Raw genomic sequence first — 144,179 nt, forward strand, 5'->3', positions numbered from 1 at the left:
AACAATTTGATCTACCCTGTGCCTCAGTTCCCTATCTGTAAGTAGGAATAATAGGAAGTAAAATCAGTGGAATGGGGGGGGGAGTGCTCCATATGGACTGTGATGGAGATGTACAGGTAGGGACAGAGACCAAGAAATTGGGGGGAATGCTGAAAAAAAATCCTGCTTGAGGATTTCTACTAATGGACACCGTGATGCTTAAATGCTTATAGAATCATAGAACTGGAAGGGACCTTGAGCAGTCACCTAGTCCAATCCCCTGCACTCAAGGCAGGACTAAGTATTATCTAGACCATTCCTGACAGGTGTTTGTCCTACTTGCTCTTAAAAATCCCCAATGATGGAGATTCCACAACCTCCCTAGGCAACTATTCCAGTGCTTAACTACCCTGACAGTTAGGAAGTTTTTCCTAATGTCCAACCTAAACCGCCCTTGCTGCAATTTAAGCCCATTGCTTTTTGTCCTATCCTCGGGGGTTAAGAACAATTTTTCTCCCTTCTCCTTGCAACAACCTTTTATGTACTTGAAAACTGTCGTCTTGTCCCCTATCAGTCTTCTCTTCTCCAGACTAAACAAACCCAATTTTTTCAATCTTGCCTCTTAGGTCATGTTTTCTAGACCTTTAATCATTTTTGTTGCTCTTCTCTGGATTGTCTCCAATTTGTCCACATCTTTCCTGAAATGTGGCATCCAGAACTGGACACAATATTCCAGCTGTGGCCTAAACAGTGCGGAGTAGAGTGGAAGAATTACTTCTCATGTCTTGCTTACAATACTCCTGCTAATACATTCCAGAATGATATTGGCTTTTTTTTGCAACAGTGTTACCCTGTTGAGTCATATTTAACTTGTGATCCAATATAACCCCCGTACTCCTTCCTAGGCAGTCATTTCCCATGTTGTATGTGTGCAACTGACTGTTCTTTCCTAAATGGAGTACTTTGCATTTGTCCTTATTGAATTTTATCCTATTTACTTCAGACCATTTCTCCAGTTTGTCCAGATCATTTTGCATTTTAATCCTATCTTCCAAAGCACTTGCAACCCCTCCCAGCTTGGTATCATCCGCAAACTTTATAAGTGTACTCTCTATGCCATTATCTAAATCATTGATGAAGATATTGAACAGAACCAGACCCAGAACCGATCCCTGTGGGACCCTACTCATTATGCCATTCCATCATGACCATGAGCCACTGATAACTACTCTCTGGGAAAGATTTTCCAACCAGTTATGCACCCACCTTATAGTAGCTCCATCTAGGTTGTATTTCCCTAGTTTGTTTATGAGAAGGTCATGTGAGACAGTATCAAAAGCCTTATGTCCAGCAGCTCAGGCCTGCATGATGATATGGGGCAAGTCACACAATCTAGTTATGCCTCAGTTTCCCCCGCTGCAAAATGGGGATAAAACCACGTTGTTCTGTGCTCTGAAAAGGTCAGTTATCAATTGAGATTCTATTAACAAGAATAATCACATTACTGAGTTTCTCACCCCACCACTTTCATTATTTCTCTTTGAGCCAGGAGGGCGTCCCTGGTGGAGAGCAAACGGCTCAGGTGTGACCGAGCAATCTCATTTTGAGCTCACTGCCCCTGCAGTGCTTGTCTTCCCAAAATAGAACTGCAGTATTTTGTTTCTCTGAAAACCTCATTTCTTCAACCACAGTTTCCTGGAAGAGCACCTCAAATTTCCCAGGCTGAGTGTATGAAAATGTAGTACATTTGACATGACTGCATTCTTCCTGTGCCATTGTTACATGTATTTTATCAGGCAATGAGTGAGTTCAGGGAATTTTATGCTGCTTGACAAAGTTGAGTTGGTTTTACAGCCACGATTCAAACTTTTCACAGATTTTTAAAGCCAGAAATTGTCATTAGATCATCTAGTCTGATCTCCTGGCTAGCACAGGCTAGAGAGTTTTACCCAGTTACCTCTTCATCGAGCCCCATCACTTCTGTTTGACTAACAGAGACCTTCACGAAAGGCATGCAGTCTTGAGCTGAAGACATCAAGAGATGGAGAAGCCACCACTTCCCTTGGACGTTTGTGGTAATGGTTAATCATTTTCATTGTTAAAAATGTTACTCCGGCTGGAATTCTGCACCACTGCACAATGCCAAATTTGTGCAGAATTAATGTTCCCCAGCACCAGAACTAAGGGAGCTAGGGGGCCATGGCCCACCCACTTTTTAACAAGAGAAACATATGCACTGTGGGAAAAATGATCAGAGAGGCAATGTGTGGGCGGGGCCACGCAGAGTCATGTGCCCCTCCCCCTGAGATTTCTGCCAGGGTTCACACCAGCAGCAGCTTTTCTGTGCTGTGCTGGGTGGGAAGGGATGGGAGCTGCTTCTAGCTGCAGGGGGGAGGAGGGTGTGTCTTTGCAGAGCTCATCCTTTCCTCCCCCTCCCACAGCTGGAAGCAGCTCCCATCCCTTCTTGCCCACACATCGCTGAAAGGCAGCTAATGCCTCCAAGCAGGCTACCATCATAACCCAGCCACCTCCTGTCCCCTGGCTGCAGCGCAGGAAGGAAGGGGTTAAACCTTAAGGTGGCATTGTGCACCAGGCCAGGAACCTGACTGCTGGGACATCTACAACCTTGGAGCCTGGACAGAGGTGGCTCGGCAGGGGAGGGTGCCCCCTGCAGGAGGAGCAGCCCCACATGTGGCTGCTGTCTTGTGCACAAAGCCTAGGGGATGGAGCAGCCCTGCGACCCCCGGGGCCAGGACCCAGGCCAAGCAAGGAGGCTGGGGGGCATGCGAAGAGAGCGCTAAACCCCTGCCTGGGGGCTGCTGCAGAGCTTGTGAGTTCACGCAGGAACAGGCTGGAAATCACACCCTCCTCCACCTCACCCCAGCGATGTTTAGAAATAAAGATGTCTCATTGTTTTGTTTGTTCGTACTATAGTTATACCTTAAATAGTATAATGTGGCTACATTTCGTATTCGGGTTATTTAGGTTACAGTTGTACTCTGCAGGAAATGTAAGTGGTATTTTCATTCCTCTGCCACTTTGGCCTTGCCCCCCTTCCCACTCCCATGCCGCCCACAGTTCTACGAAAGCTCCAGTGCCCTTGTTCCCCGCAGAATTTTATTTTTTCCACACAAAATTTTCAATTTCCACCAAAGTTCTTCCTTTTCCTGGTTTTGCACGTTTCAAATGTACACCTCTACCTCGGTATAACACAACCCGATATAACATGAATTCAGATATAACGTGGTAAAGCAGTGCTCCGGGGGGGTGGGGCTGCGCACTCCAGTGGATCAAAGCAAGTTCGATATAACACAGTTTCACCTATAACACGGTAAGATTTTTTGGCTCCTGAGGACAGCGTTATATCGAGGTAGAGGTGTATTAGTTATGTATCCACGTAACACCTTTGCGTGCACATGAACGCTTCTGCTGCACGGTGCAACGTAAAAACCTCACTCGCGCTGTATAGTAACACTTCACTGTGAACTCCACTCTGTGCATGTCTGACCCTAGTGGTGCGGCCCTCCCTCCTCTATTCCCTGCCAGCCTGAACCCACCCCCTCCACTCCCACCTATCACTGACACTCCCCAGCACTCCCGCCCATGCCTGGCATGGGGGTGTGCATACCATCACCGGAGACAAGGGGGTGTTGGCTGGCAAACCAGGTACATGACCCAACCCACACAGACACAGACACACTCTACCCTGGGCATCCCTTCCCCATGCTGACCACCCACTATCCTACAAACTATTGCTGACGCATCAACCCGCCTCCTCCCACTACAGTGGTGTGACCCAAAAACCTTACAATACACATAGAAGCTTGGCTTTGGACAAGGCATGACAGACACACAAAACAGGCCTTAAGGATGCTAGCACCCTCTCAGGCCAGGTCGTTACAATACTTTTGTATAATGACTGTTTAAATAAAATATTTATTTCAGATGATAACTGTCAAAGATACATCAAGTTCTGTATTAATATGCCTAGTAAGGAATCTATTTGTCAAAAAACATTTCCTGACCCTTTTTTGGTGTCTGTATTTTGATGTCATGTATTTTGAAATCAATTACCAAAATAATTGAAACTTGCTGGGGGGGGGGGTGGAAACCTGGAGTCCTTAAAAGGTAACCTAGGAACTGCCATGCTGGCTCAGACCTAAGGGCCAGTTAGTCCTGTGTCCTGGCACCACTAGCGGTCAGTGCCAGATGCTTCAAAAGTTGTGAGGAACCCTGATGCAGGCAGCTACTGTGAAAAATTGTTGGGTCAAAACCCCTTATGTCAGGGGGAAAAAAAAGTTGTGATTTGTTATTTCTAACCCTATATTTATGGGATCAGTCACCCATCTGCCCACAGGTGTAACATGGACCTTTCTCCATCCTCTAGGTGGCCTGTAGTTGGCTCCTGTGGCCTGGCTGGTTAGCTGACTGACTTGCTCCACTAGCTACCGTAGTTGCTGGATTACTCCTTTCTTTGCAAGTCCCAGCTGTCCACCTGGTAACAGGGGATCTGTGTTCTCTACAGTCGTTTTGCCCACAGTGACTTTCCTTTGCAAAGCTACAGAATGGAAGCCTGGCATGAACTGCTAGCCTAGCATCATATCTCAGCTCGTTCCATCAGTGCCAAAGAGACACTCTACGGCATAAGCATGAAGTGTCCTGCTATGGCTTCCCTCTCTTTTGTCTGGTTGGAGATGCTCAGGGAAGCCAGCTCCACTGGGACACTGGCTACTGAGGAGACTGCCTTTGGCCTGGTCTACACTAGGATTTTTCAGACCTGTCCTCTCCGACCGATAGAAGCTGTAACACAGACAAGACTCAAACAGGGTGTTCTTTACCACTCTGCTGCCCCAACCTGCAAGGACTGTCTTGATATTTGCATCTTGTACTGCACTGAGCATGCTATTGGCTAACAAACAGGCAATACTATAGTAACAAGATTTTAGATAGAGTGATTCCAGGAGATGACTGGACAACATCTTAATCACTTTACTGAAATCTCCATTTACAATAAAAGTGAGATAAATGCATAGGCTGGAAGGAACCCATATGGTCATCTAGTCTGACCTAATGCATAACATAACATGTCCTAATGAAATATTTTGCTGCCCACAGTTCATTTCACTATTCTACTGTTATCAGGATGTGGTTAGAATGATCAAACTGCCCCTAAGATCTCATGCCGTCATTGGTGACCTTTAATCAATAGCTTCTGCACTGCATATAGTGAATTGTATACAGGTATCACTGCACTGTCTGTGCCCTTTATCCCTTTGCTGTGAGTTGTTTAGACACAAATATTGAGAAGGTTGTAGTATACAGATTCAGATCTTACGGGCCACATTCCCAGCTAGTGTATATCAAGGTAATTGTAATGCCTGAAGTGGAGCTGCCAGGGACCTGTCAGCAACAAAGACTTTTATTACAAGTAATTGTGGCACACCGAGAATGTTTTTGGCATCTACAGGCTCAGTTTGTAGTGCAGATTTTAGTCAGAGTTAGGACGTATGAGCTGAAATGCCTCCAGAGCCCAATCTTCATTTACAACCCCCAGAAATTCGCGTTTGTTCCAAGATTGTCACTTCACCATTTACAAAAAGGGGCAGGATGTGAAGTTCAAAGCCAGATTCCAGACACTCCACTCCACAAAGTGTGAAGGAATTTAGATCCCCAGAGAGAGACTCCAACTGGGTTTGGATTCTGAGAGTATTACTCTAAAAGCTTGGAGCTGGGGAGTGGTTGAGTCCAGGGTTCTGGTTTCATAAGGCTGTGAACAAGCAGCAAAACTGAGATCCAGATCTGGATCCAGATTCAGAAGAACCAGAGAAGCCAACCATGAAGATTTGATCCAGGTTTGGATCCAAAACACACGTTAAAGTTGGGAGCAGTGGGGGATCTGATCCAAGGGTTGGGTCCAGGCCTATCTCTAACATAAAAGGCAACAAAAGAATAGCTCAATTCTCCCAGTATATCCTCTTTCCACCCCACAATTCTGAACCACTTAAAGGAGGGGAAAGTGATCAGGAACAATCAGCATGGATTCACCAAGGGCAAGTCATGCCTGACTAACCTAATTGCCTTCTATGATGAGATAACCGGCTCTGTGGATGAGGGGAAAGCAGTGGGTGTGCTATTTCTGGACTTTAGCAAAGCTTTTGATACAGTCTCCCACAGTATTCTTGCCAGCAGGTTAAAGAAGTATGGGCTGGATGAATGGACGGTAAGGTGGATAGAAAACTGGCTAGATGGTCGGGCTCAACGGGTAGTGATCAATGGTTCCATGTCTAGTTGGAAGCCGGTATCAAGTGGAGTGCCCCAAGGATCGGTGCTGGGGCCGGTTTTGTTCAATATCTTCATTAACGATCTGGAGGATGGTGTGGACTGCACCCTTAGCAAGTTTGCAGATGACACTAAACTGGGAGGAGTGGTTGATACACTGGAGGGTAGGGCTAGGATACAGAGGGACCTAGACAAATTAGAGGATTGGGCCAAAAGAAATATGATGAGGTTCAACAAGGACAAGTGCAGAGTCCTGCACTTAGGACGGAAGAATCCCATGCACTGCTACAGACTAGGGACCGAATGGCTGGGCAGCAGTTCTGCAGAAAAGGACCTAGGGGTTACGGTGGACGAAAAGCTGAATATGAGTCAACAGTGTGCCCTTGTTGCCAAGAAGGCTAATGGCATTTTGGGTTGTATAAGTAGGGGCATTTCCAGCAGATCGAGGGATGTGATCATTCCCCTCTATTCAGCACTGGTGAGGCCTCATTTGGAGTACTGTGTCCAGTTTTGGGCCCCACACTACAAGAAGGATGTGGATAAATTGGAGAGAGTCCAGCGGAGGGCAACAAAAATTATTAGGGGGCTGGAGCACATGACTTATGAGGAGAGGCTGAGGGACCTGGGATTGTTTAGTCTGCAGAAGAGAAGAATGAGGGGGGATTTGATAGCTGCTTTCAACTACCTGAAAGGGGGTTCCAAAGAGGATGGATCTAGACTGTTCTCAGTGGTAGAAGATGACAGAACAAGGAGTAATGGTCTCAAGTTGCAGAGGGGGAGGTTTAGGTTGGACATTAGGAAAAACTTTTTCACTAGTAGGGTGGTGAAGAACTGGAATGGGTTACCTAGGGAGGTGGTGGAATCTCCTTCCTTAGAGGTTTTTAAGGTCAGGCTTGACAAAGCCCTGGCTGGGATGATTTAGTTGGGTTTGGTCCTGCTTTGAGCAGGGGGTTGGACTAGATGACCTCCTGAGGTCCCTTCCAACCCTGAGATTCTATGATTCTATGAACTCTGTGCCCCTCCCAACCTCAGTTTAGCCAAGGGTCGACAATCCCAAGGATCCTTCTGTGCCCACATTTACCAGGTGGCAGAACAGAGAGCTACCCATTGGGCCATCTTTCAGACACAGGTGTTGCCAGCTTTAGCACTAAAGCATCTGTCCTAGCACATTCTACTCTGCTAGGCCATGCCTGCATTACCCATGAATTCCGACCACAGCTACCACCAGTTCAAACTGCACCAAAGTGAGCAGTCGTATTCACAAGCTTCTGGTGGCTTGTGCCATTTTTATCCCCAGGTCAACGGTCTGGACCCCACTCTGCCTCTTCCCATTCTCAAGTAACTTCCCTCCCTGCTGTGCATCAGCTCGCTGCAGTGTAGAATTTCCACTGCTAGCTCACAGGCCATTAGTCATTTCAGTGCAGGCAGCTGGAGGGAATATGCAAGGTAGTGGAAAACAGAACTGGGGACTGGTGCTGCTGAGGGGTTTGTTGTGTTTTTGGGCTTTTTTTTTTTTTCCTACCGTGGGCGTCCTGAAGATTAAAACACTGAAAAGGTCAAGAAAGTTGTCACTGTCCAAGCTGGGAAGTGTTAATAGAGGCTTCTTTACTCCTACCTACAGACACCCAGATTTCTCTGGGCTAGAGAGAGCAGCTGCACCATGAGGCCTTGAGGTTTTCTGAAGCAGGGCTGTTTTTTTCATAGCCTGACAGGAGGATTTTGCATCTGTTCACTGCACTATACTCTAAGTGGCACATTATATTACTGGTGATGCCGATAGTTAAGATTACCTGATTATTTCCATTAGAAGACCCTGGTACTGGTTGCTTATAACTTTGCTAAACTTTAACCGCTCTGGCTAAAATGTTCCATGATCGGATTTCTGCCTCAAGGCTGAGTTTTATTTATTTATTTTATTTTATTTTAATTTTTTGGTGGAGGGGGCAGTTTCAGCTGAAATGGGTCAGCTTAAAAAAAATTCTTAGAACAGTTTTATTGAGAAGTTCTAACTGCTCTCATTGGCAGCAGCGAGGAGAGAGGACAGTTTCCTTGGCTTTCCTTCTGAAAACCTAGACACCACTGGCACCCGCCCACAGGGGCACCTCTAGGAATTTGGCTGCCCCAAGCACGCCGGTCCTGCAGCTCCGGGGGACCTCTTGCAGACGTGCCTGCGGAGGGTCCTCTGGTCCCGCGGCTCCGGTGGAGCATCCGCAGTCATGCCTGCAGGAGGTCCACTGGAGCCGCGGGACCAGCAGACCCTCCGCAGTCATTCCTGTGGGAGGTCCGTTGGTCCCGCGGCTCCGGTGGACCTCCCGCAGGCATGACTGCGGAAGGTCCACCGGAGTCGCCTGCTGCCCTTCCGGCAAAATGCCACCCCAAGCGCACGCTTGGTGCGCTGGGGTCTGGAGCCGGCCCTGCCCACCCAGAAACCTGGGAAACTATATATAGCACCCTGGATAGGCAATGCATCCCCACTCACAGCACAGGTTTAAAACAAATAAAACTTTATAGGGGGTGGAATAGACTTGAGCAATAATGGCAGCAGATAACGATGTTAGGTAAGGCTCCTATCTCCCAGGTCATCTTGGCAATCTTCCTTTTGGAGCCAACATTTTCTCACCACTTCCCTCCCCTGCACTCAGCTTGTTGTCCCAGTTCAAGGAGCCCAAGAATTCTGGCAGGCCAGCCTTCAGCCCTTAAGGGAAGTGCTGCCTCAGCTGCTCCGGGGACTCTGTTACCTGACACAGCTGCAGTGATTTCAGCTGGGATTGCTGGGCCAGAAGGCCTGCACTAGAGTCCCTCAGGTAGGCTGCAGCTTCAGACCCAGCCACCTCATCACCACCTCAAATCTGCCTCAGCTCAGCTGCATCAGCCACCCCCTCACAGCCATCCACTGCCTTGAAGCTGCCTCTGAGCTAAGGCTTCAGAGAGGAATCAACAGCATACAGGACTCTTAGCAAAGCCTGTGTCATCACAGAATGAAAATGGGAGCCAGTCTCTTTCCTTGCTCATGCTTTGTCCAGATCCTTTATCCAAGGGTGCCAGACCTTGCTGGAGTGAGGGGTGCCAGTGAGGCAACCCCTCACTCCAGGGGGCATTTGGTGCTGTTCTCTCGCCTTTTCATTTCCCAGCAGGGACATTTCATTGCCCCTAAACTCAAACTGTATTTTAACCAAAATGCCTCAGAGTGTCAAATGACAGAATGGGCCAGGCCTTGGTTCAGTTCAAAAATTTTAAGTAACACTTAACTTTCAAATGCCTGAACAGCAAATGTAACTTTTCTCATCTGCATAGTAAATACTGGCATTTTTATCTGTTTGAATAATCAAAGTGGTGCTTTCTGTGCCTTCTTGGTTGCAAAGATTTGAACAGCTTCCTGCTGAAGGTCCACAGTCTGGGCCAGCTCATGCTCTGTTGAGATGGTTGCAAGGCCGACCAGCCTCTCCTGTGTCATTGTGGAGCGTAGATGTGTTTTTATTAACTTCAGCTTGGAGAAGCTGTGTTCTCCACTGGCAACTGTTACAGAAAGTGTTAGAAGTATGCGCAGAGCTACAAAAGCATTTTGAAAGAGGGTGGTCATCTTAGGGTATGTCTACACTACAAGACTATTTCGAATCTACTTAAGTCGAATTTGTGGATTCGACCTTATGAAGTCGAATTTGTGTATCCACAGTAAATACACTAATTTGAATTTCTGAGTCCACAGTAACGGGGCTGGCGTCGACTTTGGAAGCGGTGCACTGTGGGAAGCTATCCCACAGTTCCCGCAGTCCCCGCTGCCCATTGGAATGCTGGGTAGAGCCCCCAATGCCTGCTGGGGGAAAAAATGTGTCAAGGGTGGTTTTGGGTAACTGTCATCATTGAACCGTCAATCACGCCCTCCCTCCCTCCCTCCCTGAAAGCGCCTGCGGGCAATGTGTTCGTGCACTTTTCTGGTCAGTGACAGCGCGGACGCCACAGCACTGCGAGCATGGAGCCCGCTGTAGTTATGGCCGTTTTCACCTCCTCGCACCTTATCGTCCACCTCTTCCACAGTCAGCTGCTGAGAAATCGGGCTACTTTTCAATGGTGCTGCAAGCACTGGTGGACCATAGGGGACATTTTACCAACATCAACGTCAGGTGGCCAGGCAAGGTTCATGACGCACGTGTTTTCAGGAACTCTGGTCTGTTTAGACACCTGCAGGAAGGTAGTTTCTTCCCGGACCACAAAATAACTGTTGGGGATGTGCAGATGCCTATAGTGATCCTCGGGGACCCAGCCTACCCGCTAATGCCCTGGCTCATGAAGCCCTATACAGGCGCCTTGGACAGTGACAAGGAACTCTTCAAGTACCTGCGAGCAGCGAGCAGCGTGACCTGTGACTGTTCAGTTTCTTTACAGAGAAGCTGAACCTGCCCCTGTTTCTTTACCCAGTTACTGTTGACTATCCTCTGCAGTTACATACCCCGTTCACCCCGTTTCCCCCACTTCCAACACACGTGTAAAAATAAAATACATGTTCCATTGTTACTTAACAAAGGTTTCTTTATTAATGACTTTGCGTTAAAGGGTTGAAACTGGGACGCAGACTGTGCTGCGTAGGGTGTGCAGTGATGTAAAGACCGCCTCTAAAGTCGAGGAATGACAGGCTCCTGCTCCTAAAGCGGTCCGCGGTGCCGGACTGGTTGTTTCAACGGAGCCTGCCATCCCTCCTTTTTGGGATTCTGTGTGTGGGGGCTATGTGACCTTGGCGGAGGAGGACGGATACAGATTCCTCTGCTGCGTAACTCCGCGGTCCAGGACAAGGACCGCTGCATAAGATCTGTAACCGCCCTCCCCCGCTACAAAGTCACGTACCCCCCACCCACACAGAACCTGGAAACCACCTCCCATACCGACCAGGGTGCCTACTGACTGCACTGTGTGTGTGACCTGCTGCTGATCCTGCCCCCGTGTCTGTACCCTGGTAAAGGTGACCGTCCTATGCAATTACCAACCCCCTTCCCCACCCCCACCTTCAAACACAGTCTTCTGTAAAAAAACATGATGGAAACAGTAATTAACAGCAAAGTAATTTTAATAATTAACTAGACAGGGGATGAAACTGGGATTGGGGCTTGGGTGAGTCAGGAAGGGAAGGACTTCTCAAAATTTAGGGTATGAGAGCTTTTGGGTACTTGAGCACTCTGCTGGGGTGCAGTAACAGTTTTCACGGCCCCTGGCGCCCCTCCTTCTGGTTATTTTGGGTGAGGGGGGTATGGGACTTTGTGGCATGGGAGGGCGGTTGCAGATACACTGCAGGGGGGCTCTGTCCTCCTGCCTGCGGTCCTGCAGAACATCCACAAGGCACCGGAGCGTGTCCGTTTGCTCCCTCATTAGTCCAAGCAGCGTTTGAGTCGCCTGCTTGTCTTCCTCATGCCACCTCTCCTCCCGTTCGCTGTGTGAGCGCTGGTACAGAGAGAGGGTCTCCCTCCACTGGCTCTGCTGGTCCGCCTCGGCTCGGGAGCAGCCCATAAGTTCAGCGAACATCTTGTCCCGTGTCTTTTTCTTTCGCTGCCTAATCTTTGCCAGCCTCTGTGAGGGGGATGCTGTGGCAGGTCTGGAGACAGTCGAAGCTGTGTGATGGGGAAAAGGGAGTGCAAAGATACATTTTTGCGAACAATGAACACAGTCTAGTCTGTGTCTGTGAACAAGAGCATGCACAGCACCTATCTCGTGCGCACTCCTGCTGCAGGCAATCCGGAAAGCATAAACTCTGCCCCTGTCCCACCCCATCGCAGTGTCCCCCGACCCTTGGAATTCTGGGTTGAGATCCCAGTGCCTGTGGGATAGCTTGCGTCCTCAGTCCCCCCTCCCTCCATGAGCGTCCATTTGATTCTTTGGCTTTCCATTACGCTTGTCACGCAGCAGCGTGCTGAGTCTCTGCTACGCCGTCTGTCTGGAGATTTTTTAAAAATACTTTGGACCAGGCGTAACATTACAGTAATTCCCCTAATTAGATGCAGGAGTCTCCGAGCGAGATCACCCTGAGGACGGTCACTGAAGGAGATAGAGAGTGCATGCTGCGTGAAAGCCAGCACAAACCAGGGGCCTATGCAGCCATGCTCGGGGAGGCAATGCTCCCTGAGTACCTCATGAAAGCCTGGCGCGGAAAAGTGTGCTACCACGGAGCACCCAATAAGGCAGCTCTCCCCAGGAACCTCCTGCGGAGGCTTTTCGATTACCTCCAGGAGAGCTTCGTGGAGATCTCCCAGGAGGATTTCTGTTCTATCCCCATATATATAGACCTCCTTTTCACATAGTTCAGATTCCTGTTCCATTAATAATAAAAGTTTACATGTTTAAAGCACTTACCAACTGATCCTTTCCCTGATTCAGGGTCCGGGTTAACGGCCGGGGAGGATTGGTAGGGGATCTCCGTGAGGGTGATGAAGAGATCCTGGCTGTCGGGGAAACCAGCGTTGTAAGCGCTGTCACCTGCCTCGTCCTCCACAAACCCTTCCTCATCTTCCCCGTCCGCGAACATCGCCGAGGAACTGGCCGTCGACACTATCCCATCGTCAGAGTCCACGGTCACTGGTGGGGCAGTGGTGGCAGGCTCCGGAGCGTCCGTTTGCCGCTTTGGTCTTCTGGTAACCTTGTCTCAGGTCCTAGATTTTCACGCGGCACTGCGTTGCATCCTGGCTGTATCCTCTGTCTCTCATGGCTTTGGAGACCTTCTCGTAGGTCTTTGCATTCCGTTTTTTGGAGCGCAGCTCCGAAAGCACAGACTTCTCGCCCCACACACCGATCAGATCCAAGACTTCCCGGTCAGTCTATGCTGGGGCCCTCTTTCTATTCAGAGATTGCATGAACTCCTCTGCTGGAGAGCTCTGCATCGTTGCCGGTGCTGCTGAGCTCACCCCGATGTCCAACCAGGAAATGAGATTCAAACTGGCCAGACAGGAAAAGGAATTCAAATTTTCCCGGGGCTTTTCCTGTGTGCCTGATCAGAACATCCAAGCTCGGACTGCTGTCCAGAGCGTCAACAGAGTGGTGCAGTGTGGGATAGCTCCCGGAGCTACTAAGGTCGATTTCCATCCACACCTAGCCTAATTCGACATGGCCATGTCGAATTTAGCGCTACTCCCCTCATCGGGGAGGAGTACAGAAGTCGAACTAAAGAGCCCTCTATGTCGAATTAAATAGCTTCGTGGTGTGGACGGGTGCACGGTTAATTCGAATTAACGCTGATAAATTCGAATTAAAGTCCTAGTGTGGACCAGGCCTTAGTTGTGCACATATATTCCAGAACAGCCTTTGGAGTTGATCCTGCTGAAATGTATCTTGAAAGGGCTTTCAGTTCACCACCTAAACCACTTGCACCAATATTACGCATGTCATCATGTGTCAACACTGTCTCTAGTGCCCTGCATTGCTGGGGTAGGTCTTCTTCAGGTATAGTGAGGAGTTTTGGAATATCATACAACCTTGAGCTGCATGAAACATTCTTAAGCTGACGGTATTGCACAATCTAGCACCTGGTTAAAGAATTCAACTTTGAATTGTTGGTTGGGGTCTCTTATGGGATTATCCCATGCCTCATAATCAAAATGTCTTCTTCTTCAGTGACTCTTGTATTCTTGAATGGGTGGGAAAATAGCTTCAGTGTGAAGTTCCTCTCCCAACTTCCGTGCACTCTTCAGAACGTTTTGAAATCCCTCATCTGACCAGTAAGACTGTAGATATGACTTTGCTTTGTCCAGTTGTTCCATTGCTCTAGATATACAAGGTCAACACCTTGGACTCTCTTGCTTACAACATTTATTTCAAACAGTATGTCATGCCACAACACTAAGCCACACAGAAATTTCAAATTATGTATGTTTCTGGTGATTCCATTTTCCTCTGCTGCTGTTCTCCCATGAAAAGTTCCTGTCATAGCATTATCCTCCATAAGGGCAACTCTGGCATCATCTATCTTCCCAGTTTGGTGTTTGATAGGCTTTATCACCTCCACTCGACTTTCCCATCATGTGGCACTCAGCGGTTTCAGTGTCAGAGAGAATGTTCCCAATGTTGCTTCAAATTTTGCCATCGATGAGTTGATGCAGAGAAAAATACATAGATGCTTTGAATTACATTAAAAAATTCAGCAGCCTCACTAGAAGCTGATGCTGCATCACTGACCACCAAGTTCAATGAATGAGAACTGCATGGGACAAAAAAAGCTTGAGAGTTTAACTCTCGGATCCGTGTCTGCACTCCTCTGTTCTTTCCTCTCATGTTAGCACCATTATCGTAGCCCTGACCTCTCATGTCAGCTATCGCAATTCCCATATCTTCCAGCTTTTTAAGAAGCACATTTGTCATACCAGCTCCTGTAGTATCATCAATGCCAATAAATTCTAGAAAATGCTCTCTGACAGTCACCACTGAGGGACATTTTCACGAGGTTCTGTTGGTGTTACAAAATGCATCATTAAGGTCATCTGTTTCATATGGCTGATGTAAGGTGTGCAGTCCAGAATAACAGAGTAATATCTTGCTGACTTCAGATCTGCCACAATCTTCTGTTTGACTTTTGTTGCCAGTAACTATATGATCTTATTTTTAATTGTTTCTCCAATGTAGTGGTGTGTGTACATTTCTTGGGTGGGGACTCTTAGATGCTCCTGGAGTACAGCATTAAACTTAGCCATCAGCTCCACAATTTTAAGGAAGTTTCCATTATTTGGCACATACAGCTGATCTGAAGTGCCACGCAGTGCTAGGTTTTGGGTAGCAAGCATTCTCACAATGGCAATGAGCCTTTTCAAAACATTTTTCCAGTAAAGAGACTCGATGCAATCTTCTCTTGATGCTGATCATCTATGGTGGCCTTTAACCTTAGTCTCATCTCAAGCTCTTTCCACCTATGGAATGCTCTCTGGTGATTTGCTGCCTTCTTATGGCATGACAGATTTCTAGCCAGCTTTTTCCAGTCCTTTGTTCCTGTAGAACCCAAGGTGGCTGGAACATTAGACTGGAAGAATTTGCAACAAAAATAGTATGCAGCAGTCTGGGTTTTTGAGAACATAAGCCATGGCCTCTCCACTTTGTCACCATTGGGAATTTCATGTCAGTAATGTGTTGGATGGAAACTTCTAATTTTATTGTCTTTGGGGAACATGACGTTTTTCACTTGCTGTGGCCCATGCAGTACAAGGAAGTCCCTCAGGCTACTGCTCAAGTGGGTCCACAGTGCTGGATCATCTAGACTTAAGGAACTAAACTCAGCAGCAGTTCTTTCTTGCTCCTCCACCACACTCTTCTCTGATCTACACTTTTCTTCAGGAATGTGCTTGGTTATATCCATTTGAGCTGGAGATATGGATGCTGCAGTAGCTGCCAGGTCACCTGCACTCTGACTAACTGGAAGATCAGGCATCTCCTCACCACTCACATCCTCACTGGGGCCGGAAGGCTCACCGTGAACATTTGTGTCTATGTATCTCAGGAGAGCTTCTTCCTGCTTAGATAGGACAGCTTCCTTTGCTTTCTTTCTTTTTCTGAATGCTGCCCCAGAGGGGCGTTTTCTTCTTTCACTCATGACTGCTGTTCTGTGCCAGCTATAGTGGCTTTCAACACTCAGTTGAAGGGGAAAAATAAGCAGGCTGGTAGCAGGGCCTGAGTGAGGGAAGATATCAGTGTCTTAAGGGCCTAACTGGCTCCTACTACTTCAGTTGACTGCCTGTTCTCCTCAAGTGGGTTCAGGGAAGCAGCAAGAAACAAGAAGCTCCCTGAGAAGCTGGTGTTAATCAGTCCAGGCTCCTGGGGGTGCTAGAGAGGTACATAAGAGGCTCCTACTCCTCTCTGTCCCTACAGCTCCTGCTGCTTTCTGTTATTCCCTCTCACCTTTTCTCCTGCCTGCCTGTTATGCCTCTTGTGCCCTCCTTCCTCCAGCACAGCACTCCACCATCTCTGTGCATCTAGAGCAGAGAGAGTACATATGCACCAGCAGCAGACACAATTTTCTACAGTCTGAGTCCTAGTGGTGCCCCCCCTCACAGTCTGGCACCTGAGGCAGCCGCTTCAGTTCACCTCATGGTAAGGCCAGCCCTGGTTCAGTTATTTCCCCTTGTTTGCCAACAGATGGCAGCAGGAAGTGCCCTCCCCAAACCCAATGCCCCTCTGGAGTTCTCAAGCAGCTCTGGTCTGTTCTTCTCCCTGTTCCCCAGCAGGTGTCAATAGCAAGCTCCCAACCCTGTAGGGCATCAGGCCACAAGGCTTACATAGCCCTGCCATGCTTTGGAGTAGGAAATTTAGCAAGGATATCAGGGATCTGCTTTTGCTGCTCCTGTGAAAATACATTCAAATCTGACTAAGTTATAAACCTCTGGAAAAATCCCAGTTCACACATGTTCAGTAGAGACTTGTTAGAGTTTGACAACTAATTTCTCCATGGATTCCATCTTTTCTGAGCATGCTCCAACCATTCTTACCTACAACAAATTGAGTGTCCTTGTGTATGTACATTATAATATAGTCTTTAATTACACAGTCATTTTTTCCACAGGATCCCTGCCTCATTCAGTGCTTCATGCACAAGCCACATCAATTCTGGCATTTCCTAACTTCTCAGAGCTTAACATGCAATCTTAACATTCTTTTAACATGAATATTTTTTGATGTAATTATTTATATTCCAGGCCTCAGCAAAGTGCCAGACACTGTACATATACACAGTGAGAGAGATCCTGTCCCAAAGAGCATGCAATCTATATAGACAAGACAAAGTACTGGGGAACAAGAATAGCACTATCCCCATCTTACAGATGGGAAACTGAGGCCTAGAGAACTGTGACTTGCCACAGATATGTTGTATGAACATGGACAGAGCCAAAACTTCACCTCAAATCTCCCAAGCCCTAATCTGTGTCTTGGCCACAGGACCATCCAATTTATGCCAAGTGGGTTTTGGCAACCTTCCATTGATTCAAAAGCGGGAACCAATAGGATCCAGACAAGCTATGTAGACTTCCAGACTTGGGCTGGAACCCAAGCTCTGGGACCCTCCTAACTTGCAGTCATGGCAGGATTCACATACCACTGGTCAATTAAGGTTATAGATCATAACCAGGGTGCTGTTAAAAGCTTAAACTTGCTATTGAAAGTTTTAAAGACTAAATAATAGACATGAGTGCTGTACAGTCATACGATGGTCTTGAGACAAAAGACCTTGAACATTTGGAGAGGGGGACTAGCCTTTAATAGGAAAAGCCCAGGTCAGGAGCTGAGAGCTTTGCCTGTAAGTTTTGACCAGGTGCCCAAGGCCCCTCCTGCCCCAGGCATGGCAGAGGTGACCACCGCAGTGGAAGTGGCCCGATTGCAGTCCCTGAGAGCCCTGAAATAATGCAAGCACCAGAGACTGACAGCCGAATTGCAGATCATGGAGACTGAGGCAGCCCACACCACAGACGAGACCAGAGAGGAGGCGGAGGAGAGCACACACTAAAGACGCAAGGAACAACTAGCTGCAGTCAGAGCCAAGGGGGAAGTGGAGAAGAGGGTGCATCGGAGGCTGATGGAAGCTCAGACATTGCAGCTCAGACTACTGGCACAGCCAAAGGGGCTTCCCCATGCAGTGAGTACACTCACCCACCACACAAGGGAATGGGAGACAGTCTGCCTAGTTTATAAGAGAAACTGACTGTGACAAAAGAGTTCCTGTCCACCTTTGAGAGACCATGTGGGATTAGGGTGACCAGATAGCAAGTGTGAAAAATTGGAATACTTTTTTTTTTTGCGGGGGAGGGGGGGCGGAAATACCTGTGTATATAAAACAAAGCCCCTAATCTCAAGATGTCTGGTCCCGCAATGTGGGATGCACAATATCTCAGCAGATAAGTAGATGTCTGCCCTCTTGATCAGATTAACTGGGGAAGCCACACAAGTTTGTAATGATGTGAAGGAGGGTGATGCTAAGAAAAAGTGTATTGAAAAGATTTAAGATTACCCCGAGCCCTGTCAATTGAAATATAGAAACCTCTGAATGTTTGACATCATCACTCATGGTGACTTTGTGCATAAAATGTGTAACTTTATGAGAAAATGGATAATGGGGGTGGGGGACTGAAGGTGATTATGGAAAACGGATCTGATGGTCCAGGAGCAATTGTTATGGGTAGTAACAGAAGTAAAGGCCATCTGGGACCAAAACAAAACAAACACACAAAAACCATCCACAGTGTTAGAAGCTGCAGAAATTGCTGATTAATATTTTGAATCAAGGGCCCATGGGTGGGGCACAAATCCCTGCGGAAGGGAAATCACCACGTCACCCAGGTTAAGAAGGGATTAGAAGTAAAACTAACCTCACCTTTGGTGATAAAAACACACCCAAGGGAGCCCAGGGTTTAAAGCCCCCTCCAAAAAGGAAGACAGGTAGTCTGCCATTGCTGTAGGGCTCCCAGCACATAAAAGCAAAACTGGCCAAAATTAAGGTAACCCCACAATCCACACCCCACTGCCACAGTGAATGCCATAACCATTGCCCCAGAGGCAACAGGAGGGCAGGTGGAAATCCTAGCAAGACTGAGCTTTGGGAGGTTGTGAAAAATTTATGGAGAAAGCCTAAGGTAAATGGCCTAGTGTGCAAGACTTGGCAGCATCCAAGTCACTTTGGTTAAGGAAAGTTTGGTGGGGAAGGAAAACAGACATCCTGGTAAGAGAAACATAAGAGCAGCCATATTGGGTGAGACCAAAGGTCCATCTAGCCCAGTATCCTGTCTTCCAACAGTAGCCAATGCCAGGTGCTTCGGAGGGAATGAACAGAACAGGAAATCATCAAGTGATCCATCCACTGTCACCCATTCCCAGCTTCTGGCAAACAGAGGCTAGGGACACCATTCCTACCCATCCTGGTTAATAGCCATTTATGGACTTAACCACCATGAATTTATCCAGTTCTCTTTTAAATACTGTTATAGTCCTAGCCTTCACAACCTCCTCAGGTAAGGAGTTCCACAAGTTGACTGTGCGCTATGTGAAAAAGAACTTCCTTTTATTTGTTTTAAACCTGCTGCCTATTAATTTCATTTGGTGACCCCTAGTTCTTGTGTAATGAGGAGGAGTAAATAACACTTCCTTATTTATTTTCTCCACACCAGTCATGATTTTATAGACCTTGATCATATCCTCTCTTAGTTGTCTCTTTTCCAAGATGAAAAGTCCCAGTTTTATTAATCTCTCCTCATACGGCAGCCATTCCATACTCCTAATCATTTTTGTTGCCCTTTTCTGAACCTTTCCCAATTCCAGTACATCTTTTTTGAGACAGGCGACCATATCTGCACACAATATTCAAGATGTGGGCATTCCATGGATTTATATAAAGGCAATATGATATTTTCTGTCTCATTATCTATCCCTTTCTTAATGATTCCCAATATTCTGTTTGCTTTTTTGACTGCCGCTGCACATTGAGTGGATGTTTTCAGAGAACTATCCACAATGACTCCAAGATCTCTTTCTTGGGTAACAGCTAATTTAGACCCCATTATTTTGTATGTATAGTTGGGATTATGTTTTCCAATGTGTATTACTTTGCATTTATCAACATTGAGTTGATAGATATATTGAGTTTATATATATTGGCTTTGGTCAAATTCCCTCTAACTGTACCTTTGGCCAAGATTTACCTCAAGTTTGAGGATTTTAAAGGAGATACTATTGTGGGCATTAGGAATCTGCTTCCTGCTGATGTTTTAATAGGCAATTATATTTTAGCCATGTCTAAGCTGATTAATATCATAACTCAGAGCCAGGAAGAGCATGGCTCTATCTCATCTGGTTTGTCTGTGGATGTCAGGGAGGGCTTTGTCAGCTGAGAGTAACAGAGTAACAGTGTGTCCCCAGAGGAGGGGTTTGGAGAGTCCATGGCTTTGCCAGAGTCTGCTCTTAAGTGCAACTCAAAAGGAGTTTGTTGAGGCTCAACAAGCCAATATTTCCCTGGACAAGGATAGGAATGCAGCTCAGAATAACACCCTGGCTGGGGAAGGAAAGGGTAGATTTTTTTCCTAGAAGGAGGTTTGTTCTACAGGGAGCCTCCTGTAGGGAAAAAGAGGTGCGCTGGTGAGGTATGCATGCAGCTGCTCATGCCTGATAAGTACAGGACAGAGCTGCTGCCAGTAGCTCATGGTTGCCTGTTTGCTGGACACTTGGGAGTGGAGAGAACCTGCGGACAGGCTCAGACAGAATTTCTATTGGCCTCACATGTTTGAGACAAGTGTAAAATTACTGTAAGAGTTGTGTCTTATTTCACAAGTGTAAGAAGTTAAAGGGACCCGGCAAGGCACTTTTGCAGACATTGCCCATCATTAAGGAGGTGTTTGCCAGTTTGTCTGTAGATATTGCAGGGCCTCTACTCAGACTTCCCTGAAATGGAAAGAAATACATACTGGTTGTGGTGGATTCTGCCACCAGATACCCTGAAACAATGGCTACTGACCTAATCACTATTTTTAGCAGATTAGGTTATCTCAGGGAAATCATGTCAGACCGGGATGCAAATTTCATGTCGGTAGTTTTCAAAAAGTTATGGAAGCTGGGTGGAGGGAGGCATATGTGACGCACTATACCTCAAAATAGCACCCAGTAACAGCCATATTCAGCACTGTTATATGATTAGGATATTTTGTACAAAGTATGCTTTGTAAGGTATTGTTTGAAAAGTTGTGATTTGCTTAAACTCATTATCCTGTTTCAATGTGGGTATCTTCGTTGTATATGAAGTTATGACATTTTGCTATACATTTGTTACTGAAACATTTTGTGAGTCCGGGAATGTGCACAGACTAGCTCCTCAGATAACAAAAGAGTGACCAACACCCAGCCAAGTGTTAAATGACCATCACCAGCTATTCTCCAGTAGGGGAGTTGTAAACAGAGGCAGTTGCTTGAGCACCTACACTATGGGGGCGGGCTAACCCCATGACACAGCAAAGATTTTTCCAGCACCTGGAGAAAATAGAAATAAGGCCAGTGACATCACTTGGCATCTCTCTCCTCCCCCATCTTGACACCTGGAAGCAAAATTGTTTGGAAGACTAGGAGAAGTCTCCTTGAACTGTGGGTGAAGGGATGCACCTAACTAGAAAGCTTTCTACTTAGTACAAACTGTGAACTGAAAACTGCCTGCAACCTCCAGTAGGGTGAGAAACACTGTGATTCAAATCTTGCTTAGCCTGATAAAGTTTAAGATTTAGAATGAGTGTTTAATTTTTATTTCTTATGTAACCAACTCTGACCTTTATGCCAACCACTTAAAATCAATATTCTCTAGTTAATACACTTATTTTGATGTTTAATATAAACCAGTGAGTTTGTCTAAAGTGCTTGGGGGATCTACTTAGGTTAGAGATGCTGGGGCATGTCCACTACCCTTTGAAGGAGTGGTGAGCTAATTAATGAGCTTGCATTGATCAAGAAGGTCTTGAGCAGTGTAAGATGCATATTTATGGGGTGAAAGGCTGGGGCTGGGAGAATTTGCTGGTCTCCCCCTCTATACAGTTCATGAGTGGCTTGGGAGAGCCTTCATGCAATTTAGCTGGGGTGTGCTCTGCACACTAACAGCTGAGTGAACAAAGCCTGTGGGGGGTTGCTGTCCACAAGCTTAGCAGTGTAGGAGACAGCCTGGATAGGAAACTTAAAGGAGGCACAGGGGTTCCACAGTCCAGGTTGTACCTCAGGGCATGTCACAGAATATAAAGGCCGCTCCCTATCATCCAGAGACTAACTTCTCTAGTGGAAAGATTCAATGGGGCATTGAAGTCTATGCTGTGGATATATGTGACCAGATGAGAGAATAACTGGGACGGGTTGCTTCCTTGTTTCTTGTATACTAGAGTGTAACCCAAAAGTCTATGGGGTTGGCCTCCTTTGATCTCCTTTACAGGAGACAGGTGGGAAGGGCCTAGATTTAATTAGCTGCTCTTGGGAGGATAGTACAGAGGAGACAGGACAGCCCACAGGAGAATATATCCGTTGTTTTAAAGAGTATTTAAAGGCTATGATGGACTTAGTGCATCAGAACCTTGAAAGGAGTTGGGGGTCTCGGAAAGCTTGGTGTGACAGACATGCTGGAGAAGGATCTTTTGACGTAGGACTTGTCGTTAGAGTTGATTCAAGTGAGGAAGGACACAATGTAAGATTGTTGGGAGGGACCTTTCGAGATGGAGAGAGTGAATGAAGTCACTTACGATGTATGGAAGCTCCATGACAGGGAAGCTGTGCGAACACTACATGTCAACAGATTGAAAGCTTAAGAGGAAAGAAAAAGGGTGGTGAATGTGATTGGTGCTGCTAATGAGGGAACATTTATTGCCCCTTTAGCTGATTTGGTGAGGGAGGGTAAGGAAGAGACTCCCCTGGATTACACGGAGATTTGGGAGAGTTTGAACTGAACCCAAAAGCAGGAGATGTTGACCCCCTTGAAATACCACAGGAAGATATTTTCCAGCTCACTGGGCTTAACTAACAAAACAGAGCACTGCACTGAAACTACGGAGCTACGTCCTGCCTACGGAGCTACGTCCTACCGTGCCAAAGGAGAAATGCAAAGACAGATTCAGGGGGAGGTGGAAAGCATGATAGATATGGGGGTGCTTGTGAAACGCCCCATGGCATCTCCTGTTGTGATGATACCTAAAATGGATAAAACCACGAGATAGATTTTAGAAGGGTAAAAACCATCACCCAACCGGACCTCACACCCTGGATAGAGAACCTACTGGATCTGTCAGGGGATGAAAAATTCATAAGTACTCGATATTTGACTTGCAGGATTGGCAAATTCCCTTAGATGTGGATGCCCAGGAAAAGTCAGCTTGCCTAGCTGAATCTGGCCTATATGAGTTTAATGTTATGCCTTTTGGATTAGTTAATGCAGGGGCTACCTGTCAGAGGCTTGTCAGTGAAATGCTGCAGGGTTTGCAGACCTACGCAGGCCCTGGCATAGACAACTCTACTATCTCTAGCAACTTCTGGCAAGACCACTTGAACCATATGGCAATCTAATTGCAGAGGCTTAGAGAAGCCAACCTCACTGCCAAAGTGACCAAATGCAAGGGGTGGGGGGGAGGGGGAGAGCTGAGGAAGTTTATTTGGGCCCAGCATGGGCAGTGGGTTGGTTCGCCTGGAGCCTTTAAAAGTAGAAGCCATTTGAAATTGGCCTGCCCCACAAACCAACAAGCAGGTCCAACAACCCTTTATTGGTCTGGCCAGTTCTTATCCAACGTTTATAAAGGGATTTAGTGACATTGTGGCCCCCATAAGAGACCTTACAAAAACAAGGAGGAAGCCAGACAGAGTGGTATGGACCCCAGCCTGTGAGAATGGCTTCAAGGACATGTCTTCTTGAGTAAAAGACTGGCCCCCGGTGAACAGAGCACTGTTGTCATTGGGCAGGAATGTTATGCCATAGTATTGGCTGTTAAGCAATTTAAACCTTATCTGTACAATCAACTTAACATTCTGACAACCACTCCCCACTGATATGGCTGCACCGAGGTAAAGGCACCAATTCCAAATTATTATCCTGGAGGCTAGCTCTGTAAGAGTATGACATGGAAATAATCCATATCAAGGGGGAAGAAAAGGTAATGTCAAGAAGAGGGACACCCTGAGGGATATTCAGGAATGTCGGTGACACCCCTTCATACACCATTTTTGCACTGGGGATGTGATGCTGGCAAACCAGGTGCCAGCTCATGCCAAGGCTCCCTATGTCTTAACTGAACACTGACAAATACATGGCTGGAATGAGTCCGGCTCACCTGTGTGTTAGCATTGCTAAAATACCTATTAGAGTTATGAAAATGTGCTTAATGTTATAGACTTCATTGAATGCTTGCAAATTGCTGCCTGCATTAATCTCACTTAGAACATGGGTAGCCTGTGTGATAAGGTACTATTTAAGTGTTTGCATTGTAAGCCTCCATAGCAGTGGAAGTCACTAGAGAGGAGAGAGACATTAGTGTCAAGTATCAGAGGGGTAGCCGTGTTAGTCTGGATCTGTAAAAGCAGCAAAGAGTCCTGTGGCACCTTATAGACTAACAGACGTATTGGAGCATGAGCTTTTGTGGGTGAATACCCACTTCGTCGGATGCATGTAGTGGAAATTTCCAGGGGCAGGTATATATATGCAAGCAAGTAGCAGGCTAGAGAGAACGAGGTTAGTTCAATCAGGGAGGATGAGGCCCTCTTCTAGCAGTTGAGGTGTGAACACCAAGGGAGGAGAAACCGCTTTTGTAGTTGGCTAGCCATTCAGAGTCTTTGTTTAATCCTGAGCTGATGGTGTCAAATTTGCAGATGAACTGAAGCTCAGCAGTTTCTCTTTGAAGTCTGGTCCTGAAGTTTTTTTGCTGCAGGATGGCTACCTTTAGATCTGCTATTGTGTGTCCAGGGAGACTGAAGTGTTCTCCTACAGGTTTTTGTATATTGCCATTCCTAATATCTGATTTGTGTCCATTTATCCTTTTCCGTAGGGACTGTCCAGTTTGGCCGATGTACATCGCAGAGGGGCATTGCTGGCGTATGATGGCGTATATTACATTGGTGGACATGCAGGTGAATGAACCGGTGATGGTGTGACTGATCTGGTTAGGTCCTGTGATGGGGTCGCTGGGGTAGATATGTGGGCAGATTTGGCATCGAGGTTTGTTGCATGGGGCTTGGCTACAGTTACAAATTTGCAGCGCTGCAGCAGGGTGTGAAAACACACCCTCTCCAGTGCTGCAAATTGCGGCGCTGCAAAGCGCCAGTGTGGTCAAAGCCCCAGCGCTGGGAGCGCGGCTCCCAGCGCTGTCCATTATTCCCCACAGGGAGGTGGAATACGGACAGCGCTGGGAGAGCTCTCTCCCAGCGCTGGTGCTTTGACTACACTTAGCGCTTCAAAGCGCTGCCGCGGCAGCGCTACCGCGGCAGCGCTTTGAAGTGCTAAGTGTAGCCACAGCCATGGATTGGTTCCTGAGTTAGAGTTACTATGGTGCGGTGTGCAGTTACTGGTGAGAATATATGTGAAATGCTGGCCTACAACAAAAGGTATTAAATCCTGCCCCCACAGACAAGGCCCATCAACACCTGACCAGCTATTGTGAAACATCAAAGAGGACAGAAGACTTGGTTGATTGCTTTCTTTCCCCTCCCCTCCACTGAAGAGGAGATTTTTAAGTGAATTCTTCCCATCAGATGAACTGGCAGCTCACACAAGGGGGAAAGGGAATAAAAATCTCTGACAATGAGGGCTTGTCTACACTACAAGCCGGATCCGCAGGCTGCAATCGATCCAGCGGGGGTCAATGACATGAGAAATCAACTGCTGAGCGCTCTCCCCCGTTGACTCCGTACTTCACCAGAACGAGGAGCGCAACCGGAGTCGATGGGAGAGCATCAGGTTGACTTACTGCAGTGAAGACACCGCAGTAAGTAGCTCTAAGTATGTCGCCTTCAGCTATCCTATTCACGTAGCTGAAGTTGCGTATCTTAGATTGACCTCGCGCAGTAGTGTAGACAAGCCCTGAGAAACTGCATCTTCATGCTGCTTGAACTCCGAGGGGTGAGGATTACTCATCTTAAGCAAAAGATCCCCAGTGCTTAGCCAGGGTTAGCCCTAAAGGACACATTGAGCTGGCTGATTATAGAAGCTTCTATTACTTTTTTAAACTTAAGATTGGAACTATTTGTGTCTATGTTTACCTGCTTTAACCTTGTAAACAACTATTTCCTTTTCCTCGTTAATAAACCTTTAGATAGTTTATTACAGGATTGGCTACAAGCGTTGGCTTTGGTGGGAGACCTAAGGTGCAATTGACCTGGGGTAAGTGGCTAGTCCTATGACTATTGTTGTGATTCTTGGTGTACGGGACCATCTATCACAAATGCAGGCCTGCCTAGGTGACAGGATAGATCACAGTGACTCAAAGGGCTGCCTGTGACTCCATGTTAAGGATGTTATAGTGCCTGAGGAGTTTACACATGGGGTGGTTAAATCTAAGTATAGAGCTCACAGCCTATTAGGGTGTGTGCCCAGTTTCCTGACAGTCTGCCCTGAGGTTGGTGTCCACACTCTGGAGTCACTGCAGGACAGCTTGACAAGGATGGCTCAGTACTCCAAGGCTTCCCCTCCCCGGACCCACCAGATCAAACCCTGGCTGGGCCTAACTAATTTTGCTGTGACATGATTGTAGTCACATCCATGGTATTTAAATAAATATATGGAGATATACCAATCTCCTAGAACTGGAAGGGACCTTGAAAGGTCATTGAGTCCAGCCCCCTGCCTTCACTAGCAGGACCAAGTACTGATTTTGCCCCAGATAGCTCCCTCAAGGATTGAACTCACAACCTTGGGTTTAGCAGGCCAATGCTCAAACCACTGAGCTATCCCTCCCCCCATGGAGGAAGGACAACCCAGCTCAAGGTACTACTGAGGCTGTTTCCAGCACCGGTGCTAGCAGGCAGGTCAGCCTGTGGCATGTTGTTAGCGGGGTGGGGAGCAGTTCCCCTCTGGCTCATGGACTAACTGGGCAGTTAGCTGAGAAGTCGATCCCCCCTAGGTTTGGTGGTGGTCTCCCCATAACGGATGTGGGGAAAGGGACAGCCAGGGCTTCCTAGTTCTGTGGGAGTTCAGGAAATGGAGCCTCAGGCTCTCCCCCACTAAAGCTCTTAGGAGTCTAGTCTGAGCATGTAGGCATTCGTCAGAAGAGATACCAGGAAAGTGCGTGGGAACAACATGACTCCCTCCCAGAGAGACAGACGCATGAGGTGAATTCCCTCTGAGGCAGCTGCCATGGAAACTGCAGGCCCACCCACAGCAGGGCAGCTCCCTGAGTGAGCTGCAGAAAGCTCAGCCCCGGCTTCAACCACGTCCCCATTTCCAGAAAGGTGTGGGGGGGGGGTTACAGCGACGTAGCTGAAGCAATAGTTCTCTTGCTGTAAAACCCTAGTGGAGGCAACGCACCTGCAGTTTTTACAGCAAAGTAGCTAGGGGAGATCAGCACTGTTAATTGCCCACCTCTGGTTGGCCTCAGAATAAAACTACACTGCCTTGTTCCCACTGGGCTTTTACAGCAAGATGGCTGTCAGAGACCCCTTGGCTAAGGGTCCCTTGTTCTTTGCAAACAACTCATCTCAGACCTGACAAACGCACTATACCAACCCCATGTTATAATGTTGCATCCCATAATGCTTTATAGAAATATGCTTATGAGTGTAAATATGACATAACTGGAATATGTTTTATGCTAGATACGCCATGTAACGTATCTTTGCAAGTTATGATCTACTGAATATATTCATCCTATTTGTAGGCATGTATCATTTTTATATCTGAAGTTATGAGCATTGGCTCTATGCTTGTATTTAAAGTGTTTGCTGTAGGAAGCACATCAGATAGATTTTGTCAACATAGTGTGAAGGGTTTATTCAAGTAATTGGCAGTACTTAACTAACAATGGACAAAGCACATCTGAGCTTTCCTAGGAACGTTCAAACTAACATGTAAACAATGGCGTTGGACTGCAAAAAGCTGAATCATTCATAGACATATGACTTGCCCAGGTAACTAGGACCCTATCTTGTGGCTGTGATCTGGCACAAGAAAGAGAATATAAGAGGCCCTGGAACCCCCTCCATTTTGTCTTCAGCTGGATCAGAAAGTAGCCTCTCTACCCCAAAGAGATTCCTGAAAGAAACTGGATCAAAGGACAATAACTATGGGGGTGTGAGTGATTGCTGGACCCAGACTAGGAAGGAGTCTAGTCTGTCAAAGAAGCTTATTGGAACATCTCTGAGGGTGAGATTTACCTGCATTTAGTTTCCTACTGTATTAGGCTTAGACTTGTGTGTTTTTGTTTTATTTTGCTTGGTAATTCACTTTGTTCTGTCTGTTATTACTTGGAACCACATAAATCCTACTTTTTATATTTAATAAAATCAATTTTGCTTATTAATTGATCCAGAGTACGTAATTAATACCTGGGGGAGCAAACAGCTGTGACTATCTCTCTATCAGTGTTATAGAGGGCAAACAATTTATGAGTTTACCCTGTATAAGCTTTATACAGAGTAAAACGGATTTATTTGGGGTTTGGATCCCATTGGGATCTGGGTGCTAGAGACAGAAGCACTTTCTAAGCCATTTTCAATTAAGTCTGCTGCTTTTGGGGGACATGGTTCAGACCTGGGTCCATGTTTGTAGCAGGTTGGCGTGTCTGGCTCAACAAGGCAGGGTACTGAAGTCCCAAGCTGCCAGGGAAAACGGGCTCAGAGGTAGCCTCAGCACATCAGGTGGCAGTCCCAAGGCGGTTTCTGTGACCCAACCTGTCACACATGTTTTATGGGCTTTTCATCCATTAAGAATGTGCAAAATATCTACAGAAAGCTTGTGACTTGTCAAGGTTCATAAATGGGAGAGATGTATGGATGGGTATAATTTAAGGAATAATGTATTTATAGTGACAGTATGCTTTATGGATTTGGAATAAAACTTAGTCACCAGATGATAATGTGTCTTGGTGATGGCCCAAGCAGGCAGGAGGGAGCTCTCACCCCACTGTGTTTAGCCGGTGATGGAGTGCAAGACTCAGTGATCTAGCATTGCCCCATCCCAAGACTTTTAGTGGAAAACCATCAGACAGTTGCAATGAAAACCACTTGGAGATTAAAAGAACATTACAACAGGTAGAATCACCCTGTCTCTGAATAAATACAGATGTTCAGTGTTACGGAGGGTAGGGAAAGCACACTGTATCCTTTCACCGAAGAGACACTGGTGGGGAGCGGGGGGTGCGAGGATATTCTCATGAAAGTTTGGATCCTGGTAAGCCAGGCAGCTCTGCAAAAGACTGGATTTTGAGGGGGCAGCTGGGGAGAAACAATTTCTTAGATCGGAAAGGGAACTATTAATAAGTGTACATCCTATTTTGCATTTTGTGATTCTGGTTTGCATTGTGATATTTCCCTCTCACCTCTGGGAGGCAGAGGTGGAACTCAGCTGGGTGCTGCTTTCAGCCCTAGAGGTCAGTTTGCTTCAGGCAAAGGGCGAGAGACTCAACTAAAAACAAGAAGTTAAGTAGAGATTTGCTTTCACGTTACCCTAAAGGTCAGTTGTGTCCACAAGAGGTTTTCCCCTGCACAAAGGGCAGGTGAAATGGGGAACACTTTCTGCAATTTCATCTCAGCAGTTTCCACCCCGAAAACATAACATTTTGGCTTCACAGTCATGATTTTTCTCCTGTTTTCACAGTGAACTAACTTGGCTTGAAAACCAGCTCACCAAACACGGCCCTATTTTACCCTAAAATATTCAGAAAAACAAAGCCAGCTTTGACTTGACAACAAAAAGCAGAAGTGGTCACATTTTGAGTTCTGTGACACACATTTCATAGTTGAAGGCCAGAAGTGCTCGTTACGATCAGTTAGTCTTGACCTTAACGCAGGAGGACATAGGATTTAACCCAGGGATTCCTGCAACAAGCCCCACAGCTTCTGGCTGAGCTACAGCACATTTTTTAGGAAGATGTCCAGTCCTGATGTAAAGGCGCCAAATGATGGAACACCTGCTGCATCGCTAGTAAATTGTTCCAGTCAATATTTCAGTACTCCTCAATGACCTGACCAGAGAAAGAACCAGTCTATGCTTCTGCTGCCTTACCATTAACAAGCAGGCCCTGTATTCTAGCTCATTCTCAACATTTTCCAATCCAGGTTTTGAAACCAAAACACGACACCTTCACACCCCAGCCCACCGGAATACAAGAGAAGGGAAGTCCCAGAGCTAATTCCTAGAAGTTATTACAATTTACAATGTGTGCTCTGGCGCCAGCTGTTGGCCATTTATAGCCACTACATGGAGAGCACAGCATGGGAGACCTGGCAGAAAGAGCCATTTGGGCTTCTTTGGCAAGTTTGACACTGTAAAGGGTGAGGGTGGGACACACAGGGAGCATCTCACTGTCCTGTCCTGAAAGTTGTATCATGCTCACACTGACTGTCAGATCTGAAGCAATTTCTGCCAGCTCAGATTGGCAGGAACCTTGGCAATTTTTTGCCTTGCTCTGCAGCATGGGTCACCTGCTGGGTTCCCTAGCCATATCTCACCTAATCAATGCCCTGCCCTTGCAGGGGCCTTGGAGCACCCAGTCTCTCCTGTTTTCTGCCTGCAGCCACAATAGTTGAGTCTCCTGAGGACTAAAGTCTTTGGGCTCAATGTAGGGGTACCTGGGGGAAGTGTAATGAATGGCCTGTGATAGACAGAAGATTAGACCAGATGATCTAATGGTCCTGTAAGTGGTGTACTCACCACCCATAGAGCCCTCTTGGGTCAGGGTGCGATGCTCCTCTCCTGTGCCTCCTGCTGGCCATCTGCTTTTTGCCAGGTCTTCCGTGGCCCGGCCCTCCAACCAAGACAAAGTTCTGTCCCCTTCCAGGGGAACAAGCGATCCAACTGCAAGTCCAAGCTAAACATCCAAACAATAATTCTTCCATAGCTCCTTGGGAGTGCTTTTCCTCAGGGGCTGGCAGGAGAACCTAGGCCCACGTGCTACTCAGGGTTCTGACCCAGGAACCGTGTACTATGGAGCTAAGTCTGCTTCTTCAGCCATGCTGCTCTTTTCCTGGCTGCTTCCTACCTCTAAGCCTCCTTTACTGATTCCCCACAGCATATGCTTAACACAGCTTCTCTTTGATTCTCAGGCCTCTCCCATCGCTGATGAACTACTCAGTCTTCCACTCCACTAAAGTGATTTTACTGACCTCAGGGCCTGAGCTGTGGGGCTGGCTGCGCTTGGCTCTCCGCTCCAAGTAGTGCAACCTCAAGGGTTACAGCACTGCTCAGGTTTGGCCCCACCCTCTTGACTGGACCAAATTTGTGTGAGTGGAATTGTGACCTATTTTGTGGGGTTGCAGAGCCACTCACTCAAATCCGGCCTATGTGGACTCCCATTGTCATGACCCTAGGCCAAAACTGAGTGATGCTGGGACCCCAGAGGTTGCAGTGCCTGGAGCAGGGAGTGAACCCAGCCAGCCTTGTGGGACAAGGAGCCACAGGAGCTGCCACGTGACCCTTTGAAACATTTGGGTCCTAAGCCTCAGGTTGAGAAACCCTGATCCCCCTGCACTGTGGCAGGACTATGTATACCTAGTCTATCCCTGACAGGTGCTTGTCTATCCATTCAGTCCAATATAAGATTTCCACTGTTATCACCGCTAGTATTATCCAGTCTGATATAGAGCTTCTACTATTACCCTTGGAGCCTATTCAATCAGCCATACTTTCAGGAGAGGGAACTGTATCAGTGACTCTGAAAAAGACTTATGGGCCATAGTAGGTAACCAAACAAACATTGTAACCTCATCAGGAAAAACTTTTCATTATACGTCTGTCCAGTGCCTAGCACAATGGGATCCAGCTCTGTGGAGATGGTGCCTAGGTGCCACCCACCCCTGCAGATAAATAATGATGATCTCCTAGTTTGATGCTGTGGGAAAAAATTACTAGTCTGATCGCCGGCTGTATAAGCAGGGGAATAGGAATAGGGAGATGATATTCCTTTGAATACAGCACTGATTAGAGCATCATGTCTATGCCCCACAAAGGAAAAATTGGAGAGGGTTTAGAGAAGAGCTACAAGGATGATTTGTGGTCTGGAAAACAAGCCTTACAGCAGAGACTGAAGGAGCTCAATCTGTTATACCAAAGAGGAGGTTAAGAGATGGCTGTATTACCATCTACAACAGGAGTCGGCAACCTATGGCACATGTGCCAAAGACAGCGAGCTGATTTTTAATGGCACGCTGCTGCCTGCTGGGGTCCCAGCCCCGAACCCAGACCGGCAGCAGGCTGGGCGGGGCCGGCAGCCAGGACCCCGGCAGGCAGCAGCGTGCCATTAAAAATCCTGCCTGGCCCAGTCTGCTCTTCTCTGCTCCCCGCCCACTGCTCTCTCCTGCAGGAGCAGGGGGCAGAAGCCAAGCTCCCCGCTCCCCTGCCTCTTCCCCCAGCATGCTGGGTTCCTGCCCCTCCTCCTCTCCCTCCCTGCCACTGAACAGCTGATGGCCCTGGAGAGGGAGGGGGAGAAGCAGAGCAGGAACTGCAGCCACAGCGTGCTTGTGCTCTGGAGAAGAGGTGGGGGTGGGGCTAGGGTGACCAGATCACAGGGATGAAATATCGGGACGGGGGGGGGGAGGGGCGGAGCAAAAAAAATGGCGGCAGAGCAAAAAAATAAAACAGTTTTGCAGGGGCCGGGGGCATTAGCAGGACCCAGCCGCGCCGCCGGATCGCACACAGCGCCCCAGCCGCGCGCACTGCATTCCCCGCAGAGCCTCCAACCCCGGGCACATGAGATTCGTCCCACCGCAGGCGGGAAGCCCCGCGCCTCTCCCGCTCAGCTGCACTCCAGCAGCTCCTTCCCGGCAGGGCAAGATGCTGGAGCGCAGCCGAGCGGGAGAGGCGCAGGATTCCCCAGCAGCGTCGGGGAAGTTTATCGGTTCGGGGGACCCTGGCCGGCTCCTCGCGCCAGCCGCCCCGCCTGGGACAGATCTCGCCCCCGCAGCCCCTCTCCACCACATGTCTCCGGCGGGCAGCCCACACCCCCGGGCCACGCCGCTCACCCGGGCCCTGCCTGCTCCGCGCTGCCCCTGGACCCACCATGCTGCCCCGTGGACTGCAGGGCTGGAGCAGCCTCCGCGCTGCACTGCAGCGCTCCCGGCCCCAGCCAGCCATGGCCCGTGTGCCCAGGCTGCTGCACAGGGGCGTCTCCTCCCCAGGTTCGGCTTGGGATCCAATGGGGCATTGAGGGGGCGGGGCTGGGGGCAGGGATTTGGTGAGGGATCCAATGGGGGAAGGAAGGGGCGGAGTCGGGCCGGGGGGCAAGAGCCCCTCCGGGCTCTGCCTGTGCACGGGAGCGGAGGGCAAAATTGTTTGTTTGTCCAGTGTCCCGACCGAACATTGGTCGGGACGCGGGACAAACAAGCAAATATCGGGACAGTCCCGATAAAATCGGGACGTCTGGTCACCCTAGGTGGGGCCTAGGGGAAGGAGGGTGGAATCGGCATATCTCCTCCAGCCCCCTGCTGTGAGCCGCTCAGGGCAGGGGGCTGGGAGTATCCCCATGACTCCAGCCCACACCCCCAGCCCTCTGCCCTGACTCCTGAACCCCCGCCCCACCCCCTGCCCTCTGCCCTGAGCCCTGCACCCCCCAGGCCCCTGCCCTGCCCTGCCCTGACCCGACTCCTGCACCCCTCTCACACACACCCAGCCCCCTGCCCTGACTCCTGCACCCCCCACACATACCCAGCCCCCCCACACCCCATGCCCTGACTCTTTCACCCCTCACATCCCCACCCTGAGCACCAAATGGAAGCTCCTGCACCCCCCCCCCCCACATTCCCACCTGCACCCCTCACATCAAATGGGAGCTGCCCAGGTAAGTAAGCACTCCACACAAACCTCCTGCCCCAACCCTGAGCCTCCTCCCTCATTTTAGCTCCTGGCCAGACCCTACACCCCAACTCCCAGCAGGCTCCTTCACCCCCAGCCCTGTGCTCAGTGCACTCCCACCCTCAGCTCAGTGCAGAGAGAGAGGAAAAGAATGGGTTAAAACCAGGGAGAAGGTAGGTACCTGCTCTATGTGGGCAGGGCCGGGATCCCAGACTGGCAGCAGGCTGAGCGGAGCTGGCAGCCGGGCCCCTGGCTGGCAGGAGCCAGCGGGTGAAACCCCATTCCGGCAGTGGGCTGAGACCCCCACTGCCGGTCTGGGCTCCCAGCCACCGGTCCCGCTCAGCCCACTGCCGGTCTGGGGTTCTGGCTGCCGGCCCCTTGCCAGACAGGGTCCTGGCCGCAGCCCCCCCTCAGCCCGCTGCCGGCCAAGGTGAATGGAACCACAGGATGGCAGCAGGCTGAGCGGGCCGGCGGCGTAAGATCAGCATTTTAATTTAATTTTAAATGAAGCTTCTTAAACATTTTGAAAACCTTGTTTACTTTACATATGACAATAGTTTAGTTATATAATATATAGACTTACAGAGGGAGACCTTCTAAAAAACGTTAAAATGTATTACTGGCACGCGAAACCTTAAATAAGAATGAATAAATGAAGACTCGGCACACCATTTCTGAAAGGTTCCCAACCCCTGGTCTACAACAAGATATCTGATTTTCGGCATCTTTTTAATCTAGCAGGCAAAGGCTGGAAGCTGAAGTTAGAAAAATTCAAATTGAAACTAAAAACATTCACCACAAAGGTAGTTAGCCATTAGAAGATATTCTGATGGGATGTGGTATATAAAGGCACTGTTACTTGGAGTTTTTCAAACCGAGATTGGATATCTTTTAAAAAGATACATGTCTCACTCAACCAGAAGTTGTCAGGTTCCTGTACTGTGTGACAGAATAATTCCCTTTTTGGCAGAAATTACTAAGTGACATCCTCTGGCCTGTGTTATGCAAGAAATCAGACTAAATGATCAGAATGGTCTCATCTGCCTTATCATTTAGTGTTACAAAAAAATAATTACAGACTTACACAATGCAGTTATGGTAATGCTTCGTTATACCCTGAGAAACTTAATTCTACTCTCTGTGGTAACCACCATGCCTTGATCCCACAAGACTCTGACCTCTGCTATGAAAAGTGACTAAGGACTGTAGGCAAAAGGCAAGACTGCTCATACTTTGTATAATGTTGCATACTCTATTGTGAGAGAGTAGAATATCTAGAGAAGGTTATGACATCTACTTCTTTGACCTCTGTTGTTAACTCCTCCCCCCACCCCACCCGAGTGATTTGTTTACAGTGTTGGTATAGGCATGTGGGTGCCAGGATATGAGAGACACAAGGTGGGTGGGGTTTTATCTTCTTAGGCCAACTTTGGTTGGTGAAAGAGACAAGCCTTCTAGCTCCACGTCTGAAGAAGTGCTCTGGAGAGCTCAAAACCATGTCTCTCTCACCAAAGTTGATCCAATAAAAAGGTATTACCTCCCCCACCTTTTCTCTCCCAGTGTGAGTTGATATTCCTGGAGCAATGATAAACAAGGACCCATTAGAAAATTAGCCACATTATTAGATTTTTTGATTGCAAACTCAATTTCAAAACTGAAAGCAAGTTAGACAGGAAGCTCAATTGTGGAGTAGCAACAAAAATTCAGCCTGGAGGGACTTGGAGCGGTGCAAATCAGAATCCTGCTGCACAAGGGATCAGTGTGTGGGACACAGAAGTACTCTCTCTTTGCCTGTTCTTCAAGACATCTCCGTAAGGGTGTCTAGGTGTGTTGTGTGGGAGGCATTACTTTAAGTGTGTGTTTCCTGCATTACATAAGTTTGTGGTTTGGCTTCTGGTAATGCTAACATTCTTCTTAGGGATACAAAGGGAGAGCCTTCCTGAAGGTTTCATTACTTTCTAATGTTCAAGTTCTGGCTATTCAGGAGCAGCCTTAGCAAAGCTTTTGGGAAGTGAATAGTGTAGTTAGCACTGAGATGAGAGCCACTAAACCTGGAGGGGCCTTTATCCAGCCTTCGCCACTGAGTCACTGTGTGACCTGGGACAAGTCACTTAACCTCTTTGTGCCCCATTCTCCACCACCAGTAGCAGGGGGATAACACTGTGGAAAGTGCTGTTAGGGCTAAGTATGATCATTCTTCGCTCTCTTCAGCATTATTCATGGGATTTGAACTAGCAGGACTCTTAAGTGTGTCATACTTGCTTAAAAAGGCGGCAAACGTCACCACTTGTGGCCCCTGTGAAAAAGCTGGTGTGGGTTTGACTTTGCGTTAAGACTCCTCACAACCAGGAGAATCGAGCTCAATATCATTTTGTTGAGACATTTTTCTTTTAAGCAGCATGGCTGAATCGTAGTTCACCCTCCCCCCGTATCATGGGCCCCTTGTAGAAGTTCAAATCAAAACGGATAAAAATTTGGCTTTGCTGGACAACTGGCTTCCTCTCAGCCCGGGCTTTGGCTCTCTTTGAGCATTACTGTGGATAGGTTAAGGTATGAGTAAGATTCATACTTTAAAAAAACAAAACAAAAAAAACACCCAAGGGAAATTTTTTTTTTTTTTAACATGAGATCTCAGTCCCATGTATTCCTTTCTTTGCTGGGGAATCTTGACTAGGTGCTCTAAAGGCCTGCATAGTCATGTGATGACTGTTACGGCATTGTGAGCACCAGCTCTCCCTCCCTGTCTTCAGGGAAGGGGTTGCAAAGTGCTAGATTTAGGTATTCTGTCAAGAAAGCAGCAGCATCTTCATCCGTAGGCCCTGCTGGCATGTGGGCTGCTCCCAGTCTCCGTTAGCCATGGGAAGGAGAAGCAGCTCCTTGAAGCTTTGCCAGTCTCTGCCATCTAGTAGAAGTGAGACAGTTGATCAGGGCACAGAAATTTAGAAGCAGCAGCTTGAATCCCACTTTTGGCTGCCATTTGATTTAGGATTTTCCTTTCTGTAGTAAATTGCCAACAGTCTTCTTTTAAAGTTAGCGTTACCTGTTACATGTGGCATTTCCCAGCTCCTGCAATGAGACAGGCAGTGTGGACGTGAACACACATCCCCAGAACAGCCTAGACTATGGACAAACAGCCTCTTTCCCCAACCTCCCTGAAGAAGCTGGCTGTGCAATCTATAGGTTGGGATGGAGTCTCACTGCTTGGGGGATGGGGATTGGGACAGCACAGAATATCAGGAGGTAGGCAGGAGACAGTGGAGGAAGCCAAATGGTGCTATGGGCAGCAAGTGGCTGTTTCTAAATGGTGGAGAGCAAAATGGTGTTCCTCAGAATAGCTCCAAGGCACAGGAGCTATCTTCTCCCAAAAGTACCTGCTCTCCAGTGTCAGGCCCCACTTTCCTCCCACAAGGCTCTAACTTCCCTCTCCACTTATAAATTAAACCTCATGCTTAAAACTTTCCTCTTCATATCTTGTGCATTAGGAGGGGAAGGTATAGCTCTGTTTGAGCATTGGCCTGTTAAACCCAGGGTTGTGAGTTCAATCCTTGAGGGGGCCACTTAGGGAGTTGGGGCAAAAATTGGTCCTGCTAGTGAAGGCAGGGGGCTGGACTCCATGACCTTTCAAAGTCCCTTCCAGTTCTAGGAGATTGGTATATCTCCAATTATTAAAAAAAAAAACCTTTAAACACACCATGATGCAGATGAATCTATGAAAAGGACTTTGCATTTATTACAGCAGCATTCTGATATGCTAGAGTCCTGTGTGAAGAGGTGACAATGACATTCAGTACAAGAAGTGGTGGGCAAAGAAACAAATTTGACTTTTGGGCCTTCCCTCAGAGGTAGCCAAAAGACCATTGGGTTCCACCAATCAAATGCCATTTTGAGCCAAATTTGGGAAATTCCTTTATTATGGGTTGCTGATGAGAGAAATAACCCCAAATTTGACAACTGTCATAAGTCACAATAAAAGTCACCACTAACAGTTCCCAGACATGATAGTTTTCTTCTTCCAAGGGTGGTCACATCGAGTACATAACTTCCAATTTGGAAAAACTATACTGCTCACGGTCACCAGTTCCATTTATTGGATACTAGCCAGGCAATTGCTGACGGGGAATGAGTGTGCCAGTGCTGACAGCCAAGTCCACCCAAATGATAGACTACTGTCAACTAGTGGCACTAGCTACTCACCCCAACACCTTCCAAGAGAATGTCCTTGTGGGTGACCCCTGTCACAACCAAACCAAGGAGTGGAGGGGCCACAGGGGGAGGGAGGGCCAGTATGGAGGCGAGGCTATGGGGATGTGCCACAGGTACTGTAATAAAATAATACCACGTAGTTGTTCTATAGCGCTTTTCATCAGTAGATTTAAAATTCTATTACAAAAAGGAGGTCAGTACCATCACCCCCATTTTACAGATGGGGAAAATGGATGCATTTCCTTAATCCAGCCCAGTGAGGCAGGTTTCCTTTAACTCCTTTTCTTTTACATTGAATAGATTACACAGCACTGGAGAATAAACGGTTCTGCACAGCATATACATGGCATGCTCTTCATACAAACACACACAAACGCATATTATATTTCAGCACTAAGGCATTTTATTTTAAAATGTATGATGCTTTAGAGGCTGCTTATTTAAATTTCTAGCAAACACACTTAATGTTTTCATTCCATATCAAAGCATTATGACTAGCTGGGAAATCCCCTACCCCCACCCCAAAGCCAGTAGTATATCGGGTGCCCTGCTGATCTCACTAGTATATATTGTAAGTATTATAGTTCAGTCTTGGTTATAAGAATTGCCTTCTAAAACTAGTGGATTTCAAACTGGTGGGGTTTAAGGCTCATTCTGCTACATATGCCTGAAGAAAAAAAGGGTGCTGGGAAAGGGGGGGGGGGGAGGGGAAATCTGTGTCCTCTCCCAGATTCCACATATGCTCAGACACTGCTGGGCTTTAGGAGGCTGTGGAGTTGCTACTGCAGGGTCCTTGCTACCAGCGACCAAGTGCTTTACCAGGTCCCTCATGCTGCTTCTTCATCCACGACCATCTCTTGGAATTGGCTTCATAACTCACTAGGGTCCTTCTCATCCTGAGCCATTGGATACAAACTGCAGTCTCCACCTTACTACCCCTCACACCATTGTACATGGTACACTTCCACACCTCCCTTCCCCCGGGAAGCTTCAGAAAAAACAGGAAGTACCAACCAATGAGGAGCCATCTTGCTACATTAGTGATCCTCCAGAACCATAACCTATTGTTTCTTAAGGGGATTCCCTGGAAGCATAGGCAAACTGATAGGTCAGTGATTGTGTGGGAGGGATCTGAGCCCCTCACCAATTATAGGGAAGGCAGCCAGAGGAGAGGAGACTGGCTCTGTGTTTTGAGTACTCTAGTGAAACAAATTATAGCTGCCCCAGTACAATTGTGTTCTGAGGAGGGGAAAAGGAGTGGGTACAGGGAGCCCTTTAATGTACGTCTACAGGGGAGCTGGAGGTGTAGTTTCCAGTTAGAACAGACATACCTGCGCTAGCTCTGACTGAGTTAGCACGCTAGACACAGAAGTGTAGCCGCCACCGCATGAATGGCTAGCCACCCTGACTACAATCCCACCTGAAATGCTAGGTACATACTTGGGGCGGTGTGACTTCTATTTTTAGTGCACTGGTACACGGATGTTTCCTCGAGCTGGAAATGACACCTTCCAGTTCCAGTGTAGCCATCCCCTCAGCCTCCCCTCCTAGCACTGCATTACAGGAAGCTGTCATAGTCCAGTTTTCTGAATAGGTAAAACAGCACTGATTTGGGTATACTGGGCTACAGCCCCAAACACAGTCCAGTCTAGCCATCAGTTTGAAAGACTGGCTCTATACTTCAGTGTGTTTCAAACAGCTTTCCCCTCTCAGCACAGAAATCACAGGCCCTTTCATTTGTGCGTCAGTCTCATAGTCCAGATCCAGAAGTGGAGGTTGCCAGGGTATAAATGGAGGGTCCACGTGGGCACTACACCCATCTTCACTTGGGTGTCTCGACTCCCCAGAAGTCCAATCCAGCTCCCAATGAAATCAAGGGAAAGACTCGCACTGAGCTCATAGAGAGCTGGATCAAGGCCTGGGTACTAAGAGACACTGCTTCTCCAACTTCATACATGCTCTGCACATACCTTGGTAAGCTATATACTAGTGTGATTACACCACAGGCACTCTCAGAGCACAGCTTTTTCCAATACAAATACCTGCCACAGCAAGGCACCTGCACTTTGGGCCTGCCCCAAAGCCCATTCACCTCCCTGGGCTTTGGATCTGCCCCTTTGACAAGTGCAACATTCCATACTCCTTCCAACTCTGTCTGTGGTCTGTGCCTCCCCCACCACTGGACAATGGCAGGATCTGGTTCTCCCTGGTGACACTGACTGGGCGCAGAGAGGGAGACCGTATGACAACCATTCTGGCAGTGGGGAGCAGGCTTCTCCCCTTCACAGGGAAGTCCTAGTTACACCAAAGGAAAAGTACTTTGCCACAGGCATGTTTCTTCACCTGGATTTTAAGCACAGTGGTTCAGGCTGCAACCCGGACAGTCACTGGCGAGCGTGACAAATAGTCATGCACTCTGTCAGGTCCTCTATAGCAGTAGGCTGTTTGCCAGCACAGATCTATCACACCCACTAAACAAAAATGTGGATCAGTCTTCCTTAAAACTAAACAGTTCCTTCTCCCCCTGCCACTCACATTTTTCCCTACACAGGACACAAAGTCTAACTTCCACTCCTTCTCAAATGCAGTTGGAGCAGTGCAGCCCCAAGCAGTCAGAGTAACCCAGAGTTGGGTTGACTCTACAGCTTCACGGTAGCAAACAAGATGTACTACCCTTGGGTCACATTTCCATAGGAAAAGGTTACACATATTACACATTTCTGCCTTGAAATGCTGACACAATGATGCAAGATTCGACAGTTTTCATAACGGCAAAGCTGAGGAGACCCCGCTGCCGAGTTCACAAAATGACAGCCTGCCTCGACGCCGGCCATCCTCACTTTAGCACAGCAGCAGCCCTTCCTTGGCTGCCAAGCGCTGGCGATGGATTTTGTCTTGCTGCAGCTCCTCGTGGTTTGGATGCCAAAGTTTCATGATGATTCTCTCAATGTTTAGAGCGTAGACAGTGTGTGCTGGAACAACTTCTCTGTGCACCTGGGGGGGGAGGGGGGGGCAGGGGTTACACGTTAGAAAACATTGATAGCCAGACGCTATCACACTCACTCCCCCACATTTCTAAAATAAGATGCATCTAGTGCATTTATTATAACTATATAATAAGCTGATGAGCAGGTTCTCAGGGGCAACAAAAAGGTTAGGCTTGTTGCTTTGTTTCTAACTTGCCAATATTTACCTACACCCAGAGGAGACCACCTGCACCCACTCAGGGTAAGCATAGGGAAATAGATAGTGCTTGCACCATGCTCATAAGGGTCATATTCAGGAAGCTAATTCCAGAGTCAAGAGTCCTCCTGCTGAGAATGCTTGGTCTTACCAGCCCCAAGCCATGCAAACCCAGGGAGGGACAGCTCGGGCAGCCCAGCTGGTAATAAATTCCTGCATGGAACACAGATTTATCTGGCAACTCAGTGTGCTGTATTTCTGCCAGAATCTCCATCAATCGAATGCAGGGAGGGGGGCCGTGACCACCTGTAACCCCATAGTGCATAATCCCAAGGTGAGAACCTATGATCTAATGCATAACGTGCTTGCATCTATGAGGCAACATTTACACAGCTGGCAGGGCCAATCCAGAGTTCCTGCCTAATACGCTGGGCAGCTCCATGTATAGCCACAGATTTAAGAAGAAAACAAGGAAACAGCCTGTTTAAATGAACAGGCAGTGGGGAGGGTGTGAAATCGGGTCAGTCTCCAAGTACATAATACAGAGCAGACACAATCAGCTCTGACTAGCAGTCTCTGCTTAGGAAAGCATCTCACCAAGCCATGCCGCAATGGAACGTGAATGGTTACCTGTAATGCCTCAAAAAGGTCATACATGTTCACGGGAGGGAGAGTTGCTGGTAAAGTATTCCCAGAACATGCTAAGAGGAGAGCCGCCTGCTGCTCAGCATCATCAGGAGCGGGGTAGGAGGCTAGATTCTGACCTGCAGAAGGTGCCACGCAGGTAGGAGGACTGTAAAGAGAGGGACATTAAAGACATTCCAGTCAATAAAAAAGCACCCACCTTGGGAAATATCAGGGCAGTAGCTTGGCTCCTGAACTTTATTCTTCACTCAGAGCTGGCTCAGGCCTTGTCTAGATACCAACGTTGCACTGGTTTCACTAAAAATCAGCTTTTAAAAGGGACTGAGTTAAAATGGCGCAAAGCTGTGTGGCCGCACTTAAACTGGTTTACGTTACTTTTAACTTGGTCACTTAATTGCAGACAGGCTGCTGGCATTCTTACATGACTAATCTCCAGCCAGAACAGATCCCAAGGCTGTGTCTACACTAGGTAAAGAGTTGCACAAACTAAAAACAAATACGTATTGGTTAAACTATGTATCAGTTGCAACTCTTCAAATGGCAAAATCCCACTGCTCCCCAGCAGCCAAAGACAGCATGCTTACTCCTAAGCATAAACAACACGCCAGATAGTGCACTGCTGTTTGGATTTCAGAGATTACAAGAGACAAGATGTGTTCTGGAGATTAGTTATTAAAAAGACCTTGATATCTCAGGACTGAAAACATAAAGGAGCCCACTCTGGCCCATGTGTCTGGAAGAGACAAGGCAGGAACAAACAGTCTTTATCTGCAAGGTGCTGAAGGTAAAACCTAAAAGTTCGCCTGAAGCTCTGGGACTGTGGCTGTGGCTGACCTCTCTGCTCCCAAGCCGGAGCAGTCCTAGTCCTATTTTTGGCCCCCTACCACCCTGAAGTTGAAGGAATTTACATATGCAAAACCCATCACTTGCATGCACAAGTGATGGACTCCGTCCTGCTCCCAGCAGAACAAAACCAAACCAAACAGCCAACCGATCAGAAGAGGAGCAAAACAAAACAGAGTGGCACAGCAGTTCAGTGCCCCAGACAACTGCCCGGCTCACCCACCCCTGGAACTGCCCCTGCTCCCAAGGCACACTGGCGCTGTCCACCACGAGGGTTGTGTTTTGCTCTGCTGAGACTGAGCTTTACCGGGGGGCAGCCTGAGACTGCAGAACAAATTTTTACAGAATCTAAGAACTAAATTGACTCTCACCAGCTTCTGCTCCAAGTGTGGGTGCAATTTTCTGACCTTGCTTTCAGCGAAAAGCACACAGAGCACAGCAGAGAGAGAACAAATATAAATTATTTAAAAGACCTTAACATAATTTTCCCTTGGAGGAGGAAAAAAAGGGAGTCCCATATCTGACAGATGCTAGTTATGTTACTTTGTGCACTTCTGGAAGGTGCTCAGATAGCACAGTGATGAGGGAGATAAGATTGGAACCCCCACCCCTCCCTTCAGGAGGGTAGCACAAACTGATTGGGGATTCTGTGGGTTACCATCCACGGTTTGCACCTCTGGCAATTCCACTCTCTCTGTCATCACAAGCTGCATGCTCTATTTACTGTAGTAGAGAGAGCCTAGAGCATTAGGCCTGATGCAAGACCTGAGGCCTGAGCCAGAGGTTGTGAACCAAAGTCAGGCAATGTACAGAAGTAAATGCCTGTAAGTTCAGTGTCCGGTACATGGACTTGGCACAGGTACTGCTAACATTGCTAAAACACACTGAATATATAAACACATTCCAGCACCGGCATGTCTCTGCAGCTCCTAGCTGGAGGCGCTGGGGGCTCCGTGCACTACCCACGCTCACAGGTGCCACACCCGCAACTCCCATTCGCTGTGGTTCCCCGCCAATGGGAGCTGTGGAGTCTGAGCTCGAGGCAGTGCAGGAAGCCCACCGGCCTTCCCTCACCCTAGGAGCTGCAGGAATATGCAGAGCTGGGTAGGGAGCCTGCCAACCACGCCAACCCTCCCCCACCCAGCACTGGCGGGGGTCCTGGGCTGCGTGCTGCCCGCCTCGCCCCCCCCCAGAACCAGCGGGGGTCCCAGGCCCAAGTTTTAGTTAGGGGTATATAGTACAACTCATGGACAGATCATGTGCTCTGAATTTTTGTTTATTGCCCATGACCTGACCATGACTTTTACTAAAAATACCTGTGACTAAAACATAGCTTTAGTTATAGATCATCAAGCCTGTACCCTGGGACCAGTGTATAATTAGTCCAAAAATACAATTCAATACATTATCCAATCCAATTTAAATGTCTCCAGTAATGGGCTTTCCTCCCTTCCCTTGGCAGTTAACATACAGAAAGGGCTTTGAGATCCCTAGATGAAAGGTACTTCAGATGTGTACAGCATTATCAGGGCTTGAAAAATCTATTTGCCAGTAGGGAGCAGGAAATTTTCCCTGAGGAGAGGGAGTGGGATAGTGGGAGAAGCATCATCTTCTGCAGAATTTACTCTTTCATGCAAAACAAAACAAACAAAAAACCACTCCTTATGCTAAGATAACCTTCCATATATGAATTGTACAGTCTTCCTGAGTCTGCAGACAGATGCAAGATTACTGCTGCTCATAGCCTTCCCAAGAGGCTGCAGCAGGAGACTGAAATCAACATCATTGCTGACAATTTTACTGCTGACCAAAAGAGTTCTGCACAGTAGCCACGAGCCAGCATCTTTGTCAATTCCACACTGTGGCTGTCTGGGAAAAGCAACAAAGGTAGACACTGGAGTTATCCACATGGGAGTAGGAACCAAAGAGAGGCTTGGGAAGTGGTAGAGCCAGGAGAGCAGGGAAGGGAAATAGTGGCCCAACCCCTTCGCTATTCTTCACAAGTCAGAAGACCATTGGGGGCATCTCATCTCATCTTAAGGTTTTATACAGATGCCCAGGTGAAAGCTGTTTCTCCCTTCCAGCAGCCAGAAATAGTTGGAAGATGGTGAGTAAGAGTCTGTGTGCTTCAAATCAAAACACTCGCCTACTAACCAGAGGCTTATATGAAAAAATGAGTCCTCAGACTGGATCTAGAGAGAACACCCAAGAAGGAATTCCAGGATCTTCCTAGCAGATGAGGAAGGTGGTAAGGGGCACAGACTTCTTGCCAGGGCACTTTATGCTATACCCCAAGTCCTTCCCCTCTGCCCAGTAGGGATAGTCCTCTGGCACATCTGAAGTTTCTGAATATTTTCATAGATTATAGATTATTATTAGGGTTGGAAGGGACCTCAGTAGATCATCTAGTCCAACCCCCTGCTCAAAGCAGGACCAATCCCCAAATGGCCCCCTCAAGGACTGAACTCACAACCCTGGGTTTAGCAGGCCAATGGTCAAACCACCGAGCTATCCCTCCCCCCCCCCCATATTAAATATTACCACCAAGGTTTCTCCAGGGGGTTTAAAAAATGGATCATTATGCTCCGTCTCCTACACCAACTACTCACTGACTATGTTTAGAACAAGGTAGTTCCATGACAGCTCGCTTACCATTCAATTAGATTATTATAGGCAACAACACTGTTCTTCAGGTAAGGTTGTGGGTTAACATTGCTTCCAAAGGCGTATTTGAAATGACCATCTCTCAGGCGATAGGCTTTCCTCCTGGATACTACAGATGCCAGAATATCCTTAAGGTGATTCTGTAATGACAAACCTTACCTTTACCATTTGTGCAGTGTGCTCTCAAAATTTTACAGTATTGTCACATAGGCCTGTTTATCCCTTCCACCTAGATACTGCTGCAATCAGTACATCGCAAATGCCACTGGTCATATATAGAGACAGTTTCATAACTATTGATTTTAATCTATTAACAGGTGGATTCTGTTATATGGATAGCTTTCATTATTAGAGGCACAATCTGGCAACGTTATTTTAAAGGAAGTGCATTCAGTAGAGGATCATACAAATAGCATCCCCCTGCATCACATATCTGGAAAAGGATGTATTTTATAGTTTTGTACTGAATCTGAAAAATCAAACACATCTCCAACCCAAATAAAAATCCTAGTTCCTCCGGAGGGCAACCCAATCAAAACAAAGCCAGAGTGCTGATTTACTTGTTATCACATGTTCGTGTGTTTCTCTTCCTGATTTATTTCTGCAAACTAGTAGGGTACCAAAATTCACGGGAGCCTGCCTTCAGACAGCAGGATTGGTGTAAATTTCATTACCCTATTTGTACACAAAGCAGAACAAGCACAGTAAACAGAGTGTGTGCACTTGTCTGTGAACTGAAATTTACAGCTCTCATTTGAGCTCTCCTGGTACCAACCTTAAAAATGTCTCTTAAATGTCAGGAAATTCCCACCATTAACTAGCACACTGTGTTAGAGGACAAGAAAGGGTTTCATAATCAGCATCAGACAGTGCATGGGAATATTGCACTTAAAGCTATTCTGAAAGCCACACTATGCTTTTATTAAGGGCTGGCCTTACTTCTGAGGTGAAACTGCTGGAGAGGGTGTGAAGGGGTGGAAAGAACAAGCAGAAAGTTGCTCTCACATCTGGTCATATTGACGGATCGGGAGATCAGACTGGCCTCTGAGTCCTGAGTCTGCTGTGTAAGGCTCCAGAAGCACAAGTCCTAAGTAGTTGCTTGCAGTGCTTGGACCTGATCTTGAGCGATGCTAATCGCCATAACTCCCATAGAAAACAATGGGAATTGCATGTAATCAGCACTTCAGGTTTTGGCACTGTATGATTTATCTACTTTGCTTGAGCTTCAACAAGCAGACAAGTTTTACAACAGCTTGATGTACCTAAAAAGGGACAGTTCAAAACTAATCCTATGGCCTCTGGATATAAATCTGGAGTATAAACCGCTGCTAGCAATGGAATATACATTTTAAAAATCCATCATAGTTAAAGAAATCTTTTAGTTTAAAAGCTGAAGGTCCAACTTTTCAAACTCAGTTTCTAAAATTGTGCCTACAATTTTTCATTCTGAGCTTCTGCAAATTATATTTTTGTATGCCCGAATCCAAGATCCTTTGTGTGTGCCAAGACTCTGATCTGAAGATCTGCAGGAATAACTTTCAGGGCCAGTTTGGGAGGCCCCTTTGAAACACATGGCGTGGATTCTCATAAGTCACCTGTAAATATAGTGAAGCTATTTTCCTCTCACACACTGTAGTGCCCCGCCATATACAAAGCCTTTTGTTAGTAGCATAATCAAAACCACATCATTGGTTTGTCTTTTCTAACCTGCACAGCATAGACAATAGCCGTCACTGCCTCTTCGGTGACATTGTCCAGCCCGTGCTCATATGCAGTCACTATCATCCTTCCTTCTAGCTGGCCCCGTGTGGGAAGCATCATTGTATGGGAACACAGCTTCAAATCATCATCTTCTTGAGGATCCTTTGCCACAAACTGCTGGGCTCCAGACAATGGATTCTGAGGCTGGAATCGGTGCTGTCAGACAAACACACTTTTCATTTTAAAACTACTAATTCCAGCACTGAATACAGCTTTCAGGGGAGATGTGAAATTGAGGTTCTGAATTTAGATGGTCATTAAACACGGCACTTTTAATAAGAGAATAGAGATTTTAAGCATAGCAGCCTAGTTGAGTTCCAACTTCGGTTATTATATTCTGCCTGTCTTAAATTTACCTGAAACAAGGTGAGTGAGGGAATATCTTTTATGGAACCCACTTCAGTTGGTGAGAGAGAAACTTTCAAGCCACACAGAACTCGAAAGTTTGTCTCTCTCATCAACAGAAGTTGGTTCCATAAAAGATATGACCTTACCCACCTTGTCTCTCTAATATCGTGGGACCGACACGGCTACAACTATACTTCAATTTACCTTACCTTTTCAACTTAACATTGCTGCGTGCTGCTAAACAGCTGGGTGTTCCCCCTCAGAAGTAGCTGTTTTTCAGTCATCCCAAAATATCAGATGCTTAATTAGTTAATGTTTGTAAAGACATCCTCGGATAGAGGGGGTTATAAAAGCTTTATACAGAACTACAAAGAATAACCATACATCTAACCATCATTTATTTAAATCTGATGGAAAAATTATTACCGCTAATGAGTGGGAAGTTGTTCTGCTAATTTTGAGGACTTCAGCTTTCATTTGGTTGCAAAGATATAACCTTCAAAATGTAACTGATGCTGCAAACAGAGAACATGCACATTTGGAAAGCAGAAGCAAAGTGGAATTAACATGAAATCTGGTAATTTCACAGCTGTTACTGGGACCTTTCTGGGTAGCAATGAAATTGACACAATTTCATGCTGTTGAGGAACACTAATAGCAGGGACAGGCACAGAAGTTATGCATGGGGGTCGGGAGAAAGGTGGGGAAGGGATAGAGTAGAAGAGACTTCTGTTCCCCTGCCCTCCTTGCAGCAGAGAGCGAGTGGAGCATTAACAGAAATCTCTCTCAGCAGTATTTTGGTGTCAGCTGAACATTTGAACTCTAATGGGATTATTAACTTCACTACCAAAATTCATCCTGATAAAACCTTCACACAGTTCTACACTATCATACATTCCTGAAAAAAAAAAAATGCACATCTACAGTATATACACACACACACTCACATTTTTTAAACAAACCAAGTTTTAAGTCCACCACCAGACATATGTATTACTCGTTTAACCAGATTCTCATCATTGCTTAGTTCGAAAAGATTACTGAGAATTTTTATAAATGAAGATACTACAGATTATCCGAATAGCAGCTTGTATGCATTGCTGTTACAGTCTCGGCCAAAACAGGATGAATAGTAAGAAATATTGTCTGAATCATTGTGGCAATTTCTAAATACAATTCTACTTCCACTGGGTTCACAATTCTTTAAAACCGCTGTTTGTAAAGAATATTACAGTGCCTGATTACACCAGTGTCAAATTTAGTTTCTGGCGTTTATGGGCCCAATTCTCATTCACACTAATGCCCTTTATACCACTCTGGCAGTGTAAAGCAGCCTCCAAGTGGGCCCACTTTACAGACCCTTTAGAATGCCAGAGTAATGTAAAAGGGGATTAATGTAAATGAGAACCTGGTCCTATGCATTTCGCCCCGCACCCCACAGGGAAAAGGCTAGGCAGAGAAGAGGCACTCCGAAGTATTTTCCCTTAAGAACTTGGAGCCCTTTAAGAGTGGTCTGTTTAAAAGAAAGTGTTGCACCCATCCAGACAGCCCAAAGCAATATGGAGTTGGCTAGCCCAACCAGGCTCACGCAGCAAGTCAATTTGAGAAGAAGGGGTAAGCACAATGGTAACTATAATATATAGAACAGTGACCTTTTGCTTCATGAAGCACTTAGCTTTTCAAAGTCAACAAGAGATCAGGGCAGCATGAAATTATAACTATCTGGACTGAAAGAGACTTGTCTGGTAATTACACTTGAATACTTATTGCTTTAATACAAACACTTCTGCTGGAATGAAGTAAAGCATCTTAGCCGTCCAGGCTAACAAAGGGACCATTTACTGCTCATAAGTTGCCAGCTCTTCATTTCTAGAGTGTTTAGCAGAGCTGAGACCCTTTGCAGAATATAAACTTACGTCAAACTTCTGCCGAACCGAAGAAAACTTTTTCTTTCCTTTGGGTTTTCCAGGTTTAGTTGCAGAGCCACCCGTCCATGGCAGAGGCCCAGGACCCTCTGAAAATAGGAGAGAAGGAAAAAAAGTGGGGAAGGGAAGGTCACTCCCATTTGTAGCCAACATAATTTAATTCATACAGTTAAAAACAAGACAAAACCCACAAGGTTCTGACACCTCTGAAGAGCACTTCCATCCTTTCCAATTTAAGTGCATGTGCCATTTCTATTTTACACTATTTGGCTTGTTACAATTCTCGACTACTAAAACCATGTATCTGAGCAATAATTCTATTACTTCAGAGGGAAATTATCTGAACTATATTGTGCCTTTCTTGCAACATGTTTTTAAACTGCAATAGATGCATGAGGCTATCACAAAGGCACATGTATATAAGGCTAAGACCATACTACATCTACCTAAAAGGACATGGCAGGCACTGTATTGGCAGATGACCTCTGTAGATAGTTATTAAGCAGTACGTCAAGATACTTGAGAAGCATAGTTAAAGTCAGACCCTGCAGAGTTCCAAGTGACTCCTGAGAGGTGTTGAGCATGCTCATCTCCTGTAGAAGAGCTGAGCTGAGACTGCTCTGAACCTCACAGAATTGGGCCCGAATTGTTCAGGTATGTCCTGTATGTGCTATTATTCAAATTACAAAATCATATAAAGAAAAAAAGCTAGATATGTGTTCACTGGGTTTTAGTGATGATAATTACCTTGAAAGTTCTAGAGTCTCCAGACGGTTCAACATATTTCACAGAGCTCTCTCACATGACAAGAGTCTGACCAAGGAATTAGTGCTTGGAATTTCCCTTTCTAATCCCGTAGCGGCATACAAATGTTTACACCCAGAAAGACCTTTTCAGTTTAAAAACAATGACCTAAACTTTTGAGGAAAACAGTATGTGGGGAAACAACTTACAGAACTCAAATTATATTGGGGGATGGAAAAAATACCAGATATTGGATTGTCTGTTAATGCTTGTTAATTAATCCTTTATATACCTAGGATTTCATATTTTCTTACTTCCCCAGAGAAATAGCTGCCCCAAGGAGTAAGAGCTACATATATATCCTCAAAAACACGAGGATTTCTTGGCACAGCAGTCCCTACACCACTGACACCAAGGAGTTCATAACAACGGTGTTGACTCGGAAGAATTACTAATAAGAGAATAAAATGTATTTTAAAAACAATTTTCTACACCCAAATCATTTCATATTTCCTCACCCCAAAAAAATTTTTTTTTAGACAAAAGGAAGTCACCAACTAAAGTTAAATATATAATTCTTAAACCAAGCTGGGGTTGCACACTCTCAGACTAGAAGTTTCTCTCTATGCCAGAGCAACCTTAACTCTTCTAGTGGAAGGGGAGGGAAAGAGTAGAGCATTGCAGGGAAGCTATGAAGATAGAACAAAGTTGCTTGGGGCCATGGAGGCAGAGGTTTTTGGAGGCAGGATGATGCGTATCATTCAGGCCCTCTCACTAGCACCCCGTCCCACTTCTCCACACACATGCAGCTCAGCAGACACTCCCTCTATGCTTAAAGTATTTAAATGTGTTATTGTTTAAGCAGTAAAAGTAGCACTGGGATGAACTGTGCTGCTAGGCCCTCCTCTAGCAAAGCAGTTAAGCACATGAAGAATCCCATTGTATCTCGTGTTTAAAGATAGATTCTTTAAGGTGCTTTAAGTACTTTGCATATTTCAGATGAGACTTAAAACAAGGTTCTGGTCACATGTAGTCCTTAAAGATCCCATGACATTCTTTTTAAAAGTAGGGGTCGTGGTGTCAGCATTCTGGCCATATTCTAACTCTAGGAATTATAGTCAGCCTAAATAAATTCCCTCTACATTTTCAGTTCTAAAAAGGTAGTTTTCATGTTCAATTGTGTAAGCACTGTTGTGTTCTACTTGACAGTTGCCATACATCAGCCCCAGAAATGGCTACACTTCACTAGCAGAGTCATCCTTGACTATAGTTTGCAAGTCATTTTGAAATGAGAGGGATTGTGTAAGCATAATATAGATATATCTTTTATTGAAGAGATTGACTGACATTCTGGAGTTTTGTAAGAAAGATTGTCATGTCCTAACATAGCATGTACTATTAGCCTTTCAATATCTGGTGCCTGGCAGGTATTCAATTCCAATTAAGGCAACAACAAAGTTCAATTTGAAGTTTATGGGCAGATTTGCTGAAAGGTAAATTTGCAGCAACATATTGGTCCAATGCTTGGGGCCAGATCCCAATCCCCTTACTCATAGACTTTAAGGTCAGAAGGGACCATTATGATCATCTAGTCTGACCTCCTGCACAATGCAGGCCACAGAATCTCACCCATCCACTTCTATAACAAACCCTTAACCTATGTCTGAGTTATTGAAGTCCTCAAATCGTGGTTTACAGACCTCAAGCTGCAGAGAATCCTCCAGCAAGTGACCCGTGCTCCATGCTGCAGAGGAAGGCGAAAAACCTCCAGGGCCTCTGCCAATCTGCCCTGGAGGAAAATTCCTTCCTGACCCCAAATATGGCGATCAATTAAACCCTGAGCATATGAGCAAGACTCACCAGCCAGCACCCAGGAAAGAATTCTCTGTAGTAACTTAGATCCCATCCCATATAAAATATCCCATCACAGACCACTGGGCATATTTACCTGCTGATAATCAAAGATCAATTGCCAGAATTAGGCTATCCCATCATACCATCCCCTCCATAAACTTATCAAGCTTAGTCTTAAAGTCAGATATGTCTTTTGCCCCCACTACTCCCCTTGGAAGGCTGTCCCAGAACTTCATTCCTCTAATAGTTAGAAACCTTCGTCTAATTTTACTCACAACTGAACAGTATCTGATGCCACAAGTGGCGGACAACTTTGTGAAGTAAAGTTCTACCCAGGATGAGTGAGGGTATCAAAGTCTGGCTCATTAGGTCCTTCTATTGACTTTAATATGCACTAGATCAGGCCCTTCATAAACAAAGGTCATATTCCTTAAAGCGCAGAGGGGTATGAAAGAAGTTGCAGAAGAAATAGAGACCCAGGAAGCAGACAGAGAGCTAGCAACCATGTGGAACTGAAGGAAGGATAAGGAAGGACCGAGTGAAACCAACTGCAGCAAGGATGGTTGTTATGCGATATCACACCAGAAGGTCTGGCCAAGCAGCCCAATTGAATACTGCTCAGGAGTTAGCTACTTGTACTTCCATTGCCACTGCTGGCCAGACCAATATTATAGACTTGATAATTCCACATACCCTTGGCAATGGGAGCCCTGCAGAGTACAGTCAGTATCTCCTATTGAAATGATCACAGAATCTTCTACACCAGCTCCCACACCATTATTTTGGGGGGAGGGGCTATGGAGAAGGTTTGATCTGATGGATTTTTTCATTCACTCGTAGTACTATCAGGCACCTGCCCTGCCCCCAGTTTGAGCTCTCTGGCTGAGTGTGCAGCTCCCAGTAAGGAACAAAGATTGGGATTGCTTCCTGGGAGGTAAGGGCTGCCCAGCTCTCTCATGATAATATGTCTAATACACAACCAAACCTCTCCTTTATGTTTCCTCTGCACCTCCAATGCTGTTCAGGGAAATAACATTGCCCCTCCTTCAGGCTTTTGGTATCCTGCTGTGATCATTATGTTTTATTAAAGAAACAAACAAAAATACAGAAAGGTAGATTTACCACACATTTATAGGATAGCCAATAAAATTATGCAGTTACGCAACTATTAGCTTGTCAAAGAGCAGACAGTATAAAATTGGACAATATCACACAGATGCTAGAGTGGGGTTAACAATACGGTGATCGTTATTTGACTACAGGGAAGTTATTGGAAATGGTGTTTAAAGATGTGTCAGAAACCAAGGAAAGCTTTTTGAATTTCAAAGTTATGTTAGGGGGAATTTGGCAGCTCTGGAAAAAAAATCTTTGAAAGGTTTTACCTCTGAAGTCCCCCCATTTGTAGCTCCTAGCCCAAACAGAATATAGAGCATGAACGTACGAGAAGGGTAATGCCAATACTCAATCCACTCCTGCTATTCCTTCCCACACCTTAGAAGGTTAGAGAGAAGCCTCTTGTGAGATATCCCAACCTGGGTTAAGAGGAAGTATTCCAGATTTAAAATTAAGAAATCCTAACCTTAACTGGGCTCTGGCCCTAGTTTTTAATAATGGTTCTATGGACAAGGGAAAGTCACAGCCTGACTGCAGCACCATGTATGCATGATTAATACGCTACTCACTCCAATTTCCGCTCAGAAATCAAACTCCAAAAAATGCCAAGGCTTTCTACTGTAGGATGACAGGAGAGAGTGGTGTGGAATAATTTGGGGGTGGGAGTTACATGTATGAAAATTTTGATTAAGCTTAGAGAAGAAGATATTTGCAAACTACCAGATAAGGCAGATGTTAATGTAACAAATGGTTCCTTGGCTCCCTTATCTAAAGGCCATCCATAGAGTCAAGAATATTTGGAAATTTTGAACAGCTAAAGAGGACCTTTATGCAGTTGGTTTATTTGGGAAGTATGTACACGGGCACTGAGAGGTACAATCACTTTTGCCCAGGAGGGCCTGGCCAGGTTGAAGATTTGTCACATTATGCACAGTACTATTACTTAACTTTTGAGAGCGGGGGGGGAGGGGGAGGGTGGAAGTCTATCTCCAATCTTGGCCCTGAAGCCTTTCACAACATTAACTCAAGAATTAGTATGGTTGTTATAGAGCAGTATTGTTTCAGTTATACAGCCAGTTGTCTTATCTGCCCACTCAGTAAAAATAGACTGAAATTAATGCTCTTTATGATATAAAGAGATCAATTTGCTTCCAACACCTCTAATTTTGTTTCTGCATGTTGTTTTGAGCTGTTTTGAAAATGTCAGTTGAATTTAAAACAGTTGAATTTTTTTTGTATTTTGATAATTTTAAAATTTATATTGGTTTCATTGAGCATCATGGATAATTGCTAAATCTGAGTTTGTTGGGTGCTGCTGTTTAATTCAGGATGTGCTCATTTCTCTAAGATTTTCTAGTTTATCAAGGATCTCAGCAATTACTCTTTACCTACTTAGCATGTAGGCTAGTCATAGTTTGGCTTCTATAGTATTCCTAGGACATTTTCTTTACTTCTCTCACCCTTAGCAGAGAACCTGTTTTATTCCCACAAGCCCTGGGAAAAGAAGCTGATATGAAAAAACAAGAATTAATTATCATCACAGATATCCAAATAACTGATGATCATATTTACTGACCGAACTCTAAATCGAGATCCTGAAGAACCTCCATAGTATTTTCCAGGAGGGCTGAATCTATGTGGCAGTAGTGATATCCAACTGGTTATGCTATCTGATTTCCTAATGCTTCCAGACAATTACAGCAACGTCAGCTAAAGGCCTATCCTTTCAACACATCAATCCTGTTTTCTTCATTGTCGTTTGGATGTTTAGTTATGGAACTTGGGGCTTCACACTGCCAAGATTATTTTCCCTTGCAGTTACAGAGAACTATAGGTCACCTTCTGATCGTGTAAAATCCCCAAGCAGATCTCTGGGTTAAAGTGTTCCTTGGGCCAGTGTTCTTGACCATACAGGTTCCCTTCAACAAAAGTAGGCAAGTAATCCAACCCTATTCAGCCGAGCACTTATTTAACTTTAAGTACATGCTTAAGTCTGTTGAAGCTGATGGGCCGTAAAGTCTATTATTTAAGCACATAGTTTTGCTACTATGAGGGTGAGTCTCGACAACCTAATATTTTGTTTCCAGTTTTAATCTTGCCTCTTAATTTTCTTGAGCCTCATGCCCTTAAAATACCTTTTAACACACAGTATTCTAGCACTTAATCATCAGGTCCATATTAAAGGCTTCAAGTATTAGGGCACTGAAGTAATTAACTCCATCTGTGTGATGGACTCCGTTGTTCACCCACTCATTTGACAGCTACTTCCTCTTGCATTCTCGTTTTGTGCTGCACAGACCACATCAGGCTTCGCCATTTTTCTTTATTCTTTCCACGAGTCTGTTGTTATACCTATACACTTGGCTTGCATTCTTCTGACCTATAGCCTTGGATGACCGGTCACAAGCCGGTCAACATTTGGATGGGAGACAGAACATGCAAGTACTCTTCACTTGTATTCTAGTAGGTGTAGAAGGTAACACGTTCTTTTGTAGAAGGTGTAAGACTGAACTGTAAGCATTGAGAATCTTTAGAAGCACGAAGTAAGGAAGTCTTGGGAAGGTCAGAAATTGAGAGTGGGATACCATGAGGAAATTGAGAGCACGGGATACCATGAGGAAAAACAGTAGTGAAGAAAAAGAAAAGAGCCACAGCTGTTCAAAAACACAGCCGTCTTCTTACCATGCAAGATAGGTTACCAAGAGCACATCATACAGAGCCATAATTCTTTGCATTAGCTCAGACTTGAAGACAGCAGCAAGGTCAAGATTTCAGTTCTTATCCTCAAAAAAGCCTTTATATAAGTAACCCCAGCTATGCTGAAGGACTGCTCTCATGCTTTTCAGTCATGGTAATGGAATTCCACTACAACTGGGAACCTCAAAAGAGACAGAGTTTGCTTAGCAGGTTGATTTCAAGTGTGGAACACATGCCCGGATGCGACAATACCAGACCTCCCTGTCTGACTGAAGCATAAAAAAAAAAAATCTCTCTTCCCCCTAGTCACTAATCATTTTTTAAGTTGTTGGAAAAGGCAGGTTAGAGAAAGCCAGAAATTCTCTAGAAGTAAATTCATTAGAAGTCGCAAAGCACTTAAGAGATGACAAGTGCAGTTGTACTGCCTTCATAGACAGACAATACGATTCCATGTGTTGCTACTAAGCCCTTCTGCTACCATTCCCTCATCAGGTTTTATGCAAACAGATTAATATAACGTTAAGCCTGGATATTTTAAAGTTGCAACAATATCAGCAGATTCAGAGCCAAGGAGGCTCTAGCAACATTAACTGCTCCTTTGAGCATGTGTTACCACATACAAATCCACACAGCCAGGCCATATGTTGTAGCTGTCATCTAGTGTAATATTTAGGAACTGCATCTCTTTCCATAACTAGAGGTGCTTAGAAGTAGCATTTATAAGTGACAGCATGTGTTCATTTTACTAATTTCTAGAGCACAGCTTGTACTTATTGCACACATTGAAGGGTGCAGTAGTAGCACGTGAGGTGCTTTACTGGCTACTCTTGTTCAGTTCAAGATTTGCCAACTTCACATTAGCAGGGTTTTGACAACCGATCCACTGCAGACCTAGTCAGCTTCTAGTCTTCTTAACAAAGGCAACAAGCTGAGAAAGAGGACAGAGCTGCTTCGCTCCAGACTTGCACTGATTTGCCATAGGGGCAGCAGAGTACAGTCAAACCCCAGCAAAAGGAAGGCGGTGGCATTTGAGACTTTTCCAACACACATACAGCAGCAAGAGCAGAGAGAGAAAAAGAACGTACTAAACAGAGATGAAGCCACAAGGATATAGGTTATAGAAAAACAAACAGCATGGGCAGGTTCTTATTTGTTTTTCAGTATTTTATTTTCTTGGCCAGAAGAGAGAAGGACAAATGGTTAGGAGAATCTCTCTGATCACTCTCTTCTGTTTTCAGTTGTCGCTTTAGTCCCATTTCTTTCTTTCTCACACACTTCTTCTTTTCACTTCTCCTCCTCTCTTTGGAGGCAAATGGGATGTGGTCAACCCATCCCTGTGTGTCAGACTTGGAAGCCCTTAAATCAAAATGCGTTGCCAACCCTGAATAATTAATTAAAAATAAATAAATGTTATCCAGTCTCAGGTGTAGATGAATATAGCTCCAAGTCTTTGTCAGCCCAAGATTACTGAAAAAGAAATTGGGGCCCTACACAAGCCAGGATTAGCTAAAAAACCAACTAATTGCTTTGCTCATCAAGACGGATCAGAGACCCTATAAACTGAATGTACATTTCAGTAGGATTTCCTGGGGGGGGTGGGGGGGGGGAGAAAACACAAGCATGTGAAAGCAAAAAACACAAGTAGTTCTTCAAAGTCTACCTAGGAACAAAAACACTGAAGGAGGCAATTTCCACAAGCTAAGTAGTCTCAGGTGTCTAACAAGAATCTTCCCTGAAATCAGCAATCTGGAACAGAATGTTAGCAGCTCTACCATGATTCTTATTATTACTACAGAGTACTCATGTGACGCTTTGTCTGTCTAGGTACTTACACAGCGCCTGTCGCTGTAGTATCTAAGTGCCTCCCAACTTTTTATGGATTTATCCTCACATCACTCCTATGAGGTGGAGAAGTATTTTCCCCAGCTGTAAAAATGGGGATAAGGGGTACTGAGAAATGAAGGACCAGATTTTCTAAGTGTACTTGCTCAGCACGAAGCAGCTCCTATTGTTCTCAGATGGAGCTGTCGAGTGCTGTGCAAAAATCTGGCCACTCATTTAGGTGCCTAAATAGGAGCGGAGATCCCTTCCTGACCAGACCCTGAGCCCTACATGCCCAATGTTACACATAACATCTGTGTCACTCCTAGGAAATGGAACCCAGACCTGCGGAGTCCCAGTTCACTGCCTTGTCCTTTTGGAAAGGTTAATCGGGCTGTGGTTAAGTCTGTCTGGTTTTATTCAGAAGGTTTAGATTATAAAACAAACCAAGTGCAACGTATTTGCTGCAGCCACCCCAATGGAAAAATATTGATATATATAAAAATAAAATCAATCAATGAGAAGCAGCAGAAGTTACATGGAGAACTTTCTAGCCATCTCAAACTCATTCTAATTTGCAGTTTGAATATCTTTCACTCAAAGGGTCTCATGGCTAAGTTTTTGGTCCATCCTTTCAAAATCCATTCTGGTGTCAGCAATACTGAAACTCATGAGACATCGCAGACCAGCGTAACACCAGACATAATGTGATAGCTGCAGGGGCTTAACAGAAGGATATTAAATTTATTGGCAACATTTTAATTAAAAACTTTACAACTAGAAGCTTCCCATCCTCCCCTCTACTCTGGAGACAGGACAGGGCAAAAAAACAAAAACCAACCCAAAAAACCCCTCTCTCTTCCCTAGTGCTGCCTCCCTCCATGACTCAGAGTTTCCATCTTTCTGACACAAGGCTGTCAACACCATTCTCACATCATGCCAAGCAGATCGCTGGAGAACATGGAGCAAATCCTCCCTTCACTCGGCCCTGCAGGTTGGTGGGGCACAGAGCACACCACCATACAGAACTAACAGCCAAAGAAGCATGAGACTAGAAATCAAACCTGGGTCTCCTGCATGGCAATGCAGAGAACTAGTCTTTAGCCAAGTGTGTGAAATCCTTATTTTATAATATAGATGATTATATTTATATTGCAATAGTAACTAAAGGCCCCAGTCAGCATTCCCACTGTGTCATACGGCATCTCTCTCTCATAAGAGACAACATACAAATTTAAGACTAAATAAGTCAAGCATATAGCTTAAAAACAAAGCCCACCACAAACACTTCCCAGGGTTGTGCTGTATAGTTAAAAAAAAAAAAAAAAAAAAAAACACACCAATAGTTTTGTTCTCTTACCTGGTGCAGAAACCAGGATTTGGCATCGAGTGAGAATAGCCAGGAGGAAATCATTGTGAGAATGGACTGTGAAAAGAAAGAGTTCACTCAGACTGACACCAGGGAAGAAAGTTTTACCTGAAGACAGATTCACATTAGCAACATGGCAGGCAAAGTCCAAAGGCAGCCACTGGAAGCTACCTTATAAAGTGATTTTGTTTACACCTTCCAAAGCCATGTTTTCCCATGCATTCCACTGGCTGCATACACCTTCCAATTGATATCCTTTACATAGGTTTTTAGTCTCTCTATGAAATTAGGAGCTGCAAAAGAGAAGGTTATCATCTCATCAGTGGTAAGATCATGTGGCCCAAGAGAAGAGGCAAGTTCTAGTGGAGCAGTGGAAGTTATGTAGTCACACTTCATGTGGTTGCATTGGTGTGTAGCAAGCAGCAACTAACCCAGAATGTGGTATTTTGAGAAATGGGGGAAAACAGAAAAAGGGACACTCCTAGGGACTGTCTCTTACCGTTATCTTGGGTGAGGAGTCTGCGAGCTTCTAGATCAAACTCTTCTTTACTGATCTTTTGCTTGAACCAAAGTTTCAAGTTCGCCCAGTATCTGTGCATGGGAGAGAAAACATTAAGTACTGTAAACAACATTGCTTTGCCTACTAAGTCTATTCCTTTTCTCCCATTTCTTAAATGGACAGTCATTTAGTTCAGGTCCAGCATTTAACTTTGTGTACGTTTTAGAAAAATCTAATAAAAAAAAGCAATGTTTTAATATAACATCAGTGAAAACAGAGAGGGTTGCATAAGAACAGCCATACTGGGTCAGACCAAAGGTCCATCTATCCCAGTAGCCGGTCTTCTGACAGTGGCCAGTGCTAGGTGCCCCAGAGGGAATGAACAGAACAGGTAATCATCAAGTGATCCATCCCCTGTCACCCATTCCCAGCTTCTGGCAAACAGAGGCTAGGGACACCATCCCTGACCATCTTAGCTAATACTCTTGATAGACATATCCTCCATGAATTTATCTAGTTCTTTTTTTAACCCTGTTATAGACTTGGCCTTCACAGCATCCTCTGGCAAGGAGTTCCACAGGTTGACTGTGAGTTGTGTGAAACAAATCCTTCCTTTTGTTTGTTTTAAACCTGCTGCCTATTAATTTCATTTGGTGACCCCTAGTTATTGTATTATGAGAAGGAGTAAATAAGGAAGTGTTATTTACTTTCTCCACACCAGTCATGATTTTATAGACCTGTATCATATTCCCCCTTAGTTGTCTCTTTTCCAAGGTGAAAAGTCCCAGTATTATTAATCTCTCTTTATATGGCAACAGTTCCATACCCCTAATCATTTTTGTTGCCCTTTTCTGAACCTTTTCCAATTCCAGTATATCCTTTTTGAGATGGGGCGACCACATCTGCACGCAGTATTCAAGATGTGGGCCTACCATGGACTTCTATAGAGGCAGGGAGATATTTTCTGTCTTATTATCTATCCCTTTCTTAATGATTCCCAACATTCTGTTAATGTTTTTGACTGCCACTGCACATTGAGTGGATGTTTTCAGAGAACTATCCACAATGACTCCAAGATCTCTTTCAGGGTGAAGAAGGAAGATTAAAATATTTCCCTGCAGTGTTGGTAAGCCAGAGAGCACTGTGCTATTGACTGATAATCAGAAAGTGGGGACAACAAAACTAGACCAATTGGTTTCACTTGTTTTAATAATTTCAGTGAAATACATCATAATTAAAATTAATTTTTAGTTTTATTGTCACAACCTTAGATTATTAAAGGTTAGGCAGGTTGTTTTTGAAGTAGTCTGTCTTCTAAATTGCACAGCATCAGCTGGTTACACCTTTGTGTATTCCAACTGTATTTAGACTTGGTCTGCTACAGACCCCCAGGGCTGGATTTGGATAGAGACCTAATATTTTTAATTAAATAAATATTACTGGTGTTGCCGGCACAGAGGGCCGAGGACAGCAACAGTGGGGGTTCGTTGCCCGGTGTGCGCAGCACTAATTAACACACCAGGGTGGAGAAGCAAAACCAGGTTTATTTGAGCCCAAATAAGGTGCAAGGGAGACATAGCAATCTCAAATCCTGCACACAGATACAAACAGCTCTCTCTCTTTATACATGATTTCAGCTAAGCATTTCCATTCCTTCCACACTCCTCCCCCTTACCCCCCCTTCTTCCTCCTCCCATCTATTTTCTATAGCAAATACATCATGCAAGTAGCCATTAAATCATACTTGGCAAAAACCACTTTAGCTCGTTAGTACCTCTTCTGTGAACAGTTATCTGTATCAGAGGGGTAGCCGTGTTAGTCTGGTTCTGTAGAAGCAGCAAAGAATCCTGTGGCACCTTATAGACTAACAGACGTTTTGCAGCATGAGCTTTCGTGGGTGAATACCCACTTCTTCAGATGCAAGTTATCTGTACTTTCCCACCGTGGGGGCTACGTTCTCATGCATATAACTTTAATTACAGCATCTGCTTTCCGCCTATCTTATTTAGTATTGGCTACATCTAGTATCAAGCAGCCTTGCAGCTGCCAGTAATTAGCACATAACACAAAAGGTTACAAAAGTTTAGTAAGGCTAACAAAAGCACTTTACATAAAGGTACTTTGGGTCACATAGGCCCAAAGCCATCCTCCCGAGTTACCTAGATTTATGCCTAGTGACACCAACACTGGGAATTGTGTGATTATGGGAGACTAATTGCCCAGATATAGACTGGGGGGGGGGGTCAAGTGCTACTTATAATGGTAGGTCCCAGCTATTCCTGGATGTGATAGCTGACAGATTTATTCACCATATAGTTACTGAACCTACAAGACATGATGCCATTTTAGATTTGGTATTGGTAAGTAGCAAGGACCTCAAAAAAATTGGTAGTAGAGACAATCTTTGTTTGAGTGAATGCGAGTTTATCCTGCCATTTAGTTAAAACTGAATTATCAAAAATAGATCAGCAACTAGGGTCCTTGATTTCAAAAAGGGCAAATTTAAAAGGAATTAGTTAGGGAATTGGACTGAAGAACCCCAGGATCTGAACGTGCAGGTCGTTAGCAGTTGTTAAATCAAAGTTGCAGAAACGATCTGAAGTCTGTGTCCTAAGCAATGGGAAAAAATTCCTAGGGAAGGATTGCAGACCAAACTAGATGAAGAAGCATCTCAAACATGTTATTAAGAGATAGCAGAAAGTCTACAAGGAATGGATCAGCAAGGAAAGCTACCTCTTGGAGGTCAGCAAATGTAGGGAAAAAGTGAGACCTGACAAAAGCCAAGTAGAGTTAGACCTTGCAAAGGAAATTAAAATCAGTAAAAAAAAAAAGTTATTTAGCATATATACAAAAAAAAAAAAACACTTTAACTCCCCCAAACCACACACACACACATTTTTTAGAAGGAGATTGGCTTCCAAATACCCATAAGGCTATCCACACTACAGGTTTTCCTTTGTTTTGTCATTAAGAAATAATGTCAAGTTGTTTCAAGATTATGTTATTTGAATCCATTTAAGGGCCAGTTTGTACTGACTGGAAAATGGGGTAGAGACTTTTAGAAGCAGGGAGGAAAACCAGTTTCTCAGAATTATCCATTTTCCCCTTTGCAAACATTTATACATGCCACCAAACACTTGTACTAATGCTAATCACTCATTAGCACAATGATTTAACAGGATTTTGGATGTAGTTATGCAGCAGCAAAGCCAGCAGAGGGAGCACAAACACATTAATACAGTGGTTCCCAAACTTCCACAACCTGTGAACCCCTTTCACTAAAATGTCAAGTCTCATGAACCCCCTCCTAAAAATGAATATTTCCAGGGATTTTCTTTTACCTGAGTATAAATTATAAAAGCAGTGATTTGGAAATATAAAATTTGTTTTTATGACATGCTTATTACACACAATTTATCATTACAGTATTTTTATTACATTATGAAAACGGCAACACGCTTCCAAGTTCTCACTTGTGTAGCTTGTATCACTTTGAATAAGCCTGTTATAAGACAAAGCTCCCATGTTTCATCAAGGAGTATCAGATATGAAACAGCATGAAGGTATTTAAAAGAGCCAACCCGAAGAGTTCCTCCTACACAAACATTCTGGTCTTGAGCAGTCCAGGCAAACACGCGTTACAACAAATCTTAAACTTGTTCTTCATAATAATTTTAAAATACTAGCTGCCTATTTAATTTTAAAAACCAGAAGAAAAAAAATCCACCCCCTTTCCATTACTTATAAGGAGTCTTGAACTTTAAATCTCTTCAGTCTGATAGATATGCTTGCTTTGATCTGCTTAGCTCTTGGAAGTACAGGGGCTCCAGGCTGCTGGCCCCATGCTGCCCAGGTCCCTAGGGACAGCTCTGTCTGCCACTAGGGAATTTCTTTCCCTCCGCGAGAACCCCCTGTAACATTTCACAAATCCCAGTTTGGAAACCACTACATTAATACAAAGACTCCTATATTAACATGCTACTGCTGAATATAACAGTCATACAAATGTAGTCCAGGAATACTAGGAAGTGAGAGTATCACAGCCCATTAGGAAGGTAATTTGTCCCATATTTGGGATCAGAGTTTATATTTGGACTTAGAATCTCAATAATACTTAGCTATAGCACCAAGAGCTCTTAACATCTGCAGGCATTCTTAATACACATTCCTTGACAGATACCTCCACTAGTTTCTATATTTCTTTAAAGTTTCTCATTCACTGGAATGGTGGTTCTCTTAAAAAGAGAAGGCATTTAAAATTCAGAAGACTTTACCCAACATACAGGTTTTAACCTTCAATGCTGAAACTAGTTGAAAACACTCAGGCAATTTAGAAATCTACAGATCATGAGCCCTGCTGTTTGTAAATGTGGCTGGGTACCAGAAACTTAGTAATAAATCTGGACCACAGCAAGATTTTACTCCAGTAGGGACAACAAATGAATTTAATAGCAGACAGTACATTTGTTCAGGATAATAAAACATTCCATTAAGAAGAGCATGTAGGTCACATTCATTGTGTCAATGAATGCATGGTTTTTGAAGGCCAGGAAAGGTTTCTACCTTGCTGTCACATCAACTTATTCTTAAGGGCTGCTCAGACATTCCAAGACAGAGCCAAAACATTTCATTGGTGGAAGAAGGGAATATAGCATCTGAGGAAGCCAGCTGGCTCTATCCAAATGTAAAGCAGAGGAATATAGGCATTTACTTACTTTTTAGAGTCCTAGTAGTGCTTCAAACCTCTGTTTCCCTCTCAGATAAAGATGCAGAGGGAAGCAGAGTAGGTCTCCAAACCCCCCACCAAGATTACAACATGCATCTGTAGCGCCTTGCTTACCCTCCCACACCCCCATGCATCCCTACCCTTGTTCCTAAATGATTCAGCAGATATGCCACCCTGCCACCAGTCACCATGACAGCAATTATACTTTGTGACTCTGCTGATGAGCACAGAGAACACTGGAATAATTACTGCTGTTTCAGCAACCATAAGTTGGGAGGGGAGAGAGGGGAATTAAATGTTTGATTCAACAATATTTGAAAACACAAACGTATCGTTTTTTAATCCACATAGGAGAGGGGAGACATAACACTTCCTATGACTGTTTCCAGATCCTTCCCCCCCCCAACTCTCTGCCTATATCCTTCTGTTAAATTGATAGATTTTTGGCAGCGCAAACACTGCAGAGCAGTGTACATCACACTGCCTGGGATGAAACACATGAAATGGGGTGGACAGGAAATGAGCAGAGAGGTGGGCCGAAAAGCATAGAGTCCTTAAGGTAATGATAGTGCCCAGTCATAGTTATGATCAAATAATTTTTTAAATATTTCTCCTTCTTCCCATACTCAATTCAAACTAAAACACTGTGGTGAATGATGTAAACCAGGGGTAGGCAACCTATGGCACGTGTGCCGAAGGCTGATTTTCAATGGCACTCACACTGCCTGGGTCCTGGCCACTGGGTCCAGGGGGCTCTGCATTTTAATTTAATTTTAAATGATGCTTCTTAAATATTTTTAAAACCTTATTTACTTTACATACAACAGTTTAGTTATACATTATAGACTTATAGAAAGAGACCTTCTAAAAATGTTAATGTATTACTGGCACGGCACGCGAAACCTTAAATTAGAGTGAATAAATGAAGACTCGGCACAGCACTTCAGAAAGGTTGCCGAGCCCGATGTAAACTTTAAAAGCACATTTGAGGGAAAAGGGAAAGTGCTCCCAATTAGGTAAACAATCGACTCATCAAATGAATATATAATAGAATTGGCCAGTGTTAGACCAACAGGCTCCGAAAAACCCTGGTGAATAGGAAACTTTCCCTGACAAAAGGGATGAGAAACAGCTGTGCTCCACTAACTAAGGGATACAATGTAGCTTATTGGCACAATGCATTGGACTGGGACCCAGGAGACCTAGTTCTATTCCCAGCTCTCCCAATGGTCAGCTAGGTGAATGAGCAAGTCACTTCACATGTCTGAGGCCAGTTTCCCCCCACTCTGTAAAATGGAGCTAATGATACAGATCTCTGTTATAAAATGCTTAAAAATAGAACCATAATGGCTGAAACCCACTTCTTATAAGTGGGTGTTATGAAGATAAACATACAGATATAATAGAAAGAGCTGTCACACTGAGTCTGCAGACAGTCTACCACCTGTGATGCTGCTCATAGCATCCTAAAACAGCAACAGAATGAAATTGACAAGACTTGGGTCAGTTTGACTCACAGCAGAGGCATAGATCCATAAGGCAAGATCCCCCAAAAACTAAGATTCAGAGTAGCAGACACCTGCCTTCAAAGGCAGGTGTCTGTGACATGGGATGAAAGGTAGAGGAGAAAGCTGCCTTCCCCCTTCTAGCATCTAGAGAAGGCAGAAGGTATGGCATTAGGGTTTATAACATGCCAAGAAGCACAGAAGATGGAGCATCTGCAGATGGAGGGTGAGAACTGTGTTTCTGTGCTCTCTAGATCGTACAGGTACATCTATCAGAGGGGTAGCCATGTTAGTCTATAAGGTGCCACAGCACTCAGTCTGGATCTGTAAAAGCAGCAAACAGACGTATTGGAGCATGAGCTTTCGTGGGTGAATACCCACTTCGTCGGATGCATGTATCCGACGAAGTGGGTATTCACCCACGAAAGCTCATGCTCCAATACGTCTGTTAGTCTATAAGGTGCCACAGGACTCTTTGCTGCTTTTACAGGTACACCTACACCAGCTTCTGTTAATACTGGTGTTAAACTTTCAACGCTATAGTATGACCATTAACACTTTCTCCCTAAATCTCCATCAGACACATCCCTCATCTGTGATATGCTCCCCCTTTGATAGCCCAAGCTTTCATGCACTAAAGCAACACCAGCTTCTGAGACCAAATATGAACCAGAAAGTCACTGAACTGAAGACTAGTAATTATGGTCATTCATTCTGAGCAACAGTATTTCCCTGTAGGTGAAAGCATTTAAGCACTATTACAACAAATTCTTATTTGCCACCATGATCTAATAACAAATGTGTTAGAAGCAAACTGCAGCACTCTAACATCCAGAGTTTATGCCTGCCATTAATAATACTACATCTCTACCTCGATATAATGCTGTCCTCAGGAGCCAAAAAAAAAAATCTTACTGTGTTATAGGCGAAACTGCATTATATCGAACTTGCTTTGATCCACCGGAGTGCACAGCCGCGCCCCCTCGGAGCACTGCTTTACTGCATTATATCAGGTTGCGTTATATTGGGGGTAGAGGTGTACCTAGCTCTCACAGAGTGCTTTACAAGGGATGGAAATATCATTTTCACCATTTTGGTGATGGGAAAATAAAGGCACACAGATGTGAAGTGACTTGACCAGAGTCAAAATAACCGAGTGGTAAAACCAAAGACAGAACCCATTTGGATCAATTCAGTTTCTGTTATACTGCTTATAAACAGAAGTCCTTAATTTGTTATTTAAGTTTATTACAGGAGAAATGGGAAAACAATTATATAAAACTAAGTTTAGCATAGGCAAAGGCACATGAACTATCTGGTCCATTGTACTCAGACAGAATTCTTGCAGATTTCTAAGTTTACTGCAAGTAAAAGACCAAGAGAGAACAACCAGTTCTCATTTTGCTTACTAGCTGTTTAGTTTAAGCAGAGGGGAAAGGGGGCATCGTTAATTAAATAGTCAGACTTTAAATGACCTAGTTAAGCGCCATGTGTGTTAAAAATGCGGGCCTACAATTTCTCATGGTGGAACAGGATGTTTTAGTGCAAACCCAGAGGGTGAAAAAAGCTTGCCTCTCAGCATGAAGACCAGCTCATATAAAGTAAACAAGAGTGCAGCAGGAGTCAGCAGGTCCCTTCCGGCTACATTTGCCAGCTTTTTGCTAAATCCGGAGTTTTAACTGGATAGGCTGTGGGAAAAGAGACAGAGGCTGCTACTTCATCACTTCCCCTGATCTCTTCCTGTCCCCATGGCCCGAGCACGGGGTGAAACGGGCCCGAACGGTCACTAAGTTGGGCCTGCAAAGCTCAAGCTTCCTGTCAACGAATGACAACATGCTGCTTAGCCCCCGCGCCAGCGCCCAGGCAGCTCGGGCAGACCGAACGGCCGCGAGTAGTTCCCCGGTCAGGCACCGCTCCCCTGCAAACTCCGACCCGCATTACCTGAGCAGGCTCCCCGCCCCTGCCCCGCCCCGCGCGGCCTGAAGCCGGTGTCCCCCGCCCTGCCCCGCGGCCGAGGCCGAGCCCCAGGTCCCCACCAGGCCGGGAACTCAGCCCCTGGGGGCCGGGCGCTGCCTGGTGCGCTAGGGAAAGGCGAGGCCACGGGGCTCCCAGCGACCGGGACACGCTCCAGGCTGAGCCCCGCGGCCCAGGAGCGGCCTCCACCAGCCGGCAGGCCCCGCTCCCCCGGGACCGGGCAGAAATCGAGGCCGGGGCTCGGCGGGCCTAGCCGGGCGGGGCGCACTCACTGCTTCACGTTCTCGCCCAGCGCCTCGCTCAGGTTCTTCTTGGCCACCTCCAGCTCGCTCACGTACGTCGCCATAGCTCCCTCCCGGGGCCTTGCCGCCCTCCCGCGCCGTTTGCGCGCCCAGCCGTACGCGGCAACCACAGCATCAACTAACGTGCACTAGCGCGTGTCTCTTCTCCCCCCGCCCACCTCCGCTGCTTGTTTGTTTCACAATTCCCGGCCGCGCCGCTTCTTCTAGAGGAGCCCGGCGCCGGTCCCATGACGTCACTCTCCCGTGGTGGTCGAGTGGGAGGAGTAGCGTGTCACTGTCAGGTGCTTCAGTTCCCCGGGCGCCAAGAGGGAGAGGTCAGCGCGCGCCAGCAGTCAGCGCTGCGGGGTGGGCCAGGCGGGATCAGTATCATGCAGGGCTTGTGGGACCCTGGCAGGGCAAGATAGAGGTAGTCACATGGGATCAGCTTTGTATGAGTCAAGAAGCAGCAACCAGGTGATGGGTAGGGTGACCAGATAGCAAGTGTGAAAAATTGGGATGGGGGTGCGGGATAATAGGTGCCTATATAAGAAAAAGCCCCAAATATCGGGACTGTCCTTATAAAATCATGTGGGAAAATTTGAGGGGGTCAGGCTATTGACCCCTCCCCCCAGTGCTTAGGGAGAGAGGGGTCATGTGCACTGCTTGTGGAGAGAAGGTTGAGGGGGTCTCACAGCACAGCCTCATGGGTGCAGAAGGTGATGCTGGTGTGCACTGCAGGCTTATTGGATTCATCATGTGTAAAATAGTCCTTCCTAGAAATCTTCATTGTAGGTCAGAGTAAATCATCCACCACATAGGATGGATTTAGCCCACATGAGGTATTTATCTGAATCCCAGTGCAGATTCAGAAGCTGCAAAATTCAAGCTGTGATTTAAAAGAAAAGCGCCCCATATCATTGTTCACAAATTGTTACAATGATCCAGTGTATACTTAAACAGTCTTGGGCCCAAATCCTGATTTCAGTGCTCAGCAGCTGGCTAGATTTAGCCCTTTGTCGTTTTACATAAATTCTCTTCAATCTAAAGTCTGTATTTTTCTAATTTTGGCCCCAATCCTGCAAATAATCCTCACTATACATATAATAGGATGGGGTCTAAATTAGCTGTAACACTCAAGAAAGATTTTGGGAGTCATTGTGGCTAGTTCTCTGCAAACATCTGCTCAATGTTCTGCAGCAGCTAAAAAAGCTAACAGTATTAAGAACCATTAGGAAAGGGATAGCTAATAAAACAGAAAATATTGTTATGCCACTATATAAATGCATGTTATGGCCATATATTGAATACTGTATGACGTTCTGGTCACCCCAGCTGAAAAAAGATATATTAGAATTGGAAATGGTACAGAGAAGGGCAACAAAAGTGATTAGAGGTATGTAAGAGCTTCCATATGAGGAGAGATTAAAAAGACCAGACTGTTCAGTTTACAAGAGAGACCTAAGAGAGGATATGAGAGAAATCTATACAATCATGAATGCTGTGGAGAAAGTGAAAAAGGAAGTGTTATTTACCTCTTACATAACACAAGAACTAGGGGTCACTTAATGAAATTAATAGGCAGCAGGTTTAAAATAAAAGGAAATAGTTCACACAATGCACAGTCAACCTGTGCAACTCATTGCCATGGGGTGTTGTGAAGGCCAAAAGTACAACTGGATTCAAAAAAAGAATTAGATAAGTTCCTGGAGGATAGGTCCATCAATGACTATTATCCAATATTGTCAGGGAGATAACCCTATCCTCTGGGTGTCCCTAAACTTCCAGCTATCACAAGCTGGGACTGAATGACAGGGGATGTATCACTTGAAATTGCCCTGTTCTTTTCATTCCCTCTGAAGCGTCTGGCATGGCCACTATCAGAGACTGTATGTTTAAGGGGCAACATTTCTTCTTGTGCAGACAGCCACAACTCTGGACAATAATACTATCCTAAGAGCTTTTCTCAGAGAAGCGCATACAAAAAGTTGTATTAACATAATATGTTTTTATAAAATGCTGCTTTTTTATTATTCTTTTTCATGTTGCTTGCTTATCCTCATATTGTCTTAATAAAAGTTAGTTGCTATTTTCTCCAAGAATTGTTCCATCTTTAAAATAGTGTTAAATTATTTCCTTAATGTGTGAGAACTGGGTTATGGAAGTGATGTTTGCATGTTATTGGTGTGATTCCTATTTGTATTATGGGTAGTGACCTGGAAGCCCTAACCAAGGGCTAGATCAGTGGTTCCCAAACTGCAGGGTGCAGAGGAACATTGGGGGAGGGGGGTGAAGGGTCCAGACCAGCCGCCACGGAGGGCGGGAAGGCATGCTACCCAGCACTCTGGGTGCCACTCTGCCCCTGGCCCTGCCCCACCCCAGCTGCAGCGTGGCTCTCTCCCAACCCTGGGCCTCAGCTCCAGGCTCCCAGTTGAGGTTCCGGGGTGGGGAGTGTGGACAGGTTCCATTATGGTGGGGGGGGCGTGATGGAAAATGTTGGGGACCACTGGGCTAGATGCTACCCCAACACATGACAAGAGACAGCCCCTGTTTCGAGGGCTTGCACTGTAAACACTCAGAGTGAAGTGACTTGCCCGATGTCACGCCGGGGGCCGAGCCATGACTGGAACCCAGGCGTCCTGGCTCCCAGGCCGCTGCTCTAGCCACGAGGTGCGCACCCCGCAAGGCGCGCTCCGTGCCTTTGTCCTGATTGGCCAGGCACAAATCATGGCAGCCCCGCCCCCGGCAGCCCGGCCCCGCCCCCTGTGGAGGGTGTATCAGCCGCTGTCGCCGCCGTTCCGGCACGTCGCCCGCGAGGAGTCAGGCCGCCAGCCATGCCGGGACTGCTGCTGGGGGACGAGGCCCCCAACTTCGAGGCGGACACCACGCAGGGCCGCATCCGCTTCCACGATTTCCTGGGAGACTCGTGAGTAGCGCAGGCTGGGGGACCCCGGGCTCCTGCCCGCCCGCCTGCCCGCGGCCCGGGGTAGGGGACAGGGACCCGCCCCGGGTTGGGGGGCGGAGTTCGGGATCTGCGGGGGAGGGCTGGGCTGGGCTGCCAGCTCTTGGGGGGCCGGCTGGCTTCTCTTCTTTCTCTCGGGGGGGGGGGGCTAAAGGGGTGGGGGCGTCTCTTCCTTCTCTCTCTGGGTGGTGCTATAGGGTTAAGGGGTCTGGGGGGTTCCTCTTTCCTTCTCTCTGGGGGGCTATAGCGCTAGGAAGTGCGGGGGAGAAGTGGCTGGGTTCTTTTCCTCAATGGAGGGTAGGGGATAATGGCTGACTGTGGGGTTAGCTGGAGGGCTGGGTTTTGTCCTCTGCACAAATGATATCAGGCACATTAAGAAACTTGGAATAATTTTATTCCTGACTCCACATCCCCCCCCAAACCCGAGCCTGTTCTCTCTTTGCCCAGCTCTCTCCCTCCCTCCCTACACACACAGGCCTTGCCTACACCAGAATTAGAGTATGCCAGTATAGTTTATACTAGTGTCCCTGTGTCTGCAGTTGGGCTATTGCTGGCATAACCTTTAAAGTATTGACCAAAATTCCACACACCCAGTTCTGTTCTTGCTTGTACCAGTGTTGATCTAGAACAGGGATGGGCAAATATTTTGGCCCGAGGGCCACATCTGGGTAGGGAAATTGCATGCAAGGCCATGAAAGTAGGGCTGGGTCAGAGGGTGAGAGGGGGTGCAGTGTGCAGGAAGGGGCTCAGGGCAAGAGGTTGAGGTGCAGGAGGGATGCAGGGTTTATGAGGGGGCTCAGGGTTGGGGTGCAAGAGGGGTGTGGTGGGGGGCTCAGGGCAGGGGGTTGGGGTGTTGCAGGGGGTTGGGATGCAGGAGGAGTGCAACCAGGGGCTCAGGGCAGAGGGGTGGGGTGCAGGCTCCAGGTTGGCAGCAGCATGTCATGGGTCTAAGGCAGGCTCCCTGCCTGCACTGGCCCTGTGCCGCTCCCAGAAGCGGCTGGCACAATGTCCCTGCCTCCCTGGGGTGGAAGGGCAGAGGGCTCTGCGTGCTGCCCTCACCTGTGGGTACCGTCCCTGAAGGGGGCTCTGCCTGCAGGTGAGGGCAGCATGTGGAGCCCTCTGTTCCCCCCCCCCATCCCCCCACCCCACACACACACACTCCCCTAGGGGCTTCAGGGACGTGGTGCCGGCTGCGTCCAGGAGCGGTGCAGGGCCAGGGCAGGCAGGGAGCCTACCTTGGCGCCATGGGGGTGGCAGTCCTGTGGGCCAGATCCCCAAGCTGTAGTTTGCCTACCCCGATCTAGAATAACTGATTCAATGGTGTCATTCCAGATTTAAAGCAGAGTAGCTGAGAGCAACATTTGACTCATGACCTGGCTTTTCATTATGTTTCTGTATAGGCTTTTCTCCTTGTGTTCATGGTGTAGGTCAGGGGTCCCCAACACGGTGCCCGCGGGCGCAATGGCGCCTGCGGGGGCATCTTAATGCGCCCATGTCCTGGCCCCCGGGAGAGCACCCGCCAAAATGCCGCCGAATTTCAGCAGCATTTCAGCAGGGAGGCCTCTGGATGACGCCGCTTGCCGTCGACAAGTGATGTCATCGAGAGGCATCGCTCCCAAATTTTGGCGGCGACACCTCTCGGTGACGTCACTTGTCGACGGCAAGCGGCGTCATCGAGAGGCGTCACTGCCGAAATTCGGTGGCATTTTCGTGGGTGCTCCACCGCCGCAGTGGTCCTTCGTCTGGCACCCGCCAGACGAAAAGGTTGGGGACCACTGGTGTAGGTAAATTTGTTGCATCCCAGTGTCACAAATGAGTCTGATTCTCCTCTATAACGGTTACGTGATCTGAACAACTCAGAGCCATGTTGGGTTTTTCTTCATGTTTCACCTGGACCTTCCCCAAAGTTCAACATGTCCAGAAGGCTGATGTGCCTGACTTGAGAGGAAGAATATTACAAGAACTGTCTCATGATGAGATCCCTTTCCAAAACTAAGTACAGGAACTCCTCACTTAACATTTAGTTATGTTCCTGAAAAATGCGACTTTAAGCGAAACGATGTTAAGCAAATCCAATTTCCCCATAAGAATTAATGTAAATGAGGGGGTTAGGTTCCAGGGAAATTTTTTTCACCAGACAAAAGGTGTGTGTGTGTGTATACACACACACACACACACACACACACAGAATAAGTTTTAAACAAACAATTTAATACTGATACACAGTGATGATGATTGTGAAGCTTGGTTGAGGTGGAGGAGTCAGAAGGAGGGATATTTCCCAGGGAATGCCTTACTGCTAAATGATGAACTAGCAATTGACTGAGCCCTCAAGGGTTAACTCTCACACTCTACGTGGCAGCAGGAATGGAGGGTGGGGAGACAGCATCCCACCCTGTGTGTGAGAGAGATGTACATTTCCCCTCTAAGTAAACTGACCCTACTCTTTAGTACACTGCCTTGTTAATTAGATCAGCTTTGCAAGCTCTCTCTATCCTGAGCCCTGTCCTGTGTCCCCCCTGCTCTATGGAAGATGGGGTAAGCAGGGTGCAGGAGCAGGGGGGAGGGGGCCACCCTGACATTAGCCCCCCTCTTCCTCACCTCCCCCCGCACAGCAAGCAGGAATCTCGGGAAGCGGCTCCAAGGCAGAGGGCAGTGGGGAGAGGGACAGCTGAACTGCTGGCAATTGATAGCCTGCTGGGCAGCTGCTGCACGGGTTGCTTAGGGGAGCTGATAGGGGGCTGCCAGTCCACCCTGGTTCCAAGCCCCCACCAGCGAGCTGCAACTGGCTGCTCTTCCTGCAAGCAGTGGACAAAGCAGACGGCTGCCACTTTAAAGGAGCATGTTCCTTAATTGATCAGCAATGAAACAACGGGGACAACTTTAAGTGAGGAGTTACTGTATAACGAGAGATTGGGGGGTGAGGAAGGGTGGTGTGTCTAGGGCTATGCCTATTCTTCAAGGTAGGTATGCAATGCTACTACACAAAAATAAAAGGAAGGAATTGTCTCCCTAATCTGTTTTATATTGGAAGTAATAGAGTAGTGTGGAATCTGTTGTTGTTTCCTCTTAAGTGAAGAGGTTATCCCCTGTGAAAACAAGACCCAAATGAGAACTCTCAAAAGTATATGGGAACATACAGAAGGAAACTCTTACAACATTTAAAAAAATAAATAAGCACGTAATGGTCCTTGCCCTTATTGTGTATCTGTCAATCTGCAGTACAGTTCTGATCTTGTGTATTCACACAGATATTATGGACACTTGATTACACCTGAGGCACATTGGCTTTGGAATAAATAGGGGTCACATTGGCAAGAAAAAGTAATGTTCTGCCCACAAGCCCAGCTCTACCACAGGAGGCACCAAAAGGAAATTCCACTCTTCCCTTCACAATAGGATTGTCCTTCTCCCTTCTTGCATTCTTTGGTCTGTGGAGAAATAGTTAACAATACTGACTGCTTTTAAAATTGTCACTAAGCTTCAGAGTTAACTCCTTAAATGCATACACATCTTTCTCACAGTGATTTCAAACAAGTTAAGGCCTCATCTGTAAAGAGAAGTTGCATCACTCTTGTTAACCTGATGCAAACCCCCAATGTGAATGCTTAAATAGACTAATATTTGGTTAATGCAAATCATTGTGACTTTTGTGTCTAGATAAGCTGTCGGGCAGAGGTTACTCCATCAGCTTACATTAAATTCATATTAATCTTTCCTTAATCATAAGGACTAAAGACTTTTTTAAATGCTTTCATTTGGACAGCCTCCAGAAAAATGTGCTGGTTTGGTGACCCCAAGGAACTTGTCCAGTTTAACCCCTCTGAATAAGTCACCTGCTGATATAACAAAGACTTGAGCAACCTAGGGAATCCTTTCCTAAAGAAAAAGTAGTATTCTGCCCACAAGCCAGGATCCACACTTGAGATACCAAACAGGGAGACTGCTGCTCCTTTCACAATAGGATTGGCCTCTTCCCTCTCTCATACTTCGGTCTGCACTCTGTCCTAAAGGGCCCCTAGGCAGACACGTATCTTCCCCCTAAATCATTCCGCCAGCTTCACTGGATTGGTGCTCACTAAGTTTAAGAGGCCAATCTCCCCCTGATCTATATCAGGTGAGTAAGATTGTGAAAGATGCCTTTGAAAACCGCATGCCTGCAGTGAAGCCCTGCCCTGTTGAAGTCAATGGGAATCTTACCATTTAGTTTAATGGGGCAGGGTTTCACCCCAGTTTTCTGAGTGATGCTGTGACTTCACCACATCTTTTGGAGATAAGCTGCATACATTAAATAGGTGAGCAGCAATGCAGAGATTCTGAGACTAGCAGCTTCAGTCCGGCCACTTACTCTTCCGTACCTGAGTTTGTCCGTTGGGGTAAATGAGGCTTAGTTCACTACTGCTTGCACAGTGCTTTGTGACACTCTGGGTCCCTGAATATTGTATTTGTAGTGTGGGCAGATCCACAGACTTCATATCATGGGTAAAGTTTGTGACTTTTGGTCACACTACAGAGACCCAGTTACAACACAGTTGTCCCTATGCCCTTTTAAATGCAGCTGCAATATGGAATATATTTTCTGACAGAACTCAGAATTAAAAAAAAAATGCCATTTTCAGTTTCTGGTCCTCCTGCTGTAGCATAAGGCAATTCTGCAGCAGAATGTTTAAATCAAAACAAAAATTTTCAGTGAAGCTTTTAACTTTCTGAAGACACGTCTATTAGTTTCTGTAAAAATTCTTACAAATCCTAAATGCTGGGACAAAGCTGTCTGGCCATCCCTTGAAGTTTGAAATAGGTATTTCCATAGTAAGACAGGCTAATATTTTGTTTTTTCACAATCTACAGCTCAATGCATAATGTACCTTCCTGGTGAAGACTGCATAGGATCTAGACCAGAGATAGGCAAACTACGGCCCGCAGGCCACATCCGGCCCTCAGGACCGTGGCCCTTGAGCTCCCGGCTAGGGAGGCTAGCCCGTGTCTCTTCCCCTGCTGTCTGCCCTCCCCTGCAGCCATGCTGCTGTGCGGGCAGCACTTTGGGCGGTGGAGCATGTGCTCCTACGGAGCAGAGTGGCAGCATGTCTAGCTCCGGCTGGGGGGCACGGCTGCCAGACATCATGCTGCTCAGAGCAGCATAAGGGGGCCAGGGGGTTGGATAAGGGGTGGGGGGTCCCAGAGGGCAATCAGGGGAACAGGGGGGTTGCATAAGCGTGGGGAGTCCTGGGGGGGTTGTCAGGGGGCAGGGGTGTAGATAGAGGTCAGGGCAGTCAGGGGACTGGGAGCAGGGGGGTTGGATAGGGGGTGTGGTTAGGGACAAGGAGCAGGGGGGATTGGATGGGTCGTGGGTTCTGAGGGGGGCAGTCGGGGGTGGGAAGTGGGAGGGGGCGGATGGGCTGGGAGCCAGACTCTTTTGGGGAGGCACAGCCTTCCCTACCCGGCCCTCCATACAGTTTTGCAACCCCAATGTGGCCCTTGAGCCAAAAAGTTTGCCCACCCCTGATTTAGACTGTCTGTTGCTCACCAGTGCAACACAGCAAGTACAGTAGATAAAAGGGGACTGAGGATTTAGGTAACAGTAGTTACTATTCAGTCTAAAGAGCATGCATCTTCCGTAACACTAATAGGGAGCATGCTGTAGTGTAAAATACAAAGTGCTGAGCCCACATTGCCAGAACATGTGTTATCAGGCCAGTTGCTCAGTATCCAAGGATAACACTTACTGCTGGTATGAACCAGAGTGGGATTTGGAAAGAACAGAATCCCATTTAGGCTTTGAAACAGCTGAGTCATTTCTGACCTTGTGTAAACAAGCTCTAGTATTTCATGTCAGATTACTCATTAAATAACAAAAAAGGCAAACAGATCAGACAGTGGAACGTGGGAACAAATCTGCATCTCTATACCCTGTTTCCCCAAGCGGGAAGTATAAAAGAATATTAACTTTCACGCTATGTATAGAACAATCTCAGCCCCCAAAGCAATGTGACTGAAACAAAAAGCAGCTGCTTTGCCAGTTTGTTCAATAGCCATTGTCCAATGTTTATTCATCTGAGATTATAGTAACAGTCATTTCAAATGCGTTTTATAGGTCTGGGATGACAGCAGTTTCCTGGTAGGGCATTAAGAGGCAGTAATTTTCCAAGATAATTTGGTGGCATGAAATTAAGGAAGATTTAAGAGAGTAAATAGAGGACCTTTGCAGCTGGAGGCAGTCCACGTGGTGCTGGCTGTCAGGTGCACTGAATGGGGGACTAGAAGGAAATGTTAGATTTGGTAGTAAAGGAAGCAGGGATAGTAAAAAGCTGAAATCTCTACGCTGTGGCAGGGCCACCATTATGTGACTTGATTTCAGCTGGAGAAGCCAATGTGATCATGACTGTCACTGGACTGCTGCTGGGCTCTTAGTGGAGTCTGATGGCAGCACAAAATTCAGCCCTGCAGAAGGGGATGGTTTTGAAATGTTCATGTATGCCATGAGGAAACAGTCTGTCGCTGTAGTGCCCAAAGCTTGCCACCTGAGGGCCAAATGTATTATTTCAGCAGACAGCCAAGGGGAGGGACAGGACTATGGGAATGTTCCTGGCACTGCTCTTGGGGCTGTAGTAGATGCTGTGGGAGGCCGTGCACCACATTTACCTCAGGTAGCAGCAGGACTGATGATGCAGAGGCCTCAGGGCACAGCTAAGGGTATTTGCTTTCCATTCATAATCAAATATTCTGCTTATCACAGGTGCCCTACAGGGTCACAGACTGTGCCTAGCACAGACACGGCTCTAGCACTCATAGCAGGATACTGGGAATCAAACTGGGTTCTCGTCTCTGTTCTATCATACCCTTCCTGTGACTTCCCATGTTCTATCTGTGACTATCCCAGAGCCTCAGTTTCTTTATCTGTGACATGGGTGCACCCTCTTAGCGGTATGATCTCAGGTCATTATTGTATTTGCAGTATTTTGGCCTGGTCTACACTAGAATATTAGGTTGGTTTAACTACATCGGTCAACAGTGTGAGAAATCTACACCCCTGAGCGGTGGTGTTACACTGACCTAAATCCCCAGGTAGACAGCACCAGGTTGTTGAAAGAATTCTTCTGTTGACCTACCTACTGCCTCTTGGAGAGGTGGATTACCTACATCTACTGCGGTAGTGTCTACACTGAAGTGCTACAGCAGCATAGCTGTATTGCTGTAGCATTTAAGTGTAGACAAGCCCTTTGAGATCCTTGCATGGAAGGCATCACTGAGGTGCAAAGTTTTCTGTAAACTTGGGTTGCAGTTTTTATGCCAAGATTAGCAATGGTGGAGTGAATTGATTTCATTCCAAACCCAATCTATAAATTATGCAGTACTTATTTTAGCAATGCTTAGTATATTTCAAAGCACCCTACAAGGGAGGGATAAGACCATTATCCCATTTTATAGGTAGGTGGTGCTGGTGGAAATGAAGTGCACAAAGTTTATCTAAGTAGTGTGGAAAGTTAATTTAATTTAAAAAAATCCAGATCCATCTGGGACTAGGGTTCACATTTACCTATCAGAATAATTTATCTGGCCTTTGTCAGATAAAAATGAGTGTCCTCTCAGATGACTGAACTTGGGGATGGAACAGACTGAGGTTTGCTGTGGCAGTAGAAGCAGTATACTGGCCTTGTTTGGCTGTTTAGGACGGTGGCTTTTGCATGCAGTTGAATCTAAAAATCCCTCTTTTTTTTAAATAGTTTATTGAGGATCAGGACACTGGCCAGGAGCCCCGGCTTGTCTGTGTGTGTGCCAGAGAAGGGAATGTCCATAAAATCAGATTCCTATAAGTGCACCATTCTTCAAAATCCATTGCTAGGTTTCACAGTCATGGGTTTTCATAATCCTCAGCCTGTTACCCTCTGTACACCCAGTTCAGCATTTGACCTTTCCAAGTATTCATACTGGACTACAAACTATTCTGCACCACTCAGCCAGCTAAATAAGCAAAGGAAGTAGGGCTGTCGATTAATTGCAGTTAACTCGCCCGATTAATTCAAAAATTAATTTGGATGTTTTTCTACATTTTCATATATATTGTATTCTGTGTTGTAATTGAAATCAAAATGTATATATTTTTATTATAAATATTTGCACTGTAAAATGATAAACAAGAAATAGTATTTTTCAGTTCACCTCATACAAGTGCTGTAGTGCAATCTCTTTGTCATAAAAGTGCAACTTACAAATGTAGATTGATTTTTGTTACATAACTGCACTCGAAAACAAAACAATGTAAGACTTCAGAGCCTACAAGTCCACTCAGTCCTACTTCTTTTTCAGCCAATCACTCGGACAAACAGGTTTGTTTACATTTGCAGGAGATAATGCTGCCCCTCTTCTTATTTACAGTGTCATCAGAAAGTGAGAACAGGCATTTGCATGGCACTTTTTGTAGCTGTCATTGCAAGGTATTTATGTGCCAGATATGCTAAACGTTCGTATGCCCCTTCATGCTTCGGCCACCATTCCAGAGGACATGCTTCCATGCTGATGACACTCGTTTAAAAAAATGCATTAATTAAATTTGTAACACAATTCTCCCCCAAGTGTCCCCTATTCTGTGTTTTTTACTTGCATTCTGCCATATATTCATGTTATAGCAATCTTGGATGATGACCTAGCACATGTTGTTCATTTTAAGAACACTTTCACTGCAGATTTGACAAAATACAAAGAAGGTACCAATGTGAGATTTCTAAAGATAGCTACAGCACTCGACCCAAGATTTAAGAATCTGAGAGGGACGAGGTGTGGAACATGCTTTCAGAAGTCTTAAAAGAGAAACACTGTGATGTGAAAAGTACAAAACCCAAACCACCAGAAAAGAAAATCAACCTTCTGCTGGAGGCATCTGACTCATGATGATGAAAATGAACGTGCATCAGTCAGCACTGCTCTGGATCCTTATTGAGCAGAACCCCTCATCCACATGGTCGCATGTCCCCTGGAATCGTGGTTGAAGCATGAAGGGACATATGAATCTTTAGCGCATCTGGCATGTAAATATCTTGCAACACCGGCTACAACTGTACCATAAGTACACCTATTCTCACTTTCAAATGACATTGTAAATAAGCAGGCAGCATTACCTCCTGCAAATGTAAACAAACTTGTTTGTCCGAGTGATTGGCTGAAAAAGAAGTAGGACTGAGTGGACTTGTAGGCTCTAAAATTTTACATTGTTTGAGTGCAGTTTTTTTGTAATAATTCTACATTTGTAAGTTGCACTTTCATGATAAAGTTATTGCACTACAGTACTTGTATTAGGTTAATTGAAAAATATTTTTTTTACAGTGCAACTACTTTTTAATAAAAAATAAATATCAAGTGAGCATTGTACACTTTGTATTATGTGTTGTAATTGAAATCAATATATTTGAAAATGTAGAAAACATCCAAAAATAGTTATAGATGGTATTCTATGATTGTTTAACAGTGTGATTAATCATGAGACAGCCCTAAAAGGAAGTGCAATTGGGAGTTACTTCCAATTTTATGTTGCTCCCCTTGGTGTATTTTGAAAATTGATAAGTCTGTAGTAGCCAAACTTGGCAGATTTTCTGCCTTATCTCTGCTCAACAGTTTGAGTTTTTATATTTCAGTGGTGTTACAAGTTAGCTGCATAGTTTTCACCAGATAATATACAGTAATAAAAAGGTGCCAGCCCATTAAGTCCACTAACAACCATACTAAATACACTAATTCAGATCTACATGAGCTAAATTGTAACTTGTTTTGTCCCTGGGTAAACACTGCTGTTGCAGATCAAATAAGGTGGAGGCTGCACAGGCTAATGTGGACTAATGTGTTTCATGCCTACTGTGGGTCAAGTTAAAAAAAAAAAATGCTGTGTGGCAAGTACTGTACGTATTTTGGGTCTGGATTTTTCTGAGATATACTTGGTGTTGGGATTACTAATGAGCTCACAGCATGAACTCCTGTCACGTTTTTAGCTGTTCTTGAGATCCCAGTTACCTAGCTAAAAGTGTCCTAAGAAATGCTCACTTCTTTGTTAAGTATTGAGTCATACTTATAGAAATTTCTTCATCTGTGAAGACTCTTTGTAATAATGTTTGTGGGCTGTTTCCCCATTTTTTTTTTTATTTTATTTTATTTTTTTAAACAGTCCTTCCCCAGCTCATCAATGGGGAGGTGATGTAGCCTGGTGGATAGAGCACTGGACTGTGATGCAGGAGACCCTGCACTCCCCTCCAACTCTGCCACTGGCCTCATAGGTGAGCATGGGCAAGTCATGTCCCCTCTGCATGCCTCAGTTCACCCATCTATAAAAGAGGTTCAGGAATACTGACCACCTTTTATAAAGCACTTTAATATCTACTGATAAAAAGCACTATGTAAGAGCTAGGTATTATTTATCACACCAGAACCTAGAGCTATCACAGCACATCAGCTGGTAACTACTAATATTCTGAGGTTCAATATAACAAACCAGGCCAGGACAAGACCCATCACCTTATTTTGAAGGGGTGTCCCCATCTAGAGTTGATTGACTAGATCAGGGGTCGGCAACCTCTGGCACGCCCTGGCGGGCCAGGCCAGTTTGTTTACCTGCTGCATCGGCAGGTTCGGCCGATCGCGGTTCCCACTGGCCGCGGTTCGCTGCTCCCGGCCAATGGGGGGCTGCGGGAGGCTGCAGCCAGCAAATCCTTCGGCCCGTGCTGCTTCCCGTAGCCCCCATTGTCCTGGGACGGCGAACCGCGGCCAGTGGGAGCTGCAGTCAGCTGAACCTGCCGACGCGGCAGGTAAACAAACTGGCCTGGCCTGCCAGGGTGCTTACCCTGGCGAGCCGCGTGCCAGAGGTTGCCAACCCCTGGACTAGATGAAAACTGGTGGTAATTGGGATTGTAAAATATCAGTGACCCTTTCAGGATGTTAATTCAGGTGACTTAGTAGCAGAGTCTTGTTCCAGTGGCACTTAAAAGGGTCTAATGTGTACCGTATACGTCGGCATTACCTTTATGGTGATTCTACTTGAAAAAGAAATGCAGCAATATTTGTCCTGGAGGATGGGAGCGGAGGTGGCAGCCACTGGAGACAAATCACTTTAAAGTTTTTTAGGTACTGTATTATCTTTTGATATGGTGACATGTGAACTGTGGGCATCATTAAGCTAATGTGGAGAGACCAAACAGGGAGATGAGAATGAATAGTGAGGATTGGAGAGAAGAGTTCTAAAAGCCTGAAGGCTCATTCTGCAAGATTCGCTTCACCTCAGCCTCTTACAATGATGGTGACACAAGGAAGATCTCTTAAAGGAATTCCTTGCTCACTTGATGAGGAGATGAACAGCGCACTTAATTCTCGTGGTTAGCAAGCTTTAAAATATCATCTGCAGCTGGGTATTTCTCTGTGTGTCTAACAGATTCCTAATCAGAATCTGGGCTCATTCTGTTGTTGTCTTCCATTCTGTTCCCTTTCAGATGGGGCATCCTCTTCTCTCATCCCCGTGACTTCACTCCAGTCTGCACCACTGAGCTGGGTCGAGCAGCAAAGCTGGCCCCTGAGTTCAGAAAGCGAAATGTTAAAATGATAGCCCTCTCTATTGATGAAGTCAGTGACCATCTCGCCTGGAGTAAGGTATGCTGGGGGTGAAGAGGTGGCAGCAGGGAACTCTGTGAGGGAACCCTGAATAATTGCCTGTATTACTAGCATGCAGAAGAGTTGGTCTTGCTTTGTAACATAAGCACGCTAATGGAATAAAGCCATTGACGGGCAGACATATTCACCAATACATCTGGTAGGTGTAGTATACACCACATTAATAGGTATTGTATGGTATTAAAATATAAATAGATGTGTGTTGGAAAGTTATGTTAACTGAATGTACTCTGCTGCCTCTTCAATTCTGTTCACCCACGCCAAGTATCCCACAACACTGCAAAGCTGAAGGCAACTTTGTCATTAGTAAATAGGCTTCCTATCAAAGCCACAATACACGAATGGCATATGCTAGCGCAGGTTGTATCTACACCCAACTAGTTTGGGATGTAGTATTTAAAACAGAGCTAAGAAACAGAACAACAAGTTAAGGAACTGGTACGAACTGGCGGGTTGGATTTTTAATTAAGTATAAAGAGTTTTGTAACTTGTAAAAATCACACTATAAATACTATTATCTGACATTCGTGTCTTTGAAGCACACCTTTTGCATAAGGTGAACATGCTGCAAGAATTTGCTTCCCAGAAGGAAGGTACGTTTGTCCCCTCTTCCTATTGTGCTGCTCTGTATTTATACAATAAATGTGGCTAAATTCTGTCTCTTTAACTACACTGACAGTTTGTTCTTAAAAATGTTCAACAAATGGCCAGGCTACACCTTTTCATCACTACTCTACCTCCACCCCAGGTTCTGGGTCTCAGAAATCTTTGATGCTTGTAGGTTTTTGGTTTTGACTCTCTCCCACATCTGATCAGTGGGCTCAGTATTTTGATCAGAGTGCAGATATTTGTAATCTTATTAGAGGGTATGACTCGGCTGTTTCAGCTCTGCCGTGTCTATCCCTCACCTTTTTCTTTTCATTCTTCAAGTGGTTGATTGTCAAGCTTTGAAGCCAAGGCTCTGCCTCCATCATATGGAAATGAGCCTGGAGTATGGCTTTATATTAGTCACTTCCTTAATGCTGCCATAATCAGTCTTGGTGTAGTCCACTGTTCATGGCATCCTAATCATTCTTATGGCATAAAATTACTTCAAACTAGGAGTTAGACAGGAGGGAGTTTCCTAATGCATATGGGAACCAAATGATGCCCTCAGAGAACAGTCAGCAATCACTGAGACCTGCGGGATAGACTGAGAAAAGGGTCGTGGTTGATAACCACCTGAACGTGCACTCCCAATGTGGTGCCTGGTCAAGAGAGCTGACATTATCCTTATCTGTGTAAGTTGGAAAATGAGTGTGAGTAGGGATGTGGTGTTAAGTCTGTATAGGACTATAGTGAGACCGTTACTGGAATATTGTGCACAGTGCTAATATAAACACTTCAAAAAAGATGTGGAAATATTGGACAGGGTTTAGAAAAGAGCCACAAGTGATTTCAGGTCTGGAAAATGTGCTTTTTAATAAGCTTTGAAGTTCAATCTACTTAGCTTATCAAATAGAAGACTAAAGGTGCTTTGATCATCTTCTGGAAGTCCCTACAGGAAGAGAAGGTTTATATAAGAGAGGACTCTAATCCACAAGACAAGGCAGAACAAGATTCTGTATCTGGAAGTGGGAAGCTAGAGAAGTTCAGACTAGAAATAAACTGCAAATGTTTGAGTGAGGCTAGTGACCTATTGGAACAACTTACTGAGGGATGTGGTAGCTTCTGTATCACTTGAAGTCTTTAAGCAAGATTGGATGTGTCCTTTCTGAGAGATCTGTTCTAGTTCAATCAGAAGTTATATGCTTGAGGCAGGAATTACTATGTGAAAGTCTATGGCCTGTAATGCAGGAGGGTCAGACTAAGATCATAATCCTTGCCTTAAAATCTATGAATAACTTCTCCTCTGAGCTCTTGTGAATGCATTTCAGTCCTGACTTGCAATAACCCCAGCTCTTCCAGTCCTCTGTCCCCACAGAGTTCTACCAATACAACTGAATATTGGTCTCCATGCTGTTCTATTCATGGGTGGCTCTAGCAAACATTGCCAGTTGTCATGATCTGGGAAATAGTCTCACTGTTGAAGCACCCTATATAGGTACAGCATTATAGAAAACTTTGAAATGTCTGTTTAATGTGCACAAGTTTCCACTGGAAACTAGCAATTAGGCTTCAAAATGATTCCTAAAAGGAAAATGAACTCAGATTTGAATCTGACTACTCAGTCTCAGCATCCTGGTAGGGATGGTGTGAATCATAAACAGCAGCTGATTCTATGACAATGGCATGACACCTTCACCAGTTGGTTAACGTGAGTTTGAGAGTAGAGGGTCACACTGGGACTGTGAGCTTTTGAAGCAAGTTGAAGAGAATCCTCCTGCATCAGAAACAGGATTAGAGAGGGAGAGATGATCAAACACCACTGGGGTGCTCCAGTGGGTTACAGCTCTTTCTTATCAGCATATAACTTACAAAGTATGGAAGGCCGCTCTTACCAGAAGCAAAGACAACTGATTGATTGTTTTGGAATCATCTTTGTACATTTGATACTGGAGACAATCCACATGTCTATGTCCCTCTAGTCATTAAACTGTTGAAATGCCAGGATAGATCCCAGGAGAACTAGAGAAGTGATTAGGGTAATGCTGGAGACCCAGAGCACTGAACCGGGGTGATCACCGTTAAACTCTTCTGTAAGCAACATGCCAGGAGCAAAGCCGCAAGAGACCCCTGCTCTGTTGTTGAGCACAGCAGAGAGCTTTAATGGCAAGAGATAGCAAACCCTGATGTGCAGGTGCAAGCTGGTCATTGTCTGCATGAAATCCTAGACTGAGGCCTATGAAGTAAGGATTGCCCTTTAAATTGCAACTTCTTTCATAACTGGATCAAACAAAAGGGGATTAGAGAAGGAGCATAACTTTGCTAAAGAGTCATTTTTCTCAATCTGTGCCACTATTGTCCAGCGAACTTCTCTTTGGATTAACCATAGACATGTTGGGTTGGATGGGACCTCAAGAAGTCATTTATTCCAGCCCCCCTGCGCTGAGGTAGGACCAAGTAAACCTAGATCCTCTCTGACAGGTGTTTGTCCAACCTGTTCTTAAAAACCTCCAACGATGGGGATACCGCAACCTCCCTTGGTAACCTGTTCCAAATAGCGAGTTATCTTTAGAGTTAGGAAGTGTTTCCTAATATCTGACCAAAATCTCCCTTGCTGCAGATTAAGCCCATTACTGCTTGTCTTATCTTCAGTAGATTTGGAGGACAATTGATCACCATCCTTTTTTTTTTTTTTTTTTTTTTTTTTAACAGCCCTTAAGTTAAGCTCTGAAATAGGTTTCCAAGGGAGGCAGTGGAATCCCTCATCATTGGAGGCTTTTAAGTACTGGTTGGACAAACACCTGTCAGGGATGGTCTTGCCACAGCGCATGGGGCTGGACTTGATGACTTTTTGAGGTCCAGTCCAGCCCCATGTGAATTCATTAATGCTTATGAAGAGCTTTGTGATAACTGGCAAAGAGGCGCTGAAGGTTCAAATTGCTATACAGTAAGTGTCCCATTTTATATATATGCAGAAGTGAAGTTTCCCTCTTGTACCAACAGACCTTGTTCTGCTATATTATAATGTCAGTGGCATCAGTCAGGTTATAACTTGCCTGCCTTCTCACAAGCTGTAGTATTCTTTATATGCAGTCAGAGTGAATAAATATTTTCGTCTTTCAATTAAGTGAGCAGAAGTAAAATTTCAGTATTTAATATTCTGCTGATATAAGCAAGTGACAAATAGCTTTCTGAAAGGGTCTTGGATTGTTTCACTGCATTGAAGGGTGCAGATTGCTATTACTTTTTATGAAGCTCTGTGGTAGTAGGTGAAAGACTGGAATGACTTAGCTTCTCAGAAGTCATAACTAAATCCTGTGGATTCTTCCTCTGGGTCTAGCTTTTCTGAATGAAGGTACATGGTTGATCCAAAGTTATGTATCTAATGGGTCACTTAAAATAATTTTGAACCTCTGTGAACTGTTTAGAGATGGTTCTGTCTTAGATATTGCTGCTTCTGTTCTGCTTTTCCTGTTTGTTTTACTCTCATTTAAGGGTATTTGCATGAAAAAGATTGACTCCTTCTGGAGCAGATCTCTCAAAACAAATAATCATGCTAATAATCTTTCAATAAACAGGTGAGGAAAGGGAAAATATCATAGTAGAATTATTTCTGGGAAGTATCAGCAGTTCTAAACAGGATACATTTCAGGGGGTGTAATAGACACAAGAATATTTACCTATATCAAAACAGTAGAGATGGCTGTAGTGGAGTGTAATTTTATTTTTCAGTTTTGATGGAGAGACTGTTGTGCTTTGTGGAATGATGCAGGATAATGCTGCATGCCTATGAATCCATCTAGCAGCTTTCTTTATTGGTTCACTACGTTAGTGGTGGGCTTCCCAGATCTAGAAACGGGCGAGACCTCTTTCCAGGCAAGCCGGGGCATTTATTGTCAAATGAGCCCTTGCTCTCTGACTGCCAAACACAGTGAAAGTTGTAATGCAGGAGGCTGCCCCTTCTAGACTGGACTGCAGCCACCAAATCATTTTCTTGAAGCTTTTTCTGGACTCCTGCCAAGTGCCTCGTAGACTTAGATGAAAGTCCAGAAAGCCACGTCTTTATCCACTAAACCGCTTACTGCACATGACACCAGGTTATGGAGTAAACTTGAATCTCGGGACTTTGCTGCTAAAAATAAACTGGAGAAACTGGCAGTTTACCCTCCAGACTTCCCATGGAGCCAGTTCACTTTTTTCATACAGAATTTCATGAGGTGCCTGGGGATTTACGATGATTTAGAAAAGCACAATCCTTTAATTAAAAGAGAATAAGCCAGTCGTAAGTGACTGACAGCACACCACCAAACAGGGACTAGCACAGCCAGTACCTTCCTGATGACTCTCATGGTGAGTGGGTAGGAAAGAGGGAAGTTAGGACTTGGTTTAAGCACCCAGCCAGTCTCTAAATCCAGAGACTCTCTTGCTCTTGATTGAACAGTCTGTTCAGTGAGCTTTCTAGATCCCTTTATAGAGCAGCACTCTGATTAGACTCATAGACTTGAAGGTCAGACAGGATCATCTAGCCTGACCTCCTGCACATTGCAGGCCACAGCATCTCACCCACCCACTCCTGTAACAGACCCCTAACCTCTGGCTGAGTTATTGAAGTTCTCAAATCATGGTTTAAAGACTTCAAGTTTCAAAGAATCCACAATTTACTCTAGTTTAAACCTGCAAGTGACCTGTGCCCCATGCTGCAGAGGAAGGCGAAAAACCTTTACTTTTTGAAAGCCAGTTTATGTCCATCTGTTCTTGTGTCCACATTGGCGCTTAACTTAAATAACTCCTCTCTCTCCCTGGTATTTATCCCTCTGATGTATTTATACAGAGCAATCCTCTCCCCTCAGTCTTTGTTTGGCTAGGCTAAACAAGCCAAGCTCTTTGAGTCTCCTCTCACAAGGTAGGTTTTCCATTCCTCAGATCAGGTTAGTTGTCCTTCTCTGTACCTGTTCCAGTTTGAATTCATCTTTCTTAAACATAGGAGACCAGAACTGCACACAGTATTCCAGATGAGGTCATAACAGTCCTTTGTATAATGATACTAACATTTCCCTGTCTCTAGTGGAAATAGCTCGCCTGATGCATCCTAGGACTCCATTAGCCTTTTTTACAGCCGCATCACATTGTTGATCACAGGATGACTGTGAGCTGCCAAATACATCGAGGTCTGTTTACAAAGACTAACTTCTTCTAACACCCAGAGGCTCATACAGCCCTTAGTGTGGATTCAGAGAGGCAGCATGTTGGCTGCTTTCGTCTTCTGAGTACTGACTTGCCAGAGATCATAAGGAAATCTTATGACCTGCTTGTATCTTAATCCGTTGGAACCCCTGACAGGCAGGAACCTCATTGAAGTGTCATGGATATAAATCACAAATGCCATTCAGTAGATGCACGCCCGTGATGGAGTTCAAAGAGCCAGCCATGGGCTGTGGCACATCACTGTGTCATTCCTCATGAGTTTACCTGAAAGGGTTTGGCTGGAGATTAGCCCTGAGCAGAGACAGAGCGCTCGTACTCCATGAAACTGGTGTTAGTGTAGATCACCTACTTCACCAATAGATCTCAAGCTGTGGAGTGTTTGGCAAACATACCTAACTCACACCTGGGGAAACTGAAGCCCAGAGAGGTTAAGTGACTTGTGCGAGACCAGGGAATAGAGCCCAGGTCTCAGACTCCCAATCCTGTGCCTGCACCACCTCCTGAAGTCTCCAGAAAGGTGGTGTGGGCTCTTAGGTTGCACGCTCGCCTCCTGCCTGGCTATCAAAACGGATCTTACATGCAACAAGCAAGTCAGCTGGGTTAGTCACCCTGGTGCTCCGATCATCTCCATCGATACGCAGCAGGACCTTTTAGGTAAGGACCACTGAACAGTTGTTGTGGGTGCAGTAAAACAGAAATGTGCTAGGAGTAGAGCTGGGTGAAATCCTTCAGACAAAAAACACAGATTCAGGTGGACAGAAACATTTCACAAATTGGTGTTTAATTTGCTGAGTTGTTTCTGTTGGAGGGAAACTTGTTTTTGTTTTTTAACTTTAGTTTATATTTAAAAATAAAAAAGTCAAACAGAATACTGTGTGTGAAACAAAATGTTAGATTCTGGTCAAACTTGAATTTTTTTTCACTTCAATTCATCCAAAAAGCAACTTGCATTTTGTTTTGGGTGAAACCAAAACAGTTCTCCACCTTGTTTGGCCACCAAATCAAAAAAACCCAAACCCAATTATTCTCACAGCTCTAGCAAGGAGGCTGCAGAGGAGATAAAGACTATTTCAGCCCCCAAAAGCTCACAGCTTAGATCTATACAAGATATAAATAGTAGTAACAAGACATCTGTCTAATCGTATAAAACAGGGATTGGCAACCTTTGGCACATGGCCCACCAGAGTAAGCACCCTGGCAGGCCAGGCCCGTTTGTTTACCTGCCACATCTGCAGGTTCGGCCGATCGTGGCTCCCACTGGCTGCGGTTCGCTGCTCCAAGCCAATGCGGGCGGCAGGAAGCGTTGACCAGCACATCCCTTGGCCCTCGCTGCTTCCCGCAGTCCCCATTGGCCTGGAGCGGACGTGGCAGGTAAACAAACTGGCCCGGCCTGCCAGGTTGCCAATCTCTGGTTGCCATGCTATGGGATTTGTAGAAGTCTTAGAGAGTAGCATAAAGAGACTATACAGAGACTTTTCTTGACACATTAGGAGTTGAGTGGTAACAAACCAATTTAAAGTATCCTTGAGAAATTACCACCACATTAGGTTTATGGCTATAAAAAATTGGCTGTGACACATAAGCAAAGGATCAGCAGTCACATAGGGACCAGTGCACTGGCCACTGAAAAACAAATGCCTACTTCACTAGGAAAGCTTTGCCCAGCAGTCACTTCTATTAACAAGTGGCATCTCTGCCCTTCCTGTTCCTCCCAAGCCAGATTGTCCTGCCCTTAGTAAGTGGCGGGGCAGAAAGACTAGGGTATAAATGGCCCTCTACGCTGATGGCACATCATGATATTGTGTGGGAGACTCCTATGTCAACGGGAGAAATAGTTCAGTGCTGGTAGCAAGAGAGCTGCTGTTCTGGGCAAACATGGTCTGTTTGCCTCAGACTTTTTGTAGTTCTACAAACTCTGCTAATTGGCACAGTGGCTCTGCTCTTAATATGCTGTGCAAACACTAAGCAAGTCACCACAAACTATATAAATACATTTTTAAATTGGACTTGGAAAGGACTTGACAAACTAACAGTTTGGTCAGAACCAAATTCAAACCTTGAGAAAATGTTTCTGCTCAGAAAATAGACTCTTTAACTAGGCCAGGTTTGGATTAGGGCATGGAACCGGTTTGTCCTACATTAGTACTGGACAGTCATGGTGCAATCTCACCGATTTTAGTTGTAGATAATCTCTTCACTGTTCCAAAACCACAGCATATCAAATTGTGTGTTTCTCTGCCAGGGTGATGGGGTAGACCACTTGGTTAATGCTGGGTGCGGTGGTAACGGTGTAATTTTCCCCCAGAAAATGTGCATTGCATCTTCCATTTGAATCTGACTTAGTCTGCACTCTTTTGGTGGTTTTTACCCTAGCCAGCCAGTACTGAGGATAGTGAGGTAAATTGTTCTGGGCCTCATTGCTGGATCTAGGCCTTGGCTAGAGAGCAAAGTTCCACCCACTAAAGAACAGGGGCCGAACATAACTTTGATCTAAGTGGTACAACTGTTACTGATGTCGGCATGTGTTGTACCTGCTTACCACAGGTCTAAATTTGACTCTAGCTGTGTGTAATGGGATCTTTTTAATTGTCAGAGGTGAGGCCAAGGGAATCACATGTACAGAATGATTCACATCCATCATCAGTGAGCCCTCTTTATCTGAGCTCCAATACAAAAACTTTGCCCCAAATATGGGCTCTTTCAGCACATATTGTAAGTGTGATTGATTAATATTGCATTGTACTACTTAAAACTAGGGCTGTCAAGCGATTAAAAAGATGAATTGTGCTGTTAAACAATAATAGAATACCATTTATTTTAAAAAAAATTGGATGTTTACTACACTTTCAAATATATTAATTTCAGTTACAATACAAAGTGTACAGTGTTCACTTTATATTTAGTTTTGATTACAAATATTTGCACTGTAAAAAACAATTTTTTAATTCACCTCCTTCAAGTACTGTAGTGCAATCTCTTTACTATGAAAGTTGAACTTACAAATGTAGAATTATGTACAAAAAAACCCCTGCATTCAAAAATAAAACAATGTAAAACTTTAGTGCCTGCAAGTCCACTCAGTCCTACTTCTTATTCAGCCAATCACTCAGACAGACCAGGTTGGTTACAATTTGCAGGAGATAACGCTGCCCGCTTCTTGTTTACAATGTCACTTTCAAGTGACAACCGGTGTTTGAATGGCACTTTTATAGCTGGCATTGCAAGGCATTTACGTGCCACATATGCTAAATATTTGTATGTCCCTTCATGTTTCAACCACCATTCCAGAGGACATGCGTCCATTCTGATGACGGGTTCTGCTTGATAAGGATCCAAAGCAGTGCTGAGTGACGTATGTTCATTTTCATCATCTGAGTCCGATGCTGGCAGCAGAAGGTTGATTTTCTTTTTTGGTGGTTTGGGTTCTGTAGTTTCCGCATCAGAGTGTTACTCTTTTAAGACTCCTAAAAGCACGCTCCACCCTCTCAGATTTTGGACGGTACTTCAGATTCTTAAGCCTTCGGTCGAGTGCTGTAGCTGTGTTTAGAAATCTCACATTGGTACCTTCTGTGTTTTGTCAAATCTGCTGTGAAAGTGTTCTTAAAACGAACATGTGCTGGGTCATCATTCAAGACTGCTATAACATGAAATACATGTAGAATGCAGTAAAACAAAGCAGGAGACATACAAGTCTCTTCCCCCCCCCCAAGGAGTACAGTCACAAATTTAATTGGCGCATTATTATTATTATTATTTTTTTTTTTTAAATGAGCATCATCAGCATGGAAGCATGTCCTCTCGAATGATGGCTGACGCACAAAGTTTAGCATATGTGGCATATAAATGCCTTGCAATGCCAGCTACAACAGTGCCAGTCAAACACCTGTTCTCACTTTCAGGTGACATTGTAAACAAGAAGCAAGCAGCAGTAAACAATGTAAACAAACTTGTTTGTCTTAGCGATTGGCAGAATAAGAGGTAGGACTGAGTGGACTTGTAGGTGGTGGCGAGTGATGGGAGAGGAAGCAAATACCTGTAACGGTAAAAGTTGAGACGTTTTCTCTCTACACTGTAGCCCTGTTCCTCCACATATCTGTCCTCTGCTAACATCACTCCTAGTGGGTAACTACAGCAATGGGACTCGAATTCAAAATCTTGTTTAGAAAAGAATCCCCCACCCCAGAAATCTAAGGTAGCCTGAGCCAAGAATCCTCATTGCCTCTGCCCAGGCATAGCACGTTAATCCGTACATTGAAATCCTGAGGTGTTGCTAGGAAAATTAGATGAAGGGGAAAAAAAAAAAATCCCGTCCGAGTCTTCAGAAAGCACTGAGCATGCCTGTGCTTCCTCTCCGCTCCTGCTACAGGACATCAATGCTTACAACGGTGATGAGCCCACAGAGAAGCTCCCCTTTCCCATAATTGCCGATGCGAAGCGGGAACTTTCAATCCAGTTGGGCATGTTGGACCCAGACGAGCGGGACAAGGAGGGCATGCCGCTGACGGCGCGTGTGGTGAGTTCAGGCTGCATGTGGGGCACTAGTGTAAACCAGGTGTGGGCATGAATAGGGTTGGACAACACTGTACCTAAGGCCCCGGTGCCTTGTCTGTACTAGCACGCTACCCCAGTGCAGCAGCCTAAATAACTGGTCCATTGCATACGAGTGACTAGAGTAACTGCCTGGCTGGAGAATGGGGCAGATCTTCGAAGCAATTCAGTGCTGAGGTTTGCCAGTGGGGGTTTGGGTGGGTGATCCCTCTCCTAGCTGTAGCTACCCTCCGTTGGAGCCCAGCTGTGATGCTGGTCAGGAGCCAGAAGCATGTTAGTATGCTGATCCTGCACTGCTTTGTCCTGCTGAGAGCGTGGCCAGGTCGGTAACGCTCCTTGTCTGGAATCTCAAATGGGCAAGAGGGCCTCCGTGGATGCCTAAAGTCCATTTTGTGACATTCCTTCTCCCCTCCAGCACTAGCATGAAAAGACTGTTATTGTCCCTTCAAGGTAGGGACCCGCAGAGAGAGGCGGCAGTAATGCTCCACACAGTAAAATAAACCACACACCTGAAATATCAGATACTGCATAAGAGCACATGGCCACTTTTCCTTTGTATGTGGCTGCATCTTTCCTCTAAAAGAGATGAGACTGTTTATTATAAAACCTAGTGCCATCAATGTAAATAGCCCTTGTTCTATCCTAAATGCTTACAATCTAAAATGGATAGGACTGCCTTTCAGAAGAGGGAGAGCATAGGGATTAGGGGTAGGAAGGATGGAGCAGGGATTGCTTTGAAGGAGGCAGTGGGGTTGTTGATGGATGAGGGAGACTATCAGTAATAGAATACCTGTCTCACGGAACTGTGGCTTACCTGATGCTGTTAAATGCTTGTAGCTGATGTAAATTCAGGTTATTCTTCTATTCAGATTCCCAGAGTGTCTCCTTATGTGTCTCTGCTGTTCAGGTGTTCATTTTCGGCCCAGATAAGAAGCTGAAACTGTCAATCCTCTACCCAGCAACCACAGGCAGAAACTTTGATGAAATCCTAAGAGTAGTGGATTCCCTGCAGCTGACTGCAAAGAACAAGGTTGCTACCCCAGTGGACTGGAAGGTAAATATCTATAGAGCTACAACCCAGTGCTGTAGGGCAGCTCCGGGTGTAGAGAAGGACAATTCCTAGAGCAGAGGTAGGCAGACGTCTGGCCCTCGGGACTGTCCTGCCCAGCCTCCGAGCTCCTGGCCTGGGAGGCTACCCCCAGCCCCTCCCCCGCTGCTCCCCCTTCTCCGCGGCTTCAGCTCGCTCCGCCACCGGCGCAATGCTCTGGGTGGCACAGCTGTGACCTCCTGAGGCAGCGCAGCTGCAGAGCCCGGCTTGACCCGGTCTCTGAGCTGCGTGGTGGTGACGGCAGCATGGCTCGGCTCCAGCCGGGCAATGTGGCTGTAGCGCCGCCAGCCATTGTTGCTCCAGGCAGCGCGGTAAGGGAGCGGAGAGCATGGGGGGGGGGGTTGGCTAGAGGGCAGGGGAGTTCGGGGTGGTGGTCAGGGGGCGGGGGTGTGGATAGAGGTCAGGGGGTTGAATGGGGGCAAGTGTCCCGGGGGGGGCAGTCAGGAAGGGTGGGGGTGGATGGAGCAGCAGGGGGCTGTCAGGGGCAGGGGTTCTGGGGGCAGCCAGGGGACAGGGAGAAGGGGTGGGTGGATGGGACAGGGGTCCTGGGTGGGCTGTCAGGAATGAGAGGAGGGCTTGGATGGGGGGGGGGGTCTGGGAGTGGTCAGGGGACAGGGAATGGGTGTGTGTGGGGGGATGGGGCAACAGTCGGGGGAGGGGGCTGTCAGGGAATGGGGGGTTGGATGGGGCAGGAGTCCGGGGGGGGCGGGGGGGGGGGGCTGGGCCATGACCCCCTCCCCTAACCGGCCCTCCATACGATTTTTACAAAACCCGATGCTGCCCTCAGGCCAAAACATTTGCCCGCCCCTGTCCTAGAGTCTCTGTGCCCATTCTCAGGACAAGGTGAAGTTAGGTAGTTATCACACAGAGGAAGTGCTAAGAGACATGGATCGTGAGAATCCCTGCAATCCTGGGACATGCTAAGGGCACCCATGAGGCTGAGAAGTAGAGCTGGCTGGGAGAATTCGGACGAGTGTTTCATCATTCAGAATTTGCTGATTTGGCAAAATCAGACTTTTGTTGCAACAGTCCAATTTCATCAACGTTGCAACAGAATCCAGGCCTGCAGACTGCCCCAGGGCTAGGACTCCATTCCCTGGGGTGGAAAATTTGAGTCTTAATTCCTAACCAGAGCAAACCAGATCTCAAAATAGCGCAGTCCTCTATGAAACGGAATTATCTTTCTCCACACAGCTCTGCTGAGAGGTGTGGTAACAGTGCGAAAATAACAGTAACAACAGCACTGTCCGCATTGCGCTCGTTAACAGTCATACGTGGCTGGTTTTGAGATAACAGAGGGAGAGACAGTAATTTATTATCAGTGTGGGCTCTGCAAGGCTAGGGCAGAGTGAGCTGGATTCTGCTCCTGCTTGTGCATGATAAGCAGAATTGTTCTGCCAGTTACAGAGCCCAGTGCTGCCCTGGTTTCAGAAAAACCTCTCTTGCAAACAAAGCATCTGGAATCCTCCAGAGCCCATCACTGTGACACCCCACAAAGGAGTTTTGTCTTTCTTAATCTGAGGAGGGAGACCCATGGTGTCCTACAGAAGTTGACCATTTTGATGCTTGCATATGTTATCTGCATCAAAGAGAAGTCTCATTTGATCCATGGTATCTTATAGACCCATCTAGGTCTCTTTTCCTAATGGAAAAATCTTCATAGCTTTTCATGATTAAACTAAACAGCTCTCTCCTGATCTGCATAACACTGGGAAGACTCTGTTTTCGTCCTAATTATGAAGCACTCTCTTTAAAACCCAGCTGAATACCACTATGGGTAACTGCTGCCTTATTAAAGTGAGATCTTCTGGTGCAGGTAAAATCCACCATCTGGCTGTGGGCATCCTTCTGACTTGTTACTGTCTTAATGAACTAGCTAGAGTTCATCACTGGCCTTGGACTTGGGACTGCTTAAGGGTAACAGAGCTGTACTGCTCATGGAGTGTTGCTTTTAGCTTTAATAGAGGCTGACGTTTAGAACTCTGATCCTCCCGCTTCATTCCTCACTGCTGCTGTGAAATGCCCTGTAGCTGGGAAGTGTGGTAAAAGTCTCAGACACTGGGTTTGTTACATGGTGTTACAGCATCAGCTACGCTTCCAAAAAGGACTCATGACTTTGATTGCGCTTCCACCTCCCGACTCTTTAGCTTCGCACTGGTGATGCAGGAATTCCCTGTGCATTCATGCAAAGCACATGTGTTTATACCGCTCCTGTTGCTGGGGTGTCCATAGAGGACCAACGAGAGAGGTTTTCTTTCCTGCTTCACAAAGCCCCACACCTCAGGCCCAGAGACAGTTTTATTTTGAGAGGCGAATTCACAAAAGCTGGAGGGCTTAATGGAAATTGTACCGTCTTTGGGGAGATTAGGTGATGTCTACACAAGCACTCACTGCAGTATAACATGTCACTTGGGTGTGAAAGTTACCCCCTTGAGCAACATAAGTGACATGGACCTAAGCACCCGTGTGGGCAACACGATGGCTGTGGGAGAGCTTCTCCCGCTAACCCAGCTACCACGCTCGCAGGGGTAGAGTAGTTAAGCCAACAGAGCTCCCTCCCATCGGCTTGGAATGGTTGCATTAGAGAGCTTACAGTGGCGCAACTGCATCAGTGCAGCTCCACTCTTCAACCCAGGGGTCAGCTTCCTCCTTGTGAGCAGATCAGTGGTGGTGACCAGGTGAGTTGTATTGTCGCATAGGAACTGATCAGCAAGCTGGTGTAACGTGTTCCCTGGTTGGAAGACAAGTGGCAGGCAAATGTGTAAAGATGAAGTCCCCCTATTTTCCCTTTACACCCGTCTGTAAGTTACTTATCTGGCTGCATCTCCCTCCTTTGCTGCTGCAGTGTTACTTGTCCTGTGCACCAGCTGACTGCCAAATTGGTCCAAGTTACAATACTGATGCCTGTCTCACACATAGCTCATCTCCATTCAAATCACTGCTGAATATGTCCCAGAGGCTTCATGGCAGCCGGATGTCTTGCTGCACATCTGAATATGGCACAGTGGGCTCAAGAGTATATTCATTTTCCACTTCTGCCTCGGTGGGGTAACACCTTTTGTAGCTGGTGAAGTTTAACACTTTGTGTTGAGGGTGGTATGTGCACATCAGTGTATACGGTGACTAAGGTCTTAATAAAAAAAAAAAAGGGGGGTGGTGGTTAAAGTCTCACTTCTTAGTGGAGGCACCTTGTAGAGTCCCTTGATTTCTCTGCTTCACTAAAATATTCCCTGTTTCTTACCAGCGTGGAGACAGTGTCATGGTTATTCCCAGCATGCCAGATGATGAGGCCAAAAAGCTGTTTCCTGAAGGAGTCTTCACCAAGGAACTCCCCTCGGGCAAGAAGTATCTCCGCTACACCCCGCAGCCTTAGAGCATGTCGCTGCCGCAGAGATACCAGACTGCTGATTATATGGTTTGAGCAGAGCCCTTTGCCTTGGGGTGACCTGCATGGGATGGGGAGCACAGACAGAGGCTGCTCCAGGGAGTAGTTGTCAGAGCAGTTAAACTGACAGCTGCTGTGCCTGGTGTTAGCTTCTCAGGGAGACTTCCTGGGGCTGGCTCAGTTGATTAGCATCATGGCAGATGCTAGTTCTGATAAGCCGTGTGATCAGCAGCCTTGTATTGTCTGCTTGAAAGCAGTTGGGCTGCAGCAGTACAATATGAAATTCCTGATCATTCATCCACTTGGTACTCACCCCACACACCTTTATAGCTAGAAAACTGAAATGTGTCTCCTCCACTGGGAACTGCTAAACGTGGAAGAGGATGATGGATTTATAATAGTGCTGAATGCTTGTTCTCTTGGGTCTCATATATAATATCGGTGCTGGGGCAGGGAGGAAACACTTCAGGCTTCAAAAGGAAGATCCCATCCTACAATGAGACACATCCCTGCAAGTAATGATTCACAATGTGACAAAGATTATCAAAGTAGCTACAGCTGGGCTTTGCATATTGCTGAATAAGCAGCCAGAATTGGATGGGGTGGTAGCTCATGAATTCTCCAAGCTGCCATGTGCCTTTTGAGAATTAAAATTACTCTAACTTGTTAATCAAAAACTTACTTTGACAAGTTTGTTACCAAAGCTGATGCTGCATTAGAGGAGCTGTAGGCTCCGCTGTAGCTACATGGCTTTATTTTTCATGGGGGGTTTTGCCTGGATAGTTGCCTGATTTTTGCTTTCTTGGAGGGAGGGAATTCAACCAATAAAGCAGCATTTACCAGAAGTGTGCGTAGTGTCTTTAATCTCCCCCTTAGCATTAATCTCCCCTCAGCATTCCAACATGCCCCATTAGGCTCAAAATACATTAATCACGTGGCCTTGCCTGGTGGAGTTTGCAATGGAGACTTACACAGGTAACCAGAGCTCTGGATTCATGCCAGCATGGTAGTATTTGCCATCCTAATCACTTAGTAAATGAAGCAATTATCTCAAAATACAGGAGGCCCAACAAAAGCAACTAATAGGATTATCTTTACACTTTGTACCTTTACTTTCTGAATCTGGCTGAACCCACCCTCTTGTTTGCCCTCGAGAGGTGGTGTAATCATTTCATGGAGTATATGGAGCCCAAAGAGCCAAAGGTGTGAACATGACCCTGCAGTTGTCAAACATTAAACAAAAAGAACAGGAGTACTTGTGGCACCTTAGAGACTAACAAATTTATTTCAGCATAAGCATTAAACAGTTTTAAACAAAGAGGGGGCAGCGTTTGGAAACCAGAGACTTCAGCCTGTGTAATGGCAAACAATAGAAACAAATGCTAAAGCCTAGAGAGTCATTGATGGGGATAAACAAGAGAAAAGGAGCTAAAACAAGTCATAAGGCACTTACCCAGGAAAGAGTCTGTAAAACAAAGTTAGGTTTTGGTTATCAAATTCCCATTTAAAGAGATATGATACCAGTTAGTCTTATTTCATCAGACATCCCTTCTTGGGGGTAGGGAGAGGGGGGATGGGCTTGTTTTGCTGATCAGTTGCAAGATGTTAAGAATGGTCACCTTTCCTAATGGACGGAGAGGCAGGGTAGTAAAGATGGAGGAAATACAGCTTCGTTGATGTTCCCAGGACTTCAGGCAGCAGGTCAGCTAGAGCCAGATGCTCTGGTCTGGCAGGTGAGTCATGACAGCAGTTACCCTGGCTCATCTGCTGGTCTTGGGTCTGGGACCCTCTCAAGCTGGGCAGAGCTGGATATGCTATCTCATGATATACTATGCTAACGTCAGGTGGTACAGATGACCTTAGGATCACATGGAAAGCAGGGAAAATGGGGGCAGACAGGGGCAGGGAAGACAGAGTTGGATCTTGGGTCTCCAGCAGGAGTTTCCATTCATGTGGCCATGATGGTCAGGTAGGTCAGATCACAGTGCAGTTGCATCATGATGCAAGGACTCAGCATCCCTGGGCAAAGGATGAGAGTCCTGGTGAGGGAGCCTGATGGCCTTTCCGCTCCACATTCCCTGCAGCTGAGCTCACCATTAGGGTAGATTTGTGGCCCAATTGCTATAACAGCTGTTTCTTGCAAACCAGAAAGGTACAGCGCTTTTCATACCCAGGCCATGGGGACACAGGCTTTGACCCCATGACCTCTAGCCTCAGAAGCAGGAGCCCTACCCCCGGGGTCATAGCTGAGCCAGTCAGGCCACACAGCTCTTCATACATTTAAAATGATGCATTTCACTTTTCATAACCAGTACATGTGTGTCTGGAACAGAGCCCGACGCCAGCAACTCAGCCTTACGTTTCTCACGGAAAGAAATTTGTGCATTGGTTACAAACAGCCTCTTACCTGGGGGTAAAAGTCCCCTGTCACTTTCACAGCATCAGCATCTTTGGGATGGGAACTTGTGACCTTTGCTGTACTGACTCCAGCGTCTCAGCCTTGGAGCAAGGACTTTGTCAACTATGCATGAGGAGTTATCTTAGAAGTGGCCAGGTCCCAAACCTATCCCCACTACTGCAGGAACGAGTGGTTCAGCTGGCACCTCGAGCCTGCAAAGCCAGAACTGGCCCCGCTCATGAAGCATGCTGCCTTTTCCTGTTCTAGGAGAAGTCTGCCAACTGGTACAGGTATTTTCACCATGTGAGAGACAGAGTTTGCAACTGGCAATTCTTGCAACCCATGTAGACCACACCCTTGCCAGAAATACAAGACCTAACTGGCACATGGGGCTTGGGTTTGCTATATGCCAGGGAGGATTGCTGCACGCTACTCAGAACTTTCACCTGAGATGTTATTTTGCCATTTTTGTATTACACAAACATCCTGTATGCATGTCAGGAACAGCCTGTGCCCCAGGCCACAACTAGGATACGTTTTAGCCAGCACGCACACTAGATCCTGCAGGCTCAAAACCTGCATCTAAAACAGTCTCTTCACTTCAGGGGTGTGAAGAAACCCTGCCTGTGCAGTGCTGACACTGCTTAGCCCCATGTGGGCTGAGTCATGATTGTCTCCTGGGGGTGGGGGTGGGGGGAGGTGTTGACTCTTAACTCTAATGACACTTTAAAGGGAAAATTTCCAGTAATTGTGCATGCCCAGAGGGCAGAAATAGCACTGGGCCTACATGTCCTGCCTCTGTCTTCACTGCAGGATGCTGAATGCACCTAACCAGAAGTTGTGTCCTGTGTCGAGGCTGCAATCGCCCCTGCCAGCAGTGGGGAATGTGCCTTGGATGATGCGTAATCCTCTAACTTTGTCATCCTGGCCCCCACTAGAATGGTGCTTTGACTCTCCCCGGAGGCTAGGCTGGGGCTGTCAAATGCAGCCTGCTTCTCCAGGCCAGGCCACCTGCCCTCTAGAGCTCACCTGGAGGCGGACAGATCTAGTGTGTAGCTTAACAGCTCTTGAGCAAGTTTAGCAAGGCCTGGCTAGAAAGTGAGAAGGTGCATGAGGGGCTGTCTTATTACCTCACCCCTAGAGTGACCAGACAGCAAGTGTGAAAAATCAGGATGGGGGTGGGGGGGAACAGGCACCTATATAAGAAAAAGCCCCCAAAATCGGGACTGTCCCTATAAAATCGAGACATCTGGTCACCCTACTCACCCCCCCTTGCCTGTCTCATATGGGACCAACACAGCTACAAAGCCACTGCCTGCTCCCAAGCGTCTAGAGCATCCCAGCAGTATTATGAGGGAGCTATTCCAAGAGCCGGTTGAAACTTTTTCAAGTTATTTCCCCCCCAAAATGAGATTTTTTTTCCCCATAATTGTTGAGGTCAATTTTTGGCACCTTTTCTGGTGTTTTAAAAAATGATCCATTTATTACTGATTGAAAATGGGGTTCCAGCCTGGCCTCTGCTTGCAAGGGGCTGTCAAACCAGCCAGGCTCACCAGGCCATGCAGCATGTTCTAGCCGTGCCCCTGTGTGAGAAGGGGTGGTACAGACCCAGGGAAGCCTGCCCCAGAACATCTCCAGCTGCCCTCTTCAGGCCTATGTAAGTCCCCCTTTGTGCCACCAGAGCAGCTTAAAGCTTTCGTGCCAGGGTCTGGCCCCAGGTGTCTGACAAAAGGTGATACACACTCATTAAGCATTGTGGCCGCCCCCTAAGTCTGGCTCCCTATCTGCCCTCCCATGGCAGTCCCAGCCCTCTCGCCCCAAGGACTGGTGTTTGGCCCTTGCTGACCAGGTTAGAGATGGGGCAGGGGCAGGTGGGGGAAGGCTCTTGCTGAGCTGTCTCTCACCTTTAGAGCTGGCCCGGAGCACGTCTATCTCCAGATCATTGGGGGAAAACAAGAAAACTAAATTAGTTCACCTACAAGACAGAGCCTGAGCCTGCAACTCCCCTGAACTGCTGGGGGGTAGCAAGGTTGGAGCCTCATCAGAGAATAAAGAGAATTGGCCCAAGCTAGATAATAATGATTTTATCGGGTTCTCTTCATCTCTGCCTTAAAAAGGAGGTGAGTGTTTCACCAGTGGGGAAACTGAGGCACGGAGCATGGAAGTGACTTGTCCAAAGTCACCCAGCAGACCAGGGGCAGAGCTGGAACTAAAACATATGGATTGTGAGGGTTCAGGGCTCTATCTGCTAGGCCACACTGCCTCCCTTAACCTTATATTGGATCAGCACCACCTAAACTTGAGGATGCCGGCCAGGCAATATTCTGGAAAGCATCGTTCTGGGGGCTCCTTGGGCTTTTCAGAGCTGTATCCCAGAGGCAGCTGCTGCTGTCCGGGCAGTACTACCCATTTATCAGGGGAACAGCTTCAGGTCTCAAACTCCTGAACTGCAACCCCGGCAGTATCCAGGCGATGGCACCAGCGTAGCACAGATGCTGCCTAGGCCAGGTTTAGTTGGGAGGTGGGACTAGATGGCTTTTAAAAGTCCGTTGCTTTTACCATGCAGCCCTACTTAGCTAAAAAGCATTTCAGAGTTCCTCCTTTTCCTCTTGCACATTGCTAGCATTTGCCTGTTACGATGTTCCACCTATTTTTAAATGGAGTTTGTATTACAAAAAATAATACAACAATAATTTATTGGTGTTTGTCGGGGTCGGGCTATTTGTTAATCCAACTACAGTATCTGAACTTGAATTCTCTCTTTATATGTCCGTATGCTATGAGATGTAAATCCTTCAGATCTGGCTTTGGTAGATCCATTTTCCAGTTTACAGAGAAATAGCTGCACGACCCTGATCCTTGCGCCAGAGTAGAGAAAGATTTTTGGGGGGAAGGGGAACTCAGACCTATTACCTAAGCTACATAGTTCAAAGCACTGGTCCATAAAGGGTGGACTATTTTGAATCAGTTGATTGTCCTTTTTAGCCAAGCCCTTAATATCCTTTGATTGTCCTTTTTAGCCAAGCCAAGCACTCCCTGGGGGAGGGATAGCTCAGTGGTTTGAGCATTGGCCTGCTAAACCCAGCGTTGTGAGTTCACTCCTTGAGGGGGCTATTTAGGGAACTGGGGTAAAAATCTGTCTGGGTATTAGTCCTGCTTTGAGCAGCAGGTTAGACTAGATGACCTTCTGAGGTCCCTTCCAACTGATATTTTATGATAACACACAGAGGTTCCTTCAATCCTTTTGGAAAGGCTCCTTTGCAGTTTTAAGTTCCTTTCATGCCTCGCTGTGACATTTGCAGCAGAGTGAGGAAAACCAACTAACCGGAACATACAACAACCTGAATCATAGAACCAGAGGGTTAGAAGAGACCGCAAGGGCCATCTAGTCTAACCCTCTGCCAAGATGCAGGATACGTACATGCTTCACTTGAAGCCCATGAGCAGTGAGTCCCATTGACTATGACTGAAAAACTCATGTACTTAAAGCTACTTGTATAAATCTGTTTCCGGACTCAAGTCTACAATTTTTATGGTGTAATTTCTTTTCTGGATCAAACTTGAGAGGCACCTTGCCCTTTGAAATCAAGAGACCTATGACCAGGATTCAAAGCCAGTGTTAGCCACCATACCTTAATGGATTGCAAGGGAGCCCTGCCAATTTACAGCAGCGGAGGATCTGGCCTTTGATATCTGACTGATCTAGGTTTTCTAGGTGACTTTTTCAGTGCAATGCAAGCAAACAGAGACGATGTTAAAATTCCCCAGAATTCAGAGTTATCTGCCCACCGGAAAATTCCAGAGCCAGAGAACTGCTTCAAAACTAGGTGTAGAAGATTTCACATTTATTTTCAAGAGCACCTGCAGTCGGAGAGGATATGTATTAGTGGGCTGAAGCTGGGCTGGTTACAAATTTTTGCTTCTACTCAATATGAAGTTAAATGGACTATATATGTGGCATAAAGGAGGAGAAAAGAGGAAAGATAAAGGAGAGTCATTTCTAGTGGCACAGGGGGTGAGGGAGGATCTTGCTGCTTGGTGTTAACTGGTTAGAGCAGGGGTGGCCAATCTGTGGCTCTGGAGCCACATGCAGCTCTTCAGAAGTTAATATGCGGCTCCTTGTATAGGCACCGACTCCGAGGCTGGAGCTACAGGCGCCAACTTTCCAATGTGCCTGAGGGGTGCTCACTTCTCAACCCCTGGCTCTGTCACAGGCCCTGCCCCCACTCCACCCCTTCCCCCTCTCCCCTGAGCCTGCCATGCCCTCACTCCTCCCCCTCCCCCTGAGCCTCCTGCATGCCACAAAACAGCTGATTGGGAGGTGTGGGGAGGGGAGGGGGAGGCGCTGATCAGCAGCCAGTGGGTGGGAGGCGCTGACAGCGGGTGCGGGAGCTGATGGGGAGCTGCTGACGTATTACTGCGGCTCTTTGGCAATGTACATTGGTAAATTCTGGCTCCTTCTCAGGCTCAGGTTGTCCACCCCTGGGTTAGAGATTTGAAAGGCCACTAGAGAAATAGTGGCAAATTAAAAACTAAATAAAAGCATAGTTAGTCGGAGAATTCTCATGGCTGAATGGTCTGTGGCAGGAATTGAGCCCAAGACCAGGCTAGAAGAACGTGCAGGCCCTTTAGCTGGAGAAGTAAAGGGTCATCACTAGGGGCTGCCATGGGGGGAAATGGGGAATGCCGGTGGGTTAGGTGTGGGGGAGAGGGAAAAGGTCATTTATTTGTGGTAGGAGGCACTGAGTGTGTGCTGGGGGGTTCGTCACATGCCCTGATGTCCCCCTCCATCTGAGACACAGACATTAAGTGTGTTCCCTAGCCACATCAGTGCCAGCAGTGGGGTCAGAACCCAAATACTGTATCCACAATCCCGGTTCTAAGGCACTGCTCCTCCTCCTGCACCCCTGCAGGTTCTCAGAGTTTCACTAGGGGGAGACAGAAACCCCTGGGTAGGTCCAGACGGGAGTCTGGCAGGCAGAGAATCAGTGTCAGGGGGTGACTGGGCCAAGCAAGTTCCAGGACAGGCCCTTTCTGCGGGCTGAGCTCCCAGTTCCATTCCTCCCCACAGTGGGAACACACCTGCACCATCACCTAAAGGCCCAGTACAGAATAGGTGCCCATTTGAAGTGCATTACTGGCCCCCTGAGAGCCCTTTCAGCTGGGAATAGGGCCTGGAAAGTCACCCCTTTGGGCCTAGCTTTGAAAGGGAATCTTTAGGGTAGCTCACAAGCTCAGGCAGTTAGCCTAGTCCTGACAGTAGGCATCACCTAGCACTTACTCAAGTCAAATTCCAGCTCCCATCATGCTGCCCAGTCCCTGGCTGCAGAGTTTCTCGCACTCTGCTGGAATTGCACTCCCTTTACCAACCCCTGTTCTAAAACACTGATCCAATCCCATAAAAAGACCATGTTTAGATGGACGAAAGTTCAGAGAACACAGCAGTTACATAAAGGTAAAAAATGACAGGAGTGCTGGAATGACCACAAAACCACAGCATTACAAACCCAGCACATTCAGAATGAAGATTACACCTAAAAGAAATCCAAACATGTTACGGTTCAGAAGTTAAAGTCGGGCAGGGAGCAGTTTCAGAATTTGAGATATTGAAAATTTTACCCATCCCAAATTGGGCCATAAAGGCACAATCTCAAATTTTTGCAAACTGATCAGCCCAAACCAAATTTGGATGGGGAGTCAATTGAAACATTTTGTTCTGATAATTTTGAGATGTTTTGGCCTTTTGTGGGGAGGGGGAGGAATGGTTAATTTACACTTAAAGTAACTAAAATGTCAAAATGTGAAAGTTTCATTTTTTGGTTTGAAAAGTGCTAAACTAGGATCATTTAACCTATCTAAGCGTCCACCCCCAATTATCAAATCAAGAGTGCCAATAAAACTGACCTGTTCCTGTGAACTGTTCTGGTTTTAAATAATCTGTATTTTTCTGAAGAAAAAGTATTTTATCCCAACTAGCTCTACTGGAAATGAAGTTAGGACCCCAATAGCCTTAACTCTGCCTTGTAGTGACACCATGCACTAACCATACACTTCGGATTATGAAAATGACTTTGGTTTTGTCCCAGATTATTAGAGGAAAGACACAATGGTGTCGTTCATATTCTTCCCACCCCCTCTCCATGTTGTCACTACGAGGCAGGTTTAAAGGTTATTTCAATGCCTGAACTGTTGACCCTTTCTCCCTCCTGGCTAGGGGTTTGTCAGTTAGACGTGGACAATTATCTCAGAACTGCAGCAATGCAAAAGCCGTCACAACCACTGTCTAGAACTCTCGTGCCCAAATCCAGAAAATCAGGCCATTCACCTCAGGGCCATACTGCTTCTTCCCCTCCCCCCTCAGAAAGGAATTGTGAATCACACACTGGGTGTTATTTCAGAGTGTGCAAGAGCTTTGTTTTCACAAGCAACTGGAGTTCTGGGTGGGCACAGCAATGCAGGAACTCAAATTCAAAGCATAACATATCATGAAACCAGCATGACATTTTGGGGTTTCGTGTGAGTAGCATTGAAAGGTACCTAGAAATCACAGAGGATGCAAATGGAATTTGAAAGACACCTTTCCTTTGCGCATCCAAATGATGTTTGTCAGGAAAAAGCCAGCAAATGGCTAAAGCCCTCATCTACATGCATCTCCCTGCATCAAAAGATCTGACGTTGAACACCCTTTGATTTCCCATGGAAAGTCATTTGTAAACAGCCATGAGGCATCCTCTCTGAAACTGAATGGCGGCCAAAGTGGCATACAGAGGTCACCCCCCCTCCCCCCAAAGCACAGTCAGCACAAGACGCACGTTCACTGCTCTCTCACTGAAGAGCGTTTGGGAAGCAGGCATGACATATTAACCAGGAAAGACATGTTTGTATTTGCACTGCAGACAAGTGCTTGGAAGAAATGACAAACACAGCAGATCCATCCATCATCATTGCAACTGAACCAAGCCCCAAGTTACCATCTCTCCCACGAGACCAGCCTTCTTTACAGGATGAGCCTCCTCCAAATGAGAGGTTATGTCAAGCAGGGGTAGATCTAAAGGGCCAGAGAGAGACAGATATCTAAGATCTAAGGCCGAGTGGATGGACAAGTAGCTTGGGTTAGCTCTGGTAGAAAAACTAGGTGGGGTAATCCCAGCTGCTTCCTACTAGGAGCCATTCTCCCATTTGTACACAGTTCCTTGGGCTGTTTCAGCCTCTCGTGTATTTCATTGCCTTGCCTGGTTTATTGCAGGCTAACATTACACATCACTAGAAGTGAATCATTTCCTCCCTGCCTCTCCCTAGTCAGGCCAACTGCAGATCTCAGAGGCCAAAACAAGCTCTTTTCTGGGGAGGTCAAGGTATTGGTTTCAGGACTCAGTGAGCCACCTGCTGAAAGGAGAGTGGCCTGGATTCAGGGCCTGGAGCACAGCAGAGAACATGGGAGCAATAGTGCATGAGCAAAGGGCAGGCAAGGAAAACTGTGGGTTTGGCAGTTGACGCTGAAAGTGCGTGGTGGGGAGGCATTTGAAAAGCCAGACATCATGCATATTCATCCCTATGCAAATCAGTACATTAATAGATTTGCATACACTTTCCAAATTGCTGGACCTTCTGCCATCACAGGCATGAGCTCTGACCCAGCAGGTCTTTTCCATCTCTCATTGCTAGGCTGCTGGGATGAGCTGTACAATATCCCAGTGGGCCCAGTGGGAGGCAGCGCACTTGCACCCCAAGCTGCTCTTTCCATTCCTGAGAACACCGTCTAGTTGGTATCTGTTCAGCCCCTCGCTCAGGCTCTGGTGACATCATGTCAGATATCACGTCACAGATGACTCCCTGGGCATGCACAGGAGACATTTTATAATGAATATGAAGCCTTTCCCCACGTAGGGCTCTTCTTGGGTTTGTTCACGTATATTGCAAGACCCGCCCTCGCTCGTGTGACTAACAGCTTAAGACCAGGGGAGCTGTGACCCTGTCTCTGGTTGCAGAGGCTGCATTAGGAAAGTAGCAGGAGGGCCTGGGGACGGGAAAGCGTGGCCTGCAAGAGTAAGGCCTAAAACCCAGGGAGCTGTCCTAAGTCCTGGCAAGTCCAGGCCTCACTGAATTGCTGTCTCCGGTGCTGATCTGACTCAAGGCTTCTTTGGGAGCTGGAGGAACTTCCCAGCAGATTCCTCTGGAAGTGGAAGCAGGGGGCGGGGGAACAGGACTGAATGAAGCTTATCCCTTGTTGGAAAGCCTTGTAGAGGCCTTGCACATGTACATTATTTCTGGCACAGAGAAGATGCCCCGCTCAGGGGGGTTGCAAGACAGCCACAAAGCAACTGACTTGAAACTTCATTGGTTCTGGACAGTAAGCAGCTCTCTGCCAGTTCTACCCACAGGGCTGACATTGCTGAAGGAGGACGTTTTCCAGTCTGCTGAGCCAGGACACCTTGGCGGCCTTTTGCACTACAGGGAAAAGGCTGCAGGTTACCAGGCTGTCTCCTGCTGAAGAGTCCAAAGCTCTCAGAACTCCCAGCAAGCCCAGAGCCTGGGAGATGCTGCTCCTCCAGGACTGGTTGTCACTGCTCTGGGTCATGCTGCAGCCAAAAAGTGAAACTGTGGGTCAGACTCCCTTAAAATGAATGAGGGGAGGAAGGATGGGATGGAGCTAGGCACCCAAAATACATCAGCGCAGGGGAAATGTAATTGAAACCCATGTTACAACAGAGGTGTTTTATTTACCAATGCAACATCTGTGTGGGGCAGTGGGGCATAGCTAGACCACAGCTACCTTGTAGGAGGCCTCAGGGTGAAGGGGGCAGGTAAAAAAGGGGCAGGAATATCTGCTCACATGAGCACACCTTCTAAAACTCCATTCAGTGGGGAGCTTGTGTGAAGCTTTCAGCCTGAATTGAGGTCCCCTGGCTCTGGTTTGCCTCTGCAACTAGTCAACCCCCTTCCCTGGCTGCATCCCCCACTCTCCCCTCTTCCAGTAGGTGCTGTTCTTTGTTCTAGTCATTGATACAACTTGCCCAGCTTCTCTGGCCAGGAGGAAGCATGCACCCACTCCCTGAGGCCCAGATCCTGCCTGTTATGATGCACAGAGACATCCCCAGGCCCACACTGACCCCTCATCGTGTGGCCAAATTTGAACTGAAGTAAATGCATTCTGGCCATTTTAAATTTTCCCTGGGATTCTTTCCACTGCCTGATTCACACCATTTAGTCTAGCTGGGTCCCACTCCAGAGGTGAATGCATTTCAGTGGTGAGTAGAGGGATTACGTACATATGGCCTAATCCTGCCAGGATCTGGGCATCTCCTGGAAGGTGCTGAGTACCCTCAACTCCCACTGAATCCCCCCAGGCCCATGCAGGATCTGGCCCCTGGTTTGTCAGCTGCCTTGGAATGAAAGCTGCTTTAGGCTGTGAATACAGGATGTTACAGTTCCTGCCCAACCCAGTTCCCCAGGGACAAGTGTCCCCATCCCAGTGGGGCTACATCACAAGACTCACACAGAATTCACTAGCTGCCTCTCACGATTTGAACTCAAGTGTCAGTGTCCCACAGCCCTAGGTTAGTCTCTTACCCCCCTCTGCCCAAAGAGGTCTGTGCTACTCTCTAAGCCCTTGCCCCTGCCTGTGCTTTTGGGTTCATTTATTTTTGAACAAGGCTGTCTCAAGATTGACACAAGCTTTCATGGTCAGCATATGGTTGTTCATGTGGTCCCCATTTCTGTACAGCCGGGGGTCCCAGCATATCCATACCAACAAACACTCCAGGGAGGCCCTCCTGCTATCTGGCTGGGATCTAGTCACTCCCCACGTGGCCCTATGGGAATGGCGGAGTGATCCCAACCCCAGCTTGAGAACACTGGCCGTAATGGCAGGGTGTGGATGAGCTGAACCCTTCTCTGCTCACCCCTGATCGAAGCGCTGGGCATTTGCAGGCAGCCCCTGTATTGACCTGTCTATTACCATCCTGGCATTTTTAGAATATGGGTGGGAAACAGGTGGCATCTTATTCTTTCATTATAACCCAGCCCGTGCCTTGCACAGCCACTGAAGAGTTCCAGGGCCTGGCAGTGCTTCCCAGCTGCCACATTTAATGGCAGGTAAGCAGTGCCGTAAGATCCGCCCCCATCATGCTGCAGCTGGAATCAATACATTTCCAAGCCCCGGGCACTGCCAGTTCTAATCCACGGGAGTGAATGAGGCCTCATGATTTGCCTTTCAACCCCTTTCAGCTCCCTTTTTAACTGCTTTACACCATCCTGGAGGTGGTTGCTTCCACTGGTCAGATCCATTTCCCCAGTGGGGTTCTGGACACATCAGATCAGCTGCTCTGCATCACACACCTTGGTAGTATTTACAGCGCAACTTAATGATCACAAAATGAGTCTATATCCTATGCCAGCAGCCAGTTTAGCAGCGTGGGCACAAAGGGTAGATCTGGCCTAGGGCGTGTTTATATGTTGTGGGCAGGAGTTTTGCATCGGTGTGTGTGTGTAAATGCATGGCCTCCTCCCAGGTGCCCCCCCATTCTGTGGCCTCAGGGTAGCTCTGGTAATGATCTCATGCCTCAGTTTCCCTCAATTCCTCAAGTAGACTCAATACAGCCTTTGGAGCATATAAATAGCCCTTTTGAGGGAAGTGGGTAATTTATTGTTACCATAAGTCCCATGACCATAATCCCCCCAGCACAGTCTAAACAGTTCATTCCTCTCAACAGTCCAACCCAAGTATGACTCCCATGTCTCTCCCCACATCCCACCCCAAGTACTTCTCTGGTGTCCCTCCCAAGGCCTCACCCCAGCCATGGCTCTGGAGTCTCCCCACACCTCACCCCAACCCCCAGGTACTTCTTCAACCTCTCTCCCCAGGCCTCACCCCACCCCTCTAGCTGGGGTGTTCCTGTTTCCTGTCTAGGTAGGGCTCCAGCTCCTGCCTGGAGACGTCAGCAGACTCCATTGGTCCCCAGCCTCCAGCCCACTCTGACCATGGTCTCTGTAGTGGGGAATCATAGAAGATTAGGGTTGGAAGCAGTGGTGAGCTGCAGCCGGTTCGCACCGGTTCGCGGGAACCGGTTGTTAAATTTAGAAGCCCTTTTAGAACCGGTTGTTCCCCATGGGACAAACTGGTTCTAAAAGGGCATTTAAATTTAACAAGCGCTCCCTGCTGTGGCCCCAGCTCACCTCAAATCTGCCTCCACCTCCTGCCATGAATGCTCCTCCCTGCTTCTCCTCCCGCCCTGCTTCCCGCGAATCAGCTGTTCGCGCGGGAAGCCTGGGAGGGCTGAGAAGCAAGCAGGCTTCCCGCTCAGGCCCAGGAAGACGACGCTGAGGTAGGGAACTAGGGGGGCCGTGTGCCCCGGCCGGTCTCCAGCCGCAGCCCCGCGGCCCCGGCCCCGACCCTCCCCGGCCCCGCATTCCCAGTCCCGGCCCTCCCCGGCCACAGCCCCGGCCCCTCGTCCCCGGCTGCGACCCTCCCCGTCCCCCCGGCCTCGCGTCCCCGACCCTCCCCGGCCGTGGCCCACCCCGGCCCCGCGGCCCCGGCCGCCCGGCTGTGGCCGCGGCCCACCCTGGCCCCGCGGCCCCGGCCGCCCGGCTGTGGCCGCGACCCTCCCCGGCCCCGCGTCTCCGGCCGCCCGGCTCTGGCAGCGGCCCTCCGCGTCCCCGGCCCCGCATCTCCAGCCGCCCGGCTCTGGCCGCGACCCTCCGCATCCCCGGCCCCGCGTCCCCGGCCGCCCGGCTCCGGCCGGGGCCCTCCGCGTCCCTGGCCCCGCGTCCCGGGCCACCCGGCTCCGGCCGCGGCCCTCCGCGGCCCCGGCCGCCCGGCTCCGGCCCCGGCCTTCCGCGTCCCCGGCCGCCTGGCTCTGGCTGCGGCCCTCCCTGGCCCCACGTCCCCGGCCGCCCGGCTCTGGCCGCGGCCCTCCCCGGCCGCCCAGCCCCACGTCCCCGGCTGCGACCCTCCCCGGCCCCGGTAGTGCGGGTCTGGGCACGGCGGCGGCCACGACCCCACCTACCCGGATGCCCGGCTCCAGACACGGCCCCCCAGCTCCGGCCCAGCCTGGCCCCATGGCTCCAGTCGCCCGGCTCCTGCTGTTTTGCCACGGGGCCGGGCTCCGGCAGCGCGGGTCCGGGCGTGGCGGCGGCTCTGGCTGCCCGGTTCCAGCTCTGGCTGCGGCCCTCCCTGGCTCCGCCGGGCCAGCCGCCTGGCTCCGGCCGCCGGGCTCCCGCCACATCCTCCGGCTCCGGCCGCGCGACTCCTGTCCCAGCCCCGCGTCCCCGGGCTCCCGGCTCCAGCAGCGGCCGGACTGTAGCGCCGCCAGCCATGTCCAGGCAGCGCGGTAAGGGGGCAGGGAGGGGGTGTTGGAGAGAGGGTAGGGGAGTTTGGGGGTGGGGGGGGTCAGAGGGCAGGGAGATTGAATAGGGGCAAGGGTCCTGGTGGGGCAGTCAGAAAGGATCAGGGGTTGGATGGGGCGGTGGGAGGCAGTCAGGGGCAAGGGTTCCAGGGGCAGTCAGGGGACAGAGAGAAGGGGTGGTTGGATGGGGCAGGAGTCCTGGGGGGCCATCAGTAATGAGAGGAGGGGTTGGATGGGGCGGCGGAGGGCACTCAGGGTACAGGGAAGGGGGGTGGATGGGGCAGGGGTCCCTGGGGCGGGGGGGGGCATCAAGGAACGCGGGGGGTTGGATGGGGCAGGAGTCCTGGGGGGGGCATGATCCCTCCTGGGGTGAGGAGGGAACTGGTTGTTATGATTTTGGCAGCTCATCACTGGTTGGAAGGGACCTCAGGAGGTCATCTAGTCCCACCCCCTGCTCAAAGCAGGACCAACCCCACCTAAATCAAGCAGGTAAGTGAGTGCCTCACGCTTTCACCAGGCCCATCTCGCTCCGCTGCTCAAGCCAAGCAGGCTGGCCCCTCCCTCCTTCCAAGCTATTCCCTCCCTGAAGCTCCCAGCCCAGCTCTGCTTCTCCTCAGAGCTCCCTTTATTCTCAGGACCCTCTCCAGCTATACACTGCCTCCATAGGCGGCAGGTTATATACACCTGCGGTGCCCAGGCTCCAGGAATATTCAGGGCTGGGGGCCCTGCTCCAGCAATATTTGGAGCTGGGTCTCTCCCCCGGCCCTGCCTGGATCGGGCCCCGGCCCCTGCCTGCCACGCCCCACCACCGCTGTGTCCCTGCCTGACAGAAAGGAGCAGGGCCTCTCCCCTGCCTGCTCCTGCTGTCAGAGATCGGCTCCCGGCAGAACGGCTGTCTGCTGCCCCAGGGTCCTAGCGCCCGCCATGCACTAATGGCAGGGCAGGCTGCACTTACCCTGCCCTTCCGCCCTAGCCCTGAGCCTCTCCAATGCCCCAAACCCCTCAGCCCCAGCCAGAGCCCTCATCCCCCCACACCCTAATCCTCAGCCCCAGCCAGAGCCCTCATCCCCCCGCACCCTAATCCTCAGCCCCAGCCAGAGCCCTCATCCCCCCGCACCCTAATCCTCAGCCCCAGCCAGAGCCCTCATCCCCCCGCACCCTAATCCTCAGCCCCAGCCAGAGCCCTCATCCCGCTGCACCCTAATCCTCAGCCCCAGACAGAGCCCTCATCCCCCCGCACCCTAATCCTCAGCCCCAGCCAGAGCCCTCATCCCCCTGCACCCTAATCCTCAGCCCCAGCCAGAGCCCTCATCCCCCCGCACCCTAATCCTCAGCCCCAGCCCTGAGCACCCCACGCAGCATGAACCCCTCATCCTCAGCCCCACAGCCCTCACCCCACAGCCCAACCCTCTGCCCTGAGCCCCCTCCTGCATCATGAACCCCTCAGCACCAGCCCCACAGCCCTCACCCCTGTACTTCCTCCTATCCCCAAACTCCCTCCCAGATGGTGCACCCCTCCCCCTTCCCACACACCCCTTCCCACCCCCAAACTCCCTCCCAGAGCCCGCACCCCTCACCCCTTCCTATGCCCCCACCCCCAGCCCAGAGCCTGCACCCAAACTCCATCCCAAAGCCTGCACGCTGCACCCCTCCTGCACCCTAATCCCCAGCCCAGGATCTGCACCCCAGACCTCCCCCGCCCAGCCCCCTCCCAGAGCCTTAGGCAGGTGGGGGTGGAGTTTGGGAGGGCGGAGTTGGGGGGCGGGTTCTGGGCACCACCAAAATTTCTACAAACTTGCCACCCATGACTGCCTCTGAGCCCTTGCTGCTCTCTCAGGAGTCCAGCTTCTGAGCTCCCCAGTCCCAGCTATACAGTCTCTGGTGGCTCTTACCTACCCCTGACTCCCCCCAAGGCAGCCCTGATTCACTAGCTCTCTCCCTGGTTCTGCTTCTCCCTGGTCTTTTAGAGCCCCCAGCTGCTGCTCTGCCTCTTAACTGGCCAAAAGGCAGCACCTGTCCCAGCACAGGACCTGCTTCATGCACAGGTGTGTCATGGGAGTGTGTGGGGGGGAAGCAGGGAGTTGCCACGAGAAATCCCCAATTTAAGGCTGTCTTTAACTGGCGTGTAAGAGGCGGATGGTCAGGACAAAGAGGGTCAGGCTACAGAAGGAGCCTAGTTTACTGGGGCACCCGGTGCTTAGCAATGCAAGCTGGGATAACGCTGCTTCCCTCCAACACACACATGCTAGAACCTCAGCCTGGAATTCTGGCCTCTTCCCCCGGTCCTGCATCGCTGACCACTCACGAACTGGGTGCTATTCCCAGTGCTGCTGCTAACGTGGCATGGCCATAGGCAAGTCCCTCCCACCCCTGGCCTCTTCACACTGCCAGCTCTACAGGGCAGGCCAGGCCCTGTGTGCATGTCCAGCACCTCACCCAGGGGGGTCCAGATCTCAGCATTGCTCTCAGGTAAATAATAAACAGGGCTCTGTGAAGGCCCCCAAGGAAAGCTGCAGCCTGCAGGAGTGAGTGGGGAGCTCCAGCCTGAACACCTTTCTGTTCCCCGAGCGCTGGCAGGGGCAGCAGGCAGGCCAGACAGCTAAGGGTGGGGTGGTGGTTAGGAGCTGCCCCCAGGTTCTTAAAGGGGAAGTAGCACACCCATTTGTGATGGAGGACTGGGACCTGCCTGAAGAACCCCTGGGCATAAGGTTACATGCACCACTTGGTTGCGCTGCCCTGAAGTTACCAGGTTTATCTTTGGCTGCAAGCGACTGTAGCCCCTCGGGGACTTGCACTCTTTACCCCCAGCAAAGCATCCACTTGGCTGAGCACTTAGCGGGTATCACCCAGTGCTGGAGCCTCTGGGGGTTAGTGAGCAAAGTGCCTTCAGCGATTGCTGCTGCACTCTGGACTGAGTCACTCACGAGATCCGTGTGTCCCAGAGCGGGCCACCATCTCCTCATGCTGCCTTCTCCTGCCCTGCTGCAGCCGGGTCTGCTCTGGAAGGAGAGGCGGTGGCTTGTGACAATGTGAAGGGAGGGACCCCTCAGGACACAACGCATGTGTAAAGCAGGAGCCCTCTGAGGAGGAAATTGAGAATGTAGCACGTGCAACCTGGGCCCTGTCCCCAGGAAAATTCTGGGTGCGCCCTGGCCTCATTCTGTGTCATGTGCCATGAGTGTTTCTAGGCACATGCTCTGCCCTTGACAGAGTCTCCATGTACAGACAAGCACAGCCTGGAGTACGGAGGGCGCCGTGCCCTGGAGCTGAACTTCCCCAGCCCGGGACTCCTCAGAGGAGCTGGCAAATGCACACTGGAAGTGGGGACTTCTGGAGACCATCGGCCCCCTGCACGGGAGGCGGTGCTGGTGTTACCAGATTGTTCTGCAGGAGCTGAGCCCAGGTTGATCTCGGCACTATGAAGGGATGTGGTGGTTCTCTCTTTGTGGGGGTGACTCAGCAGGAGCCAGCATGGTGCTGGGGGAGGAGTGGTCCTGGGAGTGAAACCCTGAGTGCCTATGCCTGGTAACTCACGGGGCATGATGCAGGAGCCAGAAGCACCAGCACTACCCTGGGGCAAGAGGGGGCTGGTTCTGCACATTGTGGAGATAAACTAGGGCAGGGCTTCTTACAACAAATGTTTTGGTGGCCTCAGGAGTGCAGCCACCAACTTTTGCTGGTGGCTGCTCTGACTGTTTTTCCTAAAATAGTTAATTAACTTTTGCAGACTCAATAATACAAATAATGCACAGTTGTGTCTATTCTTTCCTGGACCTACACAAAATAGAAACACAAATAAGGTGCTTTGTATGTTCTTGTCTTTTTTTGTTGTTGCTTTTCTATTTTTTTTCTTTTTTTTTCTTTTTTTTTGACTTGCTGGCTAGTAAGTCTGCTGTGAAAAGTGACATTAACGTCCAAGTATCACTTTTCCCAGCAGCAGACTTACTCAGCCCCGGCAAGCCCGGGGACAAATTAAGCCCTGGATGGGAAGGTGGGGAGGGAGACAGCGGGGGCCAGGAGCAATAGGAGGGCCTGAGGCTGGGGACAGCACCCGCCACTGCATGGCTGAGGCCTGAGCCCAAAGCCCCAAGGCTGGATTCCAGGGCCCGAGCCCTAAGCCCTGCAGCTGGAGCCCGGGGCCTGAGCCCAAAGCCCTGCAGATGAGGGATGGACCCTGCTACCACTCAGCCAAAGCTTGGGGACAGAGGCGATGGGGGGGTGAGCCCGGGGCCAGAGCCCACTGCTGCATGTCCAGAGGATGGAACCAGAGCTTGCCACTGCATGGCCGGGGGATGGTGCCGAAAGCCCTATGCCCCGGGGATGGGACCCAAGGATGGAGCCCAAAGACAGACTCTGAAGCCCCATGACCCCAGGGCTGAAGCCCAACTCCACCGCTCCCAGGAAGGTGAGGAACTCACTGGCTCTCGACTTCTCCAGCGTTTGTGTCTACAGAGGGGGCAGGGCCCAACTCCTGCTGCCAGCCCTGGGGGAGGGGCCCCTGCTTTGCCCCCCACCCCATCACCGCCGAGGAGGCTGTGGCTGCAAGAAACACCTGCCCCCACTTGAGAAATGCTAAACTAGGGGATCATGAACTTCATTGCGTCTGTCGGCCAAGCTGATTGCCTGCACCAGGTGCACCTTGCATCCCTCCACCCCTTGCCAGGCTCCCTGGGGACTCCTCTGCCATCGGCTCTATTTCAGGGACCCCCTGCAACTCCCCCGTCTCCTCTTACCAGGCCTCTATGCCCCATCCGTGCCATGGCTCCCCCACTGCCCTGCTTACCAGTGGCTCTTGTGGCTCTCCTTTTTCTCCCCCCTCCACAGTGGCTTTCTTACCCCACCCCTGCTGGGAAGGGAGGGGCAGACGGCTGGCACCCCCTCTATCTCTCACTCCCCCAAGACGCAGGCTTTGGGGAGACTGTGCACTGGGAGGGAGGGAGGAATGAAACCTCCTTTGCTCTCTCCTCCCACTGCCACCCCTCTCTGCTGGCTGAGTCTCTGCCCCACAGCTGTCAGGCGGAGCTTACCTGGGAGAACAGGGAGCAGCAGTTTAAGGCATTTCTGGCTTTCCAGTTTTCACCAAAATCACTCAAGTTCTGCCCACTGATGCCTAAAACATTTCCCAAAATGGCAGATTGTATCGGCTGGGGTGTTACTGTCCCAGATCCCTGGTGCCTGGGGCACACCCCAGCTGTCAAACAGTCTCTTGGAGGAGTCCATCAGTGTGCCAGTCCCACATGTGGCCCCACTGTTCCTTAAGGGCAGGCCCCGTGGTCTCAGCATCTCTGAGATTAAGCCTTCGGGTTCCAGCCCCCCTGCTTCATGCCGGGAGCTTGCCTCTGCCCAGCGAGTCCCACAGCCATAGACTCCTGGTGAGAGACTGCCATGCTCTGCAGAGACTAACGCACCACAGCAAGTGTTTGCAGGAACCCTCACGCCAGGCAGCGTCTGCAAAGCAGCCAGGTTCAAAGGGCAGCTGGAACCGAGCACGAGGAGTCCTGAGCTTAGCCTGGAGAAATGACGCTTAAACCATCCTCCAGCTGCCCAAGCCAGAGCAGGCCACAGCCAAGCGGGAGCGGCACCATCTTTAGGCTCTGTCCCTCTCTGAGAGTCCCAGGTGGGAGCAGCCAGCCTCTCCAGACATTTACTCTTGCTGGAGTCTCTGTGCAGCTTCCCTGCTGAGAGGTGGCAGGGAGGGAAACCTCCTTCCTCCTGAGACAGGGGTCCCAGCCCAGCTCCTGCCGGACAGGGATCCCCATCTCAAAAGCTCCAACCCCACCTGTGCTAACCGGCCATCCTTGACAGCCTCAGCAGAGTGGCACAGTCAGGCCTTCCCCTCTCTGCCCAGAGTGGGTCCCCCAGGGCAGGCTGGTGAGGGGCATTGGCAGAGGGTGAGGCGGGAGAAGTTTGATCTGCAGTCAGTTCCATCCCCTGGCAGTGCGTCCATCTGTGGGGCTGGTCACACAAACATCCCCCTCCCATCCCCCCACCCACGGCCTCTCCCTAGACTGCTATCCCAGGTCTTTTGACCTTGCAGAGTCTGAACAGAGCTCAGACACTGCAGTCCCTGGGCACACGCTTGGGGCACGTAGCCTCTATTCAGCACCCCATCCTGCGAGCTCCGACCATGCAGCCCCTTGCCCAAACTTTTGATGGTCTGTAGTTGGGGGCAGGGCTGGAGCAGAGCTGGGGGTGGAGCAGGCCAGGGCTGGGTGGTGCTCCCTCCTGCCCCCCCAAGGGGCTTGCCTGGCCTGCTGCACCCCCTCAAACATTCCTCCATGCCCCCCTAGAAGGGTGCACTCCACAATTTGGGGACCTCTGCCCTAGAACCTGTGCTGACCCCTCAGGCTGCCCCAGAGCTTAAACACACCCTCGCCCAGGATCCCACTGAAGGTGTGAGCCTGCTGGGTGTCAGCTGACCTCTCTCAGGGGGCCCTGCAGGCAGGGGGAGCCCATAACACACATGCACTCGGCACAGGACTCAAACGCAGCACTGCTCCTTACTTACCAGCATGCAAAATACATCGTTCTCTACCAAAATCCAAAATCTGGCTTGCATGTCCCTACTTGGTTCCCTCGGCCCTCCAGAGGGTGTGCTGGGCTGGGCTCAGGGTGGTCTGGGCTCCTCCAGCCTCCTTCTGCTGCAGGGTGTGGCTTGGGTTCTGAAACATGGATCCATCTCTCCTCCAGCTCACCCCCTAGGGCTGGCCCATCCCCTTCCCCTCTGCTGTCCAAACTCCCTGCATGTGCCTCTCCAACCTCCCCCAGGAGTCTATTTATAACCCCCAGCTTAGTCACCCCTCTCCCTTTGTCCTGCTTGGGGAATTTCTACTCCCCAAAACCCCAGCAGATCAACTTGGCCAGACAGGTTTCCCAATGCGGGCACCCTCCTTAGCGTAACTATTACGTGGTCACAGCACAGTCATTAGAGTTAAGAACTCCCTATTGCCCTTGGTCTGGTTTGGATCCTGCCCACAGTGGCTGTCAAGTGATTAAAAAACATTTAAACAATAATAGAATACCATTTATTTAAATATTTTTATGTTTTCTACATTTTCAAATATTTTGATTTCAATTACAACACAGAATACAAAGTGTACAGTGATCACTTTATATTTATTTTTGATTACGAATATTTGCACTTTAAAAAACAAAAGAAATTGTATTTTTCCATTCACCTCATACAAGTACTGTAATGCAATCTTTTTATCATGAAAGTTGAACTTACAAATGTAGAATTATGTACAAAAAATAACTACATTCAAAAATAAAATAATGTAAAACTTTAGCACCTATAAGTCCACTCAGTCCTACTTCTTGTTCAGCCAATCGCTCAAAAAAGTTTGTTTACATTTACAGGAGATAATGCTGCCCACTTCTTATTTACAATGTCACATGAAAGAGAGAACAGGCATTCACATGTCACTGTTGTAGCCAGGTATTTACGTGCCAGATGCGCTAAAGAGTCATATGTCCCTTCATGCTTCAACCACCATTCCAGAGGACATGCATCCATGCCGATAACAGGTTCTGCTTGATAATGATCCAAAGCGGTGCAGACCAATTGTCAAGGTTCCTTCCCCACGCTGAACTTTAGGGTACAGATGTGGGGACCTGCATGGACACTTCTAAGCTTAATTACCAGCTTAGATCTGGTATCGCTGCCACCATCCAGAATTTCTGAGTATCTGGATCACTCCCTTTCCCCCCCAAAACCTTCCCCTCCCTGGGTAGCCTTGAGAGACTCCTCCACCAATTCCCTGGTGGACACTGATCCAAATCCCTTGGATCTTAAAACAAGGAGAATTGCACTGTTACAGACTAGGGACCGAATGGCTGGGCAGCAGAAAAGGACCTAGGGGTTACGGTGGACGAAAAGCTGAATATGAGTCAACAGTGTGCCCTTGTTGCCAAGAAGGCTAATGGCATTTTGGGTTGTATAAGTAGGGGCATTTCCAGCAGATCGAGGGATGTGATCATTCCCCTCTACTCAGCACTGGTGAGGTCTCATTTGGAGTACTGTGTCCAGTTTTGGGCCCCACACTACAAGAAGGATGTGGATAAATTGGAGAGAGTCCAGCGGAGGGCAACAAAAATGATTAGGGGGCTGGAGCACATGACTTATGAGGAGAGGCTGAGGGAACTGGGATTGTTTAGTCTGCAGAAGAGAAGAATGAGGGGGGATTTGATAGCTGCTTTCAACTACCTGAAAGGGGGTTCCAAAGAGGATGGATCTAGACTGTTCTCAGTGGTAGAAGATGACAGAACAAGGAGTAATGGTCTCAAGTTGCAGAGGGAGAGGTTTAGGTTGGACATTAGGAAAAACTTTTTCACTAGTAGGGTGGTGAAGAACTGGAATAAGTTACCTAGGGAGGTAGTGGAATCTCCTTCCTTAGAGGTTTTTAAGGTCAGGCTTGACAAAGCCCTGGCTGGGATGATTTAGTTGGGTTTGGTCCTGCTTTGAGCAGGGGGTTGGACTAGATGACCTCCTGAGGTCCCTTCCAACCCTGAGATTCTATGATTCTATGATTCTATTAACCAACCCTCCCCCATTTCCCCCCACCAATTCCTGGTGGATCCAGATCCAATCCCCTTGGATCTAAAAACAAGGAAAAATCAATCAGGTGTTAAGAAAAAGGCTTTTAATTAAAGAAAAGAAAGGTAAAAGAAAACCCTCTGGGAGAGATTAGCATACCAGCTACTCTCACAGACAACAGATTCAAAACACAGAGGATGTTCCCCTGGGCACAAATTTAGTTACACAAAAAATACCCCAAATGATAATTCCCTTAATGATACCAAGACAAGTTACAAAGAAAATAAACATAAACCTATTTATCCCTTTCTAAACTTACTACTCTGATAAGAGGCTGGTTCCTTGATCTTTTTCACTCCAACTGAAACTGAAACTCTAAACAAAGGAAAACTTCCCTCCTTCCTTTTGAAACATTTTGTTACCCCATTGATTCCTCTGGTCAGGTGTCAGCTAGGCTAGTTGAACTCCTTAACCCTTTACAGGTAAAAGAGGCATTAACCCTTAACTATCTGTTTATGACACCAATACATGTTCATTTTCATCATCCAAGTCAGATGCCACCAGCAGAAGGTGGATTTTCTTTTCTGGTGGTTCGGGTTCTGTAGTTTCCACATCTGAATGTTTCTCTTTTAAGACTTCTGAAAGTGTGCGCCACACCTCATCCCTCTCAGATTTTGGACAGCTCTTCAGATTCTTAAATCTTGGGTCAAGTGCTGTAGCTATCTTTAGAAATCTCACATTGGTACCTTCCTTGTGTTTTGTCAGATCTGCAGTGAAAGTGTTCTTAAAATGAACAACATGTTCTGGGTCATCATCTGAGACTGCTATAACATGAAATATATGGCAGAATGTGGGTAAAACAGAGCAGGGGACATACAATTCTCCCCCAAGGAGTTCAGTCACAAATTTAATTAATGCTTTTTTTTTAACAAGCATCATCAGCATGGAAGCATGTCCTCTGGAATGGTGGCTGAAGCATGAAGGGGCATACGAATGTTTAGCATAACTGGCATGTAAATACCTTGCAATGCTGGCTACACAAGTGCCACATGAATGCCTGTTCTCACTTTCAGGTAACGTTGTTGTCACAGAATCACAAGGGCGATGCTCTGGAACTACTCTATATGAAGCCAGTCAGGACTCTGGGGGAGCATGCCTCCTTTCTCTGAGCATACTGTCTCCAGGGCAAGAAGCTTACACGTCTTTGACCTTCCTGGGTCTCACCTCGGAGCATTCAGCATCCCCTTCCACGCTGTGCGCTTCCTGCAGCGAGTCCACCTGGGCGGGGCTCTGGGGAAGCCAGAGGGTCCTGCACCTCAACGCCACAGTCAGATGTGACTCTCAGCCAGTGTAAAACAGAGGTTTATTAGTCGACAGGAACATAGCATAGAACAGAACTTGTTAGCACAGAAATCAGTGACTTTCAGCCAAGTCCATCTTGGGGAGTCCTGGGCCAGGTGACCTGGACTCCCCCTCTTCCAGTCCCCCCAAACACACTGCCAGCTTCCAGCGACCTGACCTCAGATACCACTTCTCTTTCTCTTGCTTTCTGGGCAGTCATTTGGTCGTCACCTAGTTGCATCCCCCCTCCTGGCTCTCAGGTTACGAAGGGCATGGGTCATAGCATATGTGCAGGCAGTTGGAGCAGCTTCACCTGCCCCAGAGGTCTCAGCCAAAGTCACACACCCCTATTCCCACCACCGAGGTATTGGTGCAGCACACAGGGAAACTAAAGAACACACAGTATTCATGTAAAACTCACATAGGCTCAACAGTAAGACTCACATACAACATAACAAGGGAAAATCCCCACTTCTTCACATTGTAAATAAGCAGCAGGCAGCATTATCTCCAGTTTGTCTTAGCAATTGGCTGAACAAGAGATAGGACTGAGTGGACTTTTAATCTCTAAAATTTTACATTGTTTTGAGTACAGTTATGTAACAAAAAATCTACATTTGTAAATTGCACTTACACAATAAAGAGATTGCACTACAGTACTTGTATGAGGTGAACTGAAAAATACTATTTATTTTATTTGCCATTCTTACAGTGAAGATATTTGTAATAAAAATAATAATATAAAGTTGTTGGGGCTGACCACAAGTTACCTTGGGCTGTGTTACAGCATGGTTCGGGGGGAGCTAGTAGTGAACTGGGTTTGGCCGCCCCGGCTGGCTTGCAGCCGCTTGGCTGGATAAACAAGTGAAGAGATAAGCGAGGCCCAAGACTGTGAAGTGTGAAAATAGGAAGCAATAGTGTCTCCTGCCAGAGCCTGCTTGTGGGTGAATATGCCCCACCTTAGAAGGAGATGATGATAAAAGCAGCTATGTGAATTGCCTTAGACGAACAGTCTCACGTGAGGACCCTGGCCTTGTGGGTGCCCAGGAATTCCCCACACTGGAGCAGCGCCTGCTGCGAGCCCTCAAGAACAAGGCAGGAGGGTCCAGGACTGTCCATAGCAAAAGGGGCCTAAGCATTGATTCTTGCTTGGTTGCTGGAAAGCAACTATTTAGTAATGTGTGACGGCTGAGAGGCTTATTATACATTGGCAATAAAACCTGTTATACTTATGCACCTGCCATGGCTTCACTGAGTGTATCCAAGCCTCCCCTGCCCTGGGACCGACACCTGGAGTAGTCGGCAGGATACACTCAGTGACACCCCTGGGAGGTGTAGCCAGATGTGGGGCAAGCAAGGATGTGGGGTTGTGGCCACCGACAAGATACCCGACTGGGGTAGTACCTCCCGCTGGGCACTGGTGGCCAAATTGTTATGCCGGGTGGGACAGGAATGAAGTTCCCCTCACCCCAGCCAAATTGGCTGAGCAGATTGAGAAGGCAATAGCGTTATAGGGACATAATAAACTCTATGAGGCTTGGGGGGTGGGGATGGTTGTTCTTGATGGTGGTGGAAAAGCTGTCGCAGATAATGAGCAGCTAGAGAAGAATGTAAGCGTCCTGGCAGATGATAAGCAGGCTCTCATGGCTAAGAATAACATGCTAACAGAGGCTTTAGAAGCGGCTCAGCAGAGGGCCCGCAAGCAGCAGGAGATAGCTGAGATTATGGCAATCCGCTATGCCCGGGACTGCCATCGCCGCCTCCTGCAGAACCCCCGTCCCACCATGTCCCAGTCCAAGATTAGGGCCCTTATGGCGTCGGACTGGGAGCCCGATTGAAATTGAACACCTGACTGAGGGGCAGACTGTGGTTTTACAGCCCAAAATCCCCGTTATGGATTGGATTCTGGAGCCCAGCCACTAGTAAGTTTCATGGATAGTTGGCGCATCCCAGGTGGAGGGCGGGGTGACTGTCCCTTCCCCCACTGCAGCCCAGCCCCCTCCTGAAGCCCCCATTGTGCAATGGGGTGCCTCATTTGACAGTTTGAGTGCCGCCGATCAGCCCTATGCCTGGTGGCTTGGCCAGGTATGTTTGTAATACACGGCTCTGGAGAGCTGTCACCTTAAATCCTGTTTGCCAGTTGCAAGAGACTGCTGGGGGACAGGGAGCCTCCAGCCACTATGCTGAGCTCTATGCTGTGCTGCTGGCAGTGAGGCGGGTGCTTGCCCTTGGGGACTCTGAGCTACGCCCGTACACTGGCTCTTGGGATTGGGCCATCAGTGGCAAGCCCATGTGGGGCACCCCTATTTGGCAGGAATTGTATTCTGCTGCGCAGGACCCTTTGATTTATGTGTTTCATGTAAATGCCCACCAGAATCGTACCCAGGAGCATCACTGGAATGCTGCCGCGGACCAACTGGCCCACATAGCCGAGCGTACGGCGGCACCCACCGGTGAGGGGGAGGCTTTTTCCCTCTTGGCTTCCTGGATACACAGGCACTCAGTGCACTTGGGCCTGGAGGGGGCGTACCGTTGGGCGCAGGCCTGAGGTATCCCCACTTCACATGTAGCCCTAAAAACAGCTAAAGCCGTTTGTAAGATTTGCCAGATTGTTAAGCCCTTACAGGTGGAAGCTGGCTCCCCTCGACTGGTGCCGCGGGGAGACCAGCCTGCTCAAATTTGGCAAGTTGATTATGTTGGCCCACTCCCTCGCAACCACCACAAGGCGTATATTCTCACCATGGTTGATACGGCCACCGGCTATGGAGAGGTCTGGCCAGCATCTTGTGCCTATCAGTGAAATACAATCACTAAATGATTCCTCCCACTGGTATGGACAAGTGATGCTGCAAATCCGATCCTCTTATACGACTGCCCAACGAGAGTTGCTTAACTGCGCTGGGAATGATACTCGTTTTCTTGTAACCCGTGGGACTATGTGAAGCTTCACCAATAAGACTTACATAGAGGGGAGAGGCTATAGCGAGGCTATATGTACTTTCTGGTTTTGCCCCTCTGAATTGAAGCAAACCACATGTAGTGCTTTTGCCTGACTCGTGTAGTCCCATAATTGTGGGGCCACAGATTGATGAAATTAATGTAAGTATTACTGTGAGTGCAGTCCATGTTGGGTTGCACAATGCGAGCTGCCGGCCCTGGACAGACGGTTTGTGGGAGCAATGGTGAGCCTCAGTTGGCCCACTGGCAGAGAAGGAGAGCAAAAAAGCAGGGCCTTATGGAGACAGTGCTAGGAGGGGTTGGGACTGGTATGGGGATATTAAATTCCTTTGATATAGAAGTACTGCAATATCAGCTTGCCACATTGGGCGCCCTCAACTCAGGGGTGATCCAGTTGCAGGCGGACTGGCTCCCCCTGTTGTTGGGCGCGTCAATTCAAAATTGGAAGGACAATGGCAAATGTGGAAGGTATTAAACCATAGTAGTCGGGAAACAGCTCGTGTTGTTGCTAATATTGCATGGAATAGTAATTTAATGGTGTCATGTGTAGTGGAGCAAATTGTAGCTTTGATGCAAATAGAGATGTTGTGGTTAACCCTTGTGCAGGAAGAACCGGTTGGGTTACAACGAGTGCTTGCCCCCGTTTTTCGGGGGGTGCTGAAAGGCTGGGCTTGTGTCAGTGCCGGCCTGATTTTTATTAATGAGCACCTGCGTGTCCAATTTCAAACTGTGCACACATCCGGGACAAGTTCCCTCGATGTGGGGCGATTATGTGGCCCTGCCACGAATTATTGGCAACAGTATGTGGGCCCCTGAGTTCCACGGAGATAAGGTGATGCTCGGTAGTAATAGCACCTACTTGATCCATAAGTACTAACACTGGGAGACCGCTTGAGTGTGCCCTGAGATTCCCCCCACTCCCTAGCCCTGCTGCCTCTGGCACATCGCCCACTCCCTCCCCAGATGACAGCCCCTCCCGCCACCTTCCCAGCAAGGGGAGAAGGGTTAAGTTTGCTTTGGGCTGATGCAGGAGACATGAAGTGTGGGGGTCACCTCGCAGTCTTGGGCGCAATGGATGGGCCACTAAGGAGCTGGCGGGAACCTGCTGAAATGCATGTGGGGGGGACCAAAGCCCTTTCTTGTACAAGCAGGTAAATGCCAGATCTCTGGAATGTTCTGGCACCATGCACCTCACCAGTGCATCCAATGCTGGGTCCACAAAAACCCCTCGGTGGTTAACCAAAGGCTTTGTAACAAGGGAGCAGTATCCTTTCCAGCTGCCATATTCCTGTGTCCCTCATGCTAGGCAGACCATGGGAACAGGAGTGCCAGCAAAGGCCCCTACACCAGGAGTAGTCAATAGGTAGACCGTGTGCCAAATCTGGACCACCAGATGCTTTTGAACAGACTCTGAAATCCTTCTACTTACTTATTATCATATTTATTGTTATTATTTTTAAAAATTTTCCTCTGGAGTGTGGACCTTGACTATACCTTCACCAAGAACTTTGACTACCCCTGCCCTATACAGCTCGGGAAGGCCATCTGCTCAAAGCCAGCCAGTATTTTGGGGCCCTTAGTAATTGTCACCACCCGTGGGCAAACCACAGGAATAATCACCTCCCAAACATCCATCACCACAACGCCGATGGTTGGCTTGTCACTACCAAACTGACCAGCGACTGACCTGCAGCAGTCTGGGACGGCCAGCTTCCATATAGCAATGGCAACCCATTTCTGGACTGGTATGGCCTTCCTGTGTCCTGGGGCTCAAGGGTCGGGCAAGCTCCTCACATGGCTCCTGTTTCCTCACTTGGTGGGCTAAGAACACTTCCACACCCAGGCTGAGGACAGACAAGTTCTCCCACAATACACTACGAAACAATTCAGAGCGTGCCTTGGTTTAAAAATTGCCAGTTTATGGGGAATCTGCCACAACCATTGGCTGTTAAAAATGTGTGTCTTATTTTCAGTCTGAATTTGTCTGACTCCAAATTCCAAGGATTGGATCTTGCTAGAACTTTTGCCTGCTAGATTGAAGAGCCCATTATAAAATTTCTCCTTCCAAGTAGGTACTTAGAAACTATGATCAAGTCAAACCTTCTCCTTGTAAGCTAAATAGACAGAGCTCCTTACGTCTCACTGTAAGGCAGGTTTTCCAATCCTTTCATCATTCTGGCAGCTCTTCTCTGAATCTCTCCAAAGTTTCTACATTCTCTTGAACTGTGGGCACCAGAACTGGACACAGGATTCCAGCAGCAGTCACACCAGTGCCAAACACAGAGGTAAAATAACCTCTCTGCTCCTCCTCAAGGTTCCCTTGTTTAGACATCCAAAGATCACTTTAGCCCTTTTGGAAGTGTCACACTGGCAGCTCACGTTCAGCTGATTGTGCAAGATGATCTCCAGGTCTTTTTCAGAATCACTGCTTCCCAGGATAGAGCCCCCACCCATCCTATAAGTGTGGCCTGCGATCTTTGTTCCTCAATATACATTTACATTTGGCCATATTAAAACACCCATTGTTTGCTTGCGCCCCATTTACCAAGTGATCCAGACAGCTCTGTATCAGTGACCTGTCCTCTTTGTTATTTACCATCCCTCCAATGTCTGTATTGTCTGCAAACTTTATCAGTGATGATTTTTTGCCTTCTTCCAAGTCATCGATGAAAATGTTAAACAGTGTAGGGCCAAACTCTGATCCCTATGGGACCCCACTGGAAACACACACATATCAGTGAGGATTCCCTCTTTATAGCAACCTTTTGAGAATTCTCAGCCAGCCAGTTTTTAATCCATTTAACAGGTGCCACCATGTTAATTTCGTACTGTTCGAGTTTCTTCATCAAAATGTTGTGTGTCAGTCAAATGCCTCACAAAATTCTGAGAATAGTACATCAACGCTATTACCTTTATCAACCAAACTTGTAATCACATCAAAAAAGATATCAAGTTAGTTTGAGAGGATCTATTTCCTATAAACCCATGCTATTGGCATTAATTATATTACCCTCTTGTAATTCTTTATTGATTGAGTTGGATATCTATCATTCCATTTTTTTGCCAGGGATCAATGCCAGTCTGACAGGCCTACAATTACTCAGGGTGTCCTATTTGCCCTTTTAAAATACTGGCTCAACATTAGATTTCCTCAGGTCCTCTGGAATTTTCCCAGCATACTAAGACTTATCGAAAATCAGCATTAATGGGGAGAAAGCTCCTCGGCCAGCTCTTTTAAAACTCCTAGATGCAAGTTATCTGGATCTGCTGCTTTAAAAGTAGCTACTGTTAACATCCTCCGTAGTCACTGTTGGAATAAAAAGTATTGCTCACCATCATATAACATGAATACATTATCTGGCATTTTCCCAAATGGAAAACAGAAATATTTATTGAATACTTTGGCCTTTTCTACGTTATTATCATCAGTGCTACCATTTCCACCTAGTAATGGAAAAATACCATTCTTAGATTTCCTTTTATTCTGAATATTCTTAAAATGGGGTTTTATTGTCCTTAACTCAGCTGGCCATAGATGATCTCTTTATGTCCTTTTGCTTCCCTTAGCAATTTTCTATAATTCCTAGTGTCTAATTTATATTTCGCTCCATATGTTACATATTGTATTTTTTATAGATGCTTTCACTTCTCCTCTAAGCCAGGTGGTGGTTGTTTTTTTCACCTGTGTAACCTTCTTTCTTGCTTGGCGGATTCTGGCTTTTTGGGCATCTAGTACAATGTTCTTATACAACTCCAAAATAAAATTCACAATTTTCAGATTAAATCCTTTCTCCCAGCTCATTTGACTCATCTCTGTTTTCAGTTTTGTGAAACTGGCCCTTTCAAAGCAGAAGCGCAGATATAATTATACTGGTTTGGACATTATTCTGTTTGCACATGACAAATGTAATCAAGTCCATGTTCACTGGCACCTAAGCAATGATCCCTGCAGCAGGACCCAGATTGGGGGTGGCCCGCTCCCGCCCCAGTTGCCAGGGATAGGGGTGAGCGAACCAGAGTCCCCTTCCCCCCCCCCCAGCATGTTTCTGGCTGCCCTTGGCCCGGGGCCTGCTGCGGAGACAGGGGCCTAGTGAGCTGGAGTCCCCTCTCCCCCACCCCCGCCGCTGAGCCCACGCAGATGTGGCTCTGTCCTGCTGTCCCTCCCTGCCCCTGGCAGGCCAATCTGGGAGGAGGGCACGTGATCCCCCGTGCCCCTTCCCATGCATCGCCTCCTCCCAGGAATTACCCTGTTCTTTAGCTACAGTCCAGGGGGCTTGTCTTGTTATTTATTAGAGTTGTTTATAGAACTCCAGTGGGGAGCATGGTAATTTCTAGCAGGGCCCAGGCTGCGTTGCTCATCTGTACATTGGAGGGGGGATGGGAACTTTTGCAAAAATGTTTGACTTTAAAAAAAATAGGAAAAAATTTGGACAATTCAAAATTCAAGCTGCTGTCACCATTTCAGAAATGGCTTGGCTGGTGATGGGCTCAGGGGCGTTTTTCCTACAGCCGGGGGGACTCATCCCAAAAACACAGCTGCTGTTTTCCCCTGACATTTTGGTTGTTTTCACAATTTGCAATTGAGTGGAGGGTTCAAAGAATCTCACCAACATTTCCCCCCGCTCCAGTCCCTGCCCTCAGCAGCTTCAATGGAGTCTGCCTGCGCCTCCTAAAACACAATTGAAGTTCCCTCCAGTCATAGAATCATAGAATCTCAGGGTTGGAAGAGACCTCAGGAGGTCATCTAGTCCAACCCCCTGCTCAAAGCAGGACCAAGACCAACTAAATCATCCCAGCCAGGGCTTTGTCAAGCTGGGCCTTAAAAACCTCTAAGGATGGAGATTCCATCACCTCCCAAGTTAACCCATTCCAGTGCTTCACCCCCCTCCTAGTGAAACAGTGTTTCCTAATATCCAACCTAGACCACCCCACTGAAACTTGAGACCATTGCTCCTTGTTCTGTCATCTGCCATCACTAAGAACAGTCTAGATCCATCCTCTTTGGAACCCCCTTTCAGGTAGTTGAAAGCAGCTATCAAATCCCCCCTCATTCTTCTCTTCTGCAGGCTAAACAATCCCAGTTCCCTCAGCCTCTCCTCATAAATCATGTGCTCCAGCCCCCTAATCATTTTCGTTGCCCTCCGCTGGAATCTCTCCAATTTGTCCACATCCTTTCTGTAGCGGGGGGGACCAAAACTGGATGCAATACTCCAGATGTGGCCTCACCAGTGCTGAATAGAGGGGAATAATCACTTCCCTCAATCTGCTGGCAATGCTCCTACTAATACAGCCCAATATGCCATTGGTCTTCTTGGCAATGAGGGCACACTGCTGACTTATATCCAGCTTCTTGTCCACTGTAATCCCCAGGTCCTTTTCTGCAGAACTGCTGGTTAACCAGTCAGTCTCCAGCCTGTAGCGGTGCATAGGATTCTTCCCTCCTAAGTGAAGGACTCTGCACGTGTCCTTGTTGAACCTCATCAGATTTCTTTTGGCCCAATCTTCAAATTTGTCTAGGTCACTCTGGACCCTATCCCTGCCCTCCAGCGTATCTACCTCCCCCTACACCCCCCGTTTAGTGTCATTTGCGAACTTGCTGAGGGTGCAATTCATCCCATCATCCAGATAATTAATAAAGAAGTTGAACAAAACCAGCCCCAGGACTGACCCCTGGGACACTCCCCTTGATATCGGCTGCCAACTAGACATTGAGCCGCGATCACTACCCATTGAGCCCGACAATCTAGCCAGCTTTCTATCCACCTTATAGTCCATTCATCCAATCAATACTTTTTTAACTTGCTGGCAAGAATACTGTGGGAGACTGTATCAAAAGCTTTGCTAAAGTCAAGATATATCACATCCACCAATTTCTCCATATCCACAGAGCTAGTTATCTCATCATAAAAGGCAATCAGGTTAGTCAGGCATGACTTGCCCTTGGTGAATCCATGTTGACTGTTTCTGATCACCTTCCTCTCCTCCAAGTGCATCAGAATAGATTCCTTGAGGACCTGCTCCATGATCTTGCTGGGGACTGAAGTAAGGCTGACTAGTCTGTAGTTCCCCAGGTTCTCTTTCTTCCCTTTTTAAAATATGGGCACTATATTTGCCTTTTTTCAATCGTCTGGGACCTCCCCCGATCACCATGAATTTTCAAAGATAATGGCCAATGGCTCTGCAATCACATCAGCCAACTCCCTCAGCACCCTTGGATGCATTAGATCTGGACCCATGGACTTGTGCACATCCAGCTTTTCTAAATAGTCCTTAACCTGTTATTTCACTACTGAGGGCTGCTCACCTCCTCCCATACTGTGTTGCCCAGTGCAGCAGTCTGGAAGCTGACCTTGTCTGTTAAGACTGAGGCAAAAAAAGCATTGAGTACTTCAGCTTTTTCCACATCCTCTGTCACTAGGTTGCCTCCCTCATTCAGTAAGGGGCCCACACTTTCCCTGACCTTCTTCTTATTGCTAACATACCTGACTAGAAACCCTTCTTGTCACCCTTCACATCCCTTGCTAGCTGCAACTCCAATTGTGCCTTGGCCTTCCTGATTACACCCCTGCATGCTTGAGCAATATTTTTATACTCCTCTCTAGTCATCTGTCCACATTTCCACTTCTTGTAAGCTTCCTTTTTTAATAAGCTCACCGAAGATTTCACTGTTAAGCCAAGCTGGTCACCCACCATATTTGCTATTCTTTCTGCATATTGGGATGGTCTGTTCCCATGCCCTCAATAAGGCTTCTTTAAAATACAGCCAGCTCTCCTGGACTCCTTTCCCCCTCATATTAGCCTCCCAGGGGATCCTGCCCATCAGTTCCCTAAGGGAGTCAAAGTCTGCTTTTCTGAAGTCCAGGGTGAGTATTTTGCTACTCTCCTTCCTTCCTTTTGTCAGGATCCTGAACTCGACCATCTCATGCAGGGGCAGCTCCAGGCCCCAGCACGCCAAGTGCGTGCTTGGGGCGGCATGCCGCGGGGGGCACTCTGCCGGTCGCCGGGAGGGCGGACTGGAGAGTGTTGGGGACAACTTCCTGGATTGTCTGTGCACTGCTGTATTGCTCTCCCAGAAGATGTTAGGGTGATTGAAGTCCCCCATTAGAACCAGGGCTTGTGATCTCTCCAGTACCACGTTCTGCTGGTTCCTGCACACACTGTCCAGCGTAAAACGGTAGAGAGAGATTTCATGAGGTTTCCTAGCAACTGGTTTGCCAACATGCCCCATGTCCCCTTGGCTAGAGTGCAGGAGCTAGGGTTGCACACTCGTGCCAGCATACTGCATGGGTCTGACTGAGTCTGGCGATCCCTGTGTTCCTAGCACAGTAATGCTTGCTGTGACAGCATGACAGCTCCTTTAGAATGACCCCTGGGGTGCAGGGCCCGAGCCCAATGAATCAGATGCCTCTTTAAGTGACGGCTGCCCCAGCCCATGGTCTGTGCCAGGTGGCAGGGGGAAGCTGAGATTGCACTAGGAAAGCTGAAGAAGCTGCAGCCATGGGCTAACACAGAAGAGGATAATTGAGACTTGGGCATCATGTGGCGAGATTAGCCTGTGGTGTCACTAACTACAATAGGGAGGTCAGCAGCTCATAAGCTGTGCACCGCTGAGCTACTCCTGGCTCAGGGCTGAGGCGCTGACACAGTGCATTAATGGTATCCCCAGCCCGGATTCTCATAGGTGCTGCAGCAGCTTTTCCTGAGTAACCAAACCAACCCACCCCTAAGCACCCTGCACGGTGACCTCCGCAGTATAAATGCATGTCATCAAATTTGGGGGTGATGTCACAACTGGGGGAGTAATAATCACAGGCAGACAGAACTGAACTGCAGCCTGAGCTGAGGAGAGCAGTGCAGTGCCGGTAGATAGGACTTTAATAGGACTATACCTAGGCGGAGAAATAAAAAGTACAGATCCCAAAGAGGGGGATCAGAACCAAACAGTTGCAGCCATCACATTAGAGCAGGCTTGCATTAAGTGACTCCCTTCATTCCGGTGTGCAGCGTAGTTGTAGGTGTTGGTCCCGGGATGTTAGAGAGACAAGGTGGGGGAGGGAAGAACTTTCACCAATGGACGTTTGTCCAATAAGAGAGAGGAGTGTTCGAGCCACACAGGAATTCTGGGCCTGTGTTACTATGCAGTGGACACTGGCAAGCTCACCCCAAACTAAGTATCCAACCCTCTGCCATAGGTGGACACCATCCACTCAAGAGCTATGGGAGTGGCGGCTTTGTTGGTACCTGGACACGCAGGCGTGGGAGCTGGGCAGTGTTATCACAGCACCAGCGTATGATGCTTGGTGCCTGGGAGTGCAGCCAGCTCACTGGTACGCTGACTTCAAACAGTGCCTGGGACGTTTCCATGGGGGAGCAGCGCTCGCTGGCTCCCAGGCACCCTGGCAGGCTGCACTTTGCAGGTGATTCTGGGTTGCACCCACACCCCATTATCTAGTGCAGACAATGGACCTAGCATAGGAGGCTCTCCTCAGCACTCCCCCCTACCCCCAGCTGCTCCAGCCCTGTGGTGACCTGCTTCTCTGGGAGGCTCAGCCCCCAGGCAGGCCACTTACAATTCTCCCTTTGGGAGTAACAGAGCCCAGTGGCTTCATACCCAGGCTTTGATCCAAGTCCTGCCACCCTAGACTCCAGGGTCTTGCCACCATCTGTCTCAGTGGGCCTGGAGGAGAACCCAGGCCCTTAGTTACAACGCAGGGACCATGTAGTCAGCAAGGTCGGGTGGGGAGGGGTTAAAGAGAGAGTCCCCCCAACAAATCCTAAATGCCTATATGAACACAAACCACTTCTGCATGGGGACGCTGCTTGCCCTGTAGGCCCTGGCCTGACTTGGCTGGGGAGGGAAAGAGACAATGCCCCTTCACTGCATGGGCTGACCATACTGACCCCACCATGCCCTTAGCCCATCTACTCAGGGCTTCCAACAGCGCAGCGAAGGGCCTTCCTTCTCCAAGCAGCACTGCCAAACCCTGCTCAGCTGGGGGCAGAGACAGGAGGTATAACCACAGAGAGGTGCCAGGGAGCTCACCATGCTATTGCGAGAATGTGCCATTGATGGCGAGGCAGACCCAGATAATAATATCCTGCCACCATCTGTGACCGAGTGGGAATTGTGGGAATATTTTTATTAGGCCTATGTGTGCCTCAGTTTCCCTCTGTGCTTTGTATTGCTATGCACAGAGAGCACCAGGGATCGCTGGTGGCTGGAGACCCAGTTTCAGAGATGTAGAAGCTACGGGCTTGCTCCTGTAGAACTGTATGGGTCCTTGGGGTCAAGCCCCCTAATGAGGTCACTTCCAAGGGACTGGTTACAGGCTAGGGCATAGACCAGACCCTATGGATGTGAAATACCATCCATAACACGTCCCCTATGGATCCTCTTCCATGACTTCATCCTCATCCTTGCTTTGCTGATGATCTGCAGCACAGGAAAGACAATGGGATATGGCTACGGGGCTGGTGGCAGAAGCCCTGAGCTGAAATGACCAAAAGATTATAAGAAATCTTACATGATGTCTGGCCAGGACACACAGGAGGGGCCCTGCTGCTCCATGCCAGGCACTTGGAAGGATGCACACACATGGCTTTTGCTCTAGAAACCACACTTGAGCTTGACAGCCTGGCCAACTCTTGACCTTCTCCTAATCCCAAGATGGAGGAAAAAGTAATGGCAAGCCAGCTCCAGAAGGATGCACATGCCTCAGCTTGTCTCCACCTTGGTCAGCCTGGAAGTGGCTTTGGCTAGCAGTTGATGCCCTCCCGCTGGCCATGGATACAGCGCGACGTCCCTGTCCTTAGATCTAGCAGCAGCTGCCTGGGATCATTACGCTTTGTGCCAGCTGAGTGGGGCTTTGCTCTCTGCTTGGGGCAGGGACTGTCCTTCACCCTGTGTATGTACAACCCCTAAGAGCTCAACAACCAAAGGTAGGAGGGGAAAGGGCCGGGCCGGGATCGGGACAGGGTCACACACTGAACTGATAGGAAAGCCCAGTTCCCTGAGCCTCAGGCCAGTGTCTTGTGCACTGGCTTCCTATTGGCTTCTGGGTGGGGGTAAAGCTGTAGGTTGTGGTCTATAAGCCCTAAATGGCCAAGGAGCTGCTGATGTGAGAAACCATCTCTCCCCCCACGTGGGCAGGGTTGCTTCAACCAAAGCCCCCTTGGTGTGGAAGAGAGGAGTGGCAGCTGGCTTGGTGTTCTCCAGGAGGTGCCCTTGAGTCTGGAATTCCCCCCCCCCCGCCCAAAGTTTGGGGTTGGGTGTAGGTGTGGGGTTGGGTGCAGGGTCAGGGTCCTCTGGGAGCCAAAGAGGGGTCACTTCAGGCCTGCCGCCTGGCTCCTTTTGTGCTCTGAGAAGCTGTTGCTTTGTTCTGGCTCTTTATGCCATTGGCAGCTGGGGTTTAGCAATGTGTCTCTCAGGCTCTGGGCCTGCTTGGCAGATGCCCTTTTGTGTTTATTCTGATTTCAGCTTAAGCCTGCCTCTCCTTGGCACACCGCGCCCAAGAAGCAGACCTAGCAAGGACAATGACCCACATGTCGATAAGTCTAAATGCACCAGGCGGGCTTGCTGGCTGGCTACCACAGACTCATCGTGCAGAACCAGTTAACCTAGACCCAGAGATGACTATCACCATAATGCTCTCCAGATACAGGCAAGCATCTTCCCTGCATAGTCTGGTCCAAAGAGCACAGTTCCTCCCTGCCATGAATATCTGAAGAAGGCACAAACTTGTTAAGTGATGTGGCAATATCATTCTAATCTGTTTATCAGTCCCGTGAAATACCCATTGAATAAATAATGTCTGCACTCCACTAACATACATCACTGCCTGGTACAATCAGGACTCTGAAATGAACATCGATTAAAAGGACCAACCCATCTAGGGAACAGATTTGCTATACCATAAGCAGAGAGGCTGGAATTAATAGGTTTCGGTTTCATTATAAATATGCAGCCTCTTGTTTGGGGAAAAACAAACCAAAAGGCCCCACTCCTAATACTGCACTCAGGGTCCCTAATAGGCTGAGCAAAGAGCCATGCTGAACATGAACACCCTGGCTCTGTTTCAATGAGTGGCTGAGAACCTACCCAATGCCTCCCGCTCAGCAGCCTCTGGAGGTTCCAAGGAGGGATCATAGCCACAGGGTGCTAGGTGCTGTACACACATATGACATAAAGAAGGTCCCTGTCTCATTCAGCATCCTTACAGCCTAAGGGCAAGACTAGAGACAATGGGGGGGGGGGGGTTAAAGAAACTCCGTCACAGTGATGAAAGTGGAGGCGAGTGGCTGCAGGGAGGCAGCTGCTTGGTCTCATAGATGCACGGACTAAGGCCAGGAGGGACCACCAGCTAGTCTGATCTCTTGAACGTTGCAAGCCACAGAACCTTACCCACCTGCTCCTGCTTGGTGCTCGGGGTTGGCCCAGGCCTGCTGGAAGATGGCACATGGTTTCCTAGCTTTGGAGGCAGCAGGATTGGGTCTGGCATGCTGGTTAGCTCAGTGCCACATTCCAGCAGGGCTCCAAGCCTTCAGACAGGTCTGGGAGGGATGATTAGAACCTGCATTTCTCAGCCCTTTGCTGGTGATAGAGAGAGCAACAGGCTTTGTGCACTGGCAAGTGTGGGCAAAGCCTAATAGGGATGGAAGAATCCAATGATCAGTGTTGCTGGGCCAGAAAGATGTCTTTGTGGTGACCCTGCCCTGAGAATGTCAAAAGACACAGCCCCTCCCACCCCCCAGCACTGAGCCTTCCAGAACCAGTGCTGATGGATACCCTGCCAGGGTATGTCTGCAGCACATATAGACACACCTGAGCTAGCTGTGATCGTGCTAGGTCAAATAACAGCAGCAAAGCTGCAGCAGCATGGGTGGCTGCACAGGCTAGCCCTGCCTGCCCAGTACTCTGAATAGTGTCATATACTGAAAACTGTACTGGGATTTTAGGCTGTCACTTTAATTTGTAAGGGGTTTACTGATCCTGCTTGCAGGCTCAGGGGCGCTGTAGGAAAGTGTGTCATCAGAGTCAGTCTGCAAAGAGCCAGCCTACAGCAAGATGGGGTGAGTTGTGGCTCCATTGCCTTAGGGAGCAGCCTGCTTTGTCGCTCTCTGTTTTGGGGTTCTTCTGTGTTTTCATTCTGAACCCTAAGAAATAGTAATGGAATCCTCTTCTAGCAAGCGGATTTGATGTTTTTATCTAATCTCCATGTGTGCTGTGAAACATAATTGAGAAAACTGGTGATGAGAATAGGATTATTGCGGGGGATGGAGGGACAAAGCAGGCAGCTGCCTGCCACAACTCACCAACCTTGCTCTCGGCTGGCTCTGAATAAACTGACTTTGATCACATTCACACTTCCCTACAGACCTCCCTATTCTTCAAACAGGATCAGGAAACCCCTTACAAATTAAAGTGACAACCTACAATTCCAACATGGTTTTTCAATACAACACAGGTACATACCTGAGTGGCTGCTGCAGTGTCACTGCTACTGTTACTCAAGCTAGTTTGGATCATGTTGCAATCACACCAGATTGCAGCGTAGACCCAATATCTCTCTGTTACTTCACATTGTTTATTCCCTTCTGCACCCTCAGGTGACACCATCCAGCCCCAGTGATTTCCTGCATTTGAGTTTCTCATGTTGCTCCATAAATTTCTCCTTTGACACTTTAGCATCTGCTACCCCACATCATGATTTTCTGTGGAACATGCCTGTGGAATTGATGATTTCCCGCAGCATCTTCTCCAGGTACAGCTAGGGAGTATGTGACAAATCCGCCTTCTTCACAAAGCTGGACCTCACCAGTAGGGGACCCGGATATTAGAGGCGCCGAGTGCAGGCCCCTCCTGCTATAAGGGATCAGCACCCAGGGAGCAGGGGATAGTAAAAGAGAAACAGCCTCTCCTGTGGATGCCTAAAACTGGATTCCCAAAAAATGAGGCCCACCAAATTAGAGGCCAGTTGGACATTGAGGCTCATATGCCCAGCCACAGACTCAACTCTGATCCTCCACTAGGCCCAACATCTCACATGCTGCCCACCACATGCAGGTAAAGTCTCCTGCCCTCCTGCTGTATAGTTCAGAGATTGCAGCTGTTCACTTCCAGCACACAAAATCCAGAGAGCACATTCCCTCACCGGCCATTCGCATCTAAGCAGAACCTGCCCATCCTCCAGGGACAGATCAGAATTTTTCATCTAAAAATCAGGGCCTCGTAAAAAACTAGATTTTGGGGTGAAAACATTTCTTTTTCACAGACTTTTTTTTTTTAAATTCAAATGAAACATTTCAGAAAAGAACCAGATTTTTTTTTTGGCATATTTTATACTTTTCATTTGAAGATTCTGGTGAAATGCCCACTTTCTCTCAGGTTTTGGGTTTAACTTTCACTTGGGTTTTTTTGTTTAAAAAAAACAAATTTTTGTCCCAATTTTCCAGTGGGGAAAGAAAGGGGGGAAGTTTTACTTTCTCTCACATTTTAATTTTTTTTTTTTAGTTTCCCTTTCAAATATTTGAATAGGAGGAAAAAAGTTTAAAAAACAAAAACTTATTTCTGGGAGGCTCTCTTTTTCCCCCCCACCGCCAATTTTTCCAGTTGAAAAAAGGAGAAAATGGTTTTTACAAAATGGTGGTGGTAGATGGGGGACAAAAACTACATATTTTCCAGTTTTCAAATGGAATTCAAAATGCGAATTTCAATACCAAACTGTAGCATATGGGACTAAGATTTTTCAATAGTCCGCAGGCCCTCTAGTGGAGCTCACTGTGTTCTACGGTGCAGAAGCCACCAGACCCGAGTCAGCAGACTTGGCAAGTCTGTGTATATTTAGTACACACTGTTATTTAGGACCCATGCAGTCTCTTCCTTTTGCTTTTGTTGTGTATGGAACAATAGACACAACTGAGATAAGAAAGACATTTTCACTTGACATTTTTTGTTGGAAAAAATGTTGAACGAATATGTTTTGTTCCAAATTTTTCATGGGAAAACCCCTGCTGATTTTCCAGCCAGCTCTCCTCTTGTTTGTATTCAACTTCTGTTATTCGCAAAGAGGAGCCAACCCTTCCTGTGCACACGGCCTGCGTGAGCAGGGAACCAGGCCGGCCGCCAGAATTTCAACAAAGAAATTCACACAATTTAAGACCAGAAGGAACCACCAGATCATCTAGTCTGACCTGTTCAGCACAGGCCACTAAACCCCACCCATTTACTCCCGCACAGAATCCAACAAATGGGATTAGATAGACGTATTCCAGCTCCCTGGCTGTTCGCTATTGCAGAGAATAGGAGGGACTGAGGCGCACTAAAGCCTTTGTCCTCAGCAATGGCATGGCGCTGGTTTGGGGATGTGGAAGCAGGGAAAGCTTCAATAAGGATTTGAAGCGGATTTTAATGCGTGTCAGTCAGTTAGCAAGAGTCAGGCCATACTGTAACCCTAATGACGTGAGACTTGTAGGAGCAAAGATAGTGCGAGGCGACAGGACAAGAACTGTGAACAAAGTTATTACGACCTTGCAATCACTAACCAAAATGCAGGCTTGCTTTTCTTAAGAGAGAGACAAATAAGATAAGCCTTTCTGCTATGTATAAACAAAATGTATTTGTTGCTTTTTACTGTCTCCATGATTGCTAGAAATTGTCTGTAACAAAGGTATAAAGGCTTGATGTAATTGTTTACCAGTTGAGAGACCTGTCCAGGACTAGGGCGACCCTGTGTCCTATGGCACTCTCTCCCTCCATTGTAATTACTGGAGAAATAATAAAGTATTTGATTTTGCTGCACCCAAACAAAAAGCGAGAACTGAGTTTTTCTTCGACAGGGAGATATACCCAGATTTTCACACCAAACCCTCTGATGGGGCCATTCCCCAGACAGAATCTGGCCTCCTGTTTGTGCAATATTTGACCCTCATTCTGCAGCATTACTGTCTTGTTAAACCTTTCTCTCTCTCAGCTGCTCAGCTCTCGCTCCCTAAGCAATTTCAGCAAGTCAGCAGATTGACCTCCAGGCCCGGCTCTGAATCAGCTACGTGTTCCCCTCCATAGTAGAGAAAACTCACCACACTTTGTATTTATTGTCAGTTATTTTGTAACAGCAGCACTCTGTCATTTACCAACTGGATTGCCACTCAGATCAGTGCGTCCTCTGGATATGGGCTCCCTGGGCCAAACTCATCCCTGGTACCAAACTCCATTGACATCAATGAAAGCTGCACTCAGTGGAGTGTTAGAGAGCAGAAACAGGGGACCAAACCCTCTCTTCTAAGTTTCTGGCTCCCCTATTCCAGAGAGAATAGAGCTGACCTGCCCACTTAGGCCTGTTTGTTACAGAGCAGCATCTGGGGCAACAGGTTGGTTTTCTAGGTAAAGAGATGCATCGTTGCAGTAAGGTGAGCAATCAGCTCCACGGAGACGCAGCATGGAGGCTGTGTTGTGAATTACCAGGCTAAGTGGTAGATCTATCGGGGATCGATTTATCGTGTCTAGTGTAGATGCGATAAAATCGATCCCCGATCGCTCTGCCGTCGACTCTGGACCTCCACCGTGGCGAGAGGCAGAAGCAGAGTCGACAAGGGAGTGGCAGCAGTCGACTCACCACCGTCCTCACAGCCAGGTAAATCGACCTAAGATATGCCGACTTCAGCTACGTGAATAAGTTGCGTATCTTAGGTCAATCCCGCCCCCCCCCAGTGTAGACTTAGCCTCAGACACCTTCCAGGATTTGTTGGTCTCTCTTCTCAGAGGAATGCAATGGCATTACAGTGAGACTGGGTGGCGACCGCATTCCCAGTGGCCTATCTGTTTCCACATAGCTAAAGGAACGTTATTTTGATGCAGGCCACAACTCCAGCAAACATCCCAGAAGCAAAGATCAGAGCTGCTCTCACCTCAGTGGGGCCTGAAATCAAATCAGTTCATGTATTCACAGCTACCCCAGGGCCGCATGGCTTAACTTACTCCTCCTCCCCACAGCAGGTGCCTTTCCCGTGGTTCCTTGCAGGATAACCGAGTCAGGCTGCAGTAATTAACGGGTTTCATTTCTGCAGCTCAGCAGGATGCATCCATCTGCTGCTTTTTTCTTCCCACCATTAGGAGATTCCTTCCACGTCAGACCAGGAAAATGGACCTGCCTTTCATTGTGTCTGGAGAGGAGTCAGGGCTATAAAATCTGCCCCATCCCACTGATCCATCATGGTGCCACACTCTGTTGGAATAGGAGAGGGGCATGCCCATTTCTCCTGATGCAGATCTTATGCCACTTCATTACTCACCTGGTAGGGGGCACCAGAGAGAGGCTGGGCTCATCTTCCCTGACTTTTTTGCTGTGATGCACTTGTGCAGAGGAACAGTGCTGTAGCTAAGGCACTAGATTTGGGATTGAAGAGATTGGGGTTCAATTCTTTGTTCTGCCATGGACTTCCTGTGTGACCTTGGGCAAGTCATTTAATTGCTCTGTTCCTTCTCTGTAAAACAGGGATAGTAGCACTTCCCTACCTCCCAGAGGTTGTGTGAGGCTCACAACATGGAGACCATGTACCTCTGCAGGCAGAGGACACTCTGTAAAGGGCCAGGGGACACCTGAGAGTGCGTTGGCATGACACTAGTTGAGTAATTTCAGCCCAAAAATTGGGGGCAGGGTTCAAGAATCTGGCTCCCCAGATGACCTGGCTTCCCATTGGCCCCAGGAACCCAGTGAGATTGCCCTTGAGGCTCCAGAACAGCTCCAGGTTTACCACAAGTGTCGACATGATGGTGGCAACACATTGCACTTCTGGATTGTAATCCCAGTGGCCCAGACCCAGAAGTGGGCTCTGGTTTGGCCCCCAGCTATGCAGGACCTAGACACCCATCCTCATTAACGGCACAGTGTCAGTCCAAGGAGAGTGGGACTCCACAACACGCATGTACCATTCCCTGCCATCACTGCTCCTGCAAGAGGAGGGGACCTCCCTACCCCCTGCAGAGAAGCGACAACCCCAGTGACAAATAAAAACAAGGTCCTGGGGGGCTGGCTTTGTACAGTGCCAGCAAGGGGATGGTGTATGCATGTCACTTGAGCCCTATTCTCCCTGGACTGAGGGCATCAATCACCTCTTCACCAACAGGCCCTCTGTTTGCAGATGGGCTCCAAAGCAATGGCTCTCCAAAGTCAGTAGAGGAGAACAGGAATGACAGAAGGTAAAGGATCCCCCTTGTTCTTCCGGGCCCTGCCTCCAATAGCCTATGGCAGGAGACTAGGACAGTGACTTCCCTCAGGAGGGGCAGAAAAGTATAAGGAGAGCTGTCCATCAGGGCCTGCAACTGAGACCCTCCCAGTCAATTCTGGTCTTTGAGATCTTTAGCACGATTCCACAACCATTTGCCCAGGAACAAGGTCTGAGGATTTGGGCCTGATTCAGCAAAGCACTTAAGCACGTGGCTAACGTTAAGCATGAGTAGTCACATTGTCAAAAAAAAACTTCCACCGTGCTTCAGTGTATGCATGTGTGTAGTCCCACTGCAGTCCAAGTGGGATCTACATTCATGAATCCCCTCCTTGAACCTGAAGCCACTTTGAGGACCTCAGCTCGAAGAGACTGTTCTTTCTAGTCACATTACAGAAAAACACGTAACTCAATAATCACCACCCTTAGTGCAACCGACGAGAGACAGGGACAGAGCCCCATATTAGCAATGAGAGATGGGCTAAAACCAGAACCTGGCATCTGAAGTCCTCCGGTACCTGAACTTTCAAGTTTTGGCTAAAACAGGAGCTGGATCCAAGTCATGTTTGGTTTTGAATTAGGTCTTGCAAGATCAAACTCCCCAAGAGAAAGCCTTGTAAACCAACCGCTGTTTAGACCAACAGTGTGCTGGGAGATGGGATAAAACGGAGACATCTGATGGTTGGGACAAGCAAAGCCAACCAAGGACATTTCACAAAGCTAAATGAGATGCACCCTTACTTTGGCTCCTTGCTGCTCACCACAATTCTCTCTTCTCAGACCACACGGGAGTTTATTTTAAGATGAATATTTTCCTTACATCTGCTGCCGTTGTATTGTTCAATCCCAGAGGCACGTGGTACCACATCTTTAAGAAAATCCACAAACACTCAAAGAAAACACTTTTTTGAAACACATACTGAACTGGTTTTTTTTTTTAATCCCAGAGAAGTGAAATGCAACATGTTTGAGTTTTTAACAACATACAAAGACAGAAGAGTCAGAACCCCCTACTCGTTAAAGTCATTTTTGTTTAAGGCACTCTGCAAAACCAGCTTTCGTCTTTTCTTCCTTCTGATTTTCCCAACGCGGCAGCAGAATACCCGATTTTTTTTTCTTTTCTCCAAAGTAACACCCACACGCTCCTGCTCTTATCATCATCTCCGGAAATTGGCAACATCAAATACAGCATGAGTCAAAAAGAAAAAAAACAACAAAGGAAGATAAAGGCAATAAACAAATAAGAGGAGATGGGGGAAGGATCAGAGTAGCCAACTGCTCCCAGGTTTCTAGAAAAAGGGTCCTGGGGTTTTATTCTGAATTGGGGTTTGCCTGATTTTTTGGTCACCATGTTTTATCATGTTGTTGTACAGGAAAGATTGGGGCCAAGTGAAGTCAATGCTAAGGGTGTGGGAATTGGGTAACTCTCTGGGTGTGTCCGGATTGCTGTCGACTGCAGCCAAACACACATTTTCCCTAAAAGAAGGGATTTTTTTTTTCAAATTCACACAAGGCCCAGAGGCTTTTCAATGGGCTGGTGATTTACAAAAGTAAAATGCAAATAAATAAATAAATACATACATACATAAATACATAAAGTGGAAGCCACTTACAGTTACACTGGAAAGTCCCAAATTGTTTCAAATGCAATATTGGCAAAAGGTTGGTTAGCTTTTCAGAAAGCAAGTGCATCCTTACATGAGGGTTTCACTGTGTGAGACATACCCACAAATCTCTCTCCCAACATTACAGAACACACACGCGTGCACTGTTTATGAAAACTCCTCTAAAGCATAAAGGCAATACCTTGTGCATAGTGTCGAAGGATTTAGGGTGCACAGCTGCCACAGCGTGACTCAAAGCGGTCTCATGCAGGCATGTTGCGTTTGGTTGGTGATGGCTGAATCAGATGCTTCTTCTAATCCCCCACCCTGGGTCGGCAAAATCTGCCTGGACATTTCATGAGAACAGATTATCTTGTGAGGCTTATGGCTCGTCTTGCCTCTGGCTGGCGAGCCTGCTGCGAGAGCAGCCTTTGGTGGCATAACTGATGCAGCCAGTGGAACTCAGTGAAGCAGAGGCACGGCTGTGAACATG

At 47.5% G+C, this 144,179-nt stretch overlaps 2 protein-coding genes across 3 annotated transcripts; one reads left to right on the forward strand and one right to left on the reverse strand.

Moving 5' to 3' along the window:
* Positions 1-38,282: 38,282 nt before the first annotated feature.
* Positions 38,283-68,117, reverse strand: TADA1 (transcriptional adaptor 1). 2 transcript variants are annotated; one of them, XM_045028048.1, is made up of 8 exons: positions 68,032-68,117; positions 59,367-59,458; positions 58,859-58,924; positions 49,261-49,358; positions 46,943-47,152; positions 45,224-45,375; positions 41,714-41,876; positions 38,283-40,894 (listed from the first exon to the last, which is right to left on the reverse strand). In XM_045028048.1, the coding sequence occupies exons 1-8, from the start codon at positions 68,100-68,102 to the stop codon at positions 40,742-40,744; spliced, it is 1,005 nt and encodes a 334-aa protein (XP_044883983.1). In that variant the 5' UTR covers positions 68,103-68,117; the 3' UTR covers positions 38,283-40,741. The 2 variants fall into 2 exon arrangements, with proteins under 2 accessions (XP_044883983.1, XP_044883982.1); XM_045028047.1 differs by lacking the exon at positions 68,032-68,117 and adding an exon at positions 67,844-68,025.
* A 2,488-nt stretch (positions 68,118-70,605) lies between these two features.
* On the forward strand, positions 70,606-98,130 carry PRDX6 (peroxiredoxin 6). Its single transcript, XM_045028395.1, has 5 exons — positions 70,606-70,775; positions 82,277-82,433; positions 92,611-92,757; positions 93,700-93,846; positions 97,145-98,130. The coding sequence occupies exons 1-5, from the start codon at positions 70,684-70,686 to the stop codon at positions 97,271-97,273; spliced, it is 672 nt and encodes a 223-aa protein (XP_044884330.1). The 5' UTR covers positions 70,606-70,683; the 3' UTR covers positions 97,274-98,130.
* The last annotated feature ends 46,049 nt before the right edge of the window (positions 98,131-144,179 follow it).

Source organism: Mauremys mutica, chromosome 8, assembly GCF_020497125.1.
Source record: "Mauremys mutica isolate MM-2020 ecotype Southern chromosome 8, ASM2049712v1, whole genome shotgun sequence".
NCBI lineage: Eukaryota > Metazoa > Chordata > Testudines > Geoemydidae > Mauremys > Mauremys mutica.

Bases quoted from the DNA above. Each gene is read 5' to 3' on its own strand.
- TADA1 (XM_045028047.1), bottom strand. From the start codon at position 67,917: ATGGCGACGTACGTGAGCGAGCTGGAGGTGGCCAAGAAGAACCTGAGC. The intron at 49,359-58,858 runs GTAAGAGAACAA...TCCTATTTTCAG, and splicing joins AATCCTGGTTTCTGCACCAG to AGGGTCCTGGGCCTCTGCCA. The intron at 40,895-41,713 runs GTAACCATTCAC...CTCCCCCCCCAG, and splicing joins ACCTTTTTGAGGCATTACAG to GTGCACAGAGAAGTTGTTCC.
- PRDX6 (XM_045028395.1), top strand. From the start codon at position 70,684: ATGCCGGGACTGCTGCTGGGGGACGAGGCCCCCAACTTCGAGGCGGAC. The intron at 82,434-92,610 runs GTATGCTGGGGG...CTCCTGCTACAG, and splicing joins ACCATCTCGCCTGGAGTAAG to GACATCAATGCTTACAACGG. The intron at 93,847-97,144 runs GTAAATATCTAT...GTTTCTTACCAG, and splicing joins CTACCCCAGTGGACTGGAAG to CGTGGAGACAGTGTCATGGT.